General features: G+C 36.6%; 1 protein-coding gene across 1 annotated transcript; it reads left to right on the top strand.

Moving 5' to 3' along the window:
- The first annotated feature begins 9,300 nt into the window (after nucleotides 1-9,300).
- LOC131060729 (cytochrome P450 750A1) lies at nucleotides 9,301-12,394 on the top strand. The gene is made up of 2 exons (XM_057994080.2): nucleotides 9,301-10,260; nucleotides 11,428-12,394. Exons 1-2 carry the CDS (start codon nucleotides 9,352-9,354, stop codon nucleotides 12,037-12,039), a joined length of 1,521 nt encoding a protein of 506 aa, XP_057850063.2. The 5' UTR covers nucleotides 9,301-9,351; the 3' UTR covers nucleotides 12,040-12,394.
- Nucleotides 12,395-144,179: the final 131,785 nt, after the last annotated feature.

Below are 144,179 nucleotides of genomic sequence, written 5' to 3'. Positions count from 1 at the left end.
TTCTTACATATAATTGTTCGTCCTTCATGAGAATATTATTCTTACTTGGAGGTGTGTATCCTTGATTAGGACCTCTTCCTTTTCTTGAAAGTGTATATCTTTTAAAAGTGATCTCTCCTTGGTGTTCAAAGTGAGTAATCCTTCATTAAGAATCCTCTCTCCTAGAAATTTGGAAGGTGTGCATTTTTTATCTCCTTCCCCCTTTTTAGTGTTGAAGATGTCATCTTTGTTTAAATATCCACTTTCTTTATGGAGGTTGATATCTTTAAACAAATATCTCTTCCTGCCCATTTGATATTCATGTATCCTTGATAAGGATCCATTTGCACTTATTGCAATATATCTCTTTTACGACTATCTCTTCCTTACTTAAAGAGTTGTATCTTCTTCGTAGCTTGCAACACATACATTTTTGTTGAGGATATCTCCTTTTTATTGAAGGTATTTTATCCTTGATGTATATCTCTATATATTCCTTAAGATATTAACATAGAGGCATGTTGACATCTTAAGGAGGGAATATGAGTCCTCCTTGTTTGTAGTTATTCATTTTTGTACCCCCAAAGTGGTGGTGTTGTGTTACTTAACGTCCCTTGAGGCATGGTTATAAATGTATTTGTAGAAATTAACGATTATTTTACTCATCTTGTTTATGCTTTATTAGGTATTGATTACCTAGTATAGTGTAGCTTGCTAGTGTGATCGGTTTATTGCACTACATGAATCACACAACACAACAAACATTGTTGATCAGTGGAATTCATGGTTTTTCCCATGGACCCCTAGCATAACATATCTTACTAGTTGTTGGACCATGGTTTCTTGTCTCATCAATCAATGTATGCTCTTATCTCTTTATATAATTCCACTTGTGTTCTTGCAATAAAATTATAAGAATGATATTAGTGGTTGAGACATTTTTGACATTGAGGTCTCTTCAACTAGTTGACTTGGAACCTTTTATTTTCTTTAGTCCTAATGTTGTTTTCTTACTGTGTATATTTGAATGATTTTGCATTGATTGATAGGATCCTATTATTGGTGGCTTGATCATCCCTCAAACTTAGTGACATCCTATCCCTAGGTTGTCTTGCTCTCAACTTCTCTATCTCTTCATCTCTATGTAATCATGAGTATGAGTGTAAGTTCATGTAGCCACTAAAGTGGAGGCTAAATATAGTATTGTAAATTATATCCCCTTATTATTTCACACTCCTTTTTTATCCCTTGCATAAGCATTCCTTCTCCTATGTCATTTCAAGCCTACTTTTGACCCTATCACATCCTATTGTTGTCAAATACTCAAATTAGGATCTGATTTAGCATCACAAGCCTTGATACCCATGACTCCCCTTTTAAAGTCTCTATTTTGGTGGGATTATGTTCAAATTTTAACATAGACCTTTTTGGGGCATCATGGACTTATTTAGGTGTCATAGCCTATATGGATGACCCACCAAAATTCTCCAAAATTATAGCCATTGATAGTGTGGGCCTTCCCATTTGCAAATCTAGTCTCAATTTTTGTTGACCAATAGAAGTCAACATAAATATGAAAATACCTTAATAACCCTATCTATAAGTAAATCATTTATGATTGACAACCTAAGACAAGAATTCATAATCTATCATTCCAATTCAAGAGTTCCAATTCCTTCATTCAAGAGCACATTTGAGTACAAGAGGCATCATACTACAACAACTTATCTTCAAGTATATTTTGATGATGGATTTTTTTTATTATTCATCATGTTATTGTATCAACACTTGGAGGACATATCTAAATAGAAATGCATCACGACCATTATCAATCCTAAGGTATATTCCTATCAATTCAATATTTCATTTAGGATTTAGCCTCTACCCTACCAAGGGTAGCCTCTCTTTCCATCATCATTACTATTTTAGAGGTGGAAGAACCAACATGGGGTTAGACTTAGGCAAGCCCCTATACATCACAACCATTTTTACCGTTTCTTTATGTGCGGATTAAAGCTTCGATGGTAAAAAGTTGCAGATTTGCACATAGTAAATTGAGAAAACAATTCTAGACTTCAAATAATCAAAAACTTCTAGACAATACCAACTATCACCATATTTTGACATTTTTATTTTGAATTTTGGATGGAATGATCTATAAAACCTCCTCATCTACAATATGAAGCCTCATCTAAGGAAAAGATCTCCAAGACTAGTGTGCAGGTAGCTCAATTGTCTAACACTTTCAACTCCAAATTTGAGTGACAAAATCTTTTCTACATCCCATTTCCAAATCTATACTTTTGAGTTGACTTCCAATTCTGTATTTGCTTGTTTATGTTGAATATTATCAATTTTACATCACTTTACCTAGCCATTACACATTCACATCAAGTTAAAAGAGGAAATAATCATACATAACATCCAACTCTCATTTGGGGATAAAGTTGGATTTTATTGGCTATTTCATCTAATGAATGATATTGATTTATGATCTTATTTTATGTCTCTAGGCTAGGATCCCATTTCAACCTATTTCACAGAGCTAGGATTTTCTTTCTAAACAACTAAGGCCACGAAGTGAGAATATGGATGCTATCTTCTTTAAAGGAAAAGGTGAAGCAAATAAGATCTTTCAAAAGAGTAGAAATAGAGATATTAACTTTCACAATCTAGTGTGTAGTAGATCATTTTATAACCACCATAATATCAAGATGTCTACCAAAAAACCTTCCAACTAGAGAGTTTTCCATTTTGACCAAGGAGCGGTCTAGGGAGGGGTCTTTGATTTTAATGGTTGTGTCCTCCTCGGAGTGTACAACTTGGACACCATCTAAGGGTTTGAACCGATCACTTTTGAAATATTCTTTCCAAAGAAGCAAGGGATATAAACTTTTGGAAGTGTCCACCTTACTATGCTTGGGAGTAGAGGAGGACCCACACACTTTGTTTTGGGTCTCGACGGTTGACTCACCAATCTCAACATCTTCACTACTTTTCAAGGGTTGCACTTGAACAAAGGAACACTCCCATCTTCATGTAAATTAGTACTAACCATTGAACCACCCTTCAAACAATGTGCATCAAAACCAACTCAATTATCCTCACCATGAGAAATCTACCCACCTACATTTAAACTAGGAGATTCCTGCCTACCACTCACACTGCTCATTTCAAAACAAAAAAAAATGATTGACAATTATGAATTTATTTAGCTATAGTTTATGTAGAAAATACCTTTTTTTTTTTACAACTTAAATTTTAAAAACATTAAATTTGCACACCTATTGGTTCAATTCAAGTGGTATTATAAGTTTCATGCCATCATAATTTAATATAATTTTATATACAAAATAAAAATAAAATCAGATCTAAAAATATTATATTATTTCATATATATGTATGTACATACATATACATATATATGCATATATATACATGTGTGTGTATATATGGTTGTATATATGTATATGTATATGTATTAAAACATATATGTGTTGTATATCTATATAATATACATGTATGTATATATATATATATATATATATATATATATATATATATATATATATATATATACACACACACACACACATATATAAATATATACATATGCATACATATATAGATATACACACACATGTGTGTGTATATATCATCTACATGTGTGTGTATCTATATATGTATGTATATGTATATATGTGTATACATGTATGTATACACATATACATGTACATATATATATATATATGAATATGTATATATGATTAAAAATATATTGTAATTATTTATAACTCTAATCATACAAGAATTAATTTTTTTCTTTCTTTATTAAATTTTCTATTTTGTTTTCATGTTACACTTAAAAGGTTAAATTTTGCATTCTTATAGTAGCAATTAAAATATAAGATAAATCAACAGTGCTCATGTAATGCCCACCAAAATACCCTAGAGAAATAATCTAAAATCTACTAACAAATGGAGATAATTTTTTTTTTTAAAACATCCATTACACTATGTTAACATTAACATACATCAATATAACATTAACTAATTGCATGTACACATGAAACAACATGTATAAAACCTTAAATCTAAAATACGCAAGCGGATTAATTCTTTCTAAACATCAACATATCTCTATTATACTCTTGCAAACATAACCATTCCTTAGGGTAGCTTAACGTCACTACTTGGCATCATCTTAACATAACACTTATCTATCTAGAAGATTATATTCTAATATCATCTAACCATTTACCTTTCATTCATCTAGAACAACATTAACACATATGCATAATTCATTCACATGGTAATCTCTATTAAAAGCATCCTAGAATATATTTAACCATTTAATCTTGATAATATCCTAATTACTCAATAAGGATCAATGCAACCATTCTATTCTTTTAATCACTTATTCTAAATCATGACATAACACAATTTCATCTCATAAATACAAATGCAACTCAAATACATCCAAATCAAAGTACAACCTTCGAACACTCCTCTCCTAAACATTTCATCATGTCCTATTACAATTTCATTTACAATTACACATAGAAACCTATTACAAAGATGCATAATCTCTTTTACATATACATATCATCATGATACAATGTATTCTTTTCCATGTACATAGAAATCAGCTCTGAAGAAGAATCACATGAAGAATCCAAGAATCTGATCCACACACGCTAGCATAAAAAAAGAGGAATATCCCAATGGAAGAAGACATCAAACCACCTGACCATGTGAAACCAAAAAGGAACCACCTCCTATGCTAGGAGATGACATAGGGTTCCAACTCACACTCAAGACCTAAGCTGACACCTATAAACCAAACAATACAACATGACTTCTCAAGACTTCCAACATAAGAATACAACATCAAATACTTCACATGGTTGAATCAAAGCAATCAACCTCCAGAGGCATAAACAACAACAAGTCATATGGATAATGGACACATGTATGGAAAGAGTGTCATCACATGCTATCCTCACAACAAAAGGGGTCAAGCCTCACCCTAATAGAAATGTGGAACCATCTCAACCTTGGATCCATTCAAGGGAGATCAGTTTACCGCTCCAATGATCTTCCCAAGCTCATCCTAAGTAATACTCAAGGGCTATGAGGTGGGGCCAAAACCAATTATTATCTTGTTTAGTGAATTTCTAATTACCCAAACCCACTAATCAATTATTAAGGTTATCACTTGCAATTACAAGAAAATTCTTCATGTGGTTTCATCAAGTCTAAACCCCCTCCTAGAGGCCTAATACTCAAGACCCCGGTCCACACATGCAAGAGCCCACTCTCCCCACCATGGACCAAAATCATAGGGTATAACACACATCCAAGAACATAAAGAAAAGTCATGAAGGCCCAAAAATGATATAAGAGCAGTCACAACAAACTGAGCAAAGAGGACTCATAAACCATACTCATAGAAAGAGGCCTTCACCAAATCAACATAAAGAACAAGACAATCATGAATGAAATCCATAAAAGAGATCAAAATCATAACAAATCCTCAACAGTGAGGCATAACACATCCCACTAGATCCATACAATCAATCCCTCAACAACGAGGTATTCTCCCTCTCATTGGAGCAACATATCGCATATGAAACACCTCAACGATAAGATGTGAGTCCTCTTACTGGAGCACAAGAAACATAATAAAGGATCAAAACACATCAAATGCAACTCTGAGAATGTCAATATAGATAGCACATGCCTCTAGAGAAATCACAAATCCAACAAGACACTAATCTGGGCTCAAAACTGACTTTCTAAGACCCCCAGAGTAGTCTAGCTCTCCCAAAATGCAGAGCACCGCTCCTGGATTGCAGTGTAGTGCTCCTGGTAGATGCAATGGAATTTTTGGTAAGTGAAATGGCATTTTAGGTCCATTCCCAAGTGTTCTAGGTTCATTTGATAGCTATATCAGTTTATGACCTAGCTTTTTTAATTCTGGACTTAGCTCTCTGGGCCACTTAGCCAACACTCATGGTTCATTCCCCACCACCCCTAGCTTCCAGAATAGTGGCCTCGGTATGCATAATAGCACTCCCGGTACATCCAGTGGCATTTTTGGTTGTTTTGGTAGCACTTTTGGGGAAATGAGCCAAAAATGCAATATAAACTACTCAATTGGTTGGGGCACTTGCCCAGATCAGAAAAGGGGTCAAAAAAGACATCGATGACCAAATCAGAGGGCTTTAAGGATGCAAAAATAACTGAGGATTAACAAAATTGCACGGTTGCATACATAAAAAAAGAAAACAATGAACAAATATTTCTCCCACAGTGCTCAGATTGAGTCCTAAGGCACATATCATGAAGGGGAAATGTTCAAATCAACAAGAAAACATCAAAGGAACTTCATACAAGCAAAAAAAGGCCTAAAAAAAGTCTCCGACACTTCCTAAAGGTCTTCTCTTAGAAAATGCAAGTCACAGAGAGTGAAAAGTGCACTTAGAAAGCTCAAAACATAAGAAATCTTACTGAAACAAAGGAGAATTCAAGGAACACAATAAATGTTGACAAGAAAATCCTTAATAATATAAATAACATCTTTAAATCTCAGGGAAAAGGGAATATTTCATTCGAAGAGAACATACAAGAAAACATCCTGGCAATCAATTTCTCCAGATCTGAAAAATTAATAATATTCTGCACTCCCTTCCCAATTTATTTTCAACACCAATTAAAAACCTTTCAACTCAATCCAAGAACTCCCAAAATAATTTCCATAACATCCAGAAATCAAATTGCACAGTCACAGGGAGAACAATCTTTCTGGAAAATTAAACTTCAAAGAGAAAAATTTCACCAACCTGCAAACGCAATCCAAGAATGTAGAAATCTGCAATTGAGCAATCCCAAATCCTCAAGCCAAATCTTCAATCGAATTCCAAAATCTGTTGGATGATTAACCCGATAACCATTCTAGAAAGCAAAATAAATAGAAAAAAACCATTCAAAACGTCGACCAATCAAAATATTTCATAAATCATATATTATACCTAACTTGTATAGTTTTGAGGGATATATTATTTACCCAATATAATTTACCTACCAATTAAAAATCAACCAATCACACGCAAGGGTAGATAAATGTATTACAAATACAATTACTGATAATATAAAATTTATATAAACACATTCAATAATAATTCTTTACCCAATAAAATCAATTATATAAATTAAATGAATAAGGCCTTAAAAGTAGGACCTTCAATTAAAAATATAGAATCAAATAACAAATAACAATAAATAATTTTATTAAAGCCAATAAATCAAAACCTATAATAATTATTAATTAAATAAAGCAGTACAACAATAAATAAACAAGACATTCATCAATAAACAACATAAATAAATAATAAATCAAATAATAGATAAATCGTTAAATAATTAATAAATAAATAAACCTTTAAAATAATTCAATTTCATCAATAATCAATTTGAATAAATAAATAATTCATCAATAAATAAATAGATGATTAATAATTTAAATTTACACAATAATTAAATCAATTAAATAACCAATAAACCAATTAAATCAATCCTAATTGGTTTAAATAAAACCTCGCAATGAATTCATCATCCAAAATAATCAAATAAATATATATAATCAAATAATTAGACAATAATCACATTACCCAATTAAATAAGCATAGATTCCAATCATCTTATGCCAAGGGGACAAACACAACACAAGACCCTAACCTCAACTTGCATCATGGCGCAATCGACAAGGTACACAACTTAGACCTAGAGTGTGTGAGGGAAACTATGTCATCTTTGACAACTTGCCATTGGGATAAGGACATGCTCAGACTCGTGAAGCCAGGTGGAGCCAATGTCTGGTACCTGCAAACCTATATCAACACCAAACACAACATATATGATACATATTCATCATAATAAACATACATATGATGGAGAATCGCGACGACATATCATGCTCGCAATAAGTGATATGGCATGGTCTCTACTCACGAAGACAGTTAAACAATATAATATCAAGACATCGCATAGAATCATCATCATGAAATAGGGTTAGTATCATCATGAGTCACATAGTCCAAAGAAGCAATGATCGTATGCAAATCCATGAATCATATATATCCATCCATAAGAATCATCAAAATGCCACATATCATATAATAGGTCTAGCATCATCAATCACATAAATCTCCAAAACATGATGAGTCATATCGAGTAATCATAAATCCACATAGAGTCCTAGCATCAATGTCACCATCTAAGATAGCAATAGAGTCATAAATAACCATCCAAGTATCTATCATAAATCTATATGAGTCTATCAGAACGCAAATCAAAACACAAGTCTAGAAAGGGCACTACAACTCACATCTTATTCATATCAAAAAAAGAATATAACTAATATTTCCATTTTAATTAGCTAAAATTTAATTTTAATTACTGAATATTTAATGTTTAAAAATAACTGCACTAGATAATATAAAGTTCTAGAATCTTTATAAAATGTTTGAATTGAATATCCAACATCACTTTCTAGAATAAAAGCATTCTCATATTTTCAATTTATAAATTGAATATGCAAACAAAGACTATAACTACATCTAATTTATAATAAAAGTATTCTCAAATTTTCAATTTATAAAATTGAATATACAAAGAAAAACTATAACTACATCTACGCGACAATTCTTCAAAACAATAATGGATGGTGAGTTCAACTCTTCCACTATACAAATAAAATAAAAAAGTATTAAAACTTATTTTAAATCTTTCACGTGGTTGAATGTTGGAGTCGACCATTTTATGGCGTATCGGAATTATTAGTCCTGTCTCAATGACAAAAAGATTTAAGCTGCCTCATTTGAGACAAAATGTCACGTGCATGACTTATAAGCCTAGGCTCACTATTCTTCATCAATATCCAGAGCACCCTTTTCAGTCGTCTCTATATTTCATTCAATGCATGCTTCCATAAGTCAACACTATCTTGCCGGAATTGGCGTAGCTAAGTAGCTATCCATAACATCAGAATTGTAAAGATCAATTGCAAGGTTGAATGTGGAAGGGGAATTATGTAAGTTACCACTGCCTCAATTTTGGGTGGGAGGGGCCTGCCATTTATATGGCTGGATAGGCTTTTGTATAAGCGAATCTTTCAAATTTTTGTCTTTTTGGGTCTCATTTTAATTTGTGAGATACAATTTTATGACGACAGATGAGGCTCAAATCTAGAACCTTAGGTTTTAGAGGCAAGCCATCTTTTTGGGGTGAGTGGAAGAAAGTATAAGTAGGACATGAGCTGAGGTTGAAAAATGAACAATCATAATCTACTTGTTAGCCTTTTCAATTGATATGTCTTTTCCCATGTTGCTTCTCGATGCACAACCTTCAGCATTCACCACTGCTGTTGTGATTCTGGTGGTGCTCTGGATTTTCCGTAAACTTTCTAGGCATAGAAAAGGTGCAAGAAAATTGCCCCCTGGGCCTACTCCCTGGCCTATCTTGGGAAATTTGCTTCAGTTGGGAAAGCTTCCCCACCATAGTCTTCAACATCTTGCTATGAAATATGGGCCCATTTTCTCACTGAAATTGGGCTCTATTCCCGCAGTTGTGATTTCTTCTCCTGCCATGGCCAAAATATTCTTGAAAACTCAGGATTCAATCTTCGCCAACCGGCCTCTAAGCTCTGCAGCAGAGCACATGGCCTATAACTACAAAGACGTGGGTTTCAATCGTTATGGGCCTTACTGGAGGCAGATGAAGAAAGTATGCATGGTGGAATTGTTTAATGACAGAAGATTGGAGTCCTTCGCACCCATACTGGAGGAGGAGCTTGATTTCGCTCTCCGTTCAATGTGGGAGGAGAGCCGAGAGGGCAAAAGTGCTGTCAATCTTAGCAAGCTCATGTCGTCCATTATACAGGCGCATTTATGGCGAATCCTCTCTGGTGGCAAATCTAATGACTACCATTTGAATGAAGATGCCAAGGAAATTAAAGCTCTGTTGTGGGAGATTTCCCACTTAGCTGGTCTTTTCAACATTGGAGACTTTATTCCTTGGACAGACTGGATGGATTTGCAAGGATTAAAGAAGCGCATGCGAAAGGCACATCAATCCTTCGACCAATTCGCTACCAAAATAATGGAGCAGCACAAGCAGAGGAAAAGCAGCTCAACCACGGACGTCCTTGACGCGCTTCTCGCGATGCAGTCCAACGATTCCATCTCAATCACTCCTCAAAACATCAAGGCCGTCCTTTTTGTAAGTGCCTCTTTTTAATTCAATAATGTTAAAATAATATGATATCTTTAGACCATCTTTATTTATATATCACAATCATGGAGAATTTGTGTTCTTGAAAGAGAGGTCACAAGTTCAAGTCTCAAAAGAGTAGGGTATGTATACCTCAAATATGATATCTTTTGACACACTTTATCTATATTTCTTACGAATCACCCTGGTCGAGAACTTGTACTCTTGAAAGAGGTCACAAATCCCACATAAGGCAAGATATGTATGCCTCCTAAAAAAGTACGGGTCATCCCATATTACTATAAGCCATCAGAGAATCTTTCTTTCTTTCATAGTAGTGAATAAATTTCTATTCCAGAGAATTTGTGCTCTATATTCTTTTAAAGGTAAATATCTTATCAGAAATCATCCTTTGGACAATTTGTGCTCTTGAAAGAGAGGTGACAAGTTCAAGTCCCAAAGGCGTAGAGTCTATATGTCTCAAATTCACAAATCATCTTGGTTGAGAACTTGTACAAACTCTTGAAAGAGAGGTCACAAGTTCAAATCCCACAAAAAGCAGGATATGTATGCCTCCTAAGAAGTACTAGTCCTATATTACTATAAGCCATCTCAAAATCTGTCTTTCTTTCATAGTGATAAATAAAAATATGCTATCATTCAGAATATGATAGACAGGTCACAAGGATAAGGTATATATGGCTCGAATGTGATATCTTTTGACCTATTTAATCTATATTCCTCATGAATCATCCTGATTAAGAACTTGTATTCTTGAAAGAAAGGTCACAAATTCAAATCCCACAAAAAGCAGGATATGTCTGCCTAGGAACTACTTATACATCACACACTAAGCTTACACTTCTAGGCTTAAAAGTATTAAACACTCAAAGTTGATTGACATTTTCTAGGCTTAAAATGTTGCTTACTGTATATGGTCACACTAAGAATGTATATAGTCACACTAAGAATATACTTCTAGACTTAAAAGTGTTAAACACTCAAGTTGACTAACACTCTCTAGACTTAATATGTTGCTTAGTGTGTGTGATTTAAAGCTGGCCGAATGGATCCCTCGGAAAGACAAATAATCTCATATTGCTAGCAACCATCTAAAAATCTTTCTTTCTTTCATACTAGTAAACAAATTTCTACTTATGAAGGGTTTTTCTGCAGGATCTTATCGTGGCTGGCGTGGAAACAACGGCCACTACCTTGGAATGGGCGATGAGTTTGCTGATCCGAAACCCTAGCGTGGTGGAGAAAGTGCGGGAAGAAATCGAAGGCGTGGTGGGCAGGGACAGGGCAGTAAAAAGCAGCGATCTTCGAAGCATGGAATATCTTGGGTGTGTGGTGAAAGAGACTCTGAGATTATACCCGGTGTTGCCTTTGCTACTTCCCCACGAATCAATACAAGATTCTAATGTTGAGGGCTACTTCATTCCGGCGGAAAGCAGGGTTATTGTGAACGCCTGGGCTTTTGCAAGAGATCCCTCCGTGTGGAATGATCCTCTGGAGTTCATGCCAGAGAGATTCATGGGAAAAGATGATGATTTTGTGAAAGCCAAGGAGTTTTTTGATATGGTTCCCTTCGGAGCAGGACGAAGAGGATGCCCCGGGGCTACCATGGCCTTCTCCATCATGACGCTTACCATTGCTCAGCTCGTGCACTGCTTTGATTGGCGCGTGGAAGGAGAGTTGGACATGACTGAAACCTTTGGTGCCACCACGCCCAGAGAACATGAACTTCTTGCCTTTCCGACCTTGAGGTTGCCCGCTTGCCCCTGATCTACCTTCTCCTTTTGAATATGGTATACTATTTAGTAACCCAATCTCCTTCCATCAATAAATATATGTAGGCATAGTATATATTGAAATAAGGTCCTGCTTTTAGTAACACAGTAATAAGTGCAAGTGCAACAATCTACTCTAGTAATGCATTATAAATGCATAGAGTTTTAGTGCCTCCTTGCACTTGCATGTTGTAAAATCATGGCCATTTAGGTGGATGGTTTTGGATCAATGATATTCTATCATTCAAAAAGTAGTTTTGGAGGTCTTTAAGTTTTGGATATTCTAAGTGTATAATGGATTTATATTATTATGGGTCATTTAGGTCTATATATAGTTGCATGATTTGGATTCATGATTCTATTATTCAAAAAATAGCTTTAGAGGTCTTTGATGTTTGGATATTCTAAGCGTGTAATAGATTCATATTATCATGGTCATTTAGGTCTATATATAATTGCATGATTTAGAGAAATGATATTAGCCGTCCAAAAAACTACTTTTACAAGTCTTTAATGTTTGGATATTTTAAGCGTGTAATGGATTCATATTATCATAGTCATCTAGGTCTATATACAATTGTGTGATTTGGGTCAATGATATTCCATAGTTCAAAAAGTAGTTTTAAAGATCTTTAATTTTTGGATATTCTAAGTGTTTAATGGATTCATATTTGTGTGGTGATTATGTGTAGCTTATTGCTAGACACAAGGCATTCAATTTTAATGGATGTGTTTTGAAATTTAATTATTTAAATATGTGTTTCTTGTATGGATCTATTTAAGAATGTTATACAAAGTGTAATTATTGAAGTTTTCCTAAATGAGAGACATGCACAGAGTTATATTCATGGTTCGAGCATCAATGGAGGCTTGTTCAATGGTTTTCGGTTCCCAAATTATGGTTGTTCTATGTGGTGGATTTATGACATTTTGGATGTAGGATATTTTGGATTTGATGCTTATGTGATGGGAAGAATCTACTTTATTATCTCTATTTTTTTAGTATTGATGGAAAGTTGAATATGCATAGCATTATACATCATAGCTACATCCAAGAGGGTTGAGAGATGAGTTTTGATATAAAATGCATTAAATACTTTTGCTACTATCAAAATTTTCAATTTCACAAAGGATCCAATTATGAAATAAATCATGCAACCATATGGAATCCAAGAACCAAAATATATGCAAATCATATAATATATCTACACACAATTCTTCAAAAGTAAAAGATATACCGATAAGTATATATAAACATAAACTTCTTGCTACCTAAATTTTACTACAGTCAAATTTGGTGGACTATTTTTCAAGCCTTGTACATTGCAAATTAAAAAGGTACAAAAAAAAAATTCAACTTTTATTATCTTTATAGATAAACATGTATACCATGCAAGTTTCATATTTCAAATGCACAATTGTTTAAACCAAAAGAGATATACAAAGAACCATCAGGATCAGATGAAAAGAAGCTTTGATAGGAAGGCAGTACCACACGTATTAATGAAGGTGATCTTGTTTTCAAGTGGGATGAATTAAAGAATAGACTTGGTAGACATACCAAGTTTGATGTCATGTAGGATGGCATGTATGTCATCATAGAATGCAAAAAGATTAATGCATTCCAGCTTGCTAAGTTGGATGGAGAGGTGTTGTCAATCCCTATCAACGGGGTTCACCTCAAACTATACTATTAAGTACTAACAACTTGCATATGTACATAGTAGGAGTTTCAGTTTCATTTTTTTTATTTGTGTAGTTTGCCAGGCCTAGCTATAGGTAGAGTTGTAGTAGTTTGATTTGAATAAGTGTTGTTCAACACAAATTAGTTTCATATTTCAGTGTTCCTGTTTTGAGTGTTTTCAGCAAGTTTTAGTTGAATAAGTGCTTTCAGCACATTGTTGTTCTCATGTTTCAATTTCAATTTTAGTTTGATTGTTGTTTTCAATAACTGTTGATGCATAGTTTGCAGGCTCAGTTGTAGGCAGAGCCAAAGTAGTTTCAATTTTTAGTTGTTTTGGTTTTGTTTGAAGTGCTGAATTGCAGTTCCAGATTTTGAAGAAGGCAAAAATGACTCATGCCCAATGGATCATGCAAGGCTACTGGTTTCATTTTGTTTAGCAGGCAAACACCCCTAAGAGGTTGCCAAAATGTTACCTAAATTTTACTACAGTCAAATTCGGCAGCCTATTTTTGAAGCCTTATACATTGTAGATTAAAAAGGTACACAAAAAAAATTTCAACTTTCATTATCTTTATAGATAGACATGTATGACATATAATTTTCATATTTCAAATGTGCAATTGTTTAAACCAAAAGAGATATACAAAAATAGAACATTTGCATGAAACACATATTTATTTACAAAGATAAATTGTTCATGATATCCCACACAAGCCGTGGGAATAGCTGAAACTGAAACTATAAACATATATTTTCATACCATTATGAAAATAAACTATACAACAAAAGAAAGAATGAGTAAGAGAATAGGGTAACCCATCATTGCCTAGAATGACGAGTCTGAACTTGAGAGAGTTGTCGAGCTGCAATTGCTCATCCACTCTACCTTCTTCCGCTCCTAGTCCATTAGAACCTGCAAGAGATTTAAAAAAATAATGTTAGAGCAATAAGGATTATCATATTCTCATACTCAAACTCAATAGAAATATAGTTCATCTACATAAAGATATCAAAACACATTCCTATAGAAATCAGCATATCAGAATCATAGGCAAAGAGTCAGTGCAGAAAGAAGGTGTCGAGAAATAGCAGCAAGTACCATATTTTATCTAACTTGTTTGTTCATTGTGCAGGTATAAGACAAATTTCCATCTCATAATATCAAGTATGTGGCAAAAAAATGGGCTCTCACAAGGGTTGAGCTCAGCATACAAGTCATCACTCACAGGATAACACTAATCAGCTGCCAGACATGGGGTACAATCACATCCATAATCCCATATAATGTCACTCAATGACAATATAAACTATCATCCAATGGAAGCATATACAACAATGAACATGATTGCACTCAATGAGAAACAACTAACTAGAGACATCATATGAATGAAAGAAATAAGATAATGACAATCATAATCTTAAGGGCATCATACAATGAAATCTACAAGGCTTCATGAGCATAAAGGAACGATCCTACTTTATCACTATCACAATATCATTGAAAAATAGTGAAGAGATACAAGATAGCCATAGTCCCTTTCCAATGAACACTTCAAGATCAGTAGGCATTAATAAGAGAAATGATTACATTGTCAAATCTCCAAAAAGACACTGATATTATCAACAAAGGATCTCATCACAGTTATGACAGAGCAACATTTCACATGTTCACAAGAAAGAAAGTCAGTCAAAGTTGCAACCATAAGTTCAAATGACAAGAAAACTAGATTATCAAAATGTGAAGGACTGCCTTGATAGGGTTACCGTCTCTTCTATCTCTTTTGGCATTGTATCTTCTATACAAAGAACAATATCATACATAGTGGAAAAACCAAAAGAACAGTGACGATAATCATATGACATTCCCATCAAACATTAGTCATGCAAAAGAAAATAATCAATGTCAAAATATGAGTACAGTCATATAAATGACAATATTTGGCATTTAAAGACAGTCAATAAAGTACAATCTTCAAATAGTGCAAAGTCCAAGACAAATCAACCAAATACAACCACAGACATGTAGCATTACAACAAGCAACAAATACTTCCCTTTATGATCATGTGCACATTGAAGAAGCTACATAGTGTAGTCCACAAAAAGCCTCAGAACAAGACTGAGATCCAAAGTAAGAGAGTGTGAATACAATAAAGGATAAATTAGATCATGTTTCATAGGGCATAAGAGTAATAATGGGCACTAGATGATACCTTTTGTTGTCACATAGTCACAGTAAAGTAGAAGAAGCCATCACAAGGAGTAGGGCTCAAAACAGTAAAGACAATCATCTAAAGAAAAAGTACAATGGACAATGATCACAAAAAAGAAAATGGAAATTGGGACTGTCACAGGAAGAAATACTTAACAGTAAGATAGCAGCCTCTTACACAGTTAAAATGAAGGATCAATAACCTTAGAGAAGACCCATGCAAGGAAGAAAGGTGCCCAGTTATACAACACTATAAGGGCTTTCAAGACAGTGATGATAGGTGCACAAAGGCTTGAAGAGCAGAGATCATAGTTCCATTGCAACATGCAGTCACGATGAAATGACAAGATGCTCTTACCTTCAATACATGGTTGTTACAGTTCTAGCAAAGCTGAAAGACATATGCAATCAAGAAAGGATCCTTCACACAAAGCATTCATTGACAAAGGTACAATGAGTTAGAAACAACATTAATATTAAGGCAGTCAATGAACATCAAAGTACAATTTGTTTTAAGGACAACTTAAATCACCTTGATAGTGCAACCAAAGAATTTTAACAATGATCAAATTGCCAAAGAATGGAAATAAATGAGTACAAGTGATCTCAAAGGCGTTATCAATCAAATGATGTCAAGGCATCACTATGTTAAGAGCAACCTGATATCTTAAAGTAGTATATAGAGGTCAATATGAGAAATGAAGAAGTCTACCTTTTGAGACAGTCATAAAGGGGGGGGCTTGAAATGAGAAAAGTCACGTTTCATATAACTTACAAATCTAGCCACGAGATTTGACTAGCTAAACCCGGAGCATCCTGGCGATTGAGGTGAGGCCTCTATACCAGATGAGGTGAAAAGGTTGATTGAAAGTCCCTCCATTTCATTCATTCGGTCGGGTTGGTGCCTCATGGAAGCAATTCAACTAGAAAATAGTGGGCCCATTCGCCCTACCTCGAATATAGGAGATAGGGCCCATGAATGGATTCGTCTCCTGAAGGACATGACCCCCTTCAAATAGTAGGGCGGGTGGATGGGAAGCAATAGTTAGCTTAGTTTTCTGGATCGAGCCCTCGGAGTGGAGAGTTTGGATAGTTTTCATCAAATTCTAGAGGTGACTATCATACAAAGTCTCAGGTCATCATAGAGACAAAGCAACACCATTTGCAGTCACTTCACAAGTAAATGGCTGAATAAAGTTATAGTAACCATGAAGCCAGATTGCAACAATTTGAAGGGATTGTTTGCCAGTATGATGGATTGCCCTCACAAAGATCCTCTAGGGTTCATATTGAGTGGATACAACCAAAAATGATAAAGCAACCATTCACATTTTTCTAAGACCTAAGAACAGTTACCTTAGATCAACCTTAACAGAAGGCTAAATCATGAAGGAGCAAGGTCATATAGTGATAGTATGATAATGGTATCAATGGTTGTGAAAGGATACTAGTGAATAGATCATAGCATGAAAGCAACCATCATTCAAAGTTTTGAAGATCTCAAAGGGAAAATAGAAACACAACATCATATCAACTGGAAATGATAATCACTGTATTGAGAGCAGTAAAGACAATCTTTAAACACAATTACTTTTACAGTGAGCTATCACAGACACCTTGAATCTCAATATTCATGATACAATCCAAGCTACAGAGTAGCATAACAGTAACATGGCCATGATAAGTATGATAGCAGGCCAAACTTACAAGAAAGTCCCAGCATGGATAGTCATAGAGGCTTTTAGATAGAGATGACGAAGGTTGACAAAAGTTTCAGAATCAATGATAGTAGTGTAGAAGAATATAATCTTAATCACAGTCATATAGTAGCTCCAAGTCTCTATGAAAGAATAGTGCTTTGAAGCTAAAAATACAGTCCTTCTCATAAGATACAAAGCCCAATACAAAGAAGGTTTGACAGTTGTTATTCAGTAATTAGGCCACAACCTACAGTGAATAGTAAAACTCTCATAGTGCTAGCAATGTGCAGTCACAAAGACAGTTGATAACAACATCTTTACCCCACAAAAAGCAATATAGACTTGATCACTGTCAAATAGGTTGTCCTAGAATTCAACAAAAGAAGGAAAAGGCTATTAGAAGCAATACTAATAAAGACACTCGTGCATAGGCAATAACACAGTCTTGCATAGTATACCAATAAAGAAGAGGTAAAACCCAGTTATTATAACTTGTGATAGTGCCATGTATACAAATGCCTTATCAAGAGATAAAGAAATGATAGAAGTGGGCAGTCATGGGTGAATATACATAGAGCACAAGTTCATACAGAGACAAAAACATATTCAAGAGAATTACTTCAATGCACAAAGTATTAGCAGCCATGTATCATCTGAGAACGAAAACAGAGATATCATGCACCTTATGATAGTTACACAAGTGAAGGAATATGGCATGCATTATCTTGAACAAAGATGAGGTATGAAATCTTTTATCATTGTTGAAAAAGCAACAATCCATGTGTGTTCCCAATCATGAGAACAATCCAAAATAATAGTGGATACCACTAATAGAAATATAGTCTAAGTACATAAAGAAAAGATATGGAATAATGGTTTTCAAAGTTCAAACCCTAAATACATTTTCAATTGAATATAGTCCTTCTTCTTTCAAAAACGGTCACAGACATATAAGAGACAACATTAAAATTAAAGAACCGTGAAAGAATTGTAAGTAGTCCAACAATGTTCATCAAATGTGCAGCCACGACCAACCTCATGTACAAAACAGTGCTCTCAATTAAAGCTTCAAGATCCCAAAATAGTCTTACAGACCAGTATGTAAAGTTGTAGATAAGTGCATAAAGATGGCAGCAATAATAGAAAATTTTAGAACCCTAGAAATATACATTAATAAGAAAGATTTTCGTAGATAATTAAGAATTAAGGATGCCCAGATCAGAAAAGGGGTCAAAAAAGACATCGATGACCAAATCAGAGGGCTTTAAGGATGCAAAAATAACTGAGGATTAACAAAATTGCACGGTTGCATACATAAAAAAAGAAAACAATGAACAAATATTTCTCCCACAGTGCTCAGATTGAGTCCTAAGGCACATATCATGAAGGGGAAATGTTCAAATCAACAAGAAAACATCAAAGGAACTTCATACAAGCAAAAAAAGGCCTAAAAAAAGTCTCCGACACTTCCTAAAGGTCTTCTCTTAGAAAATGCAAGTCACAGAGAGTGAAAAGTGCACTTAGAAAGCTCAAAACATAAGAAATCTTACTGAAACAAAGGAGAATTCAAGGAACACAATAAATGTTGACAAGAAAATCCTTAATAATATAAATAACATCTTTAAATCTCAGGGAAAAGGGAATATTTCAATCGAAGAGAACATACAAGAAAACATCCTGGCAATCAATTTCTCCAGATCTGAAAAATTAATAATATTCTGCACTCCCTTCCCAATTTATTTTCAACACCAATTAAAAACCTTTCAACTCAATCCAAGAACTCCCAAAATAATTTCCATAACATCCAGAAATCAAATTGCACAGTCATAGGGAGAACAATCTTTCTGGAAAATTAAACTTCAAAGAGAAAAATTTCACCAACCTGCAAACGCAATCCAAGAATGTAGAAATCTGCAATTGAGCAATCCCAAATCCTCAAGCCAAATCTTAAATCGAATTCCAAAATCTGTTGGATGATTAACCCGATAACCATTCTAGAAAGCAAAATAAATAGAAAAAAACCATTCAAAACGTCGACCAATCAAAATATTTCATAAATCATATATTATACCTAACTTGTATAGTTTTGAGGGATATATTATTTACCCAATATAATTTACCTACCAATTAAAAATCAACCAATCACACGCAAGGGTAGATAAATGTATTACAAATACAATTACTGATAATATAAAATTTATATAAACACATTCAATAATAATAAATTAGATAAAGAATTATTATTGAATGTGTTTATATAAATTTTATATTATCAGTAATTGTATTTGTAATACATTTATCTACCCTTGCGTGTGATTGGTTGATTTTTAATTGGTAGGTAAATTATATTGGGTAAATAATATATCCCTCAAAACTATACAAGTTAGGTATAATATATGATTTATGAAATATTTTGAAGGCCTATTTTCAGCATCAAGAGCTATTTTTGGCAGTGTTTCACATGATTTTTTAATGTCATTTTGGGAAAATCCGCCCAAGGCTTTTTCTCATACAGATTTTCATATTAGGGTTTATTGAAGGAGAGTTTTCTATATATTCATTTCTCCTCCTTCATTTTTCCCTTGGTTCTTTCTTTTTTGCTTACACATTTTGGCAAAAAAGCATTATATCTCAGCACTTATCAGTCTTTCAGTTATTGGAATAGAGTTATTTTATTCAGTTTGCATTACAAAGTTAGTTTCCTTATCAGTATTTCTTGTTTTTTCATTTTCAGGTGAGTGATTTGATAGAGTTATTGTGATTCTTGCAATCCTTTACTCCGTCTCGTTTTTGCTTTGCAGAATTAGGATAATTTCACAATGAATTCAAGTTGTGGGTTGTGTTCGCCTCGTTTCCAATTCCTTGCATGTTGTGAAAAATCACTTTTCCTACATGCAAAAGTTGGATAACTTTGAACCTTTTTGCGAAATATTTATGAATTTGGTGATCTAATTGATTTGTGAAGCGTATTTCATTCTTTATTGCAACTACCATAGTTTAGTATAGTAGGAAAAACTCCATCATCTCGGTGTATCACCTCCATTACGATAAGTTTTATTTCGCATGCAAGTATTTTAACCCTTTTCTCACAAAAAGCAAGTTGTAGGAGAATCATCAAGACAGGAAGTCGGCCTGATCTCCAGAGGTCTACTTTCAAGATAGGCAACCCACAGGCCTAAAAGTATTCCCAAGTGTCACAGGATTGCTAGGTTTTACACTTAGCCATCATGGGTGAATCCTTCATGACAACATTTTTTTGGGATGCCTGGTGGGACATGTTTGAGCTGTTACAACACAAAAAAGCTTCATTTTTGTTGTTTTTTTTATATTGACAACAATATTACAGCCTTTTGAGGTTTATTTTTAAGTACTTGGCGACTCTATTTTTTGGTTTTTATGTGCAGAATAGGTCTTAACAACATATGAGAAAGATTCAAACAAGACAAAGTGTGGACTCGGTTAAGCATACTGAGTTACCACCATCACAGAGGAGACCTAGAACAACAAGCAAGGTAGCAAATTCATCAGTTAGAATTCTGTCCAGTCTTCCAAATTCCCATCCTCTGTCTAATCTTCCTAATTCTCAACCTAATTTTACAATCTGTACAAACCCTCTATTTGTAGTAACTACACCTCAAGTACCCATTATCTAGAATCCACCAGTAAATCCTCCATTCAATCCACCAGTTAATCCTCCAGTAAACCCACCAGTACATCCAATGGTCGTAAGAGCACATGCTTTTGTACCATTTGATGGGGGCAACCCATTAAATTTGACTCAACACGGTCCTATACTAGTAGCAGCTCTGAAGAATCTTCTGATCTTCACAAGTGAAGATCACACCACACCAATTGAACCATATAACGCAAGAGAACGTAGCACTTAGGCTACTAGCAACATCATTCAAAGGCAAAGCACTCCAATGGTTCAGAGGTATGCCAATCAATTCAGTTGGTGAATGGGATGATTTGGGTGATAAGATGACAATCCAAATACCACTAGTAATACTAGAGATATTGTACCTGCTCAGAATAATATGGCTCAAGATTATTATTTTTCGTGCCAACAAGCTCATAACCAAGCATCATGTCAGAATGCAATGAATGCATAGTCACAAGCTTTGATGGTACAGAATAATATGTCTTATCAGGATGTAGGTATTAATGAGGAACCAGAAGGTCTCAAAGTTGCTATGATGAATTGGCAGGGTGAGGAATTTTGTGGAGTTAATCATCCACAAGTGCAAAATAGACCTTATTCACTTGTTGCAGCTAACACAAGGTAAAAAAAAAGTGTGCTATTGACATAGGAAAACAAGCTGTAAATCATCAACAACAAGCTAGAAATGATCAGCAGCAAGCTGATAAAGGTCAACAGCAGGGAGACAAAGGAAAACAACAAGCTTCCACAAGCCAGGCAACTGCTAGGGTACCTCCACCTATCCAAAAAATGCATATTTTGCCAAGAGGACAACCTACAGCACCCAAAGAACAACATAAAGTTCACTATTAGCCTAAACCATCTCAAGCAGAGCCTGTTGTTTCAAAAGTACAGCAAAAGGTTAGTGGGGCTTCTTTTAATATTGTTCAATCTATGGAGAAAACCAATGTTACTATGTCTATGATGGATGCTTTTCTCTTTTTCGGGCAAAAAGGCTTGTCGCAAGAAGCCCTAGCTAACCTTTCCTTGACCAATGAGCCTTAGAAAGATCAACCCAAAATTGTGCTAGCCAATGATACTGAAGTCAAGAATAATCAGCTAGCCCAAACAACAAAGCCTCCACCATTTTATGTGACTTTGATAGTTGGCAACCACTTAGTCCATAATTGCATGATAGACTCAGGAGCCAATAGTTCAATTATGCCCAAGGAGCTTGCTAATAAACTTGGTTTAAATTATTAGCTCGTTTTTAGAGGAGTTGTTCAGTTAGACGAAACAACAGCCAAGTCAGTTGGAGTGGTCAAAGATCTTGGTTTGACCTTGCATGCTTGTCCCAACTTTGTAATACCTCAGGACATTTACATAGCTGATTTGCCTCCACACTTTGTCATTTGCTTATCTAGAGATTTTACACAAAAGTTGGGAGGATACCTTTCCTCTAATTGGTCACACTTGGTTTTTAGAACTCGATATGGCACTAAGGTGACCATTAAGTCAAAACCTCAGGCCACTTCTCATTTAGAACCATACATCCCAAGTCCCATAAATACAGATCTTGTTGTCTGTGACCATGAGGAGTTACCACCTATTCAGGATCCAGACACACCTGTTCAAGGAATACCTAATGTGATCTTAGATGAATGGTCAGTTCAGAATAATATAGAAGATCCTTTCAACAATATGGATGAAGTTGGACTTGGCATTTACATGATTCATGAGGAAGATGTTTTTGTTCCTAAGCTTGAAAAGGATGACATTGCACTAGACCAACAATTAGAACAATAGAAAAATGAGGAATGGTAGCTTTATTTTGATGGTTCGAGAGGTAAAAATAGTTCTAGAGGTGGTGCTATGCTTGTTTCACCCGAAGGTATGAAATACTATATTTCTTTCAGATTTTTTTTTAGTTGTACAAATAATACAATAGAGTATGAATCATTAGCATATGGATTAGAATGGGCTAGGCAGAAAAAAGTTAAGTGTTTGCAAGTTTTTGGTGATAGTGAACTAGTTGTGAACCAAGTTAGAAATATCCATGTCACCAAAAATGATGTTTTAAATATGTACAAACACATAATTTGGGACTTAATTGAAGATTTTCATGCATTTAATCTATTGTCCATACCTAGAAATCAGAATAAGGAAGCAGATAGGCTTGTTGCCTTAGGTGCTCGATTTGATATTCTGAAAGAATTAGAGAATGTGAAAAGATAGCAGTATGTTAAGATTGTTGTAAGACCTTCTATACCAAATAACAATGTTAATTGGCAGGTTTTTGACTCAGATGAGCAGATTGCTAACTTCCTAATTGAACAAGCTGAGTTTTCTGTCAAAAATCAGCGTAAGTTCAATGAACAATATGAAAATCAGATACTTCAATTGAAAACTAACAAGTTGCCCAAGGGTTTGGTAACCCTTGAATCTATTTTTAATACACATGATCAAGTTAGAAAGGACAAAGGAAACCTATTTATGAAGGAAGAACACTATGAGCCTATTGAAATATTCAAGGACAAGCTGTTGAAAATTGGCAAGGTATGTACCCCTAAAGGAAAGCATGCTTTTGTATTGCATTTTCAAGAATTCGGTGATGTTTTTGCATGGAAGTATGAAGACATGAAAGGATTTTATCCTCATTTAGCCCAACATACTATAGAGCTGGTAGAGAATGCAAAACCAATTAGGCAGAAACAAAGACCTCTAAATCCCAAACTTGAGCATCTTATGAAAATATAATTGAATAAGTTGATTGAAGGAAACATCATATTTATCATAAAACACACATCCTGGGTGTCCAATCTAGTTCCTATTAGGAAGAAGAATGGAGAACTCGGGCTTTGTGTTGATTTTAGAGATTTAAATAGGGTCTCCCTGAAAGACCATTACTCGTTGCCCTCAATAGAGCAAATTTTGCAAGTTGTTTCAGGTTCAGAAAGGTTTCACTGCTTGATGGTTATTCAGGATATAGCCAAATTCTAGTTAACGAGGAAGATCAGTACAAAACAACATTTACCACTAAGTGGGGTATAATGGCTTACAATAAAATGCCCTTTGGATTGTCCAATGCAGGGGAAACCTTCCAAAGAGCAATGGACATGGCATTTCAGGGCCTTATAAATAAGTTTGTTTTGGTTTATTTAGATGATGTAACTATTTTTTTCTAAAAACGCTGATGAACATCTTGACCATCTTAAACAAGTATTTGAAAGATGCAAGGATTATGGAGTTGTTAGGATAACTGGTGGACAACTGAGAGGGGGGGTGAATCAGTTGTCAACAGATTATGTGAATTAAAGAACTTAAAACCTTTTACCAAAATATAAGAAAACAAATACCAGAATAACAGATAAAGCATTAAAGCATGATTGAAAACTAGAGAATCAATACCATGCAACCATAACACATAACACCATGATTTGTACGTGGAAAGCCCGGTAAAGGGAAAAACCATGGTGGGAAACCCTACCCACAGTCAGATGATACTTCTGTAGAAAGTATATGATTACAATAGGGGCTTGCACATGTAGGAAGGTACACTACCTAGAGTGCATTGCTCATCACAATGGAGTCTCACTGACTACAAAATAGGTCAACCACCTCAAAATATTTGGACAACAATCTGGAAAGAAGAATTGTCTGTGATAACATCAAACACGCTAGATTACAGTTTTGGTTAAGCTCAATATCAAAGATCTAAAACCTCTTACATAAACCCAACTCGATCACCTATGATCGACCAAATCCTCTACACAAATGATTATTATATTATTCGATCCTTGCCTATCATATGATCTACAATGAGATCTTATATATATTTAAACAAGCCCTGGACCTAAACAATTAGGTCGGCCACCCAAATGATAATTCAATAGATCCATTACATAATCCTGAAATAAAATCATAAAAAATGTCTGCCTAAGGCAAAAAAAACATCATCCAATCAATAAAACATCCTGGAAGTGCATCAGAAGGATCCACCAACACGTTTCATTAAATTGGTCCAACGCTTCTGGAAGAATTCTACAAACTTAGGTTGTTCCTCTAGAGTTAAAAGAGATGCCATATGTATTTGGTGAGGAGTCTCAGGGGTCCCCACATTGAATTCTTTTATTTCCTCGATAAGGATCATTGATCATTCCTGATTTGTATTGGAGGGGAGGATGTCAAACCTTTCATCCTCAGGTGCCTCAGGGAGGTTTTCATCGTTGGATACGCTCTTTCTTTTTACTTTTTTGGGATCAAACAGTGCCATAGTGTGGTTTTCACTGGAAGATCCATGTTTTATTGTGATATTTTTTCAGCTGAAAGGTTTGGCATCCACCCCAAAGTATGTTGCACTATTAAGTTCGATGGTGAATCCACCTTTGTGATCCCCGCTTGGTATGTTATCTCGTAGTTACAAAAAGTCAATGATCGCCTCATCATTTTGGAATTGGTCGAGGCATGGGGGATTAGGTTGGTTCCATTCGATGAGTTCAGGATGGATAATGGGCATTACCTCATCAATCAAGTTAATTTCACGGGATGTGTCAGTGAGGTTTAAGGCATTGTGGTGAAGGTCATTGATGGTACTCTCCCTATCATAATTAGGCATAGGATGTGACGTAGGGTTTGTGGAAGTTATTTCCAGTTCAGAAACCCAAGAGGTTTTAATGTGTGCTTCTCCATAAATAAGGATTTCTTTGCAAGGTGGAGGTGGTGATGTGTCTTCCTCATCTGAAGTATTGAGATGTACGAAATCAAATTCCCACTCGTGTGAGTCACTTTCTAGTATCCTATTACTATACCAAACCAAGATATCTTGTTGAATATTGGAGTTGTAATCAGCTGATCTACTTTTGGAGATGGAATGGTTGGTGCTGTGGGGAGGATTATTGGTATCATTGAATCTGATACTGGGAGTATCGGTGTTGTTGAATATGCTATTTCTGATGGAATAATCAGTGATGTCGATGTTGTTGGGGGTATTGATACTGCTAATGGTGTTGGTGATGTGGTTGCTACTACTGATGGGGTTGTGGGTTTGATTGGTGGGATGATTGGTGCTGCAGGTAATATTATCAGTGCTGCTAGTGGGATAATGGGTCTTCCAGGTATTTTTAGTGGTGTGAGTAGTGTTGTGGATGGTATTGATGGGATTTTAAGCCTTGTTGGGGCAGTTGGTGTGGTTTTTGGTGTTGCTGATATAATCAAGGGTGGCCTCTTTAGAGTATTAGGCTGATATAGAGGTTTGTTGGGTTTCCCTTTGAATCTGAGCTTAGGAAGAGCCTCCTTTTGAAAACCTAATCTAGTGTTATCTTTGGGCTTTAATTCAGGAAGAGAACTCTGACCATCATAGCCCATTCTTTGTATAATGGTAAGGCCTTTGCCATATTGATCTGTAGGAAGCTTAGCCTGTGGGATTTCTATGGTGATAGGGTCTTTATAGATCCATTCTGCAAGGTCCTCATCTCTGGTCTCATCTTCCTGATTTTTTCCAAGGATAAAAGGTGCCAAAGTGTATGCTTGCTTAGCTGATGGCATTTGAAGAAAGTTTTGATGCTTACCATGAGTTCTAGAGGAAGTGGGTAATTGCCCAACACAAAAGAGTTGGCTTAGATTGTATTCCCCAGGACCTTCCTCTGCCATTTTCATTTTCAGCTTCTCTTGCTTTGGTATAGTGGTGTTTGAATGGGAAAGAGAGGCTGGACTAACATATGATGTGGATGGGATAGCTTCTCTATTGTTAGGAATGGTAATATCTAGTTGATGGTTGATATTGTTACAATATGCAAATGGATTTGCATCGCCCAGGATTGTGATTTCTACACCATTATGGGGAAACTTGATACGCTGATGATAGGTGGATGGAATGGCTTGCATGGCATGTATCCAAGGTCTTTCTAACAAGAGATTATATGGCAGAGGAAGGTCTAGAACTTGACAGATGATGTGCTTTACCACTGGGCCCACTCAGATTGGTAACACAACTGCTCCTTTGGAAGAACGCTCCACATCGTCATAGGCTTTTATGGTTATCTTTTTGCAAGGGTCCACTGATTCTATTGCATATCCCAATGATGTGACCAACTATAATGTACATATATTCAGACCGACATCATTGTCAATCAAGACTCGCTTGATCCTGTGTTGGTTAATAAATCCTTCAATATGGAGTGCGGCATTATGAGGTTGTTGGAAGGATGTATTGTCGCTTTCAGAGAAAGTGAGACATGGTGATGACCTCAAATTACCAACCATAGCTTGAAATTGATCTGTATTAAGATTGGGAGGGACTGACGCTTCTAATCCAAGATTGTTTTATGTAATGGGGATGGGCGTAAAAGCTCTAAGATGGATATAAGTGCAGGTGTCTTATCTAACTACTCCACAAGATTATACTACTTTGGGATGGATGTTGTGCCTTGTGGAGCTGCTTTAATAGTGATCTTGCTACGACGCGTAACAACATTACAGGTAGGGTTTGGATCTTTGATGGTGAGGGTTTCAATTTGTTCATTGGCGTCATATAGGTGATTCATAGTATAGTTATAGGTAGTGTGCGTATAATCAGTTGTATCCATGTTTCGCCTTGAGGTGGAAGGACCTCTTTTATCTTGTGATGGAAGCGGATTCTTGAACATGAGATGATCATTATTAGAGGTTTTTGGATCGTGTCCTTCGATTTCAATTTCTCCACGGGCAATAAGATCTTGAACAAGATCTTTTAGTCTATGGCAGTTACTTGTTTTATGCCCTTTCCCTTTGTGGAATTCACAATTTTCATTATCTCTCCACCATGGAGGTTTGACCTGAGGTTCGTAGTTAGATGTCTTTGGTAAGGTCACCAAATTTGAAGAGACCAGTTGATGCAATACTGTTTCGATGGGTTCCCTTAAGGGTGTGTATGTACATTTTGGTTTATAATTTTGTTGTTGTTGTATTGGTTCCTCTTGCGGTGCATTGCGACCTTGATTTTGTGGAGGAGCAATGGTGTTGTTTTTAGGAGGGAGATTTTGCCCTGCAAATCTAACCACAGGTTGTGCACTCTTTATGGTCCTTACATCTACAACCCCGTCATTGACGATGTTTTTGTTCTTATTCTAGAAGTTAGGTTTATCACTATTAAACCACAGGCGAGGGCCATCTTTTGGTTCATTGTATATCTTGATAAGTCCCTTTTTGATAAGGACCCATTCATATTTTAATCCCTGGGCGATCATGTCTGCAAAGGACTTTGTGCCCTTCATGTCTAGGTGGAATTCCATTTCATAGTTCAAGTTAATAATTAAATATTTCCACTAGCTCTCGTTTTAGGTAGATGAAGAGAACGTCTACTAGATAGTTGCCTCGACCATTGCAGGAAAGCTGAAAATAGCTCTCCTAGCTTTTGTTTGGTATTGTACAGATCTGCCATGGTAACATTGCATTCTATGTTGTGTGAATAATGTGCAATGAACTTTTGGACTACTTCTTCGAATGTCTAAATGTCGCCTGGTAATGGGGAAAACCACTGCATGGTTTTCCCTCCCAAAATCTGAGGAAAGAGGCACATTAGATATGTGTCTTCATATGCCACTTCTAGGTAAGTTGAGTGAAATTCCCTAACATGATCTCTAGGGTCTCCTTTTACCTGATACTTTTCAAACTTAGGTGTTTCAAACCCTTGCGAAAAAGGTGGTATATGTAGGTTCCTATTAAAGGGATAGGGACATATATCATTAAGTGAAAACCAGGTAGTTTTCATACCACTATGGATTTGTTGGGCAAGATTCTCGACTTGTTACCTCAACATGTCTATATCATTAGGAGGAGGAGGTGGGGGGTTTCCTTGATTAAGGTCATATCTGAAGTTATCTCAACCTTTTCCACCCTCATTATGGCTATGGTGTTCTGATGTTTGTCATATTTGTGCCATATCAAAATCAAAGGGTTATTTAGCTCTCTCTTGAGCAAGTCTCAAAAAATGAGCATCTACATTGTTTTTAAGGATTTCATCAAAAAGTTGATTGAAGAGGGGGTTGTGTTGTGCTCTTTCTATTACTTCAGGAGTGGGAGTACTAGGATCTTCATCATTTGTACCTCCTCCAATGGCTTCTTGAAAGTCATTGAGATTTTCATCCTCGTCTTTTTCAATTTCTATTTGTCTAGTTTTCGATCTGGTGTGATCCATTTTGTTTGAAAGTTGTTTTTGAATCTTGGTGAAAGTGATTATGAATTGGTGAGAGATAAATGTTTTGTGGAGTGTTTAGAAGATGGATCTCTAACACTATAGGTTTGATGTTACCAAAGTCCTTTTATGAATTGCTCTTTGTGTTGTCAACAATTTTGATGTGATAATGTATATCAAGGTTTGAGATGTGTTACAAACCAAGCTACCTAGTAATGAGAGGATGCACTCATAGACTAGTTTTAACATGCATAGAAATGCTTCTTAGGATGATTTATCCTAGATGTAAAAACACTCTAAAAAGTGATGTATTGTTTTTGATTCAAGCAATATCTAAAAAGAACTTAGGACAAGACCTTTTTATGTTTTGAGAGTTGAAATGGATTGATGATGTATGAATGTGAAAGTGGATAGAATGTGAACTTCAATAAAAATGTTGTGTTTCAAATGGGACAAATTATTCCTCTTCTTGCTTAGGGGTTGGTGGCTTTTCTTGAGCTATGTTATATGTAATGCAAATGTTTGGAAAGAAAGTAGGGTTGATTTTGCCTCCTTTGTTTTTGTGATAACGCAAAGTTCTATACTAAGTAAAAGCTCTGTTTTTCAAAGGCTCTTTATCAAACTCATTGGATTTCCCTTGAAGATATAGACGCATATGACGCAAGAAGGCTTTGTGTGAGATAAAAATTTGTCTATTGAGATAGAAAAATTTCCTTCTTTTGATAAAAGCCTTTGAACTCAATGGTATTTTCTTCAAATTGATATGTTGATGAAGGTTCCTCTTTCTCAAGATTTGAATGATGGTCATATAAGTTGAAATCTTGTTTTGCACTTTGTTTGATGTTTGTTGGTCAGGTTTTTGATAGAAAATTGTGTTGGATGAATACTTGGTTTGAATTGGTTTTGAATTTCTTTGACAAGAAAATAGAGCAAGCACACAAACACAATAATTTTGCCTCAAAAGGCACAAATAGGTGTGGGTCTAAATCAACCCAATCTTTGAACTTTTTGACCCCTTTTTCAATGCTTTTGTATTTTTTTCCAAAAGTTTGAAGTCGGCTCAATTTATCACTGGTTTGACACAAAACGAAGACACTTCAAACACACTTTATCCCTAAGGTCAAATGGCCAATTGTGATAATTTCATCCCACATCTTGATATTTCTTCAACTTTGGTACTACATACCTTATGAATCCCACCATAGTAGGTAAGGATGTGATATACTAAGTCTTGCATGAGCATAACAAATTGATGATCCCTATGATGGGGGAGTCACCACTTTTATCAAGTTACAAGTAGCGTTTCAAAAAGATATGTTTCTACTCAAGGAAATATGTAAGGTGAGTATCTTGGGAGAAAAACCATCTATGCTCTTGCACTGAACTTCTCACAAATATCCTCAATCAATAGAATGGGTGGGATCTATATAAAAAGGTGTCTAGCAATGTTCGATGTTTTTGGACATAAGTTCATTCTGCAGTGACTCACTTAAGATCCTTGTAACTTGTGGTGGGGCCCATATGTCCTTTCGACAAGTTACACTGTAAGAACAACTATACCCAAGGCTACAACTTTCACTCACACCTAATTTCTATAGCGGCTCGAAGGATTTACCGCGCGAGGTCGTTCCCAAGAGTGATGTGTCTCTTGGTAGGCCTCTCTTAAAAAGATAAAACTTTGAGTGTTACTAACACTTTTCTCTTGCACCTAGGACCATGAAAGCCAAGGGAGAGGATAGTGTTTGTTAGAAGTAGGACCACTCGACAAACTTTTGCACAAGTGTGCCAATCACTAAAAACACTTGTTCTTTTTAACCAAGTTATAGCAATGTGATCTAACTATTTGGAGATGTTGCTCCAACAAAAAATTGTGTTCTTTTTAACTTGAAGGCAAAATGTTTTGTAATCTAAGAACTTGAAATCCTGGTCAACTGAATTTGAAACATGTTTTGCTTGAAGTAAATCGATTTGAACTTAAAGGGACAAATGGTTTGTTCTTTTTAAACTTGCTCAAAAAGAAATGTTGATTGTGATTTTTAATTTGATGCAAGAAATAAAAATTGTCTTGTTGATTTTAAGCACCAAACAAAAATTATCCCTAACTTGCAAAAACAAATTTGTTTGTTTGAATTTTTGTGGTTCTTTTTAGTTTGCAAAATGATGTTCTTTTTAGAGCTCCAAACTGAAAGGTGTGATTAATTTAAAAAACCCAAATTGAGGTGAAGTTGATTTTTAACCAATAAAAGAAAGTGAATTCATTTTATCCTAACTTTAACAAAGTTAGTAAAAAGAAGAATAAAAGCTTTATAATATAAGTCCCCCAATCCTGCAATGAGATTTTAGTCAAAACCTGCAAAAAAAGAAACTAGTTAGTAAAATCCAAATTTTTGGTGGGCTTCTACAAGCCTAATTTTTTTGGGGCTTTCAGTTACAAAGGTCTTTTTACAACTCTCTATTACAATAGCGCTACTCTGTGTGAAAAAAGAAGCACTATTTAACACAAAAGTGCTAAATAACAAACAAACGCGCTAAAAGAAGTGCAACAACGCTATAAAAAGAGACATAAGCGCTAAAAGACTCTGTTAAACAGAATAAGTTATGTCAAACAATGAGCTAAAAGCGCTAAAACTAGATACAATAGCGCTATTTAATGGTCAATAGCACTATAAGAAGGACAATAGCATTAATTGGGAGACAATAGCACTATTATTGCGAACAATAACACTAAATCACCAACTTTTGAAGGCGCTAGAGCATGAAAAATGGTGCTAAAGCGCGACCCGTGTGTCAATTAAAACATGAAAAGTTAGTAGTTTCAAAAATTGATAATCAGAAGGTTGCGTGTTTGATTCACGTTGAGTTCACCAAATGATGCTCTATAAAAAGGATGGTTAGGATATCGTTAAGACAAGCACACAAGCAACAAATGAAGTGTTAGTGTTAGAAATCACAAATTAAATACTATCCTAAGCAAGCATATCAAGAGAGACACAAAACATAAGATAAAAAGCTTAACAAATCTAAGAAATGCAATAAGACATCTCCAAATGCCCTCCACCATGTTTGTAGCTACTCCTCCCTTGTTCCTCTCCTATCCAAGTTCCCAAATGAGTGTAGCTCTCAGTAGCTTTTTGCACTATTTTGGATGTCTTATGGAGGTTCAAGATTGTAGAATAAAAACTTATGAGAATGCAAATGTGAACAAGCTAAAATGAGATATTATCTAATTATCTAATGTTAATTTTAGCCAAAAAGACAAATGTAGATTACTATGCTAAATGATCTCTAAATTTCACTATAAATTAGATACATACAAGATTTCAGGATTATAGATGTGCTTGAGAATGCTTGAGGCTTGAGGATTTGAAAATGAGGCATGTGAGCTCTATTTATAGGTAAGATGGAGAAATGTATGGTTGAGATTGAGTAATCTCAACAAGGGCCAGGATTGATGGGTTTATGATCCATGTGAGGGCTTTCAACCCAATCCTAGGATGACAAATGTCAATATGAGATGGGTTGAGGGGAGAGGGAAGAAGCATTAAATGCTTGACATGACTTGAAGGTTAACTTGGGAGGTAAGGTTAATGTTGAGTTGAATGAATAAAGCCATTATCCAATAAATAATGCCTTTATCCAATGGATAAACTCTTGTGCAAGAGTTAGTGAGGATAACCATGGTCAAAGCAATAAATGTTTGAAGAGACCCATGAGTCAAATGGGGGTTGAGTTAGAGGGAAAGTCTCTAACCATGTGGGTAAGTTGAGTTAACCATAAATGGTTATGTAAGAGCCATTAATGGTCATGTAAGAGCCATTAATGGTCATGTAAGAGCCAATAGTGGTTTGGAAGACTTTTAGGGGTTAGCTTGTTGAACACATAAAGCATTAAATGCTTTTCAAAGACTTTGGAGGCTTTGAGAAGTGACTTCAAGTTTCTTAGGAATGTGACAATATTTAGGAGATGGATTAGGCTAATTAGGAATGATTAGAAAGTGGTTAGAAGGGTCTAGAAGGGGATTTAGGATTGCAAGTGGGTTTGGTGGGTGAGGGAAAATAGAATTTTAATTAAAATAAATTTAATTTATTTCAACAAAATAGGTCCAACTTGCATTTGTAGGAGAATGCAAGTGGGGGGATTTGTTTAGTGATTTAAATAAATATTTTAATTATTTATTTAAAAGAAGAAAGTGGTTAAATTAAATAAATATGATTTATTCATTTAATTGATTGTGAATTTGGTTTAATGAATTAATTTCAATAAATTGGATAATTTATTTAATTAATAGGAGAAGGGCTTGAGGATGAATTAATTAAATAATAATTTAACTAACTATTGGCTAGTGGATTTAATAATCAAATAAATAGTAAATATTCATTTAATTAAATGGATAGATTTATGTGACTACAGAAGCCATAGACATTATTATGAGCTCATTTCCCCTTTGCAACCATTTTGTAAACAAAGGGATTGCCACTTCTTTATCATCGTCAAATTTTTGAATAGCATTAAATAATAAAGAATACAAGGCATGAATGTTATTGGGTCTACTATCAACTTTTTAATTTAAATGAGTTAGCACTAAGCTAACTATTTCTTTTTGTTGCCCAACTGATTGATCTTCTGATTCTTTTAGCTTATTTTCTAATTCAACAATCTTCTCCAAAAGTTGAGATTGAGTTGGTTCAGTTGATCTAGTGGCTTCAGGCTTATCATCATCATCATATGGGACTAATGATATACTGGGGATGCCAACATTAATGTCAGTTTTAATTGCTTCTTCTTCTTGGATAACATGTGATGACCTAGATGTTGATGGTGCAAATGTCCCTGTAAGTGCAGAAGAGGAAAACTTTATATGTCCCTGCTCAAGGAGTTTCACTCTCATTTGCAACTCCACACACCTTTGCTGAGCTACATTTTAATTGTTGAAAAGATTATCAAACTTTCTCATTAACTCTGCCTTTTCCAAGGCTTCTCTTTTTGAAGTCGCATGTACCAATTTAGCAACATCAACATTCAATTTTGTAGCCTCTACACTTGATGTGTCAAATGCTCTCTTTACAATAAGGCCTCCCCTTAAGCTGAGATTTAAGTCATTAATGTTAGGCTTTCTGGGTCCTTCCTCTAGTGCCCATATTGCCAAGGTTGCATAATCATCTACAAAATCTAATCCTTTTAATGCCAACCTTGCTTCCTCCTCTGAACTGAATTGCTGGCCTTTTGATTTCCTAATTGCATTAATAGCCACTGCATCTTCTATGTCCCATTCTGGTAAAATATTTAATCTAGCTTGACTTATAATCATCTTGCCCTCATCTGTAGTGATTCTTTTAAACTCTTCTATCATTTGATTCTTGACCTCTTCCTAATTTTCTTGATCATATCTATCTGGCCTTTGGGCCTTTTCCTCAGTACTTCTCCTTTTGTACTCTTCAATCTTCATATTGCAAAAAGGTTGGGCTTCTCACAAAAGTATCATCTTCAAGAAAATTATCACATGCTTCTTTTCTTGCATCCCTAAAAGCTTTACCTTGAATATCTAAAGGAGTAAGGTCCAACTCCAAATTAGGGGGCAAAAGAGGATACCAATTTATATTTCTGCACTTGTTGCTACAAACATATCTTCCTCCATTTGTTCTTCATCCTACCTTACAAGTGAAAAGGGCATGGGTGATGGCAAAGGACTTATATATAAGTCTTCAAGATCAATGATCTTGACTCCTTTAAAAGGATTGATTTGCATCTTCGGGGAAGGCTTTGTCTTCATTATCTTTTTACTTTTTCTCCTTACTAACCCTCCACTGTCGTTGCTACTCTCCTCTTCATCACTTGTTTGTTCTCTTTCTCTCTTTTGAGAATATTCATGAAGAGGTTTCTTTTATACCATGCCATTTTCTCTTTGAGGCAAAGGAGGTCATGAGCTTGACTGTTGCATCCCCTTTTGATGAATCAAAATTGATCCCTCCACAGTGATGGGTGTTGGACGATGTACATCCCTTCTTTCAACTTGTCAGCCATGAACTTCTTCAAGTTTGGCCTTCTTCTCCTTCAATATCAGCTTCAATTCATCAAAATTGTTCATAACAAAATTGACTTTAACATAAAATGGAGTAAAATCCTTTGTTGGATCATAGCTTGGATCCATTTTGTGAATTGCAGCCCATAATTTCCTGAAAATTATCCATTTCTCTTTTCTCCACTCCTGAATCATGGAATCAAATTTATTTCTAATTATATCCTCAGGAAATTTATTCTCATGAGGCAATAGACCTCCTTTTATTCTTGTCTTGAAGATATTGTAAAACCCCTCCGAGTCACTATGTCTAGCTATGCTCACCCCTAAATGATATGGTGCAAAGAATTTTTTAAAATGCTCATATCCTTCTTTCAGAATCACAAAATATGGGATGATAGTATAATCAGGGAAAATTGTTCCTTTACCTTTTCCCTTTAATTCCTTATAATGAATGCACCCTATCTTCCACATTATCTCAACAAAACCCATTCTCGAAGGAACATTAAAATGCAATACATCTGGATGACCAGAGAAACCATAGATTCTAATAGCAATGCTTAGATGATAAGGGATGAAATCCCCCCAATTGTGCTCAATCCTCACAAGTGGCAATCTATCTTTAGGCCATACAAAATTATGCAACGCCTTGGGGATCCTTGGTGGGTTTACTATCAACCTTTGTCTCAACTTAGAAGAAAAGTTGTTGTCAAATCTTACAAAACTAGCCTCCTATCTGTCCCAAGACATATCCGTGCTCCAAAGCTGCATTAGAATTTGTTTATTGTCAATTGTCCTTTTGAGGTTCATGGTACCTTCAAAGTAATCTGTGTTCCTATATAGGAACATGTGCATGAGCAAGAAATACCAGTAGAATTTAGCACTAGCCATTTCATTTTTAATATCCTATAACCCCTCATGAATCTTATCTTCAAGGTATAGGGCAAAGTAAAAAACCACTATATAATCCGGATGTTGAATTTGCATGGCCATATACATGAAATTAGGTGCCATAACTACAATTGGATTGAAACCCAATATCTGACATAGAGAGAAAAAGGTAGCTTGAAAATAGGGAGCAAAAGCACCAATAGGGAATGGTGCCTCTGAACTAGGGCCAATGTAATATGTTGTATTTCCAGCTCTAGTCAAATGCATTTGAAGAAAATTACTTCTAATGAAATCCTTGATTTTATAATACTCTGCTTTTAACTCATTCAGTTCTACTTGCACTAGGTTAGCAAATGGTTCATATAGGTCAAAAATCTCCTGGAATTCTTCTCTTTTGATTGTCAATAGAGTTTCTCGTTCATTTCTCCTTATAACCCTCGAGACAAGGTCATATCTGTTTGCAATAACCTTGAGAATATAGACATCCATGAACACACCCGAGACCACTAATTTACCAGAATCATACTACTAGGGACTTGAGAGTGGAGAATGTAAGTTTCTCTATCCATACCATAATTTGAACATCTCTAACCCGGTCATTGGTATCCTAGGATCCGCCAAGCGGTAGCTTTATCAGTTAACCCTTCTCGTAGGGTTTTTCCACTAACAAATTTCTGCCCTTGGTAGCTATCATTTGTAGAGGGCTTCAATCGGTCCAAGAAATCATCATAAAGATTCCTCTTTAGGTATTCAGTTTGCCCTAAATGTTTTCATGAGGGAGCCATCTTTTGAACTAGGTTTTTCTACTACAACCTCAAATTGAGAAGAAAAAGACTAGGGCTAACACAAAATTTAAATTACAAGAGTAATTCAAGAAAATTTCACCTTTCTTTGTTTAGATTCTAACCCTAGAACAATTTAAACTCTTTTCCTATAATTTTGTGCACAATTTACAACATTAATTGCTTCAAAACAAATGAAAAGCTCAGATGAACTTACTATTTTGATTACACCAGAGGGATAGTGATTTTGTGTTGCAAGAAATTGTCTCAATATTCTTCAACCGTAGGAATGTCTTCTGAATCGCTATGAATTTCTTTATGAATCAAAAATAGCTTTAAGAGTGCTTTTATTACTGCATGGAATGAAACACCATTGTCTCATCCACCATTATTACTCACGTGAGCGAAATAACAGCTCTAACTTGCATTTGAAAAGTTTAAAACTTAACCACCGATCATCTTTCAAGCTGGCAAATCTCACAGATCAAACCAATAAATCTGACATTGACCCTCTAATGTGGCAAGAGGGCCCACCCTTAGCATGATATGGCATATCCAACTCATCGCCTATTTCACCACTTTTAGTGACCCCACCATCGACTTTCCTTGGTTCACCTTGGACACGTGGCATCATCTCGTGATGTCACGGTCCATAATCTCCTTGCATCTCTCGATCACGGAGTTACGAAAACCGTTGGATCTTCTCTCTGTTTACATTCTAACTGCACCAGTCACTTAACAATGGCCGCTAACTCCCGAGTACTTCTTGGACCGAAATTAAAACATCACCATTCAATATAAGCACGTGCAGAAACATACATCCTTAGTAACTTGGGTTTTACCTGCTAGGAATAGGTAATATTAAAAGTTTGAAAGGTCAAACTGTTAGCTCACCCTTCTCTACCGAGGATACATGGCATCATCTCATGATGTTGCAATCTTTATGTTCCTTGCACCTTTGACCACAGGCAAGCACGGATCATCTGATCTATCATGCCTTTATCAACTGGCCGAAGAATTAAAAAAATAAGACTTAGGAAAATTTGATGGGTGCGGGCACAAATATTAAAATGGGACCAACCACAGGGAAAAAATTCATGCAACTTAGGAAAAACCATAGAGGGATTGGTCAAACACAACTTTACGCTTAGGAAATAAAATGGCCCTACCAACGGTAACCGACCCTTGGCTTAAGTGGAAAAGGTAACGCCGGAACATAATAGGTTCAAGGTTTTTCTATAACAAGACTTAATCAGAAATCACAACCCCTAAAACCCTAAACCTTGAAACTTTGACAGAAGGCAAGATAAATCCAGAAAAAAACCAAAATTTACCTAGTGACCAAAATTTTGCAAAACATAATTTTAGGTCCTATCACACCACAAGGTGACCTTGTGAACAATTTCATTCTTGATCCTCTTCTCCATCCTCAACCCACAACATCTACACTTGCAACTTCCATTCCTACAACCACTTTACTTCCACTCTCCATTTCTCCTCAGATTTCCAATCCACCAGGTTCATCTACCCCCCTTGACAATATGGCTAATTACATCAACTTAAGATTGCCTCCCATTACCATAATTTGAGGATCACAAGCTCCCAACACTTCACAACCTCCCCGCTCTTCATATCAATATATTGGTGGTGGTGGTGGTGGTATCCCCTCCTCAACTTATCAAATCCCAATGAATCACTACATCCCTAATGTCCATAATCAACAACCTAATCTCCTAAAAGAGATTCACGACATGAAGGACCTCATCAAAAACCTCAAAGAAGGGACAAACAAGAGACCTTACTCTTTCAAGGAAATATTTCCATGTCCCTATGACCCATCCATCTCGGTTGCTCCATATCCACCTGATTTTGAGATACCCAAGTTTAAGAAATACAAGGGCTAAGGTTATCCTAGGCATCATGTTCAATAATTCTAGGTCTTATGCCAAGAAGTTCCCTACAGTGACATCCATCTCAGGAGGCTATTCCCAAAAAGCCTTACTAAAGAATCCATCGCTTGGTTCTCCGCCCTACCCCAAGGTTCCACCACATCATTCCCTGACTTGGTTGAAAATTTTGTGGCTCATTATGCCTATAATATTGAGAATGAATCTTCCATGATGGATTTGTGCAACACAAAGTAGAGGCTCAAAGAAACCTTTGACAACTTCTTTCAAAGATGGCGATATCTCATTAAAAGATTCCCTTGGGACATAGCTAAGCCGAATTAAGTTGAGTTATTTCAATTCAACTTGATACCAAAATTATCCAAACCATTGACTTGTCAATGCTTGACCTACTTTGAGGACATCTCCAAGAAAGGTCTAGCTTTAGAGCATGTGCTTCTAGAGGAGGGAACTATTAAACATTATCAAAAATAAAATCAAAATTCCTCCTCTTATAATGACAAGCCAAAATCTAGGTTCAAGAATAAAAATGTTGTTAATGATGGGGTCACTGATGCCAAGCACATCCAAACCATTGTCGTACCATCCAAGCCCACCACACCAACAATTTCTTCAATAACTAATCTAATCCTCACAACCAATCCAACTCTCATGACCAATCATAACCTCGCAACACCACTTCCATCCAAGGTCACCCTCCTCGATCCAACAATCAACGTGAGTATACCCCACTAGGTGAACCCATTGAAGCTATTTTCCAGAAGCTTGTCATGACTGGTGTTGTTGTTTTCTTGATGATGCACCCTTTTGATCCCAACCAACCTAAGCCCTGATGGTATAATGAGAATGAATACTGTGACTACTATCGCATCAATGGTCATGATACACGTAAGTGTATGAAACTTAAGATCTATATCCAAGACCTTTTTGATAAGGGTGATATTGAGGTTGATGTTGCAAAGCCTGGTAACTCCAATGATAAACTCAAAATGTACCAGGACCCATTCCCTAAACATAGTAAGGACAAGGCCTCGTCATCTCACAATGTCAATTATGACTACACTAATTATGTCTATGGCTTTGACTCCCTGGTAGGTCGCATAGAACCCACTGATACCCATATAAATACCATCACAATATGAGGGGCCGACCCCTCTCCTACCCCTCATAGACCCAGGGTTACCATCCAAGGTGTCCCTCCCCCAGAATCATCCACTCAAACCTTTCAAGCCAAAATAGTCGTTCAAGGAGCTGCACCCTCAAATGAAACGTGACCACCCACAGAGGAAGAGTAACCATCTAGGGAGCTCCTCCTCCCCAACAACCTCCCATGTTGCTGATATGATATTCTCAATCATCTCGGGAAAACTCCTGCACAACTCTCCATACTTGATCTCCTTAAAATATCCCCCATTCATAAAGAGATCCTTGAGCAAGCCCTCCTAGAATCCCGCGTCCCTAATAACATCAACACAACCCACTTTCAAGACCTAATAGGAAACCTTTCTACCCAACACCATCTCACTTTCACATCCAAGGACACATCCATCGATAATACATCCCACAACAAACCTCTTCATATTCAATTCAAGACCTTGTACGGAAACATAAAGTTAAGTGAGTACTTATAGATAGTGGATCTGGTTTGAATCAATTTACATATAAGTTAATCAAACAACTGGGAATCTCTGAGGATTTGGTTGATACACCAGGAAAGATCACGATTAAAGAATATCATGATGTAGAGGGAGTTTCCAAAGGTACCATCACATTGCCTCTTCAAGTGGGTCTGACTATTGTGGAAACAACTTGTCAGGTTTTGGACCTTGAGATTCCTTATAACATCCTCCTTGGTCATCTGTGGATTCACTCCATTCAAGCTGAACCATCTACCTATCATCAATGCCTTAAATTTACATTCAATGGTAGATAAATCACCATCCGTGTGGGCCCAAAACCCTTTGAGTATTTCAAACTTTTTGAAGGGAAGCACCCTTACCATTTCCCACTCAATAGACCCGCTCCACTTCCCCATTTGATCCATCCAATATCACATCCACCTCATCTAAATATGAGGTCAAGGTCAAAATTATAGACAATGGTTGTAGAGAATATACCCTGTAGAATGCTCTCTATGTGGGTCAACTCTCGTCCTCTTCTAAGTCATATGGAAAGCCAAAAGAAATAAAGAAACAAGATAAACCCACTATCAAATGCAAAGAAACTACCTTCCAATGGTGGGGCCCACTTGATGAGTAAAGTTTGGAATTCGATGTTACCTCTTAGTTGTATCGAGAGGAAGATGAAGAACTAATAGACATCCCAAAGTAGATGTATCCAAAATCATCCATCATGGTAGATAAGATGGGTTACAAAGGACATGGTCTTGGATGGGAAGAAAAAGGCAGAAAAGAACCTGTAGCGTCCTAAAATTGTGACACTTGCAATTTTGACTGCATTTGGGTCTTCACGATGGCGATGCAACACGAAACCTGAATGGAGACCCCAAAACTTGTTCATGACACCAAAAACTGCATTTCTCAGCACCCTGGCCTGATCCTCCTTGCACCCTACTGTCTCGGGAGGTGGGACCATGGCGCCCAGCGCCCTGGTCCTTCAGGACTAGAGCGCCCAACGCCCTGGTCCCCCAGGACCATGGCGCCCAGCGCCCTCGTCCCTGGCCCTATTTTGGGCCCGGTCTCTTATGGGGCTTCGGGTCTTTAAGTTTGCAAATTGGAAAATAATCTTCCTAGGTTGGCCTAAGGTCGGGAAAATCAGTCTATCAACCCTAATTGACAAGTATATAAACTACATTTCCTCTCCCATTTTGGTAGATGAAAAAAAAAGACGGAAACGATATTCAAACATTCAAGCATTCAAGCATTCAAGCACTCAAGCATTCCTTCAAGCAATTGATCATTCTAGGTCTCCATTCAAGGCTAAGTGTTGCATTCAAGACAAGGATTCAACCATTGAAGAGGAGATCACATACAACATACAACATACTACATACATTACACCTTCGCATGTAAGAATACAAACATTCTTACAACAAGGTATCAGTACTTGTTTACATTACAAACATTTACATTTACAGCATTCTCATTTCTTGGTTAATTCCAAAACTAGGGTTTGACCTAAAGGCAAACCCCTCATCCCTAACCCCCCAATCGTCCTCTCTTTTCTGTGTGTAGGTTGCAGGTACGCGGCTGTAATTGAAGATCTGGAATCCTTGTGCAGAGACGAACAGATCCCCCTTCGTTTCGCGGATTTTTCGGAGGACCGTGTGCACGTAGGGCGCCATCGTCCTGTCAACTTTCGCTCAAATTTGCAGAACAGCACCGTCTCAACATTTTACTGCTAATTCTAGGTCCGTAGCTTCATACCATATCCCTATCTCTATTTATAAGAGAATATTTCCCACTTTACATGCATTCCTAGTTCAATCTTTCTATCTACATTCTTTACAAAAGAGGGTATCCTTGATGTCTTACCCCTTGAAACTCATCTAGAATCCAATCTTGCATTGCGTGGGATTGGATCTTGTGGGTTTCAACCCCTCTTTTGAATGTAAAGTCTTTCCCAAGTGAAAACCATCAACCCTAGTGACTCTCCCTTCTCTCTCCTTGGAGTTGGGGAGGGGAGAATGACTAGGGTTTGATTTTTCCGCTTTACATTTTGGTGAACCCGACGTGAACATCCTCATTCTGATTATTCATGGTTAGATCTGAAAAATTTGCTTCCTTAATTACATTTCCATGTTTGATCTTTTGCAAATTTTAGAGGCTAATTGCATAAAAACCCTAAAATTTTCTTTTTAGTAATTAAATTTGTGAAATGTTTAATTGTTAATGCTTGTTTCAGATCTACCCTTCTATTGCAAATTGTCAATTCATATTTGTGCTTTAATTCTGAAAATTAAGTGGTTAAATGTCAAAACCCTAATTTTTAAGACCTTCTTGATTCAACCTTTGACTGATAATTTCACTAATCAAAACACCTCCAAATCGACTGTAACTTTGGATTCTACAATAAAATCACAATATCTTTCATCCCTGAAAATTTGGAAAAAAGTTGCGAGGACCGTGTGCACCCCGAGTGCCATCATCCCCGACATTTTTTCCGAAATTTCGGGAGCTAGATCTTACTGTATTTTTCTGCTAAAATCTAGAATTTTGGCTGATTTTATCAATTCTAACACTTTCAAAATTAAAATCAAAGTTGGTCTAGCGATTGCTTGGATTGAGGCTTCTAATCATTCAAAAATTGTTGAAATTGAAATTTTTATCAAAATTGTGTTTCTTATAGTCCTAAATTTGAGAAGTGTGTTAGCATTCATTCAAAATTTCAGTGCCTTATTCAAATTCTTGCAATTTGTGACTTTTGAAATTAAGTGTTTTGCAACAACCTTGATTTCCATTTTCAAAATTTGAATTTTGTGTGAAATCGAGTCAATTTTTAAATTTCAAAACTTGCATTGCTTTCAGTATTCCATCCAAAATCATAAAATTCAAAATTTCAGTTTCCCTCTCTTTTTCAAAATTTAAATTTTACATTTTTCAACAATCTTGGTAGGGTTCAATTTTGAGATTGCAACTTTAATTTGGCCTATCTACAGATCGTAAAATCACTCAATTTTTTCAGATTAGCTTTAAAATCATCATAACTTTCATCCCTGAAAATTTCGAAAAAAGTTGCGAGGACCGTGTGCACTCCGTTCGCCACGGTCCCGGATATTTTTTCCGAAATTTTGGGAGATTGTCCTGATTGTATTTAACAGCTTAAATCTAGGAGATTGGCTGATTTTATTGAAATTTGCTACCTCTAAAATTCAAAATCTTCTCTCTCTCTTTAGTGCAGGAGTTTTACAACAATAAGCCCTACTTACACTATTCCCGTTAGACGAAGCCTTAGAATTAAGTCCTTCCAAGGTGTAATTACCGAGGAGATGGAACCTAATTTGAATGGCCTTTTCAATGAGGACATGGGTAATTCCTCTAATCCTCTTAATGATGAAGAAGCTCTCCATGAGGTTTCTGTAGAACAACTTTCAAAATTGGATAACCAATTTGATGATTTTTGATAATGGATGTCTCAAGAATACCCTGATAGTCAAGCTCTTTCGTTAATTGAGGGTCTAAAACGTATGGTTCAAAGTGATAAGAATGGAATTGATATTTTGCGTGGTATTGCACACATTGTGGATTTGAATGTGATGCCTATGAAAAGTTGTGCCAGAACCTTAGGTTATACACAACCTCCTACTCAAGTCAATCATTCTATTCCTTTGACAACTCCTATTGCTAGTATTCCTACTTTTACATCAAACATAATGACTACTTCAACACAAGACATTCCTCCTATGATCACCAGTCATGGGGGCAATCCCTCTTCTTCAATTAACCCTCTTCCTTCATTCAATCCGACTTCTTCATTCATTCCTTCAGTGAGTGTTCCTATTATATCCCCACAAATGAACATGACGCAAGGGGGCAATTCATTTTCCATTCCTCCTTGTAGTGTTCCTCCTATCCAATCATCTCCTATGACTAACTATCATAGTGTCCCACCACCTTACTCTCTACCTTCTTTCAATAACATAACACCTCCATCACAATCTAACACGTCTAATATGAATTCTTCGACTGAAGCGACCATTAACAATCTTGCACAAACTGTCTCTTCTTTACAGCAACAAATTGCCTCTATGAATCAATCTAAGTTTAGTGTGCCCACATTTGATGTTGCGAGCCTACTTTCTCTTGACATTGTTCGAGCTATCCCCCCTAAACATGTTGAAATTCCACATTTGGAGCTTTATAATGGTAAGGGTGATCCTCTAACACATGTTAAGACCTTTCAAACAATATGTATTGATTTTGCCTATGACCAAAGGTTGCTTGTAAAACTGTTTACTAGAACATTAAGAGATAAAGCCCTACAATGGTATTGCTCGTTACCTTCCTATTCTATTACTTCTTTCGAACAACTTGCAAATGCTTTTATTCAACAATTTCAAAACAATATAAGTCCTAAAGTTACTTTGATTGATTTAATGCATTGTAAACAAGGTGTTAAAGAAAAAGTGACTGATTTCATTGGTAGATATAAGCATTTGTATGCTCAAATTTCTTTTCCAGTGCCTGACAATGATATTCAAAGAATCTTTATTTCTAATTTACAAAAAGATATTAGAGAAAAACTCCTATTTTCTGAGTTTACTTCTTTCCAACAGTTGTGCGCAACTCTTCACAATTATCAACTGACTGTGAGTCAAATGGAACAAGCAAATCCTATGGCTCCGAGTGATAAGGGTGATAGTAGTCAACAACCATTTGGGAAGTTTAAACCGAATAGAGAGTCCATTAAATTGAATGAAAACATCATCAACAACAATGTGAATGCAGCATCAGGTGTGCCTCCTATTTCTAAGTTTTTCAAGAAAGAAAGAAAGTTTACTCCTTTGAATGAATCATTGCATAGTATTATGAATAAGTTATTGGAACAAAATGTGCTTACTCTCCCTCCTATAAGGCAAATAGATCCTGCAAAGATTAATTCACCCTATTTTGATAACAAATCTTTTTGTCAATTTCATCGTCAACCTGGGCATGATACTGAAAAATGTTTTGCTTTAAAGGGTAAAATTCAAGATTTGATTGATAATAATACTATCTTTGTTTCCGGTGTGAATGATAAAGGCAACACATCTGTAGCTCCTCCTAACCAAAATCTTAAGATTTTCACTGATCCATTGCCTTCTCATACCTCTAATGCAATTGATACTACTGATTCCTCTGTCTCACCTGATGATCTCGTGTCTATGACTCCGAATGTGATTAACTTTGTGGAGCAACAGAAAATTCCTAAAGAACCTTCCATCACATTTGATTCCAGTGAAACTATCAGGGCACCTGATGGTCCTTTATATATAGTTGCAAAAGTCAAAAATACACCTTGTCGTGGAGTGCTTATTGATCCTTCTTGCATGGTTAATGTCATTACTGAAGAATTTCTTTTTACTTTGCAATTGAATCAAGTGATCTATGACGAAACAAATGTGGTTGTGAAACTATTTGATGCATTTTCTTCTCCTGCAATTGGTTCTATTACATTACCTATTGAGGTCCATAACAAATCCCTTGATATGAGCTTTGCTATTATTCCATCGTTCGAACAATTTTGTGTGAAGCTAGGCTATCCTTGGCTATCTTCCATGAAAGCTATTGCTTCTCCTATTCACAAGTGTTTGAAATTTCCCCATAATGGTGAAGTTGTTACTATCAATCATAGTCTCTTTAAACCATCTGAAAGAATTTCTGGCGTTCCTATTGATTACTTTTGGCCTAAACAATTTCAATCTCTTCCTCCGCGGAGTGATCATCTTTTTAAATCTTATCAAAAGTGGAAAAAACATATGATCCTATCTCTAAGTGAACCTAGAACACCCAAACTTGATATTCCTATCATTCTTGAGAAGGAAGTTCTTCCTTTCAAAGATAAAACTAATGTCTTTCCTCAAGAAGATTCCCAACCCATCCCTATGGATGTGACTATGCCTATATCTAATAAACTTCCCAAAAGTAGACCTATACCTCCTCGTCATGATGGACTTGGTCTCCTTCCTAAACCAAATATTCCTCCCTTATATGGAGCAATTCCTCCTCCTTCCTCTTATGGAGAGAAGAGACCTTCCTCTTCTCCTATTGTTCAACCTAAGAGACCACAACCTAAACACCCAAGTGATAAGGATGAGAACATTCCTCCTCCTCAATCTTCTCAACTTCCTACTAAGACTAGACGAAATCGTTCTGCACGTGAACGCCGACGAAAGCATCATCTTAGATCTCAGGCAGCTGCTTCTCAAACTTTGCAATCCCCAAAAACACCTTCAGCTAGTATTATTCCATTTTCTCCTCAGCCGAAAATTGAGCCAAAATCTCCTAAACATAAGATGCATGATGGTCTTGATCCTGTGCGAGTTAAAGATCCTATTTTTATTAATCTTGATGATGATATAGATGAAAATGTTATTCATGATAGTGAATATGAATATGTTGATGTTGATAACCATTTATCTAACGAATTTTCTAAAGCACTTATCCTAGCTCCTAGACAAGAACAACGTGGCTCAGAACATGAACATAGCCCTTGTTTGGATCTTGTGATAGCTCCATCTGCTGTGTTGGATGTTCCTCCTCTAGCATGTTTCCTACCTTCCCGAAATATTGATCAGCAAGATCGAGGGGTAGATGACGTGCTAGACTAGTTTCATTAGCATAGCAGATTCTCTCCTCCTCTCTTGATCTCTTTTGTTACTTCTTCTATGTGTTATGCTCATTCTTCTATTTGTTGTCCTTAGTGTTGTCTACTTGAGGACGATGCAAAGCATTGAGATCTCTTGGTCTCTCTCATGTTGACTCAAAAGACACATGTGTTCCCTTCTTCTAGGTGACCTTCCTTGATTAGGGAATGAAGAACAATTATGCATACATACATATGATATACATGAATTATCATACAGCATACTGACCCCAAGGAAAGCGAAGTCACCTTGTGCTTTGTGTTTTGTGTCTATTATCCTTGGGCTTATCTCACACTTGGGGGCTAAATCCTTGTGATAACGTGCTCCTTTCTCTTCTCATTTTTATATGTATCACTACCTTAAAGCAATCACCCCCGGTGAGGCATGTGCGATCGCTTTAATGTAGGGGGGCATACATCCCGTCCATATCTTTTCAAGATACTTGAAAATTTCTTGACAAATTTAGCTTTGCCTTGAAAATTTTTGATATCTTTCTTACATGACTCATAGTGAGGGAACCTTACTACTAACAGTCATGGTTCTCCCTCGTGATCTTCCCTTTTACTTTGTCAATCGAATTCGTAAGATCCTTGGTCCACTGGGGGCTTGGTGTATCTTGCCTCCTTGACGTGGTGAAAGTTTTTCAATGTTGTTTCCTTGTACTTTACCGAAAGTATTGGCATACGCTTATACTCCCGCTAAAGTGGGGGCTAAATGTAGCGTCCTAAAATTGTGACACTTGCAATTTCGACTACATTTGGGTCTTCACGATGGTGATGCAACACGGAACCTGAATGGAGACCCCGAAACTTGTTCATGACACCAAAAACTACATTTCTCAGCACCCTGGCCTGATCCTCCTTGCACCCTACTATCCCGGGAGGTGGGACCATGGCGCCCAGCGCCCTGGTCCTTCAGGACTAGGGTGCCTAGTGCCCTGGTCCCCCAGGACCATGGCACCTAGCACCCTGGTCCCTGGCCCTATTTTGGGCCCGGTCTCTTATGGGGCTTCGGGTCTTTAAGTTTGCAAATTGGAAAATAATCTTCCTAGGTCGGCCTAAGGTTAGGAAAATCAGTCTATCAGCCCTAATTGACAAGTATATAAACTACATTTCCTCTCCCATTTTGGTAGATGAAAAAAAAAGGCAGAAACGATATTCAAACATTCAAGCATTCAAGCATTCAAGCACTCAAGCATTCCTTCAAGCAATTGATCATTCTAGGTCTCCATTCAAGGCTAAGTGTTGCATTCAAGATAAGGATTCAACCATTGAAGAGGAGATCACATACAACATACAACATACTACATACATTACACCTTCGCATGTAAGAATACAAACATTCTTACAACAAGGTATCAGTACTTGTTTACATTACAAACATTTACATTTACAACATTCTCATTTCTTGGTTAATTCCAAAACTGGGGTTTGACCTAAAGGCAAACCCCTCATCCCTAACCCCCCAATCATCCTCTCTTTTCTATGTGTAGGTTGCAGGTACACGGCTGTAATTGAAGATCTAGAATCCTTGTGCAGAGACGAACAGATCCCCCTTCATTTCGCGGATTTTTCGGAGGACCGTGTGCACGTCGGGCACCATCGTCCTGTCAACTTTCGCTCAAATTTGTAGAACAACACTGTCTCAACATTTTACTGCTAATTCCAGGTCCGCAACTTCATACCATATCCCTATCTCTATTTATAAGCGAATATTTCCCACTTTACATGCATTCCTAGTTCAATCTTTCTATCTACATTCTTTACAAAAGAGGGTATCCTTGATGTCTTACCCCTTGAAACTCATCTAGAATCCAATCTTGCATTGCGTGGGATTGGATCTTGTGGGTTTCAACCCCTCTTTTGAATGTAAAGTCTTTCCCAAGTGAAAACCATCAACCCTAGTGACTCTCCCTTCTCTCTCCTTGGAGTTGGGGAGGGGAGAACGACTAGGGTTCGATTTTTCCGCTTTACAGAACCCATCTCTCTAATCTCCTATAAGTACAATAGAGGCTTGGTTTTCTGTCCTATAGCTAAGATTACTGTCACTAGTGCTCAGCCGAATCCTCCCATTGAGATCGAAGATTCTAATGAAGAGGAATTCCAAGAAATGCCTTTCGAATACCTTGATGATATATTTCATTACACCCATGTAAACACTATCACCCCATCACTCCCAATCTGTATGATCTTAAACTTGTTCATTTTGAACTCATTGACCAGGACAAACAAGGACCATCTATTTTGGGTTTTGGACATCTGTGTTGATGACGATGCTCTCATAGAATTACTTAACATGCAAGACCTTGAGAACTACACATCTGTCAATGAGATTAAGCTTCATCCAGAAGCTTACTTTAGTAGTTAGGTCAACTCTCTCAATCGCAAAAATGAAAAGAAAAATCAAGTCTCCTAGTGAAAACCTCTCTGAGGAACCTTTGGACGCAAAAAAAGTAAAAATAAAGGATGCATCTTCGAGTGAAAACCTGGATTAGGTGCTTGAAGATGAGGGAATTGACCTCCCTACAAAGGTTCCCCCGCAACAGGAAAAGTCCCCTCCACTCATTGAGGAAACTTACACAATCAATATGGGCATAGAAGAAACACCAAAGAATGTATGCATCCCCAAGTCACTCACTGATCAAGGCAAACAAAATTTTATAATCTTTCTAAAATAAACACAAAGCAATTTTTCCTTCTCATATGTCAACATGCCAGGCCTTGATTCTGACTTGGTTTTACATAATCTTGCAGTTCGTGCGGATTCCAAACCTGTCAAGCAGAAACTATGCAAGATGCATCCTCAAATTTCCCTCCTAGTCAAAGAAGAACTACAAAAGATGTTGGATGTCAGCTTCATCAAACCTATTAATTATCCTGAATGGGTATCCAGTATTGTACCTATCGACAAGCCCACTGGGGGCATCAGGATTTGCATAGACTTCGGAGATTTGAATAAAGCATTCCCTAAAGAGGATTTTCCTTTGCCCAACATTGACATGATTGTGGACTTGATAGTAGGGCATGAAATTGTTTCCCTCATGGATGGATTTTATGGCTACAACAAGATCGGAATTGCAGAAGAAGATCAACACAAGACAACATTCACAACACCTTGGGGAACATTCTGTTATCAAGTCATGCCTTTTGGACTCAAGAATGCAAGAGCAACCTATCAACGTGCGATGACAAACATCTTCCATTACCTTTTGCATGAAATAATGGAAGACTATGTAGATGATCTCCTAGGCAAGTTTGAAACAAGAGATGAGAACATTTTTATCCTAAGGCAAATCTTTGAGAGACTTAAAAAATATAAGTTGCATCTAAATCCTAAGAAATGTACCTTTGGAGTCACATTAGGAAATCTACTTGGCTTCATAGTATCTCGCAGAGTCATAGAAGTGGATCCTACAAAAGTGAAAGTTATAATGAAAATGCCTCCTCTAAGGACACTCAGATAGCTGCGCGGCCTACAAGGGAAACTTCAGTCCATTCAAAGATTCATTGCATAGCTGGTGGATAAGTGTCACCCATTTGCACATTTCTGAGAAAGGATACCAATTTCAAGTGGGACTACCTTTGCCAAAAGGCCTTTGATACACTCAAAGAATATCTAGATTCCCCTCTATTCTTGATGCCTCCTATCCAGGGATAGCTACTTCTTTTGTAAATATTAGTAACCACAGTGGCACTAGGGTAATTATTAGCACATATAGATGACCAAGGAAAATAGAACACAATCTACTACATCAGTCATACACTTGTAGGTTATGAGCTCAATTATACCCCCATAGAAAGAGCTTGCCTTGCATTTCTCTTTAGCACACAAAAGCTAAGACACTACATGCTCAACAACAAGACTTAGTTAATCACCAAAATTGACCCCCTCTAATACTTGTCGTCCAAAGGTACTCTCACTAGAAGAACCACAAAATAGGTCATGCTATTAAGTGAATTTGACATCAAGTATGTAGATCGGAAAGTAATCAAAGGACAATTTATAGTAGATCAATTGGCTGACACTCTTCTTCAAGGTGAACACCCCCTCATAACAAAATTTCTAGATGATGCCATCATGACTGACACCAGATCTTCAAAGTGGCAGCTATACTTTGATGGCTTTTGCACACAGAATGGATCAGGGGTAGGTATCCTACTTGTGACACCTCAAGGTTATTGCATCCTAAAGTCATATAAGATTGCCTTTCCATGTACCAATAACATTGCGGATTATGAAGCTTTAATCACGGGCCTCCGCCTTGCCATCTAACAGAAGATAACTAAGTTACATGTTTATGGTGACTCCCAACTTGTCATAAAACAAGTAAATAATGAGTATCAGACAAAGGATGACAAGTTACTCCCTTATTACAGCATGGTAGAAGACCTCAAGCAACATTTCACTCTTATCTAGTTTGATCAAATTCCTAGAATAAACAACTATGTTGTTGATGCTATGGCTACAATTGGTTCCCTCCTCCAAATGCCGACAAATAGTCAAAAGTGTGAGTTCTTGGTTGAGCAACTCCTAATTTTGGCATACGATGTCCTTGAAATGGTGTGTGTCTTCGTTGGTTCTAACTCCCCTTGGTATCAAGAAACCTTTGCCTACCTTCAAAACAATATCATCCCTCCACATCTCACCAAAACCCAATAGAAAACCTTTATCCACCATTGCACCCTTTATACTATCCTCAGTGACACCCTTTTTCAAAGGCATTTTGATGGATCCCTCCTAAGGTGTTTAGATGAAGAGGAGGCTGAATGGGCACTAGGTGAAGTGCACGAAGGTATTTGAGGAGCATAATCAAGTGGTCTTACATTGGCTAAAAATATCTTGTGCACGGGATAATAATGGCCTACAATGGAAGAAGATGCATATCATTATGTGAAGAAATGTGTCCCTTGTCAGAAGAATGATGATAAAATCCATGCACCTTCTCAGGATCTGCAACCATTTATCACACCATGGCCCTTCTCACAGTGGGGTCTCGATCTCATAGGGAAAATTCATCCCACCTCATCCAATGGCCACAAGTTCATAATAACCATGATTGAATACTTCACCAAATGGGTGGAGGCCATACCCCTCACCTTCACCACTGGAAAGCAAATTTCTAAGTTTATCTTGAATTACCTCATCTGTCGATATGGAATTCCTAAAGCAATCATTACATTTAATGGTAGATCATTAAAGAATCAAGATGTCAAGGAACTTTTTTTGAAGTTTGGCATTCAACACCGCTTCTCCACTCCATACTAATTGCAAGGTAATGGTCAAGCTGAGGCTTCAAATAAAACCCTTATCAAAATCCTCAAAAAGATAGTCAATGAAGTTGGCCGTGATTGGCACTTGCAACTCCATCCCACTCTCTAGGTCTACTACACAAGTATCCACACACCCACAGGAGCCACCCTATACTCCCTAGTTTTTTATTCTAAAGCTATCCTACCCCTTGAGATTGAGATCCCATCACTAAGGGTTTCGCTGTAGAACATCCTACCTGATAAGGAATACAGAGTCACCAGGATACAAGAGCTTGAACTATTGGATGTAAGGAACCTTAAGGCCTTAAATCACCTCTGGGTATATCAGAACCGTCTACGGTTGAGATATAACAAGAAGGTCCAAACCTGAGAATTTGACGTTGGTGATCTTGTGCTTATGGAAAATCAAAGAAACCTATAGGATCATGAAAAGAAAGGCAAGTTTGAGCCTTATTTGCTTGGACCATATGTGATCACTGTAAAATATGGATCAGGTGTCTATCAGTTGGCTACTCCCGAAGGTGAACCCTTGGATAAGCCTATGAACATTATGCACCTAAAGATATTTTATGCCTATTCCTCAAAGATCGCCAATTTCCAAAATCTAAAAATCAAAAAAATGAAAAAATCAAGAAAAATACAAAAAAAAATGAAAAAATAGAAAAAAAGTAAAGAAAAATCAATTCGTCCATTAGTGAAAACCACTTTGTGGCACTATGGGCAAGTACCTTGGTGAAAACCTGGTTTCACGCTTCAAGGTAAATAAGCTAGTTCCATCATCTACTCGGACAAATTGGTTTTTTAGGGCTAAGACTTATAAAATCTCCATCTACCCCCAGTCTCGTGGCTTTCTGACTTTTATAGTGTTCGTGAGAAAATTCCACTTTACACTACACCCTTTCCCCCCACCCACCCACCTGGTGTCCATATTTTTGTAAATCTAATAATCTGACATGCAGTTTCACAAACGTTCACCCCTTGCTTGTAATCAAATTTCAAAATCTCAAATTGAAGGTGGTGAATTGATAAACTTGTAGATGATCAATTTAAGTGTGTGAATTAATTGACATGACTCAATAATTCAAATTCATTGTTTCCAATGCTTTGGTGTGGCATGAGTCATTCTAAAAGAAAAATGATCCTATGATCCTCCATTCACCTCCCCATTCTCCTATTTCTTCCCACCCACCCACCCGATATCCATATTCCATAAATTGAATAATTTGACATGTTGCTTCCCCACCATCCATATTCTATAATAAAAATTGGATTTTCTGACGTCTTTCCCAGCCTTGCAATGATGAGGATTGTACAACTTTAATACTTGCCAAATAAGGACATCTGTGCAGGATGACTCTTGGTCCTGATCACCCACTTCATTTCCCAATGCTTTCTTATATCCTATGAAAGACATTAGCTTATTCCAAATCACAAACCCACCCCCCTACTTGCTTGTAGTCAGTTGTCTCCTTCATTCTTAAATCCATGCCACCACATAAACCTTCACACACCTCATCAACAGACATCAAGGTTGCTTGTATCTTCATTAGGAAAATTGATCCGCTGACCTTGAAAATCCCCAACGTTTAGGAGATGATGATTCTATTCGAACTGTGAATAAGGATCATCCCGCTACACTGAGCTTTCATCCCACTACACTGAGCTTTCATCCCATCACACTGAGCTTTCATCCCATCACACTAAGCTTATCCCCAACCTTTGAACCTTACCCCCATCAAACTGAGCTTCTTCTTGACTTGTGTTTTGTCCAAGCACTCACCCACATGAGCTTAATCAAATCTTTGCAGTCAACACCGCATCCGCATGCATATGTCCATACTATCTGCTCTATTACCTATTTAGTCCCATCAGTCACTCTTGTCCATTGGGATGCATCTTTCCCATGTTCGACAGTTTATCCATAATCCTAAGTCCTACTCTTGGCAAGAGATGTTAGTTCTCCTTGTGCATTTTGTTTGCATGATTTGTTCTATTCTTTGATTTGCATCATTATGTCCTACAACTACTCCTATCTATGGCTCCTAGGATCTTTTTATATCTTGGTATGTCTTGAGTGGGTGTACCCTGGGGCATATTTTTGGGTATGACGTGTTTGATGGTTTTTCTTGCACAAACCTACAACCCTATATCTACATCTATATGGTGTTTACACGGTTTTGTGCAAGGGATACCTATTGTTTGAGATTCAGTCCACACCTCAGATTTTCACAACATCCTGATTCCTATAATCAATGGTGTAGATCATCCTTGGCAATATCAAAACTAGGTTTTCTCTCCACATATGCACAACAATAAATCCCTCCATCTCCATTCATTTACCTGTTGCATCCATGCATTTTGGAGACCTTAATTTATTCACCTCTTCCTTTCTTCTATACGGTCCTATATCATTGTATTATGATTGACACATTTAAAAAAATAGTCTCATTTGCATTAATAATTGTCATTAGTAGCATTTTTATAATAATCATTATTAGTTGCATTATCCTTATACATATATTCACATTATTCATTTTCATCATCACTTTCATTTAGTTGCATTATTCCTTTTCATATAACTGCATTAATCATTTTAATTTTCATATAGTCGCATTATTCAGGTAGTGGCATTATCATTATTAAAAAGATGCATTGCATACATCATATTTTAGGGTCATTATATCCATAATAAATACTAATGTAAGTTTAATTAAATCCCATTCAAACATTAATATCTCACGTAGTCCTACAATAATTAATAATCACACTATCCAATATAAATTTTTTTGAAAATAATCCCATTTTGTTAAGTTTGTCGAGAATAAGTTCAACACGCTTTCGGCTAAGTTGTGTTTATAATACTAGTAGTTGAATAGGGTTCATCTCATTACATTACAGGGCATTATGCATAGTAATTGCATTAATATCATTTAGGTGCATTCATTATAGTTGCATTCATTCATTTTGAGCACATTTCATAATTAGAAACATTGATTTCACTACATCAAATTTGCATAACACATCCATCGAATCACATCACATATAATTACAAACATACAGGGCATTCCTCTACACTACACCATAGAATGTACATCATCATAACATGAAAAATAAAAAAAACTCCATATCTTATAGGCATACATCATACACATACATCTTGCATCTACATACATGTTAGCAACATCATAAATAACACATGCATCATATACATATATCTCATAATCATACATCCTGCATCACACATAGGTCAGATCACATGAATACTATAAAATCATAATCATCATCATCTATCACATAATAAAATAATAATCAAAGTCCATAAAAGTTGACAAAAAAGTCCATATACATGCATACGCCACCAAAATTGCATCTCATATATCTGAAAAAATGAATGTGTCAAATCAGAGTACAATGATATATTCCCCGAAGGGTCAAAAATAATGTGTAATATACATCAAGAGTGCTATCCTACACTCTCTCCAAATCCACCGGCTCCTCCTCCCCCTGATGTGCCTACACCTGGTAGTCGTGGTGCCCTCATGCCCATGGAGGCACTTGACTGTCGACTGTGTGTCCTCTAGGAATGGATGGTCTTAGTGCTCAGTAATCTTTGGGCATAGCCTGATGATATAGATCCCTATAATACTAGATTTCTCTTCCCATCTGCTCTGCATGCTGCCTTGCTACTAAGATCTCTATTAGAAGGGCCTAATCTTCTAGAAGCTATCAATTGTCGAGAAAGATCTCTCTCACTCCTCAACCTTGTCAGATTTGCATCCACCCTGCTCAATCTAGCCCGCAGACTCTTTGTCTCATCATCCATCCTCCCTATCTCCTCCCTCAATTGGGTATGTGCACCAAGTTGTGGTACCAAAAGGGGGTCTGAAGATGCCACTTTTTTTTTTTTTCTGAAATCAACAAAGTCTGAACTTCAACGACAAATTGAAGATAGTTACACTCCAAATTTGAAGATGCAACAAGAACAAGAGTTAGAGTGCTTCGAGTCTACTTTCTAAACTACTATTTTTTTTTGAAAATGGTGGAGATTAAGGGATTCAAAAAGGGGGGCCACAAAAAGTGGTCCTATTTTTATGCAAAAAACATAACATAGCGTCTAACACCTTGTAGTTTATGTCAGAATTTTCAGCTAATTTTTTAATGAGTATATGATTTTTTACTAATTTTCGAAGTGGACACATCCTGAAAAATAGAAATTTGAGCGTGCTTCCCCCTAAAATCATTGAAAACAAATCAAAAATCAATTTTTTTTTTTTAAATTGTGTAGAATGGAGTCTAGTTTCTAAAAATGTAATTTTTTTCAAAATTTGATGAACGTGTAAAAATCTAGACCCAAAATAGTGCATGTTGGTTTTTGACAAAAAATGGACACACTAACAAAAGAAATTATAGATGAAAGACTTAATGAAATCAAAATTTGAAATAAATTACATTTTTGGATAGCTAAGAGGGAGCTCAAGTTTACCACGGTATTTTTTTTAACTTCATTGAAACACGTGCAAACTTGACGAAGAGCACGACCAAAAATATGACAAAATTTTTAATGTTCTAACAAAAACACATCTCTAGCCTAAAATGGTCATTCAAACCTTTGGGTTGGATGCCCAAGGCAAATCCAAACCATAGGTTTGGTGTTTCCCAAAGTGGGCCATTTGGCGCTCACCAAATATTTGGCGAGCGCCCTATTTGGCATGCGCCAAATGTGATGAATGGATATTCCATTTGGCATGTGCCAAATGTGGTCCATATTCCACATTTGGCACATGCCAAATAAGGATGAAGAGGGAGATAGCTCGAGGGATAGCAGAATAAGGGAATTGTGAGAGCTAGAAATAGGAGAGACAAAGAAGAGTATGTATCTATAAGAATGAAGAGCCTGAGAAGAGGTAAGGGGAGAGAGAGAATATGAGATCTAGTTCATAGAGAGAGATGGAAATATGAAGGAAGGGAGATAAAGAAGGGAGAGGTGAGATGGGGGTTTCTATGTACACATTTGGCACTCTCCCTATTTGGCGCACGCCAAATGTGGAATAGATACAAACTCTTCTTTGTCCCTCCCCTCTCTAGCTCTCACAATTCCCTTATTCTCCTATCCCTCGAGCTATCTCCCTCTTCATCCTTACACCCATCTAATTCCCTCTCTCACCTCTTTCCCTCAGTTTTTTCCTCACTCCCTCCTCTCTCTAGGTCCTAAGGGGTCATAGGACAGCATATGACCCCTTAGGACACAAAATGACCCCTAATGACACCTAAGGGGTCATATGGTGTCCTAAGGGGTCATAGGACACCATATGACCTCTTAGCTTACCATAGGACCCATAACGACACCATATTTTGTCCTAAGTGGTCATAGGATGCCATATGACCCCTTAGGACACCATACAACCCATAACAACATCATATGGTGTCTTAATGGGTCATAGGACATCATATGACCCCTTAGGTGTCGTTAGGGGTCATATTGTGTCCTAATGGGTTATATGGTGTCCTATGACCCCTTAGGACACCATATGACCCCTTAGGACACCATACGACCCATAACGACACCATATTGTGTCCTAAGGGGTCATATGGTATCCTAAAGGGTCATAGGAAACCATATGACCCCTTACGACACCATATGACCCATAACAACACCCACCCCTTAGGACACCATATGACCCCTTAGGACACCATACGACCCATAATGACACCATATTGTGTCCTAAGGGGTCATATGGTGTCCTAAAGGGTCATAGGAAACCATATGACCCCTTACGACACCATATGACCCATAACAACACCCTATTGTGTCCTAAGGGGTCATATGGTGTCCTAAGGGGTAATAAGACACCATATGACCCCTTACGACACCATAACGACCCATAACAACACCTAAGGGGTCATATGGTGTCCATGGCCCCAGAGGACACCATATGACCCCTTAGGTGTCCATACGACCCATAACGACACCATATTGTGTCCTAACGGGTCATATGGTATCCTAAGGGGTCATAGGACACCATATGACCCCTTAGGACACCATACAACCCATAACGACACCCTATTGTGTCCTAAGGGGTCATATGGTGTCCTAAGGGGTCATAAGACACCATATGACCCCTTAGGACACCATACGACCCATAACGACACCCTATTGTGTCCTAGGGGGTCATATGGTGTCCTAAGGTGTCATAGGACACCATATGACCCCTTACGACACCATATGACCCATAATGACACCTAAGGGGTCATATGATGTCCTATGGTCATATGGTGTCCTAAGGGGTAATAGGATGCCATATGACCCCTTAGGACACCATACAAACCATAACGACACTATATTCTGTCCTAAGGGGTCATATGGTGTCCTAAGGAGTCATAAGATACCATATGACCCCTTAGGACACCATACGACCCATAACGACACCCTATTGTGTCCTAGGGGGTCATATGGTGTCCTAAGGGGTCATAGGACACCATATGACCCCTTATGGCACCATATGACTCATAATGACACCTAAGGGGTCATATAATGTCCTATGGCCCCATAGGACACCATATGACCCCTTAGGTGTTCATACAACCCATAACGACACCATATTATGTCCTAAGGGGTCATATGGTGTCCTAAGGGGTCATAAGACACCATATGACCCATTAGGACACAATACGACCCATAACGACACCTAAGGGGTCATATGGTGTCCTATGGCCCCATAGGACACCATATGACCCATAACAACACCATATTATGTCCGAAGGGGTCATATGGTGTCCTAAGGGGTCATAAGATACCATATGACTCCTTAAGACACCATACGACCCATAACGACAACCTATTGTATCCTAGGGGGTCATATGGTGTCCTAAGGGGTCATAGGACATCATATGACCCCTTACAACACCATACGACCCATAACAACACCTAAGGGGTCATATGGTGTCCTATGGCCCCATAGGACACCATATGACCCCTTAGGTGTCCATACAACCCATAACAACACCATATTATGTCCTAAGGGGTCATATGGTGTCCTAAGGGGTCATAAGACACCATATGACCCCTTAAGACACCATACAACCCATAAGGACACCCTATTGTGTCCTAGGGGGTCATATGGTGTCCTAAGGGGTCATAGGACACCATATGACCCCTTACAACACCATACGACCCATAACAACACCTAAGGGGTCATATGGTGTCCTATGGCCCCATAGGACACCATATGACCCCTTAAGTGTCCATAGGACCCATAACAACACCATATTATGTCCTAAGGGGTCATATGGTGTCCTAAGGGGTCATAAGACACCATATGACCCCTTAGGACACCATATGACCCATAACAACACCCTATTGTGTCCTAGGGGGTCATATGGTGTCCTACGGGGTCATAGGACACCATATGACCCCTTACGACACCATACGACCCATAATGATGCCTAAGGGGTCATATGGTGTCTTATGACCCCATAGGACACCATATGACCCCTTAGGTGTCCATATGACCCATAACGACACCATATTATGTCCTAAGGGGTCATATGGTGTCCTAAGGGGTCATAAGACACCATATGACCCCTTAAGACACCATATGACCCATAACAACACCCTATTGTGTTCTAGGGGGTCATATGGTGTCCTAAGGGGTCATAGGACACCATATGACCCCTTACGACACCATACGACCCATAACGACACCTAAGGGGTCATATGGTGTCCTATGGCTCATAGGACACCATATGACCCCTTACGACACCATACAACCCATAATGACACCTAAGGGGTCTTATGGTGTCCTATGGCCCCATAGGACACCATATGACCCCTTAAGTGTCCATACAACCCATAACAACACCATATTGTGTCCTAAGGGGTCATATGGTGTCCTAAGGGGTCATAAGACACCATATGACCCCTTAGGACACCATACAACCCATAACGACACCCTATTATGTCGTAGGGGGTCATATGGTGTCCTAAGGGGTCATAGGACACCATATGACCCCTTACGACACCATACGACCCATAACAACACCTAAGGGGTCATATGGTGTCCTATGGCCCCATAGGACACCATATGACCCCTTAGGTGTCCATACGACCCATAACGACACCATATTATGTCCTAAGGGGTCGTATGGTGTCCTAAGTTGTCATAAGACAACATATGACCCCTTAGGACACCATACGACCGATAACGACACCCTATTGTGTCCTAGGGGGTCGTATGGTGTCCTAAGGGGTCATAGGAGACCATATAACCCCTTATGACACCATACGACCCATAACGACACCTAAGGGGTCATATGGTGTCCTATGGCCCCATAGGACACCATATGACCCCTTAAGTGTCCATACGACCCATAATGACACCATATTATGTCCTAAGGGGTCATATGGTGTCCTAAGGGGTCATAAGACAACATATGACCCCTTAGGACACCATATGACCCATAACGACACCCTATTGTGTCCTAGGGGGTCATATGGTGTCCTAAGGGGTCATAGGACACCATATGACCCCTTACGATACCATACGACCCATAACGACACCTAAGGGGTCATATGGTGTCCTATGGCCCCATAGGACACCATATGACCCCTTAGGTGTCCATACAACCCATAACAACGCCATATTATGTCTTATGGGGTCATATGGTGTCCTAAGGTGTCATAGGACACCATATGACCCCTTAGGGCACCATACAACCCATAACGACACCATACTATGTCCTAAGGGTTCATATGGTGTCCTAAGGGGTCATAAGACACTATATGACCCCTTAGGACACCATACGACCCATAACGACATTGTATTGTGTCCTAAGGGGTCGTATGGTGTCCTAAGGGGTCATAGGACACCATATGACCCCTTACGACACCATACGACCCATAACGACACCGTATTGTGTCCTAGGGGGTCATATGGTGTCGTAAGGGGTCATAGGACACCATATGACCCCTTACAACCCATAACAACACCATATTGTGTCCTAAGGGGTCATAAGACACCATATGACCCCTTAGGACACTATACGACCCATAATGACACCTAAGGGGTCATATGGTGTCCTAAACACCATATTATGTCCTAAAGAGTCATATGGTTTAATTTTTATGGGTGTGGCTATCAAACTATAGGGTATAGAGTAGAAATTTATCAAAGGTTAAAAAATTTCAATGGAAGTCATTTGGCTAGCGCCATATTTGGCACTAGCCAAATGAGCTGCACAAAAAAAAGGTTATAGGGTATAGAGTAGAAATTTATCAAAGGTAAAAGAATTCAATGGAAGTCATCTGGCTAGCACCATATTTGGCGCTAGCCAAATGAGCTGCACAAAAAAGAGATTATAGGGTATAGAGTTAATGTTTAGTTTAAGGTAACAAATTTCAATGGAAGTCATTTGGCTAGCGCCATATTTGGCACTAGCCAAATGAGCTGCACTAAAAAACGGTTATATGGGACCCTTGACCTGTGATCCAAGCCCACATTCTCTCATTTTGTCTTCTTTCTACGCATGATTAGACAAAAAAATGCTTTTTGCATGGTGTTGACATTTTATGCAAGGTTATTTTATACATTCCATTAGCTCTCCACCACCTTTTTTTTCATTTGGCAACGTCAAAGAGGAAGAACATAGTTTTTTTTATCAAATTTGAATAATTGAGGTAATATTTTCTTGTTTTTAGAATTCAAATACTTATTAAGTGTTATTTTGTTTAAATGTTAGAATAAAAGTGTGAGTCAAAATTGATTATAATCCTATTAGATTTACATTAGATTTAACAATGCATTTGAAGGAAGTTGCATAAGAAAATTATTTGTTTAGTGGTTTAAAACAAAATTTACAATTTCATACATCCTTTTTAAGATCTTATGAAATATTTTAGAAAAGGAATACATGAAATAATTTCAATTTCATATATCCATTTTAACATATGCATAATCATCATCATGCCGAGGAAACGACCAAAAAATGTAACACCGGAAGAGCATGAAGCTAAGAATGCAAAAAAAAAGAAGGAATGAAGCAACTTTGTGAACAAAGGAAATTGAATACCATATAAGAAGAGGTGTCAATTGAAGAGGTTCCAATTGAAGAGGAACATGAAATATCCATCCAATCTAAGAGAGAGACAAAATTGGCCACACAAAGGCAATGGATGCAAAACCTTCGTGCAATGAGACAATTGAATCCCGAGGTTGAGAGCATGTCTACCACAATTCAATTTGAAGGCACCCCATCTCTTACATCTCAAGTTGAAGGCACACCATCTCTTATCGGCACACCGTTGGTGTCTACAACATCTCATATTGAATTTACTCCCTCTATGACATTTGACATTGCAAGTACTTCACAATTGACATCAAGTATTGAAGCTACACCATCTTGTACACCTCAATTTCAAGGTATGTCATCATTTTCATCTCCGGTTGAAGGTATGCCACCTATCCCTAATGTTGTTGACATTCCTAATCTTGAGATAACTCAAAGTTTGAGAAAACCTCCTAGAGTTTTGCATAGAAAGCCTAAGTATTTGATTGATATTGATGCTAATGTTTTGAAACCAATGGTTGACAAGTTTCCAAAGCATACTTGTCAAAGACATGCTAACCGGATATGGAAAATATCTTTTGAGCCTTTAAATGGGACAGGAAGATGTCAACTATTTGTTGAAATGATGAGAAATCTGAAATTTAGGCCTATAATGAAGATTCTTGGGCTAAGAACATCGATTGAATCAAGTGACAAATCTATTGTGAAGAATCTAATGAATGCATATGATACTATTGGTTCTAACTCACACACAAAAGATAGTAATGCCACACGACATGTCATTACATCAACAATTGTAAGCACTCAAACTAAGAAAGCTCGCCTCTTTAGAAAGACAAGTAAACAATTGAAGATACATAGACAAACTCTAATGAGAGCTTTGGGAAGGTGACAAAGAGCGGAGGATCCATATAACAATGAGTTATGGGCATTTTCTGGTAGATTACCACGGAAAGATAAAGCAATTGTTGAAGCCTTGAGATCCCTAATTGAAGATTTTTGGAAGAATAACACAAGGGTCTCTCCAAATTAAAGAGATGTTGTAAGAAGGAGGATTGGTAGTAAAATCCATGATCCACATCCGAAACATATTTTGGATATGACTCAAACACAATTTTTTGCCAAGTTTCAACGTATGTATCCTCAAATAAAAATCAGTCAAAGGTTCTTTGAAATGGTAAAGCCTTTTTATGTCAAAATAAATCACACATGCACAACTTGTTGTTGTAGAGTACATATTGAATTTTCTAACCATTATGATGTTTATCAATGCATATGTATAGATTTACATGCTAACAATGTTTTGCAGGAATGCAACATAAATGGTCCACCGACATCTTGAAGAGAATTCATATCTAGAATCTTATGTGAAAGAGTAGATGGTAAAGTATATTACAATAAGTGTTGCTTGGATGGCACATGTGTTGATTGTGGTGGATTGTGACATTTACAAATTTGTCAACATATGGATATTGGACAAGAAATTGGTAATGAATTAGTAGAATTTGAAAAATATAAGACAGTGGCCTACATGCTAAAAGATGGAAAAGAAGAAAAAAGGTGTGAATTGGTTAGTGAGAAGATTCCAGTGTATCAGTTTATGGGCATCTTTCATGAGAATATAGTGTATGAGTATGCAAGGCATAACCATTGAGCTCGTTGGTTGGATTCACAATTTAAGCTATGCAAGGACACATTTCCACTTCATACAATCGTTTCAATTGTTGACTTTGCAGAGAACTACACACTACAACCGTAGAACGAGGTGCAATCACAATATTACAACTCCACACAAGTTGCCATATTTGTGCATATAACATTCATTCATGCACATGATAGTATGGAAGAGGATAGGAAGATATTGAGGGAGTATCTTTTTTACATCAGTCATGATCGCTCACACTCTACAAAGTTTGTGCAAGGTTGTTTTCAGATATTCTACGATGATTTGGCTAGCCGAGGCATATCATTCCGTCAACATATCATATGGTTAGATAATTGTGCATCGCAATTTAAAAACTCTCAGATGTTTTATTGGTTGAGTAGGATGCATAAGTTAACTGCTATTCAACATATGTGGAATTTCTCTGAGGCTGGGCATGGAAAAGGGGAGCATGATGGTGCAGGAGCATGTATTAAAAGAGCTTTAGCATGAGAAGAGTTAAAGTACAAAGGGAATGCAAACTTGAAAGATGCAAAATAAATTTTTCAATGGTGCAATGGTACAATTGGTCCAGGTAATCAAGGTAAGTCTTTAGTTCACAGATTTTTTTGGTTGGTAGATGATACTAACATTGTAAAATTAGAAGATTGTTGTACATTGACAGGATCAAGTGAGCTACACTCTTTCAAAAGCTCTAATGCAGGTTCATGGACTATCCATACATGGCAGATGGCATGTTATTGTTCTTCATGTAGAGATGGTGCCTATAATGACTATGAGTTAAAGGAGTGGGTGGACGAATGGTGTATGAGACCTCTAATCCCACTTGAGACATACCGACCTACAAGTGCACTACAACTCACATAGATGGAAGCATCAATTAAATTTGACCATGTGTCAGATTTAGTCCAACCAGGTAAATTATCCACATGCAATTTTTTGTACTTTAATATTTTACCTTAGTTGTTTGCTAAATTCTTCTCACTTTATCATTGCAGGGCATGTTTATGCAATAATTGCAGTTGAAGACAATGAAGAAGGAACAAATTATTACCTGTGTCATTGTGTGGATGCAAAAAAGAAATTGGATCGCCCTATGGTAGATGGAGAAAATATTGAGTACCCCACAGGATCAATAGTTGTTTCTGGTACATGGCTTAGAAGGTACCCAATGAAGAAGTCTAACTTGTGGTTGTTCAAGGACTTCGAGACACATAGGAAGATTCTTCATTATTCTAACCTTGTTGTAGCTTCAAATGTTCATTTGATTAGATATGGGGGTAGACCACTAAACAAGAACCTATGGAAGCTTCGTGAGTCTGACCATGAGGCCATACTAGACATGATAAAGAGTAGAGCAGATCCAGATGGTTCATTGGAATAAAAGTAAATGTAAAAAATTGTAATATCAATCTTATTTGGATATATGTACATGACTTGTATTTTTGACTACTCGAGGCATTGTAATATAAAAAATTATGTTTTTGTCTTGTTTTGTGTGATTTTATGTAAATAATGTCATTTTGGACCATTAGAGATCACATGGGATCATTTTGTGAAGTATACCTTGCTAATATGGTAAAAGATGTAAAAAATGCTCATTTGTTGTCAATCACTCAAAGTGTGAAAAATTGTCAAAATTTGGCATGGTTTTTCTCGATGTCAGTGACATGTAATAATGATTCATCTAATCCTACGGGGTCATGTTATGGAACTCTAAAAAAGCCTCTCTCAGTTTTGGTAGACTCAGATCCAAATGCTCGTGGCGACTCTTTTTCGGTTGCGACAAAAAGCGTCAGATGAGTTCAATGAAAAGTTGCACAATGCCCCATCTTTCAATCCGCTTGTCGTGACACCAAACCATTAGCTTGTATGCATCAGGGTGGTCGGGTTTATGCTAGGAATGCCTTCTTTTTTCTCTGTAACTCACCTGATCGTTGCGAGCCACACCCTAGCAACCAAATCGCCCAAGTGCTCAAATTGCTCAAAGTTGTCAATATTCGGCATCGTGTTTCTCCATGCCTGTTAATCATAAGAACAATCCATCTGATCCTATGGGGTCATTTTATGGCACTCTAAAAAAGCCTCTTTGGTTTGGGTAGACTTGGATCCAGTTGCTTGTGGCGACTCTTTCTCGGTTGTGACAAAAAGCGTCAGATGAGTTCAATGAAAAGTTGCACAATGCCCCATCTTTCAATCCGCTCATCGCGACACCGAACTGTCAGCTCGTACACGTCAGGGTGGTGGGTTTATGCTAGGAATGCCTTCTTTTTTCTCTCCAACTCGCCCGATCATTGCGGGCCACACCCTAGCAGCCAAATCGCCCAAGTGCTCAAATTGCTCAAAGTTGTCAATATTCGGCATCGCGTTTCTCTGTGCCCATTAATCATAAGAATGATCCATCTGATCCTACAGGGTCATATTATGGGACTCTAAAAAAGCCTCTCTCGGTTTGGGTAGACTCAGATCCAATTGCTCGTGGTGACTCTTTCTCGGTTGCGACAAAAAGCGTTAGATGAGTTCAATGAAAAGTTGCACAATGCCCCATCTTTCAATCCGCTCGTCGCAACACCAAACCGTCAGCTCATACACGTTGGGCTGGTCGAGTTTACGCTAGGAATGCCTTCTTTTTTCTCTCCAACTCGCCCGAACATTGCGGGCCACACCCTAGCAGCCAAATCGCCCAAGTGCTCAAATTGCTCAAAGCTATCAACATTCGGCATCGCATTTCTCCATGCCCATTAATCATAAGAATGATCCGTCTAATCCTATGGGGTCATGTTATGGCACTCTAAAAAAGCCTCTCTTGGTTTTGGTAGACTCAGATCCAGTTGCTCGTGATGACTCTTTCTCGGTTGCGACAAAATGCGTCAGATGAGTTCAATGAAAAGTTGCACAATGCCCCATCTTTCAATCCGCTCATCACGACACCGAACCATCAGCTCATACACGTCGGGGTGGCCGGGTTTACGCTAGGAATGCCTTCTTTTTTCTCTCCAACTCGCCCGATCATTTCGGGCCACACCCTAGCAGCCAAATCGCCCAAGTGCTCAAATTGCTCAAAGTTGTCAATATTCGGCATCGCGTTTCTTCATGCCCGTTAATCATAAGAACGATCTCTATGATCCCGCGGGGTCATGTTGTGGCACTGAACCGTCAACTCATACGCGTTGGGGTGGCTTGTGTCTTGGATTACAAACACATATTTAAGTTCAAAGCTTAAGTAATAATAAACTTTGTGCAATTATTCATCTAATCATTTGTACTACAATTATGGATAACCATGATAAATGATTTACATTAACCAAAAAGCTACAAATCCATGCAACATTGTATACTGTTAAAAATATCAAATATATCCAATATAAACAAATAGGCTTGCCAAAAGCCATATGGACTTAGAATTTCACATATTCATAAAACAAAACATATGTTCAAAATTGTTATAAAGGCATACAACATGATATCCAATAAAGTCAAATAGGGGCTTGCCAAAAGCCATATGGACATAGAATGTCACATATTCATAATACAAAACATATGTTCAAATTTGCCATATAGGTATACAACATGGTATCCAATAAAGTCAAATAGGAGCTTGCCAAAAGCCATATGGCGATAGAATGTCACATATTCATAATACAAAACATATGTTCAAAATTGCCATATAGGCATACAACATAAGACCCTATTCTATTCATTTCCCTCTAGGGGAAGGAAACAAATCACAAGATATCTTTGCCTGTTGAGGGGATGGAGATGTATATGATGCAGGTGTCTTTCAAGTACGTCCACTCGACCTCCTCTCTAGAATTTTTTGTAACTCCACCCGATACAATGAAAAGAATGATGTTAGCATATACAAAAATTGAATTTTAGAATGACATATAATAGAATAGTCACTTACCACATACAAATAATCATGATGTTCATCCACAAAAGGTGCACATTCATGATCTAGAGTGACAAGCCCCTCCTGTAAGCATCACAATATAAATTAAACTAAATACAAGTGTCGTTAAAATTTTCAATAACATATTATTAAGATAACAAATGTAATGCTAAATTTAATAAATTTACAAATATGTGTCATACTTTTGTTAAAGCAGTTGAACTTGCTACTACTACAGCAACACCGTGCTCCATTGACGCATGGACAGTAGGAGGAGTCTCTAAATTCAACATCTGAAAATTAAACAAAGTATATTGATTAATCACCAAAACTATCTATATTATTTAATAACAAAATTAAAGATAAATTGTTTACCTGGGTGAAAGATTGTCGATGAAATACACTACGAGGTGTTGATGTTGAAGCTCTAGCATTAAACTATTTGACATCCAAAATGAGTAATTAGAAAATCATTCATATAAGGGTTCAACTATCTACATATAATAATTATATTTTTTCACTTGTTGTATACCTGTGGAGTCGACAAAGTAGAGAAAAAGGGTGCTGCAAGAATGTTGCTAGTATTGTGAACACTTTGACCCTGATTTTTTATCATAATAATTTACTAATTTAGATATATTCTCAAATTTACATATAAGATTTAATAAAAATAATGAAATGAACTTGTAATGAAATTCACCTGGGTATCAATGCCAAATGTTTCGTTCAGCAAGGATTATGTCATGACAATGTTCTCTATAGCAAACTTCGCTCGTGCATGTACATTCTCAGAACTATTAGGATCATAAGTGCAAAGAGAACCACAAGATCGACAAAAATGAGCTGGAACTCGATGCCTAGAAGAATCAACATCATCACTCGCATCACCCTCTACTAGAGGACTAACATACTGTATAAGGGTCTAAGTGAGTGAGCTAATCGAGTCTAGAGTTTCGACCTCAATACTCTCCTTCACAATGGAAGGAATAATAACATACTCCACCATAGGTCTGGCCAAGGGTCTTGGTGGGAGATTTGAATCACGCTGTGCACCCTCTCTATCATGTGAGGAACCCCCACCTCTACCTTGGAAATCTAGAAAATCAAAATAGTTTGGGATCTCATTAAGGACAAACTCACAGTACATTTTTCTCAAAAAGTATTGGGGTACCTCATGATTATTGCATGGGGGCTGATCAAATACCATCTGCCACCTATCCCAAAAATTGTTCTTAATCCCTTCATGATGACACTAATGAATAGGGAATCTCCTACATCCAGGGTGTAAAGGTTGATTCGTTCGGGGGTCCGTTAAAAGAGCACACAAGTCAAATTTATTAATTTTCTTTTTCTTCACTACCGCATATGACAATTTGTCAGCATAAAATTGCTTTTGTTCTTCCTTCTTACAGGACCAAAAATTTATTTGCCCACTCACAGATTGTATGTGAGATACAATAGATTGCAAAGAACTAGCAAGGTTTTTCCTATGGGAGTTTGTTCCAGTGGGATCTTTTAGCCTTGTGATTAAACCTTCAAGCTCTTTTTGGCTATTTTCTATTTGACCTAATAGGTTTTCTTGTGTACCTATGGGGTGTCTAGGGATTGTAGGAGGTTCTTGATGTGCTTCTTCTTCAATATGGTCTTCATGAGGAGCTGATTGATGTGTTTCTTCTTCAATATGGTCTTCATGAGGAGGTGATTGAGTGTTTTCAACATTTTCTTGTCTAATCTCATTTCCTGATAATGAAAATAAATTTAAATCAATAAACCTAGTTTAATTTTCAAATTAATTAAAAAAATGACAATAAGAAAATAAAAATACATACCTCTTCGAGCTCTTTGATGGCGTGGCAGCATTTTGATGAGAGATGGACAACTTAGTGCCCAATTTCAAGCTTTTACAAAGGGCGAGCGCAAGAAAATAGTACCCAAAAACACCAAAACGCGGGTTTGGAATGCAGAATGCATCCAAAATGTGGAGAAAGGTTTTTTTGAGGTTTACAATGCACATAAGGCACACACACTATAGGGCACACGCACTATAGGCTTGGTGTGCCAAGCCTAAGGCTTGGCACACCAAGCCTATAGGGCATGCACCCTATAGTGTGTGTGCCTTATGTGCTTTTTAAATTTTTTTTGAAGTGTGGCACCTTTTTGGTTACACAACTTCATGCATATACCCAATTGTCAGATGGCCTATCCACTCCTAGCCTCCTGCAGCAGTCTGTCCCCCTCATCTCTATCCTGTCAAAGATCCCCCACCTCTGTCAGTGCTTTCTGTAGGCTCTCTCTCAGATCATCTACCTCCCTAGTCAATCGGGCCACCTCTGACCAAAGATTATCTACTCTAGCCCTCTCTAACCCGAGCTCCTCCTCTACCCTCTACTCCCTCTCCCTCACACCATCCCTCTCCTGAACAACCCTATTGTACTCTGCCTATGATACCCCAACCTGTACTGGCACTTGTCCTTGTACCTGTCGAGTCTATCCATGCTCATCAACCTGCACCTGTACCTCTAGTATATCCATGGGCTCATGTCTCTCCTCTCCTCCCTCCTCCTCTATGACCACCCCACCAATCTATGTTGTTGGTCACTAAACCTGTAGGGATACCTCTACCTGAGGTACTTGTCATCTCCCCTCCTCTATGAGACCTATCTTCACCCCCCAGCCTATCCTCCTCCACCCACCATTGCTCTATCCACAGACCCATCCTTGTCTCCCCCTACCACCTTGTCTATCGAGGGTCATAGCTCATCCTCTTTGAAGACCCCAAGTATGCTCAACTGCGTTGGTCTATGTGCCTCCCACCAGCAGGTGTATGCTCCTATACATCCTGGATCCTCCCCCACCTATAGTTGCTCATCCCAAGTGATCCTCTCTATGACATCCCTGCTGACCTGGACCTCTAGTGGTCCCACCACTTGCCCTCCCACGTAATCCACAAATATACCCGCTCATAGCCGACTATGTATTGAATATGTCCAAACTACCTCATGACCCTATGTGGCACGTAATGCTCCATAACATACATTGTCCTACCAAATAACCAACACTCTATTTGCACCCATGCCAGCTACTAGTCCTCCCGCCATCTCTCACTATCCATAAAGTACCGCAGGTGAAGATCATCATCTCATCAATCACCCTCCACCAAAACTACATGGCTCCTACCCTGGTGTAGTGCAACATCCCTCTGTATCTCTCAACGTAGTGGAGCCTATGCCCACTGGCCTCGTCACTGCAATGTGATCCTAGGCCCATACATGTAGCAAGGTGACCCCTATGCCAAGGTTCCTATAACCTTGGTAGACACAAAGATGAATATCATATAAGAGCTACCCGAGCATCACTGCTCCCCATGCGTAGGTGACATAGTCTTTCACCATATAATACACACAATGAGCCCATCCAATGGAGAATCCATTCCCGCTCAAGTTTGACATGATGCGACTGGTGATCAATCCACATATGAACAATACTAGCCGAGGGATATGTCAAACCTGCATGGCTCTCTCAAGCTGCATCTATTTCCACTCCAATGGCAATGTGTCATACTCGCACACCTGACATAGGTAGTAGTCTCCTCCATCCAGTCTGTACTCTGGGATCATGCCTCTGATGGGGAGATTCAAGATCCTCTAGACATCCAATAATGTAATGGTGGCCTCCCCAATCAGCAGATGGAATGTGCATGTCTGGTTGTCCCAGCACTCTATGATTTTTGTCATCATTGCAGTGTACGATCAAATCCACGACCATCTCCCCAAGAATCCTAGACCCACCATGCTCAAAATCTCCCTCTCATTCGCCCTCAGCCATCTATACAACCTCATCATCAGAGGTCAGTTCTCTTATGATGTGAGAGGTCCCGCCTCCTCCTACAACCAACCAATTCACCTCATTAGCCTGCTTATCCTATCCTAACCTATTCCTATCCTCTGCTATTCATGGGGCATGAACATGCCCCCTTGAACCCCTTCCATCCCCTCACCATCCCTCATTTTCCCCTTCATAGCCTTCCCGATGAAGATGTTGATCCCTACTGGTGGAGATGTCAAACCTGTGACACATGCATTGCACCACAAGAGAATACATTGAACCACAGTCTCTTCCCCCATTCAACCCCCTAGCCGTAGAGCAGTGTTTGCATGAATGATGATCCATCTATGCAACTGACATTACCCCTTCCAACCCCCTTCAACACCTGTGTATGTGTTAACCGCCTGAGGAGACACTAAAACTGTGATTAACATCTCTACCCTGACAACTTTCTAGCCTCATTTAATACCCTAATAATTGCCCTAACCTACTAAAGCACAAAGTGGGGTCGGGGTACATACTTGTGAGCCATACTCAACCGATCGCTCATGTTGTCTGACCCTCTTTGTGTGGTGCTTGTGGTGTGGGATGCGGTCCATCTCGCTCCTAAGGTTCTGTGCTCTCCAAATCTTCTAAAGGTGTATGTGACAATGACCCTCCTTGGGCCCCACGTGGCTTATATAGGCCCCCCCTTCCCTCATTTTTTTCCCCTTTTCATCATCTACCTCATTTTTCTCTCATTTTTCTTTTATTTTCTCCCTTTCTCTTCCGCTCTGGTCATTTTCTTCATTTTTTTGAGAATTTCCCCAAAAATCTTAAAAATTCCAGGTTAAATTCTCAAGGGGGCATATACCACCCATGTCTTCACGTTGGGGCATCTTTTCTCTGTCTTTTACCCACTGCCAGTTTTTTCATTGCGTAAAAGAGGGGCAAAATGTAGATGCTTACATTAATTATTTTAACCTTACTACATAATTAATTGATTTAATTATTCTACCCATTATTCTTCTCAAAATTAATTAAATTTAATTTAATTAATCTTGTCACTATAGTCCAATAATTGATTTATTAAAAAAATTGATTATTCCCTATTGTTCTAAAGTTCCTCAATTAATTTATTCTTCTAGATTCCCTTTAGTTAATTAATTTAAATTAATTAACTAAATCATGTGATTCCTACAAATCACTTTCCTCTAATCTTCACTTAGCCTAATTAATTCTTCTAGAAGCCCACTTAACATTATTTCCTAATTTTTAATTCCTCCACTCATTCTCTCTCCTCTTGTCAAATCATCCTAACTTTCCCACTTGCCTCCTAATCTCTCATTATCCCACTTAATCATCCTCTCTAATCATTTGCTAGTGGTTAATCCTCATGATTAGCCACAAAGTCAACCAATTGCCATAAATGGCTTGTCCCCCTCTCAACTCCCAACTTTAAATGCACCAACTTTGGTCATTTCAAGAATTTCAAATTTCCTCTCTTCCCCATGCACTCTCATCTTCCCAAAGAATTTTTAATTCCTTTTTCCCATTTCCCTTCCCCATGCATCTCATTATTTGGAAATTTTTAATTCCCTTGTCCTCTCCCAAGGAATTTTTAATTCTCTTTTGTCTTCCCAATGTACTTGAGGATCTCTTCCCCATGTATCTTGTGGAGCGTGGAGACAAGAAATGCCTTTATGGAAAATCTCTTGGTCTCCACACCATGTCCCTTCAATACATGTCCCCACCTTCCTTCAATCTCCACTCTTGATCCACTTTCAATCTCAACTGTCCATTCTTCCCCCTTCAAATCTATAAATTGGGGTCTCCTCCCCTTCATTTCATATCTCATCTTGTGCAATCTCATGTTGTTAATTTGGCTTTAGAAATCCATCCTTGTGCATCACCACTTTAGGCAAATAGCATCCAACTCCATAGCTATCCACATCCTTCATCCATTTGCAAACATTCATCCATATACATCAAATTTGATGTGCATTGGAAAGAAACCCACATTCAATCAAGGAGCGCATCAAAATAAAGTGGAGACAAGGGCACATTCCACTTCATCTATTGCTTAATCTAAAGGAGAAGATTAAGATAACAAGGTATAATGGTTTAGCTTCTATGCTTTGAATGTTTTTTGTTTGATTTCTAACCATTCTATCTCCTTTTTGTTTTTCACCCTCTTCAGTAGATATGCCATTCAAGCTAGGTAAAGTAAGAATACGATAGGTTCTAATAAAGAGCATGCTATAAGAGAAAATTAAAAAAATTTCCTTGGAACTGTGTCAACCTACACAAGAAATTAAAATTTAAAAAAGACATGAAAATAAAAAAATAAGAAATTAAGAAGAAAGAATGTTGTTTAATTTGTAAAAGTAAAAAAGAATAATCTTTTCAATCATGTCAATGAAGTTGAAGGTATGGATATGAGTCAAAACTACTACTTTATCCAAATGCCAATAGGAAGTCAGAACATAATGAGATTAAAGGATGAGATGATCCAAAATAAATAGATGCATTGACAGAACATAAATCATCCTAGATACAAAATCAAAAATATTTCATATTGCAATTATTTTAGGAGAAATTATGTGTCTTATACACGAGGGTTTTTACAATTATATCTTTATCCCATGAAGAAATTAACTATATAGTATGGTTTATGTTCTATCCATGCCTTCAACTTCTTTGACATGATTGAAAGGGGGATTCTTTTTCCCTCATTAGTTTTCCAAGTAAAACAATATTCTTTCTTCTTAAATTTTCTAATTTTTTAATTTTATGTCCTTGTGTATTTTATTTCTTATGTAGGTTGTGATAAAAAAATATAAAAAGTAAGAGATCATACAAAGAAGAAGAAGGAGCTCTAAGGTTGGTGAGGGAGACAATTAGTCATCCTCATTTGCTAAATTATGAGATTCTCATTTGGCTACAACTGGCTCTAATCAATTGTCTTCATTGTTCTTTGTCTCATTGTCCTATTTCTCCTCTGATTTGTTTGTCATTTTTTTTGGTGGATTTAAAATTTATATGATTTTCTCACCATGAGGAGGTGAAGATTGTTTTGATTTTATTTCTTATACTTTTGTTTTTGAATTGTTTTGTGTATCATTTTAAAATAAGAAATATATTAACTTTAGTGCTTGCATTTTGTTAGAAAAATGGTGTCTTAACCTTGCAATAATAAAAGGTTATTGGTAAGGGTGACCCATTTTTTACATCGGTTAAAACACTTGCTTGGTGAAACTGCCACCAAAGTTCAAATCCTCACTAGGCCACTTGGCTCACAAGCTTGGTACTTTCACTGGGCTAGTGTGCTCGTGAATTTGAACACCAATAGTGTTTCGACACCTTAAAAAATGCCCATTATCTATTAAAAAAAAAGTTATTGGTGTGTTTTAAATATTGGATATGGTTAGCGCATTCTAATTGTTGAATAAGGTGCATTCTGAATGTTGGATAAACACTTGTATTTTTCCCTGCTGGTGCATTCTAAATACTAGATTTTTTCTTGCTAGTTTATTTTGCATACTGCAAAAGTGCATTTAGATTGCTTGATAGCTAATAAAGACATATTTTATGTATAATTTATCATTGTAAATCTTGACCATTTATCATGAGGTCACAAATCTAACGATGGATATTTTTTGTGCTTTGTTTTCCCTAGAAGGTAACCCTATTTTACAATGGCATTATATTATGACTATGTATTGTGATGTATTCTAAGAGCTTGATAGCAATTAATTTTCCTCTGGATCTTCATTGGTGATACTTTTGTAAGAAGATTGATTTGCAAGTAATCTATTGTTGATTTCTTAATAATCTATTAGGTGGCTTTTAGAGTGTGGGTTTTTTTCTCTCCAAAGGGTTTTCCCCACATAAATCATTGTGTTGTGGTATGCATGTTATTTATGTTTATTCATGTTATGTTTTTGAAATAGTTGTAAAGATCACAAAATTTTTGGATAAACCTCCTCTGAAGGTTAGTGTAGGAAGTTATTTTGCTACCTCAACTTCCTTTCAAATGGTATCAGAGCCTAATCACCTTTGGTTTTAGTTGTGAGTTGTTGAGATTTTTTGAACTAATATAGATTTGAGTTGGAGCTTGTGTAAAATATATTTTGTGATCTTGTTATAGGAGTTTTTAGATGGAAAGTCCATCAAGGAGAATAAAGATGGATAAATTTTTATAAAAATAATTTTGAGATGTGGAATTTGAAGATGGAGGATTTGTTAATAGATAAAGATATATGCGAAGCTATTGATGAAAAGTCTTTAGACCCATAGATCTTCTCAGTATGATGTTATAGAACATAAAGGGAAGGGTCTAATCAGATTATGCTTGGAAGACTATTTTAATCAATGTCCATGAAGAGTCCTCTGCAAAGAAGCTATGGAAGAAACTTGGTGAGATGTCTCAAGTCAAATATTTAGTGAATAATATTTTCTTGAGGAATAAATTGTATTCCTTGAGATTGGAAGAGGGCGGTGAATTATAGGCCCTCTAGAAGAATATTGGTGGCTCAATTGGCATAGTTGGTGTCAAGATGGATGTAGTGCCCCTCCCTGATTCATCTTTCCTTTTGTGCATCGTTAGATTACAGGGGCATAGCTTAGACTATTTTGTGATGTTTTGATTAGATGCTTATGGATTTATCTTATGATTTAGATGCTTCATTATGGATATTAGACATTATGTTATGCTGACATCATGATTACATGTGGATGACGACATTTATAGACTATTGTGATGATAGATTACTCTTTGATGATTGATATGTTACCTCATTTTTATGTGTGTTTCATGTTTTCTTTGTTAATGTGATGAAATTGTATTATGTATTAACCCTATCTTATGATGATGATGACTAGAATAATGCTTGTTGATTGTGAGTGTCTTCTACTACGTTCGTGATAAGGGACGATGGCATACCACTAGTTCGTGAGCATGATATGGCATTGTGATTTCCTTTCACTTGTCTGTTTATTTCATGATATATTATTATATATGTTGTTGTATGCATGATGGTGATGACAAGTTTGTAGGTACTAGACATCGACTCCACCTAGCTTCCCATGTCTGAGCATGTCTTATCCCAATGGCAAGTTGATTGGAGTTGACATGGAATCCCATTCTATACTCTAGGTTTAAGTTGATCACCCTTGCCAGTTTAGTGTCTTGGTATGAGTTGTTGTTTAGCGTCTAGTGATTCCTTGAGCTATCCTATATTGGATTGCTATGTAATGTTGTGATTATAGATTGGTTTAATTATTAATTAATTGATTAAATTGATTTATATAGTTTATAATAATAAATTAAATAAATAGCTGATATAAATATTTAAGTGTTATAGCATGATTATTATTATATATCCTTTTGTCTTATAGTTAGAATAATGATTTAATATCATTATGGTTAATCAAGGATTAATTAGTTAATTATTATTTATTTGATTATTTGTAGGTATTTATATATATACCTTTAATTATTTAATTATTGGAGCTTTTATTTAATTATGATTTATACTTTATTTGTGGCTTTTAATTTATTATTATCCCTTCGTTTATTTTCTCAGACTTGGTCTATTACTATTTCATTTGGTTTTAAATTAATTCTAATATATATATATATATATATATATATATATATATATATATATATATATGTTGTTTTGGATTAAGGAAAAAAAAGGTTTTGAAAGGACCCTGAAACCCTTTACAACGAAGATTCTAAAAGGTTTAGAATAAACACAACCAAACCGATACCAAAACCAAACAGGTTGTAGAGGATAAATTAATACATAAAGAAACCAAAGAGCCAACAAACTTCCAAACTAACAACAAAAAACCACCAAAGACCCATAGACCAACAAAATAGAAAAAATAGAGAACAAGAATTACATGATGCTCTTAAGGGTCTCAGTGGACTCCACCTAGCTTCCCATGTCAAAATTTACATGACATGATCTCTTATTCCATAGCCAACTTTCATCAATATGTGCAATCAAACATGTCTTTTCACCGGAGTTCAAATGAAAGATGTTACCTCTTATCTGTGTGCCAGTTGCAATCTCCAATTCTGATTTGCTCATGATTTTTCACTTTCCATACTTGAATTGTAATTGAAATCCTCTATCTACCAACTTTCATAAACTCAAAATATTATGATTTAGACCTTCAACATAATAAACATTATCAGTGTTATGTTTACCATCCAATGAAATGGTTCCTCTTCCTTTGATCATGCATGCTTTGTTATTACCAAATCTCACTTGACCACCATCAAATTATTGCAGGGTTAGAAACTTTCCTTTGTCACCTGTCATATGATGAGAACATCAACTGTCTATTACCTATTCATATTTGTCTTCAAATTTTTCTACAAGGGCCTTTTCCTCATTTTTGATAACTGGTTCCAGATCATCTTCCTTTGTAGCATAAAATACCCAGTATTTTCCATTGCCAGATCCACTAGTTGAATCTCCTGTCGGTTCTTCTTCTAAGTCATCAGTTACTCTATCCTCATTAGCATAGTAGCATGATTTGTTTTTTTTTCTCCTGTACTTATGCTTGATCTGATATTCAGGGTTAGGCTTAAAAGATATTCTTGCTCTTTCTTCCAATTTTGAATTCCTTTCAGGACATCAAGATACAAAATGACCTGTCTTATTACATGCAAAAAAATTGAAAGGAGGTGTTTCTTCATACTTACTTCTTGTCAGAACTTTAGACATCCTTCTAGAAAATAGGGATTCAAGTTACTCAATCTCTTCATCTTATTTCTTAATCTCTTCCAATTCCTTTGCATACAAAACTTTCCAATCTTGCTTGTCGGTTGATGATGTAGATGCCTTAAATGCAGTATCAATCTTCCAACAAACTTCCAAACTAACAACAAAAAAGAAACAAAGACCCATAGATCAGCAATAGACCTAAGCTCTTTGTAGTCCAAAGTTTGAGCAGAAACTTTCTTCTTTAGGTTCCCTCTGGTCTGCTTGTAAGGACTAGACTCCAGCTGTGTATTATCTTTGTCCTCATTCACACTAATCAACACCTTGTCTTGACCATCAAGACTATTGACCATTATGTTCATGGACTTCGTATTATGCTTAACAATTCTATGACTGTTGGCCATAATGGTCCTGAGAGTAACTTGGATTTACTTATAATTCTCCTCAACAATGGAGAATCTATCCTCAAACCCTTTTTTTATGTGATTGATGCCAGCAATAGCTTTGTTAACACAGTCCACCACATATTTATTCTCTTCTTCAGTCTACTAACTATCACCATGTTGTTTATCTTGATAGGTAGGAATAGGCATAGCCTCCAGCTTTATCCCCAAATCCCTTTGGTTAAGTTTGACCTCTTTGAGTTCATGGAAGAGCCACATGAAAAGGATGAAAGAATCAATAGCATGATCTCAAGCCAAGCCCAGGATATTCCCATAGTCCTCCCTCTTATCACAAAGTTCAATGCTCTTAGGATGAAGGTCCTTCTGAGCAACATCCCCCATTGTATTAGCCTTAAAATTATGAAACAAGGGGGGAATTTCAAAGTTGTGGCTACGAGGCTCTGGACTGACTCTTTGTTTGGCATTATTATCCTTAGAGTTCCCTCTATGACCATCAGAAGTAGAGGCATCATTACCATTAGAGGTAGAGGAGGAGGAGATAACAACCTATTTCAAACCCTTCTTGCACTTGCCCTTAATAAATTTATCTTTAGAGGAAATCTCAGTCATCTTTTTTTGGAGGAGAGAAAGTCTCATCCTCCGACTCCGAGGAGGAATCCCCATACTCAAACTCCCTAGTACTAGTATTATCATCAGATGAGGTAGGGATATATGAGGAAGGGGTAGGAAGGGCCTGAGCATACTTATCAATTAACACCAATAACCCTTCATGAAGAATAGGGTATTTAACATAGTTCTTCCTATGATCTTTGAAGCTAGCCCGAAGGGAAGACATCAAGAAAACCAGAAGAGAAACCCTAACATTATGGTGGAAGTGATTTAACAATATAAAATGGTGGCCATAAACCATAGTGAAATTCCCATCAAGGGTGAAGTAATCCATAATTACCTTAAGGAGTTGGGCCCAGATGTCCTTAAGAACACTGATGTCATAATAAATGGTCATCTCCTTCACCAACTTACCCTTTTCCTTGTTTGATTTTGGGAAATTTTGCACTACAATGTCATTATAAGTCCTATCTCTGTAATATTTCATTCCATTAGAGGAAAGGCCAGTGACCTCAACTATCAAATTCTCATCCACAGTAATTTTCCACCCATGTAAAACAAGGGTACCATCCTTCTAGTGCTTATCAAAATAAGTAGTGGCATCCTTGTTAACCCCCTACAACTTCTCAATATAAGAGGTAACATTCCTTTCACCAGCAACTTCCATATCTTATGGTTCTTCTTCAACTGCTCATAGCTTGGAGGCTAAACCTGCTTCCTAGCTCCCCCCATGATGCTCAGAGACAAAACATAAAACACTACAATAACCCCGTAGGAAAAATAACAAGCAAAAGGGAAAACCACCCACAAAGCATGCAGAATAATAGCATCGTAATTACATCGCCTGTGACTAGCACAGCTCATAATGATAACAAACACGATCTTTCTAGAATCACTACAAGTAATAAAATCAATCTTACTCACCGTCCTTACTACCTTGAGTTCTGTCATGAAGAATTAGCATGTAGAGTTCAATCTCCACCATGTCCTCATTTGTCCACGTGACTTGGTGTTCACTACTAGCCCCTTTGTTAGCAAGGTAGTTAGAAACAACATTAGACACCCTATAGATATGGGATATAATGCAATTGAAGAGGAAAAAAAACCCAGAAAGGTGAGATTAAGTGGTTAGTATGCAAATAAAGCATTCAAACACATTAAAAACATGAAAACATCAATACACCATCTGAAAACACAAACAAACTGTTTATACCTTGCAAGTTTATACCTTCTCCTTTGGATTGAGCCTTTGATGAAGCCAAAGATGTGCCCTTCCTTGACTTGATTGGAATGGCTCCTTTGTTGAATGTGGATGGCTCTCCAAGATTATGCACAAGATTATTAGATAGAATGGAGGAGGGATTTTGACTAAGTGATGGATGAGTGGAAAATTGAGTAGAGTTTGGGTGCTATGGATGATTTCTCAAACTCAATTTGATAGCATAAAGTTAGCTAACTTGGAGATGTGAAACAAGGGGATGGAGTCCTCAATTTATGGGAGAAGAGGAGAAGAAATGGAGGGCTAGGATTGATCCAAGATGAATGGTCAGGATTCCATGTGAGCCCTAACATGGCCCAAGATGAGGTGACAAGACAAGTGAGGAGACCAAGAGATATGCCTTAGAGGCATTTCTTGTCTCCACACTCCTCAAGGCTCATTAGGAAGACTTCCCAATGTGCCTAGGGAAAAGAAAGGAATAAAATATTCCTTGAGAGATGGGGATGAGGAATTAAAAATTCTTCAAAAAGGATGATCATAGGGATTGGAGGAATAAGGAGGAATTAAAAATTCCTTGTAGGAGGGGATGTCTAGAGGAATGTGAGATTTTGAAAATCTCACATTCACCTAGGAAAAGGGCATTTAAGGAAGGTGCTTGGATGGAAGGGACAAAGAGTTGACTTTGTGGATAATCATGAGGATTAGCCAGTAGCAACTCATTAGGAGAGGGATTAGAAGAATGATTAGGTGGGATTAGGGCAAATGGGATTTGTAGGAGGATTTGACTAGGAGAGAGAATGAGTGGAGGGAATTAGAAATTAGAAGAATAATGATAAGTGAGATTAGTGGGCTTCTAGAAGAATTCATTAAGTTAATGATGGATTAGGAAAAAGGTGATTTGTAGGAATCACCTAGATTAATTAATTAATTAAAAAGAGAAATTTAGAGAGAATTAAATTTAGGGATTTTAGAAGAATAAAGGTAGATTGATTTATTAAATAAATCAATCAATAGACTATAGTGACAACATTAACTATATTTAATTAATATTGAGAAGAAATAGGAATTGGCAAAATTAATAAATAAATAATGCGAGGAATTTAAATAAATAAATTAAAATAATTAAATTAAGTGTCTACATTTTGCCCCTCTTTTATGCAATGGTAAATTTGGTGATGGGTAAAAGATAGAAGGAAAAAAGATGCCCCAATGTAAAACATGGGTGGTGTATGCCCCCTCGAGAATTTTTTCAAAATTTTTTAGAAAGTTGACAAAAAAATTCTCGAAAAAGAAGAAGAAAGAAGAAGGGGTGAGAAATGAACGAGAAAGAAAGATAGAGAGGATTAAGAAAAATAGAAGAGGAGATAGAAGGAGGGAGAGCACGAAGGGAATGGGCCCACAAGGGGGTCCATATAAGCCACAAAGGGCCCAATGAAGGGTCATTGTTACACACAAGCATTGGAGCAACCTAGAGCCTAGAAGAAGAGAAGGAGAGATGGATCGCATTCCCACCCGTGAGCACCATGCCAAGAGGATCCGATGGTACGAGAGACCTGAGGGCTATGGACCACTGGTATGTATGACTATCATTGTTTCAGCACGCGCGCCTCTAGGGTAGCATGAGTGCTCGCGACTGGAAGGGGATAACTTGGGGTTTTGGGGTGATCACTCGTGTTTGGCACATGCACTCACACTGGGAATAGTTAGGGTTAGGTTTAGGATTAGGGAAGGGGTAGCATGGCGTGAGTGGTCGTGCTATGGCAGATTAGGATTAGGTCAAAGAGGGAAAAGGGTCAGTGCAACGTGGGCACTCAAACTAGGGTAGATTGGGATTAGCCCTGGGAGGGAGAAAAATGTAGCACGACATGTGCGCTTGCGGTGGTTTTGTCTAGGGTCCATATGGGGGTCTGTTAGCGCGTGCGCCTATAGAATGGCACGAGAGCCACGAGTTTGGTGCGAGCACTGAGTAAATCAGTGCGTGCACTAGGGAAGGAAAGGATTGGAAAAAAGGCTTAGAATTTTTGGCTTGGGGTAAGGTATAGGTGCATCAGGGGCTAGGATAGGGCTTAAGGATATGAGATTATGAACTAGATTGTTGGATGTAGGTAGATTTGGGGCTATTGGCATTGAGGGAGAACTGCCCAGTGACCATGAGATTATATCGACGGTTGTGGCCGGATGAGTTAGATATCCTAGCTATTGTGGGGTTGCATTTTGTGGGTAGGTGGTCGACGATTCGAGCCCACACTGCAATGATGATGACTTTAGTGGAGAGGTGGGATAGTAGATATAACACCTTCCACTTACTAGCGAGGTGATGGTGACTCTACTAGATGTATGGAGGATCTTGAAGATCCCCATTCACAGCATCATCCCGGAGTATCGATTAGATGCAACAGATTTTTACCTACGGGAGGTTTGCGAGTATGAGGCCATGTCGATGTTGGACAGGAGCAAGATGCATTTGGGTAGGGCGATGGGTATCCAACATATACCTCATCTAGTACTTATGATTTGTGGGTTTTTTGGTGGATGAATTCTACCTGATCTTGGAGGACATGGGTTTCCAGTTGGATGGAGCAGGTGTGTTTATTTCATGGTACATGATTATGTGTAGTATGCCTAGGGAGCCTCGAAGTTTTCTTAGTTGTACCATGATATACATCTCATGATGTATAGGGAGTATGCTAGCTTATGTGTAGGAGTGACACTTCTCCATATCTGGGCTTGGGAGCATATAGCAGTTACACGACCACTAGGTGCACAGGATAGGCGGGCTCATCGGCCATATATAGACAGGTACATGGGCCTACTACATTATACATAGATAGGATCGAAATGGTTTTGGCGCTGCATTTTTGACAAGCTTATGCAATTCACATGGTGGCCATTTTTGGATGGTGAGATATGGAGGGCAGACTAGCAGTTGCACTGGGCCGGAGTGGAGATGTGGTTGTTTGGTAGGTCTGTATATATTATGGAGTATTATGCCCCTTATAGAGTATTGTAAGGGAGATAAATATCTAGGACTTGGCAAGGGGTCTCAATTGTAATAGGGCCCACTTGAAGAGGCAAGGTGATCATGCCTTTGGAAACTCTTTCTGCATCATCATATGCTTTTATTGTGATTCTTCTTGATGTATCTACCAGGTCCTCAAAAAGCCCCAATTGTTTTATTAACTTGTATGTACACAAATTGAGTCCGGATCCACCATCTATCAAGATACGTTTGACCTTGTACTTCTGGATAAGGTCTTAGATGTGCAAAGGTTTATTATGGTCTTCATCTACAGGAGCATCATTGGAAGTGAACACAAGGTGTTGCTAGGCGGCAAGGTTTCCAATGAGAGCTTGAAATTGGGCAGCATTGATATTATCAAGAATGCGAGACTCAAGGAGGGCTTGTTCCAAAATTTCCTTGTGGATAGGGGATGTATTGAGAATTTCTAGGATGGTGATCTATGCAGGGGTCTTCCCAAGTTGGTCAAGGAGGTCATATTGGCGAGTGGAAGACATGGGGGGAGGAGCTCCTTGGATAGTGACTCTACCTCGGTGGGTGGTTACGTTGTAGTCATTTTGAGAGTGGGAAGCAGAAGGTGTAGCACCTTTAATGACTATCTTAGAAGGGTTGGGTCTACTTTGGGAAGGGGGAGGGTTATCTCCTTGGATAGTTATGACATTGACATGGTTGTCTACAAGCTCAATGTGATCCACTAAAAATTCAAAACCTATTATATGATTGGTGTAATCATAGTTCACAGTGTTAGATGATGAGCCTTTACCTTTATCATATTTTGGGAAGGGTTCCTGGTGCATTTTGAGTGTCATTTTTGTTACCAGGTTTTGAATTTGCTACCTCAATCTCACCTCTATCAATGAGATCTTGTATGTATATTTTAAACTTCATACACTTTCATGTATCATGCCCATTGATACGATGATACTCACAATACTCATTCTCATTATACCACCTAGGTTTGGGTTGATTGGGGTCGAACGGATGAGTTATTGGCAAGACCACTGCGTGTGCTTGGACAAGCTTTTGAAACACCACTTCAATGGGTGCGAAAAGAGGAGTAAAGTCTCTTGGAGTCTTGTTATTGGATCGGGGTGGTCACCCTTGGACTGAGACATTGTTATGGGGTTTTGGAGATTGATTTTGATTATTTTGATTGTTTAATTGGCGATTGGTGGTGGTGGAATTTGGGGGAGCGACCACGGTCTGGACCTATTTTTGCATCAGTCATACCATCATTGAATACGTTCTTATTTTTGGACCAAAATTTTGGTTTATCATTATGGTAAGAGGAATAATTTTGACTTGATTTTGGGTAATGTTTTAAGGTTCCTTCCTCTAACAAGACACGTTCAAGAGCTAGGCCCTTGTCAGTCAATTTTTGGAAAGATTTGATACATTGAGATGTCAAAGGTCTTGATAGTTCGGGCACCAAATTATTTTGAAATAATTCAATTTGGTGTTGTTCTGGCATGTCCCATTGGAATTTCTTGATAATATGTCACTATCTTTGCAAAAAGTTAGCAAAAGTCTCTCCAAGCCTTTGTTTTGTGTTACAAAGGTCCATCATGGAAACATCATTGGCAATGTTGTAGGCATACTAAGCCACAAAATTCTCTACTAAGTTCGGGAAGGAGGTGATAGAACCTCGAGGTAAGGATGAGAACCATGCAAGAGAATCTCCTTTGAGACTCTTAGGGAAGAGTCTTTGAAGGTATAAGTCACTATAGGAGACTTCTTGACATAAGATGTGAAACTCACGAACATGGTATCGAGGGTCCCCTTTGCCTTCATACTTCGTGAACTTAGGCATCTCAAACCCTAGTGTGTATGGTGTGATTGATATAGATGGGTCATAAGGACAAGGATATAATTCCTCAAACAAGTAAGGTTTTCTCTAGTTAGTCCCTTCCTTCATGTCTTTGATGATGTTTTTCATTAACCGGATTTCTTTAATGAGGTCTTGTTGTGGATTTTGGACATGATGAATTGTGTTTGCCCCTAAAATCGGATGAGTCAAGGAAGGTGGACCACCACCACTAATGTATTGATATGATGAGGAAGCAAGGATGTGAGATGTGATGAATGATGTCATGGGGACTTGAGTGATAGTTGGCTGCGACCCGCAAATTATTGTGACATGAGGAAGTGAGGCTTGAATGAAGTTAGCGACATTGTTGAGAGGAATGGAGGATTGTGGAATAGAAACGTATGGTCAGGTAGAAGAAGATGGCATAGAAGCATGTTTGAGAATAGACGAGATCGGATTTGATATTGGCATAGATGCTAAGAAGGAAGAAGGCAGAATGGAGACCACGTGGATAGATGTCATGGGCGCTATTTATTGGGGTTGAATGATGGGTGGGAGCACAATTGATTGAGTTTGAATAACAGGTGTGACGGTATGAGTAGGAGCAAGGTCTCCTTGTGGTTGTTCACCAAGAATAGATCTATCAAAATCAGGGGGGAGTTGAGCTCCATTTTCAAGGAGAGTCTTTAGAAGAGAACTAGGATTATGTCGAATAAATTTCTCCAACATTTCTTGATTATAAGAGTCTTCTAAGAAAGTTCGCACTTCCAGAGAGAGTATTTTCTTCCTATGTATTTCATTTTCTCAGAAAGATTGTATGCTTTGTGTTTTCTCTGAAATATTGTATTTGGGTATTGTTTTTGGGGAAAACTATTGAAATGAAATTAATATTATAATATGATGTGGGTTTTTACTATATAGTTCTTGGGAAATATTATTTGTAAATTTATGGTCTGCAAATTGTTGTGAATGGACGACTCTATATTTTGAATTGTTTGTGCTTTTTCCCTTTAGGCTTGTGGATTGTGTGTTATGGATTTTAGATGTGTTGGTTTATGTTTTGGATCTTATTATTATTTCTATGAGGAGATTTGAAGCTTCGTTTAGGCTTCCTGTATTTTTTTTAAGTCTGTCGAGAATTTATTTCTCTGAGTTTGATTGGTGATTTTATTTGACCTCCTTGAGCTTGGATTCTTATTCCTTAGTCTTTAATTGTATATGTGTTCCTTTTGATTATATTTTCAGCAACCATTTTGATCTCTGAAATTTTATTTTTACTTGTCGTAATTTTTCTTCCCATCTAGTTGAATGCGCTAAAAGCCAAATGCGTCGAAGTTTCTATCATATGTGCTAAATTGTCTATCATTTGCATTGTCTGGTTTAATAGATGCGCTAAAGATTTTCAAATGCACTAAAATAAGTTTCATATGCGCTAATTCACAAGTCATATGCGCTAATCTATGAGTCATATGCACTAATCTATGAATCATATACGCTAATCTAGGTTTTGGTGGTGCCAAACTGCCCTTTTTTGGGTTTTTGCTTGTTTGTCTTCCCAACTGGTTTTTCTTATTTTTGTTCTTGTACCAGAGGTTGTTTCTGATTCCTGAGATGTTCCAGGATTGTTTCTTTGACTAATTATTAAATGATTTGTTTATTTTTGGTTATATGTGAATATTTGTAGCCAAGATTCGTGATTATATTTTTATATGTTGGTTTTCTTACTTTGCCTAAGAGGTTGTCATCTTGCATAAGATGTTGTTGGATTGATTTGACACCTTGGATTGTCAAGTCTTGTATTGTTGTGATCCCATGGTCATGTTGAGATATTTTATGTTATGGATTTATTTGTTGTAACCCTTTTTGGCCATATGATGGAACTGATTATGTGTTGCATTGATGTCTTGTCATTGATGTCAACACTAGTTGTTATGGTTGTTTACCGACTTCCAGTAGAAGGATTGGATTGGGCAGATTACCAATTGATTGTCACTGGTATGATCTGGATGATGGAATAAATTTGTATGAATGGTTCATATTTTTTTGAAGTATGTTTCAGTCAGTTGGTATTGATTTAATGATCGGATGCTATCTCATGTTCTAGTAAGCTTGCTTTATAGGTCCAGTAAGGGTTTCACCAGTAGAGCTTTATTGAAGATATTTTATGTAATGCATTAAAGTGATGTTGGTGTAGCTTCTAGAAAGGATTCAAGATGCTGATGGTGATTGTGTTCATGCCTCGACTGATTGGTGTCATTGCTTTGGCATGTGTGGATCTAATTTAGGTTTGGTGTTATCTAGGTTATGGATCAGTTTTCATGAAACGTGTTAGTGGATCCTCCGATGCACTTCTGAGATGTTTTATTGATTGGATTATATTTTTTGGCCTTAGGCCGACATGTTTTATGATTTTATTTCAGGATTATGTAATGGATCTATTGAATTATCATTTGGGTGGCCGACCTAATTGGTTAGGTCCTAGATTGGTATAAATATATGTAAGATCACATTGTAGATCATATGGATGGATGTATAAATGGGAAAGGAGTGAATAATGTAATAATCATTTGTGCAAATGATTTGGTCGATCATAGGTGATCGAGTTGGGTTTATGTAAGAGGTTTTAGACCTCCGATATTAAGCTTAATCGAAACTATAATCTGGCATATTTTGATGCTATCTCAGGTAGTTCTTCTTTCTGGATTGTTGTCCAAATATATTGAAGTGGTTGGCCTCTTCTGTAGTCAGTGAGACTCCATTGTGATGAGTAGTGTACTCTAGGCAGTGTGCCTTACTGCATGTGCAAGCCCCTAGTGTAATCATATACTTTCTGCAGAAGTATCATCTGACTATGGGTAGGGTTTCCACCATGGTTTTTCCCTTTACCGGGTTTTCCATGTACAAATCATGGTGTTATGTGTTATGGTTGCATGGTATTGATTCTCTAGTTTTCAATTAAGCTTTAATGCTTAATCAATTATTCCAGTAAAAGGTTTTAAGTTCTTTAATTCACATAATCTATTAACAACTTATTCACCCCCCCCTCTCAATTGTTCACCGGTTATCCTAACAACTGGTATCAAAGCCTGGTCCTCTTTTTACAGAAGCCTAACCACTTGACAAAGATCCTATGGCAACTAATAGTTCAACTACTATTTTCTGGAAGGTCAACCCTAGGCTTGATGGAACAAACTATGGAGTATGGAAGATTCAAATGGAGACTCATTTAAGATGCATTGGAAAGGAAATAACTCAAAATAGTTACAGTCCTCATGATTCGGTATTTGGCAATCCTACACCAGTAGACTTGGAAAAGAACATTGAGAATGACTGTAGAGCTAGATAAGCCCTCTTAAGCACCTTATCAGATCAGCAAATCATGGGACTATCAGATAAATCATCGGTAAAAGCTATATGGGACAAGTTGGAGACTCTGAATGAAGGTGACCCCAATGTTAAAATTGCAAAACTTGAATGTTACTGGGTAAGATATGAAATCTTGAAGATGGAGGAAGATGAAAGAATTTATGCATTCATGGAAAGGGTAAATAAAATTGAATTAGGAATTCAATGTTGTGGTGGGTCTCTGAGCGAGGAAGAGATTGTTTCAAAAGTGTTAAGGGTTTTTCCACCGGCATATAAGACGAAGGTAACTCCAATTAATGAGCTAAGAACCATGCCTAATTCTTCTATCAATAGAGATACTCTTGTTGGTAAGCTATCTGCTTTGGAGCTTGAAGATTTTGGTCCTCCGGGAGTTGCAAAGATTGATACTGCATTTAAGGCATCTACATCATCAACCAACAAGCAAGATTGGAAAGTTTTGTATGCAAAGGAATTGGAAGAGATTAAGAAATAAGATGAAGAGATTGAGTAACTTGAATCCCTATTTTCTAGAAGGATGTCTAAAGTTCTGACAGGAAGTAAGTATGAAGGAACACCTCCTTTCAATTTTTTTGCATGTAATAAGACAGGTCATTTTGTATCTTGATGTCCTGAAAGGAATTCAAAATTGGAAGAAAGAGCAAGAATATCTTTTAAGCCTAACCCTGAATATCAGATCAAGCATAAGTACAGGAGAAAAAAAAACAAATCATGCTACTATGCTAATGAGGATAGAGTAACTGATGACTTAGAAGAAGAACCGACAGGAGATTCAACTAGTGGATCCGGCAATGGAAAATACTGGGTATTTTATGCTACAAAGGAAGATGATCTGGAACCAGTTATCAAAAATGAGGAAAAGGCCCTTGCAGAAAAATTTGAAGACAAATATGAATAGGTAATAGACAGTTGATGTTCTCATCATATGACAGGTGACAAAGGAAAGTTTCTAACCCTGCAATAATTTGATGGTGGTCAAGTGAGATTTGGTAATAACAAAGCATGCAGGATCAAAGGAAGAGGAACCATTTCATTGGATGGTAAACATAACACTGATAATGTTTATTATGTTGAAGGTCTAAATCATAATATTTTGAGTTTATGAAAGTTGGTAGATAGAGGATTTCAATTACAATTCAAGTATGGAAAGTGAAAAATCATGAGCAAATCAGAATTGGAGATTGCAACTGGCACACAGATAAGAGGTAACATCTTTCATTTGAACTCTGGTGAAAAGACATGTTTGATTGCACATATTGATGAAAGTTGGCTATGGCATAAGAGATCATGTCATGTAAATTTTGATTGCATTGTAAAGATCAGTTCAACTAAGGTAGTTAGAGATTTACCTAAGATTGTGAAGCCTCATAATCTGGTATGTAAGGAATGTCAAATGGGTAAGAAAATCAAAACTTATTTTAAGAGAATACCTGATAAATCTAATGATGTTCTTGATTTGATTCATACTGACCTATGTAGTTCTACTAATACAAGAATCTTTCAAGGAGATGGATATTTCATTTTAATCATTGATGACTATTCTAGAATGATGTGGGTTTCTTTTCTAAGGGAGAAATTTGAAGCCTTTAAGAAATTCAAGATCTTTAAAGCTATGGTTGAGAAAGAGACAGGAATGAAAATCAAGTGTCTGAGATCAGATCAAGGTGGTGAATTCACATCTGGTGAATTCAATAGCTATTGCAAGAAAAATGGCATTAGGAGACACTTATCTGCACCCCAGACACCTTAGCAGAATGGCATGGTGGAAAGAAAGAACATAACCATTTTGGATGCAGCCAGAAGCATGATGATGAAAGCTAATTTGCCTCATATCTACTAGAGAGAAGTTGTAAGTACAATGGTTTATACATTCAACAGAGTTCATATCAAAGGAGATATCGGTAAGACACCTTATGAATTATGGTTTGGTCATTCTCCTACTCTTAAGTATTTCAGAATCTTTGGAAGTAAGTGTTATATCAAAAGAGATGATTCCATTGGAGAGTTTGACCCTAGATGTGATGAAGGAATATTTCTTGGTTATTCAACTAAAAGAAAAGCATATAGATGTTATAACAAAAGATTGCAAAGAATTGTGGAGAGCGCTAATGTGAAAGTGGATGAGCAATACAAAGACCAAGTTGAATCCTATGATAGTGAACTGGCAGTGGAAATGATCATAACTAATCCGGTAGTGCCTATACCAAAACAAAATACTGAACCAGTTACCCCGACATCATTAAAAAACTCAACTATAACTGAAGAGCAGCACAGAGAACTTGAAAATTAGAAAACACCAAGGTATGTAAGGCTAAATCATTCTGAAAAATCAAACCATTGGAGACAAAACAAGGGAGTTATGACAAGGAGAAGATTGGCAAATCAAGACGTATGTTTCATTTCTCATATTGAACCGACATCAGTAATTGAAGCTTGTAAAGATGAATGTTGGATGAAAGCTATGGAAGATCTGAATTAGATCAGATAGAAAAGAACAATACTGGGACTTTGGTTCCTCGGCTTAAAAATAAGAATGTTATTGGAACTAAATGGGTTTTTAGAAACAAACTGGATGAGGATGGAAAAGTTGTAAGAAACAAGGCTAGATTGGTCTGCAAAGGATATTCTCAGAAGGAAGGAATTGATTATGGTGAAACTTTTGCATCGATAGCTAGAATTGAAGCTGTTAGACTATTTATTGCTTATGCAGCCTATAAGAACTACAAGGTCTATTAGATGGATGTTAAGTGTGCATTTTTGAATGGAGAACTTGACGAGGAAGTCTTTATTGAGCAACCTGATGGATTTTTACTGATAGATGATAAAAATATGGTTTGGAGATTAAGGAAATCCCTATATGGATTAAAACAGGCTCCTAGAGCTTGGTATGCAAGGTTGGATAAGTATCTTTTGAAGCTTGATTTTGTAAAAGGTAATGTTGACAGTAACCTATATTATAAGATCACTAATGATGATATTCTGATTATTGAAGTATTTGTTGATGATAACATTTTTGGAGGTGAAGAAAAATTATGCATGGAATTTTCTGATAATATGCAGAGTTAATTTGAAATGTCTATGACTGGAGAAATAAGGTTTTTTCTAGGTTTACAGATTACTGAAACTAACAAAGGCATCTTTATCTATCAAATTAAGTATCTAAGGGAATTATTGAAGAAATTTGGTATGGAAAATTCCAAACCGGTTAGTACTCCTATGGTTACAAGACTAAAATTGTCAATTAAAGATGTATCCCCTCTAGTAAATTCTACAAGATATAAATCCATGATTGGTGGTTTTCTATATTTAACTCAAAATAGACTGGATATAATGAATGCGGTCAGTATTGTATCAAGATATCAAATTAATCCAAGAGAAAATCATGAAAGTGCAATAAAAAGGATATTCCAGTATTTGCAAGGAACAACTGAATATGGTTTATTGTACCCTAAAGATGATGACTTTACTTTATGTGCATATATAGATGTAGATTGGGAAGGTGATGTTGATGACCAAAAGAGCACATCCGGTGGAGCATTCTTCCTTGGGACTAAGTTGGTTTCATGGATCAGAAAGAAGAAGTCATGCATTTCCTTATCTACTGTTGAAGCTGAATATGTTGCAACCTCAATCAATTGCACTCAAGTTCTATGGATGAAGCAAATGTTGAAGGATATACAAGTGAGTTGATATACAAGTGAGTTGTAATGATCTAGCTGTTATCCATTGTGATAACTCTATAGCTATTGACATATCCAATAATATGGTATTTCACTCCAAGACTAAGCACATATCAATCAAGTATAACTTTTTGAAGGAAAAGGTGGAAGCAATTTGAAGTCAGATTGGTTTATGTGAACACTAAAGAACAGATAGCAGACATCTTCACTAAAACTTTGTCCTGGGAGTCATTTGAGTATTTGAGAAACAGATTGGGGGTTTCTACCCCTCTGGTAGAGACTTCAATGATGTAGATATGCATCAGTCCAGTATGGATTATCAGATCTATCTTTTGCTCCATATTGATGAAATAATGCTACTACTTAGGGAGAGTAGTCAACCTTGAGATTTAGAGTTTCCATATTCTATTTGACATCTATGTCATATCTTTGGCATTGTTGTCAAAGGGGGAGGAATATATGTGAAAAAACATTGCTATTTATTTTTTAGATTGATTGCACTCCTCAGGTGGAGTTTGACAGTATTTGGTCTTTTGATTCAGAGCTTCATAGCTATATCATTTTATGGGATATTGTTGGCTGTCTTCCAAAGGGGGAGACTTGTTTTGCATTTCCTAACACTTGGATGTTTTTTACATCTAATGTTTCCATAAATGCCAAAGGGGGAGATTGTTGGCCATATGATGGAATTGATTATGTGTTGCATTGATGTCTTGTCATTGATGTCAACACTAGCTGTTATGGTTTTTTACCGACTTCCGATAGAAGGATTGGATTGGGTAGATTATCAGTTGATTGTCACCAGTATGATCTGGATGATGGAATAAGTTTGTATGAATGGTTCATATGCTTCTAAAGTATGTTTCACTCAATTGGTATTGACTTAATGATTGGATGCTATCTCATGTTCTAGTAAGATTTCTTTATAGGTCCGGTAAGGGTTTCATCAGCAGAGCTTTATTGAAGATCTTTGATATAATGCATAAGTGGTGTTGGTGCAGCTTCTAGAAGGGATGCAGGATGCTGATGGTGATTGTGTTTTTGCCTCAACTGATTGGTGTCATTGCTTTGGAGTGTGTGGATCTAATTTAGGTCTAGTGCTATCTAGGTTATGGACCGATTTTCATGAAACGTGTTGGTGGATCCTCCGATGCACTTTCAAGATGTTTTATTGATTGGATGATGTGTGTTTGGCCTTAGGCTGACATGTTTTATGATTTTATTTCAAGATTATGTAATGGATATATTGAATTATCATTTGGGTGGCTGACCTAATTGGTTAGGTCCTAGATTGGTATAAATATATGTAAGATCTCATTGTAGATCATATGGATGGATGTATGAATGGGAAAGGAGCGAATAATGTAATAATCATTTGTGCAGAGGATTTGGTTGATCATAGGTAATCAAGTTGGGTTTATGTAAGAGGTTTTAGACCTAGGGTATTGAGCTTAACTGAAGCTGTAATCTAGCATGTTTGATGCTATCTCAGGAAGTTCTTCTTTTTGGATTGTTGTCCAAATATCTTGAGGTGATTGGCCTCTTTTGTATTCAGTGACATTTCATTGTGATGAGCAGTGTGCTCTAGGTAGTGTGCCTTCCTGCATGTGCAGGCCCCTATTGTAATCATATAATTTCTTCAGAAGTATCATCTGACTATGGGTAGGGTTTCCCACCATGGTTTTTCCCTTTATCGGGTTTTCCACGTACAAATAATGGTGTTATGTGTTATGGTTGCATGGTATTGATTCACAAGTTTGCAATTATGCTTTAATGCTTAATTAGTTATTCTAGTAAAAGGTTTTAAGTGCTTTAATTCACATAATCTGTTAACAATAGATTCACCCCCCCCTCTCAGTTGTTTATCGGTTATCCTAACAACCCTAAGGTCTAGGTGCATGCTAGGGGGAGTGGGCTTCCAAGTGAGTGATTGGGATTGCAAGGGGATAGACAACCAGGTTACTCGAGGTCTAGCTCATTGAATATCTCATTGGGAGTTTGACTTGTAATCAAGCGATAACTTAATATAATAATTCTTGGGTTTGGGTATCATAGTTCATCTTAATAAGATAAGAAATGGTTGGTGGCCCCTCTACCTTGCCCAATGTTGTCAATCCAGGATAGGATTGGGAAGGCATTCATAACCTAGGTAAGCTAATCTCCCTTACTCCATTAAGGTTGAGATGTCTTTGCATGTGTATCTGGGATGGTCAGGATAGGTACCCAGCTTCCCATTTGTCACATGTGATGACACTCTTTTCCCTACATGTCGGTCCTAGTGTCTTGAACCTTATTTTGATGTGTTGACTCTAGAGGTTTCATATTGGATATTTTATGATTTGCATTCTTGCACTTGTTTTGTATCGGTATTTCCTTTGGTTGTTAGGTATCAGCCTAGATCTAGAGTGTGAGTGGGATCTTGTGTCATCTCCTAGTATGGGGGTGGTTCATTTTCTTCCACATGGTTGGGTGGTTTGATGCCTTCTTCCATTGGGATGTTCTTCGTTGGATGCTTTTGCTTGGTTGTGGATATCTTGTCTTCTCAGCTATGGATGGATACTAGTAGCAGATTGATGTATATGATTTGTATGGCATATGAATGTAATGGATTCTTGATGTAATTGCATTTGTAATTTAGAGAAATGTTCCTTGATGTAATCAGGATATTGTGTAGTAGATGGTATAGTAGTGGACATATTGATGTATCATATGTACTTTGGATATAGATTCATTTATGGAAATAATGGTTTTGGATATATTGTTATGCAATTGGTTTTATGTATGGGATTAGGTACATTTAGTATTGGTGTTTTAAAATGAACTTAAAATGGGTTGGTTAATGTATGCATAGTAGATGGATGTATTAATATTTAGGATGGTAAATGATCATATATGCATGGAAAGGATAAATAATGTCATAATTTAGTATGCACTAGATCATGATGGTAATTGTGTTATCATGTTTATGATGTTATGTTATTATTTATGAATAGGATTAGGTAATGATGTTGGGACACCCTAGGGAATGATATTGATGTTTATGTTTATTTCCATTTGTGATACATGCTCTTGTGATTATGTTCCTGAAGATTAAATGTTATCTTGTTAATGGTTGTATTATGCATATGAGTAGTTAGTTATATGTGTTGCATTAGTAGTTTTTTTTTTTAAATATCTCTATTTTCATATTAGTTTGTTAGTTTCTCTAGGGTATTTTGGCAAGCACTGCATCTAGTATCAAAGCTCATGTTCATACACTGGGTACTTTGGTTTCATATGAGCACAGTGTGTGTATTAGCACTTCAATGTGGGATTAGTCACATGATTCTCCCTACTGGTTGTTTTCTTACATTTAGTTTCCCTAGATTTCATCTTATAGTACTTTGTGTCTTGGTTAGACAAGATGCCTGCTAGAGGTAGAGGTCGTGGCCATATGGGTACTCAAGAAAACCCTCGTCCTGAGGTTTTTGAAGGGTCATGTTGTGAGAAACAACAACAGGGTCAATAGAGTAACGATGTTCCAAGTTTGTTTCTTTGACTGATTATTGAAAGATTTGGCTATTTTTGTTTATATGTGAATATTTGTAGTTGGGCTTCGTGAATATATTCTTATATGTTGGTTTTCTTGCTTTGCCTAAGAGGTTGCCATGTTGCATAAGATGTTGTTGGATTAATTTGACACCTTGGACTACCAATTCTTATATTGTTGTGAGCCCATGGTCATGTTGAGATATTTTATCTTATGGATTTCTTTGTTGTAACCCTAAGGTCTAGGTGCATGCTAGGGGGAGTGGGCTTCCAAGTGAGTGACTAGGATTGCAAAGGGGTAGATAGCCAAGTTACTCAAGGTCTAGATTGTTGGATATCTTAATGGGAGTTTGACTTGTAATCAAGCGATAACTTAATATAATAATTCTTAGGTTTGGGTAGCATAGTTCATCTTAATAAGACAAGAAATGGGTGATGGCCCCTATGCCTTGCCTAGTGTTGGCTATCTGAGATAGGATTGGGAAGGCCTTGGTAACCTAGGTAAGCTAAACTCCCTTACCCCCATTAAGTCTGAGATAGCTTCTCATGTACATCTAGGATGCCCGAGACAAGTGCCTAGTTTCTCATTTATCACATGTGATGAAACTCTTTTCCCTACATGTAGGTCCTAGTGGCTTGAGCCTTGTTTTGATGTGTTGTCTTTGGAGGTTTCGTATTGGAGATTTTATGATTTGCATTCTTGCACTTATTTTGTATCGATCTTTCCTTTGGTTGTTAGGTATCAACCTAGATCTAGAGTGTGAGTGGGATCTTGTGTCATCTCCTAAAACAGGGGGTGGTTCCTTTTCTTCCACATGGTCGGGTGGTTTGATGCCTTCTTCCTTTGGGATGTTCTTCATTGGATGCTTCTGCATAGTTGTGGATCTCTTTTCTTCTCCGTTATGGATGGATACTAATAGCAGCTTGATGTATATGATTTGTATGGCATATGAATATAATGGATCCTTGATGTAATTGTATTTGTAATTTAGAGCAATTCTACTTGATGTAATTAGGATATTGTGTAGTAGATGGTATAGTAGTGGTCATATTGATGTATCATGTGTACTTTGGATATAGATTCATTAATGGAAATAATGGTTTTGGATATATTGTTATGCAGTTGGTTTCATGTATGGGATTAGGTACATTTAGTGTTGGTGTTTTAAAATGAACTTAAAAGGGGTTGGTTAATGTATGCATAGTAGATGGATGTATTCATATTTAGGATAGTAAATGATTATATATACATGGAAAGGATAAATAATGTTAAAATTTGGTATGTGCTAGATCATGATGGTAATTGTGTTATCATTCTTATGATGTTATGTTATTATTTATGGATAGCTTTAGGTAATGATGTTGGGATACCCTAGGGAATGATATTGATGTTTGTGTTTATTTACGCTTGCGATATATGCTCTTGTGATTATGTTCCTGAATATTAAATGATATCTTGTTTATGGTTGTATTATGCATATGAGTAGTTAGTTAGATGTCTTGCATTAGTAGATGTTTTTAAAAAAAATCTCTCTATTTGCATATTAGTTTGTTAGTTTCTCTAAGGTATTTTATTGGGCATTACAATGGATGAGGAGGATAAATTTCATATCTTGCTTTATTCTTTGCCTAATTTTTGTGATTATTTGGTTATGACTATTGGTAGTACTTTTATTGTTTTGAAGATTGAAGATGTGGTGGGTTCTTTTCTTTCAAAAGAGATGAGAAAGAAGGTATACATCAATACCAAGGAATCCCTAACTATTTGTGGAATACCTAAGGAACAAGGCAAGAAGAATGAGAAGCATGATAAATCCAAATCCAAAGGGAGATCCAAATCTCTTGGAAAGTCCAAATTCATTTTCTAGAATTATGGTAAATCTGGGCACTCTTGTAAGGATTATAAAGAAGAAAAGAAGAAGAAAATGAAGAAATGTGATTTTAATTCTAAGTCTGAGAAGAAAGATGGTGATGCATTTATTGTATCTTTGGCTACTCATGCAAGTAATCATGCATGGTTAATTGACTTAGGTGCATCTTTTCACATGAATTCCAATAGAGATTGGTTTTTTGAATAAGAATAATTCTATGGAGGTAAGGTGCATTTAGGTGGTGATTCTCACTTAGATATTGTTAATTGTGGTAAAGTTAGAATCGAGTTTCTTGATGATAGAGTAAAAATGATTCATGGTGTGTTGCATATCCCATGAATTACAAACATGGACAAACTTGTCACACTCCTAGGACATTGAATTACAAAAAAGGACCCATAGGGTCTTATTAAATTTCTTCTAACTAACAAAAAATCAGATTGTTCTTGGCTCATGCCTTCATAGGTAGGTGCTCTTGCACCACTCTAGCACCTTCCTTTGACCACAAAGCCTTTTTTCAATATCATCGTCAAGTAGGTCATGATATTGAGAATTATTTTAAGTTGAGGTATAAGATTCAAGACCTTATTGATAACAATATTACCTCTATAGATAGTGTGGATTATAAAGGGAACAAATCTCTATCACCTCCTAATCAAAACCTCCAAATATTCACAAATTCTTTGCCTTCTCACTCTACCAATGTTGTTGAGTCTCAGCAACTTGCATTATTTCTTAATGAATTTAGTGTGGAGTCCAATAATGTTGTGAACCTCATTGAAAAACCTAAACCTAAACCTTAATTATGAATAGTGAGACTATTATTTCACCTAATGGACCATTATACATTACTACAAAGATTAAAGACAAACTCTCATGAGGGGTACTCATTGATCCAGCATGTATGGTGAATGTTTCTACTGAAGAATATCATTTTTCTCAATAATTGTATCAACTTACATATGATAAATCTGATGTTATGATCAAGGTGTATGATGTTTTCTCTTCCCCTACTATTGACTCTATTACTCTTCTTGTTGAGATCGATACTAAGTGCTTAGATGTTACCTTTTCTATTATTCCTACTTAGATAAATTTAATGTGAAGTTGGGACATCCTTGGATCTCTTCCATGAAATTTATTCCTTCTACAATCCATAAGTGTTCAAAGTTCCCTCACAATGGGAATATTATCATGATTAAGCATAGCCTTTACGAACCCACACTGAAGCATGGAAATTTCACCCTTGATTAATTTTGGCCTAAACAACCTAAACCTTTAAATTCTCAAGATTATATCCTTTTTCTATCTCTGATATGATATTGGCCTTAAGTAAACCTAGAGACCTTTCACCCATGGATATTCCTCTTCCTCATCCTAGACCTAGTCTTCTTCCTACACCTTCTATTCCACCTATATATATATGTTGTGGTCCCACCTCTGACATCTTATAAAGGAAAATTCCCAACATCCAATATCTCTCAACTTAGTGAGGCTCCTTTTGTTCCTCCGCCTACAAGGGAAGAAAATAATCTTATGCTTAATTTACAAGTCTCAAGTATAACTAGAAGAAATCATTATGTGAGAGAACACAAACAAAGACATTGCACCAAGACTCATGAACTTTCTTCCCAAACCATTTCCTCCCCAACGAGACCAAATGTTGACCTAGTCACATTTGTCCAACTTTCGCCTGACCCTACAAAGGAAGTTCAACTCAAATCACCAAGGTTAAAAATGCTTAAGAAAAATGATGGTTCAATTTCTTTTCATTGTAAAGATCCTATTATGATTAATTTGGATGATGATAATAATGTTGTTCATGCTAACAATGATGATCCTAATGACTTTGATGATATGTATGAGCTTGTTTATATTAATCATGAGCTATCTTCACACTTTTCAAAAGCATTAATCCTAGCTCCTAGTGAAAAACAAAGTGACACATCATTAGAGTATGGGGCTTGTTTGGAACTTGCAATAGATCCATCTACCATGCTCATTGTTTCTCCTTTTGCATATTGTCCACCACCCCTAAATGATGTTGAGAAATATTGGGAGTGTTGGCAAGAGAAACTACATAGATGATCCAATGTTATCATCGATGGAAACTAATGCTAATGCATCCATCCACATAGCTCAATTTTTTCATACTAGAAGAGTGATTGATTTTAGTTAAGTCTGACAGACAAAGTATTTGATAGAGAATAGGTTGGTCGATCCATACTTCAATACAAGTTTATATCTTGTGTTGTGGATCTCAAGGAAGCATTATGGATGTGTTATATACCATGTTCCAGGTTTGTGGCATCCAGTGTTGACTCATGGTTGAGTTAGATGATCTGGCATGTCGGTTCATAGTTTGACAAAGTAGTGTAGCATTATTATGTAAATAATAATTGTGTGGATTGATTTTGGTGCTCAGTTATGTGATCGTGGCATGTTGTTAGACAATTTTGGTAGCATGTGGATAATTGTTTTGGTCTGCATGATTATTTTGGTTTGGATTTAGCCGACTTGAAGAGCACATTTTGTTATTTTATTAAGTGTTGATAATCTTACATAAAAACATGTTAAATATGGTTGTGGATATATAAACGTGGTTGTTTTAATATGTGAGTATGAAGTGAATCTTGCAAATAATTATGTTGGCACAATTTCATGTGCACAGATTGAAGTTTTATGCTCCAAATTGTAGCAGAATAGCATGACAGAGTAGAGTGTATTGCAGAATGTACAATTTGATAAATGAGCTTAACCAGAACTATTTCTAGGAATTTGTAGATATTAGTTATTAGTTCAAACACTTCAGATATCTATTTTAATAGATTTGTAAGGCAGTGTTCCTGAATGCATGTGCATTGCCCATTATAATATTTCTATACTTCTAATAGAGTATATTAATATTGTGGGTCTTAGCTCCACCATGGTTTTGTTGGAATTGAGTTATCATTGATGTCAACTGTTATGAGAGAATAGTTAACATGCTATCATTGATGTCAACCAGTGAGTAGGAGTTGTTGTCATGGTCTTGTTTGCATGATCATATACTAAGTGTTAACTAGTATGATTGAATCAACATAAAGAAGACAGGAATGGTGGAAGAGAAGTATGTTCTGAGTTGATAGATGATATCATTGGTATGTGGTGAGATGTAGGGGAGTGTGTTGGCATGCTTGAGTGATAACCGGTAAGGCATAAATCGGTATGAAGGCTGGATGCTTGTTTGTGATGAAGAGGCAAAATGTAATATGAATCACAACAACATGCGATGAGAAGAACAGAAAGAATGGCATGAAGACATACCAGAAGGAAAGATGAATTGTCAGGAGGATACATTGCCAATAAGAGTGATTATTCAGTGTGTTGGACATACCGATAAGGGTTTGTATCGGTAGAAGGACTTGCCGGATGTTCAAGTTTGAACTGACCCTATATCAGTGAGTTGAATATATGTTGACGTGTGCCCCAGGGAGCTAAGGTGGAAAACATGCAAAGGTCGATGAAATGTTCATCGACATGGTTGTTTGTCTAGTAGGTGTTCATTAAATGATAAACCCATAAATCACGGGTTGATAATGGACTGATACAGCTCGAGAAAGAATGGGCGACATAGAATGATTAGACAATTGAGGGATTGTGATAGAAGCATGAAATACGATTGCAGATTGACCTCAAGAAAGGAACAGTTGGATCATAAATATGTCGACAAATTTCAAGGCTGGAAAATATGGTTAGGTTTGCTACTTTTGGCAAACATACTTTGGACAAATGAAAAATGCATGATGATTTATCCCTTCAAAGCAGGTGAGCAATCCAAGGACAATCAGATCAGATTAGATATAGATTTGATCGGAGGAGGGAAACCCTAACCTTCCTAAGTTTGAATTAGTTTTTGGCGAGAAGCCTCAAGTTTAAAGATGCCGAACTGAGACTGATATGAGATGATGTTAAAGAATGAAAGTGAGTGGGAAAAGTCTGTTTGAGTGAAAAAATAAGAAAAATCTGAATTTTTTGTGTACCGGTGAGAAGGAATAAGAAAAGTAGTGTAAAGGACAAACTGACAAAGTAAGTGAAGAACAAAGAGGTGTCAAAACCAATAGAGGCAGAACCTGGCAAAGTATGGTCAAGTGTGAATTGAATCTAGCATTCAGAGTGAGAGAAATTTTAGTAGAGTAAGAATATGTAGAAAGGCATTGTTGCAGGGTGTGTGGAGTTTTCACAGACTGGTAAGATGGAAACCGATAGTGTGGAGTATTGAAGGGTTGCAAAAATTCATTTGCAAAAGGGAATTTATTTGTGTATTTGAATATTCATATTGTCTTCACTAAGTAGGTTCTTAGTGTGTGTGTGAAAAAGGGTTTGTAGCTGCAAGCACAACAACTCAATTAAGTCATTACATGTATGGTTAGTAATCAATAATCAATAAGTAATAAACCATAACAAAGCAACTAATTGCCTTCTAAAAGATGTGAGTATAAGATTGTTGTCATATTTTTATAAGCAATACCAGTGACTAGACTACACCAAGATGAAGGATTTAATCTATATGATATTAACTATATGGATGCAAAATGGATGAATAATTCAAGCAATAACAAATTCAAGCAATAATGATTCAAGCAATGATGGATTCAAGCAATATGGATGAGTAAAACTAAATATGGATGCAAATAATCTAAAAAAGCACAATGATCTTCAATGACTCTAGAGCAAAATTAGTGTGATAATAATCTCCAAGGGTGTTCTCAAAAATCTCTGGGGTGAATTGGAATGAGAGCTGAAGGCTGAATTTATAGAGAATTACAAGAGAAAAAGCTCAATTTAGGATTAATTGAAAATAATCGAGAAATCAGGTTTAGTTAACCTTGAGATAGATTCCAATTATAGTTTAATTGAAATGCATTCAAATAAGAAGTTCAAGTTGCATTAGAAATAAGGTTTAATTAAATCCATGCCTTTGTGATAAAAATAGATAATTCCATGCATATATTTGATTTATTCAAGAAAAAGGTCTTTTCAATGCAACTGAACTTCTTTTTCTCTAAAAAGCTTTGAGTTCCAATTTCAGAGAATAATTCAATTAATTACTTTTTTGATTTCAAGTTCTATATTTAGAAAAAGAAATAATATCTCAAGTTTGATTTCTCTTTCAATTCAATTCTTTTTGTTTAATTTCAATTCAACTCTTGCTTTGTGATTAATTCCTTTTGCATGATTAAATGGCAAATTTAATACTGAACTTCTTTTTCTCTAAAAAGCTTTGAGTTCCAATTTCAGAGAATAATTCAATTAATTACTTTTTTGATTTCAAGTTCTATATTTAGAAAAAGAAATAATATCTCAAGTTTGATTTCTCTTTCAATTCAATTCTTTTTGTTTAATTTCAATTCAACTCTTGCTTTTGTAATAAATTAATTCCTTTTGCATGATTAAATGGCAAATTTATTAATTAATTAAATATGCAAGGATATTTAATAAATTAAAATAGGATAATTGATCAAAATGATTTTCTTGGAATGATTCAATTAATTAAATAAATATTTAATTAATATTGAGTAATTGATTTGCCATGTGATATTTGATTATTAAATAATTAATTATGTGCTCAAGATTGATTTAATTGCCTTTGGTTAGGACCTTGGTGCTGTTGTTGAGATTAGGGGCCCATGGTTTAGATGACCATTTTTAGGGTATTACATTTGCCCCTCTTTGAATTAATGTGCGAGCAACGCATTGATTCAAAGAATGTGTGATGTCTACAAGATGCCAGTTCTGAACTTGAATGATCACGAACTAGATGAAGAGCAAGGTGTTTAGCTTGATTCGAAGCGACAAAGTTGAATGAAGTCTAATTAAAGCGATATCGATCCCGAACTTGATTGAACTTAGGAACGATAGAAACAAAAGATACCGAACTTGAACTTGATTGATCAAGAAGAGAATCTTACTGATCTAGAACTTGATTGATCTAGAAACAATGAGTGAAGATAAAAATCAATCTTGAACTTGATTGATCAAGATACGATGAGTGGAGAATAAATTATCAAACTTGATCCAAAGTGATGAATACTGAACACCTGCTTAGATTTAGCGTATGATCAAAGATACTCTTTAAACTTTTGATTAAGTTTAAATGAATAATCAGCTTGATGAAAAGCGATAAAACTAATTAACGTTAAGAGATTGATTTAGATGAAAGACAAATATTAGCTTGATTTGAAGCGATGAAACTGATATGCCCCTAGCGATTGATTCGATTCAGATGGTCGAGAGATCTCAAATTGATGTGAAGCGATGAAGCTGAGATGCCCCTTAGCAATAAGAATTGATTTTCTTTAGTTGAAAAGATTTTTTGCTCAACTTTTGATAAAGATAAAAAAAAAAATTCTCGACATGTGAGATGTGAGGTCATAAGGTCGTGAGTATGCCCCCTTAGGAACGAAATTGAAAAATAGCGAGGGTACTTGATTATAGGCAATTGTGTGGCGAAAAATAAATTATTTGAGCACAAATTGATCCTGAGGAATGTTTGAAAATTTGGCATTGATTGATGAGAAATTAAGTACAGAGTTGATTGTAAAGTTGATGTGTAGAATTTAAATTGAATTAAGCGTTGAAATTGAGCGCAATTGGAAGAAAAAATGAGCATTTGATGAAAAGAGCGCTAAGTGATCCAAATTGTGAAATTGACTAGTAAAATGATCTCGAATTTCGATTTCGATCTCGAAAATGGAATCAGAGTAGGCGAATTAGCTAAGGGTACAATTTTCATGTCCATCGGAGCAAGTTGAAAAATTAGGGTTTTTGGCTATATATGGGACAAAAGTGTCATTTTCAAATCATTTTAACCCTCCAAGTTTGAAAATTCAAAAAGCCTTATGCAAAGAAAATGGTGGTCCCTACTCGTACACATCGATTCAAGCACTAGAGATGTCATAATCAACCCGGAAACTATGAGCCAGTGGTAAGTGATCGATCTTAAGCCTCTTTATGTTTTCAATTTTGAAGTTTTTGGTTCATTTTTCAAGTTTTTGGCATGTTTGGGGTCGGGTTTCACGTTTTATCGGGCGAGGCAGGGTTCTGTCTCATATGAGTAATTGTTAAAATTTCTTTTGTCATTTAAGGTCATTAGAATTGTTTTTCGGGCCCTACCCTTGTATCGTATGACATGTCTGTAAAAAGGTCATTTTGTCGTGCGGGGTCCAATAAATTGTCATTTTGGGTTGTTTTATCATACAAGAGCTATTCTTGACTCGTACGAGATGCTTCCCCTCTGTGTTTTGTCATTTGGGAGACAATGAGCATTTTTGAATTGTAGTTGACTTAATTGGATTTGCGTGATGTTTTACTTCTCTTGTAGGCTCATTTGGAATGTTTTGTGATGCTTCATTGTTGGGCTTTTGTAGGTTCGATTACCTCCTATGCTCTTTAGATGCGTTTACCCTCCTACTATGGCATTAGTTTGACATTTATCTGAGGTTGAGCAGGCTCAGGTTGATTTATGTGGTTTGACTCATCTTCTTGGTTTACCAGATATCTGTGTGAATCACAGTATGCTCATGGCATTGGTAGAGCGTTTCCATTCAGAGCATAACACCTTTCATCTGCCAGTGGGGGAGTTGACTATCACTCCCGAGGATGTATATAGGATCCTCCATATCCCTTTTGCTGGGGATAAGGTGGATTATGATTCAAGATACCTCCCAGGATTACAGGCAGAGGCATGTCTTCAGGGATCCTGACATTTTGACCCGTTCCATTAGTTGGGACATATTGATGAGCAGATACAATGAGGAGTTTCCTTTGGCATGTGTTCTAGTAGGCTTCATTGGTTGTTTTCTGATACTAGATAGAGGGTAGCAGGGTTTCTAGTGTGGTTGGGGCAGGATGTTGATGAGATTGATGGAGACCCCTCAGAGGCTTGGCTGGGGTTCTTGCTTGTTGGCTCACATGTATCGAGAGATGCATGAGATTGTATATAGGGATGGCAGGAACATGGCTGCAGGTGTATATATTTTACAGGTTTGGGCTTGGGAGCATCTTCCCATTTGTCGGCCTATTGTAGATGATAGTAGAGAGCTTGGGCAGCCAATTATATATAGGTATGTCGATTATATTACACAGCCCCATCTGAGCAAGACAGATTTTTGGCGGCAATAGTTAGATGATTTGATTGTCATAGTGTGGAGACCGTATAGAGGTTTAAAGCCTTGGGATGACTGGCGGCTAGTTTGCAAGGACCTTTTTGTCACGCGCCTACTTATTGGGAGATCATAGACTATTGTGGAGCAGTTCATCATTTCTCAAGTGATGAGGCAGTATGGCCGACCTCAGGGGATCTCACAGGAGTATACAACGTATGCACGTTATGCAGATGAGGAGAGACAAGGATGGTCTCCAAGGTTATCTTATGCCTTTGCAATGCAGGAGCTGACTGGTCTACAACACCTTAGATTGGATTATATGGATGATGTAGCAGATGCAGGGGTATTGCCCCAATACATAGAGTGGTTCAAGCATCATCCTTTTCCTAGGTTTACTAATCTGGGTGAGCAGGTGCCTTGTATAGAGGATATTGAGGATGATGCTCCTGCACCAAGACAAGGACAGGGTCAGAGGTAGGGCTAGAGAGAGGGACAGGGACAGAGAGTCAAGGCTCTAAGGCAGATAGGTGGTGATCCTGGTGCTAGTAGCAGCAGGGTTCCAGCTAAGGGTGGATAGCAGAGGGGTGAGGGTGGATCCCTTGGGAGAGTAGGAGTGAGATTGGGTGGAGCTGAGGAGGAGCGAGAAGTTCCGAGATAGGTCCAATAGTGGAGGGATGAGCAGGGTGGTTCTAGAGGTGGAGATGGGGGTGGAGAGTTGGTGAGAGAGCAGGGGACTAACACAGGGCGGTCGATGAGAGCACATCTTGCAAAGCTGCAGTCATAGTTGATAGTGGCTCAGACTCAGCTGGTGGAGTGAGACCGGCAGCTTGTAGAGGTGAGGGCTGAGTGAGATCATTAGCTTATGGAGCTGAGAGAAGAGCACGATCATTAAGTAGCAGCAATGAGAGCAGAGTGAGACACCCTCCAGCAAGAGGTTTTGCATCAGAACAACAGGGCAGCCTACTATGTTGCAGCATATAGCATGGCAATTCTAGTAGTACAGCAAGTGATCCCCTATTCATAGTATATGGCACATTTAGAGGGAGCTCAGGCACCTTGACAAGATCTCGGTCATCAGGCTCCTCCTCCACCAGGCGATGAGGGAGAGGCCCAGAGCTAGATATTCTTTTTTTTTTTTGTAGCTCAGATTTTTTTTGTAGACACACCCATTTTTTTGTAGCCTATATGATTCTTGCTCCGATGGGATTTTTTATATGTCATTCAACATCATTTTGTACTCTTAGACTTGACATGATATATATATATATATATACGAGATCCGATTTGACTTCATCATACTTGTGTTGATTCATTTATGAGATGTCTTTTATATGCTTTATTCTATATGTATGCTTTTCTTTTCAATATGAATGTATGTAATGCAAATGATTATGGATGTCTATTTTTGTTTCTTTCCATATGCAAATAAATGAATGTGTAATGAGTAATATGAGTAATGCAATGTTTTCATTTTTCTATGCAATAAGATGAATGCAAATGAGTGAATAATGAAATGTATGAATCTATATTAAATGTTTATGTATGCCGCTAAAATCTCAAAACACAAGTACTCAATCGAAGAAATGATGATAAATAGACCACTTAGCGTAAGAAATGATGATGCTTTCAATTCTCATTCAGAAGATAAAGAGATTATTACCATACCAAAATCACTCTAAATTCACAAAAATGCAAAATGATATACAAAATGATATGTGAAATGCAACCTAAACCTAGTCACTGGATTTAAAATGCTTAAGATTCATCACCGAGCATAATGAACACAACAGGCAAGTTAGAGTTCCTTTCTTTTTCAATGTGCAATATTAATTATCTTCTCCACAATGACCCTTTTTTCGTTCATATCCTTGGATAGATTTCGCAGGGACCCGAATTGCATCATAAAGAAATTCCCTCAAAACAAACAAAGAAATGATATGGACCTCCCTGTAGCATACAAATAAGTGGAGTCGAGGTATGTGAGGTGATTTCACCTTGTTGTGAAGGCTCTTATCACAGACACCCAGCTAATTTAGATGTTTCCAGATCATTGGGATCATTCCTACAAGCAGAAAACAAAGAAAATATTATGCCCCCAATCCTTGCTGCTCTTAGTCACAATAGACTTCCTCGAGTTACTCAGTGGGATAATAATCGAAAACCAATATAAAAGACATCATACAAAGAAAATTTTCATTCATAGCTCAAACTGTTTAGTGATTGTATTCTGTTATGTTGTTTTGCTTGTTTACTCAGTGATAAAAACTCTTTGGTAGTTAGGAGACAGGTGACTGACTCAGAGTGGACGACCAGGTTTCACTGACAGAAACATGACTTGGTTGATATTGCTTAGGACATGTGAATTGCTCTGTGAAGTAACCTAAAACTAGGACAATGATCAATTTCAAGTCATGAGGGTTCCAACGAACCAGGATGTCATGAAAGTGTCTGAAAAATATGTACAAGCGAAAGAAAAGATGCATGAAAATGAGAAATGCCAATGTTGTGTTGATAGATGGAACACTTGAGTACAAGAGGTGCTTGTTTGCCAAGTTTTCACCTGCTTGGCAGAGATTCATTTTATTTATTTTTACCAAAGTGCCTGTTTACCAGGTTTTCACTAGGGCATTTTCTCTCTTTATTTATTTATTTATTTTATTTTTTTTTGTATTTTATGATTTTTTTTTCTTTTTTTCAAGACTTTTTCTGATTTTTAGGATTTCTTGAGGACTTTTTCCAGCTGTACATGTTGATAGCACAAAGAATTCTAAGCGAAGAATTTCTTCAAGTGGATAGTGTTAATCAGTTCACAGAGTTGTTCTCCTTTCGAGTTTGAGAGTTGATAGGCACTAGAGCTGAATACTGCAGTAACAATGTAGGGACCCAGCCAGTTGGGTTCAAACTTCCCTTTGTTGTCTCGAAACTGTTGATTTTTAGGATTTTCTCTCAGAACTAGGTCACCAACCTGAAATTCTCTTTGTCTAACTTTCTTGTTATATCCTCTAGACATTCTCTTTTGATACACTCTAAGATGATCAAATGCCACTTGCCGACACTCATTCAGAAATTCGAGTTCTTGCAATCTAGATATTTTATGATCTTCACTAGCAACAAGACCTTGCAAAGAAACTCTTAGAGATGGTATTTCTACTTCAATAGGTAATACTGCTTTAGACCCATACACCAAAGAGAAAGGTGTAGCTTCAATAAGTGTTCTGATACTTGTTCTATAAGCCCATAGTGTAGGATTGAGTTGCAGATGCCAATCCTTCCCAGATTTGTTCACTGTTATGTGCAAGATAGTTAGTAGGTTTTTGTTAGATGCCTCAGCTTGTCCATTACCTTGAGGGTAATATACTGATGACCAGTGTTGTTTTATTTTGAATTTCGCACAAAGCTCATCCAAATCTTTATTCTTAAACTGTCCTCCATTATCAGTCACAATGGACGAAGGTATCCCATACCTACAAATGATATAGTTTAGGATGAACAAGGCGACTTGTTTACCGGTTGCTTTGATGAGTGGAACCACCTCTACCCACTTGGTGAAATACTTCATGGCCATTATGATGAATTTATGTCCATTAGATGAAGCAGGATATATCTGACCAATGAGATCAAAGGCCCATTGCTGAAAAGGCTAGTGTGTAATGAATGGTATGAGATCCCTTGCTGGGGCATGTATGAGATTTCCATGAAGCTGACATTTCTCACAAGTCTTAGCAAATTTGATGGCATCTTTTTCCATGTCTAGTCAGTAGTAGCCAAACCCTAGTAGTTTCTGAGCTAAAGTAAGACCATTCGAATGAAATCCACAAATACCTTCATGGACTTCCGATAATGCACTTTTAGATTCTTTAGTTTCTAGACATCTAAGCAATGTACCATCCAAACCTTGTCTAAATAAATCATTAGCTATGATAACATACCATGAAGCATTTCGAGTTAAGTTTCTTTTCTCATTTCGGGTAAGATTTTAAAGGATAATTTGGTTGCATAGATAGGAGTAGATGTGGCTGTATCGGGATGAGTCATGTCCAATAATAGAAAAGACTATTTGGGTCTCAGGAGAATCATAGGCCAGGTAATGTAACTCTTCCACTAGGAATTCAAAGCAAAAATTGGACTCTTGTAACTCAGGTATAGACACCAAGGTGGCCATAGCATTGACTGCTCTATTTGTGGATCTAGGAATCTGCTAGAGTGATACAAAAGAAAAATACTTCTTAAGATCATCAACCATCCTCTTGTAAGGTATCAATTTCTCATCTTGAGTCTGATATGTATCATTGATTTGATTAACCACCAGCTGAGAATCTCCATAGATATACAATTCTGCAACCTTCCATTCAATAGCTAGTTTTATCCCATTCACCAAAGCTTCATATTCTGTAATGTTGTTTGTGCAAGGGAATAGAATCTTATAAGACTTTGGGATTGAATACTTCTAAGGAGTAATGAATAATATGCCAGCATCTGAACCATTTTCAGTAAAGGACCCATCAAAGAACATTTTCCCAAGGTTGTTGAGTAAGGTGCATTATAGATTCATCTAGAAACTCTATATGTAGTGGTTGAGAGTCTTCAAGTGGAGCTTGAATAAGTTGATTAGAAATTACCTATCCTTTTATGGCTTTGCGTTCCACATATTCAATGTCAAACTCTGTAAGGATCATGACCCATTTTGCCAATCTTCCTATAAGTGTTGCTTTATTGAGAAGATATTTGAGTGGATCAATTTTGGCCACCAGCTTGACTAAATGTGCTAGCATGTAGTGTCTCACTTTTTGTGATGCAAAGACTAACGCCAAGTATGCTTTTTCTATTATAGTGTAGTTCATTTCATAAGACACCAATGTCCTATTGATGTAATAAATAGCTCATTCCCTTTTATTGTCATCCTATTGCGCTAGAAGTGCCCCCAGTGATGAATCCATTGCTAATATATATAAGATTAGTGGTTTACCTTGAATCAGTGGCATCAATATTAGTGGATTCGATAGGTACTCTTTGATTTGCTGAAGATGTTGTTCACATTGCTGATCCCAGTTGTAAATTACTCCTTTTCTCAATACCTTTGTGAAAGGTTGAGCTTTGTCTGTTAGCTGAGAAATGAATCATCTGATGGATTGGAGACGTCCCTGTATACTTCTCATTTGACTGATGTTCTTTAGAGGCGGCATTTCCATTATGGCTTGGACCTTCTCAGGATCAACCTTGATTCTCTTCTTTGAAATGATGTAGCCAAGTAGTTTATCAGATGTCACTCCGAATGCACACTTCTTTGGTTAAATATGCATTGATCTTTTCATAGTCTTCACTAAGGTGTCATCAACATAATCTTCCATATTCTTATGCATCATATCATGAAAAATGGTAGTAACTACTCTTTGATAAGTTGCTCCTGCGTTCTTTAGCCCAAATGGCATGACGTTCCAGCAAAAGGTTCCCCATCCATAGGTGAAAGCTGTCTTTTCTTGATCTCTAGGAGCTATTTTGATTTGATTATATCCAAATAATCCATCCATTAGTGAGTACATCTCATATCCGGTAGTCATGTCGACTATCATATCAATGTTTGGTAATGGAAGGTCATCCTTTGGACACGCTTTGTTGAGGTCTTTGAATTCTGTGCAAACTCTTATAGATTTGTCTGCCTTCGACACAAGCATTATGTTTGAAATCCATTCGGCATAATCTATAGCTCTAATGAATCCAGCTTTGAGCAGTTTTTCTAGTTTAGCCTTGACTAATAGTGCTACATGCGGGTGCATCTTACAGAGTTTTTGCTTAACTGGTTTTACTCCTGGTGTGATTGAAAGATGGTGCATGATAAGATCAGGATCCAAGCCTGGCATATCAGAGTATGTCCATGCAAAGTTTATTTTCTTTTCTGAGAATAACTGAGTGAAATCCTTCAATTCTTCTGCTGATAGTGATTGAGCTACATGAATGATGTGTGGCGTCTCTTGACTCCCAATGTTCACTGGTTGAGTTGGATCGATCAATATAGAGGACCTTTCCTGGAAATGACTTGGCAGTATATCAAGTATCTCACCTTCAGACGCCTCAGAGAGGTTTTCAGCTTTAGGTACATTCTTAATTTTCTCTTTTTTAGATTTTGATACTACCACAATGTGGTTTTCGCCATCAGATCTTTTATTTTTATTTTTTTGGTTTTTGCAACTAAGATACTTGATATCCGCTTTAGTCATATTTTCACTCTGTTCACTGGTGGAAGAGTCCATAGGTTCGAATGCATTGAGATAATAGGATAATGTATAGTCATTGGCAAAAATAGGTATATTCATGGGTTGGTTCTGTAAAGTACAGTCAACTAGTTCTGGATGTAGTAAGGATAAATGTTGGATAGGTTCAAGAGCATTCACAATACTGTCATCACAACTGTGGATCAAAAGGTTGAGTTCCAGAATGATAACTTGCGTAAGTGTCTCAAGACCGGGAAGAGTCAAATCATGATTATTAAAATTCACGTTAATATTTAGTTGACCCAATCCAATAGACATACTTGTAACATTGTTCACTACGCCAGACTAGATGTCATATTGTGGTTTGACAGCAATTAGATCAGTAGACAGATTTTCATTGTTTGTATCAGATGATTTAGAATTTGAGGCTGAGTATATATTGTCTTGAATAGACTATCATCAGAGTCATCAGGTGAAGTTTTTGAGTCTTCTTCAAGTGATTTAATAAGTTTATGTATGGTATCAACACCAACATCTTTAATGCTATAAGTTCCTTCATGTTGTGGTTCATTTGTCTTTTGTATCTGACACACCTATTGACATGATCTTGATGTTTCTATGATTTATTGTCATCTACTCCATTCAGCTTCTTCTAGACTAATAATTGGTTCTTGTTTTGTAGCTTCCAACTCTTCTTGTGTAGTGCTATACCTGATTTGTTTTGTTTTAGCATAGGGGTACATAGATGAGAAGCTTTCTGGTATTCTTCTTTCTTTCAGTCCTTGTTCATAATTTGCTTATCTCTTTTGTCTAATTTCCTGTATTTCTTTCTCTAGTTTTATGTGCATCAGCTCTTGAGTATCATCTATGACACCACTAGACTCTTCTGGATTTTCTATAGTGGATGTGTCTGAGAGGTGGTCAGGACCCCATTCATACTCATTTGAGTCAGTCTCTAAATCATCTACTTGTTGCCTGCCAGTATATGTGACTGGAACTTTTAGTGGTGCAAACAATTCTCTGATTCTTACTACTTCATCTCTTATATCTTCTAGGACCTCAACTTCTTGTATTATTGTAACTGACACCATCAAAGATTGAGCACTAACTATTTCTTCTTTCTTGACTATTGATTCCTCTTTCTCTTTTCTACACTCTACTTTTGTTTGTTGAGTGTCTGTTTCATGTAATGTTGAAGGCGATATCCTTTTCTGCCACTTAGACTTAGGAACATGTTTCTGGTCTGATGTCCTTTTTGGATTGTATCCCAGTCTAGCCTTATCATTTGTGGATTTTGTTTGCAGTTGAACTGGTTCAATAATACCTTCCTTTTGTTTGCCCAGAGGACCAGTACCTGGATATCCCATGCGTTGAATTATTTTGTAACCAGGACCATATTGATTTGAGGAAATCTCACAATGTCGTACCTCCTCATTTTGACTATCTTCCTTAAAGAAAAAATTAAGAACATCATCCTCTTCTATTTCATCCTCCAAGGAGGTATAGGACTATACAAAGAGACCATCATACATGGTATTCAAAGCTGAAGTTTGTGTTCTCATAGCCTCTAATGGCTTGCCCAACTGTTTTGGTGATGGAGAGAGAGAAACTAATGAAATTACCAGTTCTATTTTGTAACCATCCATGCTGGTATTTGTAATCTTCAATCTATTTTCTAAGTCTTTCATCAGCGCTTCTGGATCTTCATTTGGAGAGGCTACCCTATTATGAGGCACAAAAGTATCTACACCTTTTGTCAATGCATTACAGACGACATTTGTATCAACAGGAATACTAACTTCAGCTCCATTATAGGGTAACTTTAAGCATTGATGGTATGTTGATGGAACTACCTTTATCTCATGAATCCATGGCCTACCCAGTAAAATATTGTATGAAAATAGAATATCAAGAACCTGGAAAAGGACATCTCTTTCTACTGGTCCCACTCTGATTGGTAATGATACCAAACCTTTGGAGGTCCTTTCTTCTTCATCATAGGCTTTTATTGTTATTTTCTTGCCGGGATCAATGACATTTTCAGAGAATCCTAGTTGTGTAAGCAGACTGTAAGTACAGATATTCAACCCTGCGCCTCCATCTATCAAAACACATTTGACTTTGTATTTGTGGATCATGGCTTCAATGTGCAATGGCTGGTTATGTGGATGATTTAGTGAGTTTTCATCTTCTTCAGAGAAGGTCAAATAGTGAGGTGAAGTCAGATGACCCACCATAGACTGAAACCGATCAATGTCTAAATCTTTTGGAACGTTGGTGGTGAGCAATGCTTTGTCTAGGATCTCTTTGTGAGCAGATGAGAGTTTTAGCAATTCAAAGATTGAGATTTGAGTATTTGTCCTTATCAATTGTTCAACGAAACTATATCTAGAAGATGATGATGAAGTTAACCTTTTAAATTTGTCCAAGGTTGATTCTTTTTGTTTGTTTGGCAAGGTTGGTGGGTTTGATGTTGCTTGAGCTGGGTTGGAAGAACTAGCTCCTTGGAGGGTGACTTTCTTTTGAGATCGGGTCAGAGCTCTTACATAAAGTGATTCATTTGGTTTATCTTGGACTATAATCACATTGCAATATTCTGAGTGGGAAGGCTCAACCATGTTGATAACATTGTCCTGACTGGTATAAGTATAATTTACCTTGGCACCTCCTTTGGTCTTTGAAGAATCACCTTGTTCGTAAATAGGCAAAGGGTCCTTAAATGCTTTATGATATGCATTGGTTGGATGATTCCCAACAACTTTACCAGCGTCTATGAGATCTTGAATCTCATGTTTTAGCTTCATGCAATTGTTTATGTTATGACCTTTATTCCGATGGAAGTCACAGTATTCATTTTCTCTCCACCATCTTGGTTTGACTTCTGGATCATACGGTCTGGAGTTATCTGGTAGCATTATCAAGTTGTTTTCCAACAAAGTTTTGAAAGAAGATTCATATGATTCTTGGAGAGGATTAAAATCATGCTTAGGTTTAGAGAGCCAAGGATTTTTTTGAACCATTCTTTTGTTTTCTTTGGTAAATTTTTTGTTGCAGCCTCAGCAGTTTTAAGTGCTTGTGTACCACTAGCCAAGTTGAATATTGTGGGCTTTGAGTTAGCTTTGACAGTGTCTACTACTCCATCATTAACAACATTCTTGTTGTTGTCTTTGCCAAATTTCCAATACTTGTTCTTCTCTTTAGAGCTAGATCCTGGTTGTGTTTCTTTCCAAGGTGTGATATCCCCCTTCTTTATGAGCACATCTTCCATTCGAATGGAATTATCTACCAAATTGTTAAATGATGGGTGTACTTGCATTGTATGCTATATTTCAGTTTGGGGACCAAGTTATTGACAAATATATCCATTTTCTCAGAGTCTAGGATGGTTCATGGATACCTAGAAAATATCTTTCTCCAACGTTGGAGGAAAGTAAGAAGAGATTCCCCTATTTTCTGTTTAGTATTGCAAAGATCGATCATAGTCACACGATGTCAAATGTTGTATGATTATTGTTGTAAAAATAGTTGGATTAGTTCTTCAAATGTTTTTATTCCTTTGGGTAGACTTGAGAACCATTCCATTGCTTGACCCCCTTAACTCCTTGGGAAAAGGTGCATGAGGTACATTTGATCGTACATGAACTCCATATAGGCGACACAAAACTCTCTAAACTAATCTTGAGGATCTGAGGTACCATCATATTTGTCAAATTTTGGGATCTCCACTCATGAAGGAAATGGAGGCATGTATAGATTCTTGTCAAATGGAAAGGGACATATTGTTTCCAGAGAATATTGTTTTGGGGACTTATCTTTATTCTTTAGTTCTGTGACCTCCATTCGTAAGGCTAGTAATTGTTTGTGTACCATGAGTATAGGTGATTCTTTCTTTTTAGTAACGAGCGTCTGAACATCATATCCAATAGGAAGTTTGGCACCTTGTTTTGCTAGTTCTAAGAAATAGTCTTCCTTCTCTCGGGTCGTGATAGCTTTCATCATTTTTCTAAAGTCTTTGTCCTTTTGACTGTCACGAATTTCTTTTTCTGGAGGTTCAGTGTCTTCGTCAGTCTCACTTGATGATGAGTAATCATTATAATTTTTGGTAATGTTATTATCATCCTTTTTTCCATCATTGTGTTCCATCTCATATATAGTGGGAGATTTAGGCTCATCAAAAATTGGTCCGCCTGATGACGACGGTACGTCAGTGAGTGGATCCCCTTCGTAAAATGGATTGTCGATGTATGAAAAGGGTATTCCTTTTCTTTTGGCTTCTTTCTTATAGGAACTCCTGGTTTTTATAGGCATTTTTATGGATTAGTTCGACCTAAAGTTGTTTGTGATGCAGAGGTCAAGATTAATTTCAGAGCTAGTTGTTCTGTTAAAGTATTGTTTGAGAGAAACAACTGAGATCTAGTCTGGTTTCAGGAAAGATATATCCTGTATAAAACATCTATCTAAGTTGATTCTAAGAGTAGTGTAAGATTCGATTTGGTTTCAGGAATGATCTATCCTATGTAAGATGTTATCTAAGTGACTTAAATTTGATAGGTGGTTGATTGAACTAGCTGAAAGATGATCAACCAAATCGTGCAACGCAAATGGAAGAGGTATACTATCTTGATCTGTTTATGCTTAGGATGATGATATTATGTTCACTGTAGACTATTTTTAGGCAAGTTTGACTGTTGTGTTTTGACAAAACCAGAGACTCATACGATAGGTTTTTTTGAGCCAGACGACAATAGTTCTATTTAGTACGAGTTGCTGCCTCGTACCGTACAATAGAGGGGTATAAGCAGGATGAAAAAATAATCAGAGCTGTTCTATTTCTTACGACATAGGATACAAAGCTAGATGACAAATTAAAGTGACTCATATGACATAGGATCAGGTCTAGGATGACAAATCAAAAGACTCGTATGACACAAGATCAGGTGTAGCACGATAAATTATCAAACTCATACGACTGTTCTCAGGATAGAGCCTAGAAATTCTGAGTTTTTTTTTCGATTGGTGAGTATGACCAATTCTAAGATGGACTAATTTTTTACCAGGATATACTAGTTTTGGATAGAATTTTGACTTTAGGATGGACAAGTTCTGACACGGATAGAGTTTCGACTTAGGATGGACTAGTTTCTAACACAGACAAAGTTTTGACTTAGGATGGACTAGTTTCTAACATGGATAGAGTTTTGACTTAGGATGGACTAGTTTCTGACACAGACATAGTTTCATCTTAGGATGGACTAGTTCTGACACGGATAGAGTTTTGACTTGGGATGGACTAGTTTTGACACAGACAGAGTTTCGACTTAGGATGGACTAGTTTCTAACACAGACAGAGTTTTGACTTGGAATGGACTAGTTTTTGACACAGACAGAGTTTCGACTTGGAATGGACTAGTTTCTGACATGGACAGAGTTTCTAATCACTGAGTTGGTTTCTTGTCTTCTCCAATTTTGGTATTTTAGTTTTTGTTTCAGGGATGAAAACATAAAAAACAAGTAGTATGTATAGTGACTCCAATCACAACATGCAAACCCTAAGGAATTTGGTGAGGAAAGAAAACCTTTGCTTGTAGACTTAGGTACACACCCAATAGCTAATCAAAATATGGCCGCTGAGTCTCACGTAATGGATTCTCAACACCGTATTATCCGACTCCAAATGCTAATGGGGGTATGAAATGACAAGTATCTTGGGAATGTTACTATCTCTCTTGCACAAAGATTATCCCCCTTTCAGAGATGAACCAGGTAGCTTCTAATTTTAATTGGAACTAGTAAGGGATCCGTTCAGTGCATCGAGGTATAAAATCAATTAAGAGATCTCCCATCCTTGAAAACCAAGGTTTAATCTACCCGAAGGTACGGAGGAGAGCTATTCTTGAGCACTGTCGTTGACTTGATTTTCATCAAATCAGTTTATTTTATAGTGGGTTGGAGTACTTTGCGTTTAGTCATTCCCACTTAGGTCATTCCCCTCACACTAGCTGTAACAGCTTTAAGAGTTTTTCAACCCCTCAGGAAGGTAGGCCTGCTAAAGATGTACAAATCTCAAACAAAGAAAAAGCCTCAAGGGTCTAGATTTCTGATTGTCTAGAAAAAGACAAGAGCATACTCTCCTACCTCTCAGAATCTTCTAAAAACACAAAAGATAGATTTGTTCTTTAACCAAATAGTAAGTTAGGTTCTTAAAAATGAATTTAAAGAATACACGATGTTTAGTCGATTCTCTTTGGGCAACCTGCAAAGACAACAAATCAATAGTCATATTGTCTTTGTGCGACAAGCATATTCTTTGACAAGCATTCTGCAAAAATTGATTAGGCTGTGAAAAATTCTAAGATAGACAAATAAACAGTCAGGGTCAGTCGTTAGAATAATCAAAAAATCATGAAATTTTGCCTCTTTTTAATTTTTTACCAGAAAATATAGAGACATACGACAGTATAAAAACTCATACGATACAGGATCCCAACTCATATGAGATAGGATTCCAGTTCATACGACACCTGCAGTTTGTCATTTTAGCTTGTGGGAAATGCCGTACGAGATGTACGGACAAAAATAAAAAAATTTGAAATCTAGAAAATAACAAAAAAATAAGCAGTCAAGCTTGGAGGCTGAAAAATGTAGTCTTCGACCCCATGGTGGGCACCAGATGATGTGTGTGTGAAAAATGGTTTGTAGCTACAAACACAACACTTCAACTAAGTTGTTGCATGTATGGTTAGTAATCAATAATCAATAAGTAATAAACCATAACAAAGCGACTAATTGCCTTCTTAAAGATGCGAGTATAAGATTGCTCTTAGATTTTTATAAGCAATACCAGTGACTAGACTACACCAAGATGAAGGATTTAATCTATATGATATTAACTATATGGATGCAAAATGGATGAATAATTCAAGCAATAATGAATTCAAGCAATAATGATTCAAGCAATGATGGATTCAAGCAATATGGATGAGTAAAACTAAATATGGATGCAAATAATCTAAAAAAGCACAATGATCTTCAATGACTCCAGAGTGAAATTAGCGTGATAATAATCTCCAAGCCTGTTCTCAAAAATCTCTGGGGTGAATTGGAATGAGAGTTGAAGGCTGAATTTATAGAGAATTACAAGAGAAAAAGCTCAATTTAGGATTAATTGAAAATAATTGAGAAATCAGGTTTAGTTAACCTTGAGATAGATTCCAATTATAGTTTATTTGAAATGCATTCAAATAAGAAGTTCAAGTTGCATTAGATATAAGGTTTAATTAATTGCATGCATTTGTGATAGAAATAGATAATTCCATGCATATATTTGATTTATTCAAGAAAAAGGTCTTTTCAATGCAACTGAACTTCTTTTTCTCTGAAAAGCTTTGAGTTCCAATTTTAGAGAATAATTCAATTAATTGCTTTTTTGATTTCAAGTTCTATATTTAGAAAAAGAAATAATATCTCAAGTTCGATTTCTCTTTCAATTCAATTCTTTTTGTTTAATTTCAATTCAACTCTTGCTTTTGTAATAAATTAATTCCTCTTGCATGATTAAATGGCAAATTTATTAATTAATTAAATATGCAAGGATATTTAATAAATTAAAATAGGATAATTGATCAAAATGATTTTCTTGGAATGATTCAATTAATTAAATAAATATTTAATTAATATTGAGTAATTGATTTGCCATGTGATATTTGATGATTAAAGAATTAATTATGTGCTCAAAATTGATTTAATTGCCTTTGGTTAGGACCTTGGTGATGTTGTCGAGATTAGGGGCCCATGGTTTAGATGACCATTTTTAAGGTATTACACTTAGTGCAGGGGTTGTAGCTCCTTTAGGTTGTAGCCTATAAATTGATAAAGGGTTGGTGCCCCTTTGAGTCGGTGCTCATAAATCAGGGTGCTCCTTGGGTTGGTGCCCTAAAATTGTAATCAGATGATTTTCATTGTGAAGCTAGATTGGAGTAGAAGATCTCCAACAACTATTCTCATCGAGGTTTTTCCTACATTGGGTTTTCCTCATATATCTGGTGTTATGTGATGCATTCTTGTGTGTGTTATATTCATTTTATAGAAAATCCTTTCACACACTTAGTTTGCATTGTTTGGTTTACCGGTCAGCACTCTGTTTTATATTGTATTGGTATATCCCTGATTAGGAAAGAATTGTTTAAATCATTGATTCACCCCCCTCTCATTGATCCATTGTGTCCAACAATTGGTATCAGAGCCTAGTTGCCTTGTTTTGTCAAAGCTTCTCTACCTTGGGTAGATCATGTCATGTGTACACAATGGCAAGAAATGAATCTGCCTCCTCAAAAGCTCCTATGTTTGATGGTGTCAACTATGTCTTTTGGTGTAGAAGAATGGAAACCTATTTGTCCTCTCTAGGTTTTGATGTGTGGATGTCGGTTAAGAATGGGTATATAGTCCCAAATGTTCCCCCTATTGATCTAGATGCTAAGAAAGAATATGAGAACAATGCTAAAGCTAAAAATGCCATTCTTAGTGGGTTATTTGATAATGAGTTTGTTAAGGTTATGCACTGCTCATCTGCCAAAGAAACTTGGGATAAGTTATAGAAAATATTTGAAGGTGATGCTAAAGTCAAGGAAGCCAAGCTACAAACATTAAGAGCATAGCTTGCAGGTTTGAAAATGAGAGATGAAGAGAAGATTGTTGACTATCTCCAAAGGATTGATGAAACAAAAAACACCATTAGAGGGCTTGGAGAAGAAATAAAAGATGAGGTGGTAGTGAAGAAAGTACTTATATCTCTCTCATCTAAGTATGATACAAAGATCTCAGCAATAGAAGAAGAAAAAGATCTAAAAACCTTTACAATGGATGAGCTATATGGCTCCCTAACTGCTTATGAGATGAGGATTGCCTGTACTGAGGCTGTGAAGAAAGAAGTTGCATTCAGAACATCAAGGAAAGAAAAAGAATATTCTGCTCAAGATGGAACCGGTGAAGATTCTGATGATATCATTGCAAACTTTATCAGAAGACTCAAGAGGGGTTCCAACAAATACAAAGGCAAGCTACCTTTGAAATGTTTCAATTGTGGAAAGATTGGATATTTTGCTGCCAAATGTCCCTATGGTGATAAGGATGAAGCTGATCAATCGGTAAAGACAAGAAGAATAATTTCTATTGGCATGGTAGAAGAGGCAACTGGAAGTAGAGCAGCCTTTACACACATGAAAATGATACCACGGATGAGGAGAGTGCCTCAGATGACTATTGCAGTGAAGATGATGTCAAAGCAAACCTTTTTTATGGCCCAAGAGGTCCCGATACCAAAAGAAGGAGAAGAAGAAGAGCAAGAAGGAGAAGTAGATCTTGAAGTAGAGCTCATCAATGCCTTGGAAGAGCTGAAGAAAACAAGAAGAGATTTGAAGAAGGTGAAAAAGGTTGCAGCTAAAGAACAAGAGATATTGGAGCAATCTCTTGAAGAATCCAAGAAAACAATTGCAGATCTAAAACTTCAATTGGAAGAGGCCAAGAGGATCTATGAAGTTACTAGTACTAGCTTGAGTGAAAAGGATACAGATTTATTCCTTCAAAGTAGGTGAGCAATCCAAAATAGATTAGATCAGATTAGATACAGATTTGATAAGAGGAGGGAAACCCTAACAGTCCTAAGTTTGAATTAGTTTTTGGCGGGAAGCTTCAAGTTTAAATATATCAACTTGAGATTGATACGAGATGATGCTGGAGAATGAAAGTGAGTGGGAAAAGTTTGTTTGAGTGAAAAAATAATAATTTTGAAGTGTTTGTGTACCGGTGAGAAGAAACAAAAAAAATTATGTAAAGGACAAACCGACAGAGTAAGTGAAGAACACAGAGGTGTCAAAACCGGCAGAGGCAAAACCTTGGAAAGTGTGGTCAAATGTGAATTGAATCTAGTAGTAAGAGGGAGAGAAGTTTTAGCAGACTAAGAATCTATAGAAAGGCATTGTTGCAGGCTGTGTGGAGTTTTGACAGACCGATAAGATTGAAATCGATAGTGTAGAGTATTGAAGGGTTACAAAACTTCATTTGCAATAGGGAATTTATTTGTGTATTTGAATCTTCATATTGTCTTCACTAAGTAGGTGCTTAATGCAGGGGTTGTAGCTCCTTGAGGTTGTAGCCTATAAATTGATCAAGGGTTGGTGCTCCTTGGGTTAGTGTCCTAAAATTGTAATCAGATCATTTTCATTGTGAGGCTGGATTGGAGCAGAAGATCTCTAATAGCTATTCTCACCGAGGTTTTTCCCACATTGGGTTTTCCTTGTATATCTGGTGTTATGTGATGCGTTCTTGTGTATGTGTTATATTGATTTTATAGCAAATCCTTTCACACACTTAGTTTGCACTATTTGGTTTACCGGTCAGCACTATGTTTGTTTTATATTGTATTGATATATCCCTGATTAGGAAAGAAGTGTTTAAATCACTGATTCACCCCCTCTCAGTGATCCATTATGTCCAATAGGTTTTTCCCTTAACCGGGTTTCCCACGTATAAATATTGGTGTTATGGTGTTGTTGTTGATTGCTTTGTGTTTTTGCATTTCTCTTTTGTTCATTTGCATTAAGTGGTTGAAAGAACAATTTAAGAATGTTAAAATTGCAAAACACTGATTAACCCCCCCCCCCTCTCAGTGTTCCTTGATTCTAATAGGGAGAAGGATGATTTGCTTCACTAGCTTCATCTATGCCATAGATTCTCATGTGTGTTTTCTTTTGTGTAATGTGATTCCCTCGTAATGTTTCTTGATATGTTTTTATGTTATGTTAGGTTCTCTTTGGATGACCTGTGTTACTCTGTTTGTGCAAGGTAATAAAGTGGTTGAATTTGTTTTGACATTCCTCTATTTGTATCTCACTTATTTTATATGTTGTATCAATTTTATGTCATACATGTGCTATTGCATGTAAATGTGCCTTTATGTTCTACTTAGGGATGATGCAAAGTGTTGAGATCTCTTTTTGGTCTCTTCCATGTTGACTCAAAAAGACATTTGTTTGTTCATATTAAGTTCTCTTCTTCCTTTGTCTTCATAGTTCAACTACCTTTGGAGGATGATGTCAATTCAATGAAATTATTCTTGATATACATCATTTATCAAAAGTGCATACTAAACCTGGCTAGTGGATCCCTTATTTTTCTTATATGTTTTGTGACCATTGTCCTTTTAATTTGTCCTTTCTTGGGGTCATCTAGTTGTTGCAACGTACTTGTCTTTTGGATGCATGTATGCTACCTTAAATATATTCCTCCTAGTAAGGCATACACAATCACTTTAACATGGGGGCATACACTCCACTCAATGTTACAGTTTATGCACACACAATAAGGCTTGGTTTCTACACTTTGATCACATACCATGACCTTCTTGGTACATATTACAGTAGCCATTGGGAATTCAATTCAATTCAATGTTTAGATTACTTTGTAAATTGAGCTTTTTTCTTTGTAATCTTTTTCAAAATTTTCAAACCTAACATGACTCATAGTAAGCACAAGCCTTACTATGCCAAGTATAGTCATTCTTTTCTATCTTCTTCATGTTTTGCTCCTTTTATTTCTATAATAGATTGATAAGACCCTAAGTCCCTAGGGGTTTGGTGTGTCTTGCCTCTTTGGTATCTTGGTGAAAGTTTTTCAATGCAACTTTGTACGTTACCATGAGTATGGACATAGGTTCATACTCCTGCTAAAGTGGGGGCTAAATGTAGCATCATAAATTGTATCCCTATATAATTTTATCCTCGCCTAGCCCTCACCTTAGCATTCTAGCCACCAAAGTTCAATGTCTTCTTTGATGCCACTCATACCATATGGAAATCTACATTTTCAACTCATGACATGTTGCCGTTGTCTCATTTTGAGTATTGATTAACCAGACCAAGATGCCCTGGGAGCCCTAGTCCTACCTCAAGATCAGGACACCCTAGGTACCCTAGTTTTGGCTCAGGACTAGGATGCCTTGAGCACCCTATTCTTATCTCATGACAAAGGAAAACTAACCACCCTGGTCCTCCCAATCAAAACCCAAAATAGGACCTCACAATGATCACTTGATGTGGGTGAGAAATTTGGCTTTGTGTCATCCTGCTCTAAAAAATTAAAAATTTGATGCACAATTTGGTATAAAGTAAGCCTACGTCCCCTCATTTGCTAATCTTAGAGAACTAGGAAATCATAAGTGAGCTCTTAATTGCACTCTAGAAAAATCAATTCAATTTTATGTGAGTAAACATTCAAGTATTGATCAAGCATTAAAGGAGAAGGTCAAGTCAAGATCAAGCATTCATGTTCAAGCATCCATGATCAAACTTCTTTGAAGACATTCTACATTGCATCCTAAACCTTTGCATGTGGATTCAAGAAAACTTCATCAAGGTATCAAGTTCAATCATTTTGATATTAGATCTAGCCTCTCCCTCAAAAGGAAAGCATTTTATTTCAATTTAATTCCATTTCAATTGTCAATTCAATTCAAGATTAATTCTTAAATCGGGGTTTGACCTAACACAAAACCCCATCAATCAAACCTATTCCCTTCTTTCTATGTACATGGAATTGGTTGAGGAGTTGTGAGCAAGGAATTTGGCAGTGTATATGATGATAATTAGACTCAACTTTTGAAGGTGTGAAAAGTGGAGAATCATGATGAACAACTCCCCTCGGTCCCAATAGTTTCTAATGACCTTCTAATAGTGTATTCTATGTGTCATCCTAGTCTGGAAAACATCTAGTTTGTTTTTACCTGATATTTAGAGGACCAAGCTAACTTGCTACCCTTGATCCCAATAATTATGCCTAATCTTTCCATCATAAGTTCTGATGTATTTCCCATCCTCAAATCTAGGTTTACAACTCTGCATGATATCTGGAGCATTCTTTTACTATTATTTTTATATCAATCTCATTGTTTGTCCTGGATCTAGTATTGCAAGTCAAGCCTAATTACATTTCAGTTTAAACTCTAACAAGGAAAGGATTGAGCTGATTTGAAATCAGTCCTTTTAGGATTGGTTCAATCAAATTCCCTTCCCTTAGTGTTTTGGTGATCCGATGAAAATTAGTGGATTTATTAACCCAAATGGTGAAACCCTAATTTTTAGCAATACATAGGCCTTATTTTTACCATCTTTAGGGCAGACATTATTGACATGACCTATAATACCCCTCTAAGCCTCACATGATAAATCAGATATCATGATACTAAACCTAGACTTTAATGCAAATAATTTAGTAATATAGTAATAATTAGTGTAGATAGAAATGTTGTTTGATCTAGAGGTTGCCATGATAATAATGTTTCCTCTAATATAGTTAACTCATGAAGGTAGCATGGTTATATTTTATAGATGATAGATGGAAAGGGATGACATCACATCATCTTAATAGATGAGAATGCATGTGATGTTAGAGTCCCCTTCTAGTGAATTTAATATTATGGTTGTTTTCATGCATATGAGTATGCTTAGTTATAATGTGAAAGTGTCTTGATTGTACTAATTAGGAAGTGGTTATTTAATATTACTCTATTATTAATGAAATTTATTATTGAAAAGTGGATTTTTTTCTAACCATGTTTATTACATGATCTCCTTTGGGAAATGAATTATGATCTAGGGTAATGGCCTCTATGTTTGATTTCCTGATTATGTTCTTATGGATTTTTTGGGGGCTTATGTGGCATGTTGCCTATCAAAGGTAGGTATACTCAGTTGACTTAATGAAGGTTACTTATGTTTAATGGATCTATGTTCTAGGATATGTCTATGGGTGCTTTGTTTTTATGCAAATACCAGACATCAACTCTACCTAGCTTCATAGGTTTAAGTGTGCCTAACAATCCCCGATGGTGGTAATGAAGATATTATGTAGGCCCAAGTTGACTTAACTCTAACCATTTTCCCATAATAGGAAAATTATCTTTGGTCATGTGTTTACTTGTTCAAATTTGCCCTAAAGGCAATATTCGCTACCTTGAGTCAGTTGCTTGAGTTTGTGGTGAATAATGTCTTTATCTTGGTTATGATGTAAGTATTTATGTGTAATATTTTATTGGGATGATAATATTATTTTATATGTAATTATTTATGATTGTTAGTATTATTATTAATATTATTATTTAATTAAGATATGATATATTTGCATTTATATTAGAGTGTTTATTCCCACTATTTTTATGAGACTATGATTAATGGAGTTCTTTTTGGTGGGGAATAGTAAATGATATAAAAGCTTTATTTGTGTAAATATGTTTTAAGTGGGATGATATAAATTATGCTTTAGATATATATTTAATTGATTTTTATTGGTGGGGAGTTGGTTTCCATTTATGAGTTTAATTTTTGTTTATGCTTTAATTTTTTAAGTTTATTTATGGGAGTTGGTTGAGTTTTCCCGTACATAATTTTGTGAGGGGATTTTATATTATTTTATGTATTAGTTTTGGAGAGAAAAGGTTTCTCATTAATGGTGGTTTTTGTTGGAGTTTGAGATTTTTTATGATTTGGAGGTGTGAGGAGAGGATTTGGTTGGAATTTGTTTCCAATTATTTGTGCATTTGTTGAGGGTTTCTTATTGGACTTTTCTTGAGATTGTTTGGGGATGATTGTTGGTTTATTTGCTGCTACATTTTCTTGGTTGCTGATTGGTAGGATTGTTGGTTATGTGTGGATTGTCCTCATGATTTGATCTTCCTCTTATTTCTTCATTTCTTGATTTCTTCACAAGACTCGAGGTAGGATTTGATTCCCTTTTGCTTGATATGTTCTCATTGCTTTGGAAATGGAAAGAACGTGAATTTAATCACCTTTAGTTTTAATCTGAAAATGGTTTTGATTGATTATTATGCATGAGTACTTTTATGTTTGAATGCCCTCTTCTTCCTTGAGTTTTTAGGGGTTGATTTTTTAAGAAATCTTTGTGTTGCTTTTAGTGATCTTCAAGTATAGTTGTATGGATTTCTTGTTGTGTAAGGTTTTATTGATATGATTAAAAATTACTCTTCTCTTATTATGGTTGTAATCTTGTTTATTTGTTGTTATTTCTATTTTTTATTCAAATAGAATCAGTTTGTGGTGTTTTGGGTCAATCAGGTAGTGTAGTTTTATCATGATTTTGTGGGTTTGGTAAATATTTTGGAAATAAAATATATATATCATTTTTTTTTGTCCATGGTGTCCTATAAGATTTCACTCAATTTGGTGTTCCTTTGTGCAAGTCTAGTTGATTAGTTTTGTTGTTTTTGATTGATTTGGCAAAGATTAATTATGAATCCATTTTCGGATCTAAAATAGATCATTAATATATTGTTGAGGTAATAATAGGATCTCAAATAAATAAATTATTCATATCATAATAATAATCATCTTGTATGATTGGATGTATCATTATATCTTTGCAAAGGTTATCAGAGGAATATTATGTTTACTCATGTAAAAGATATGACATGATTATTGTTATGGCTTGAGTCATTTATGAAGTTTAGAGTGTTTCTTATGTAGCTGTGTTAGGGAACTCATATGATGACTTAATTAGGAGAGTTATTATCCTCTACATGTGTAAATGTTATATTTAATTTCATGTTGAGTTTGTAATTTTATGTAATTTGTTTAAAAATATATATATTGCTATGTCTAATGGTTTTCTTAGTGGGGTGCTACATGACCAACCTGTCACAACCCTCCTTTATCACTTTTTTTGATCTAAATACAAAACTCTATTTATATTCTTTGGATGAATTATTGAATGAATATTGTAAGGGGATAAAAATAATAAACCACACACACATGGAAAATGCATATATATTTTAATTTGTTATTTAATTTCCCTCACCCAAATTAAGGCACATGTTGGAGGAGGAATAAGAAGCTTCTAGAGGCTTCCCCACCTCCTTGCATGTAACTCCTCCCACTAAGCCTAATTAATTTGCATGGAGGCCAAATTGGGAGAGAATCTCTTTTTTTCCAATTAATAATTAGGTAGTGGGAATTTGAAATTTCTTTTATAAAATAGGTACAAGTTTCAAAAATGAGAGTTAGCTATTCCATAAGAAATTTCTACAAGTTGAATTCTCTTTTGTAGTCCACTTTCATTGGCAGCTAAGATTTTTGTTGGGAGGATTTCTCTTCAATTTGGAGGATCAAGGAAGACTCTACACCATCTTCAAGCATCCAGGTTCCTTCAACTTAGTTCATGCATCTCATTTTTATGGTAGATTAGATTTGATTAGATTAATTATGAGTATGAAATTCATTTGTATTTTGTTAAAGAATTAGTTTAGATTTTGTAGAAAATGAGAGTCACGGTTTAAATAAGATTCATTGTTAAATTTCTTGATATGAAATTAGTTTTAGATTTTGTAAAGAATGAGATTTATGGCTTAAATGAGATTCATTGTTTGAAATTTTGATAAGGAATTAGTTTTTAGATTTTGTAGAGAATGAGATTTATTGTTAAATAAGATTCATTGTTTAAATTTTTGATAAGAAATTAGTTTCAGATTTGTAGAGAATGGAATTCATTGTTTAAAATTTTGATAAGAAATTTGTTTCAGATTTTGTAGAATGAGATTCATTGTTTAAATCCTTAGTTTCTGATTTTGTAGAAAATAAGATTCATTGTTTTAATTCTGATAAGAAATTAGTTTCAGATTGAAAGAAGTAGAGTAAATGGAAAATAGATTCATTATCTTCAGTTTATTTTGATAAAAATAAGATCTCCCTGTGTGTACAAACAATTTTCTCTGTAGACAAATCTCCCTGTGTGTATAAATAAATCTCCCCTCTCTGTGAATGAATTTTCCCTGTGTAAAGAAATGAATTCCTTTCTCTGTGAATGAATTTCCCTGTGTAGAGAACAAAAGAAAAGAAACAAAAGAAATAATCTATTTCTTCCTCTGTGAAAGAATTTCCCTGTGTGAAAAAGAAAAGAAATAAACCATTCCTTTTCCTGTGAAAGAATTTCTCTGTGTGAAATAATCTATTTCTTTCTCTGTGAATGAATTTCCCTATGTAGAAAACAAAGGAAATGGAAAAAAAAATCCCTCTGGTTACTGCTTCATTTATTTCCTGAAAATTAATCTACAAACATTGTTAATTACCTATTATTACCCTGCTCTGAGTAATCTTCAATAACTCATTAAAAATAATTATAATACTCCTGTATAAGAAAAAAAAAATGATAATAATAATATTATAACATTTATGTACTTATATATATATATATATATAAAAATATGCATTATAACATTTATGTACTTATAAATATATATATATATTTATATATATATATATACATATATAAATAAAAAACCCAAAAGCAAGAAAACCCCATCGAACGTAGAAAAATCTCCTTATGCCTTCGTAACGCACGGCTTTCCACGTGCTTGGGTCGCTGTTTGCATGGACGGTTTCAATAAACCGTCGCAGGGGTACGGTGGGGGCCCACGGCATCCCCTCATCCCTGCGGACCTGCGCATGCAGGGCCGCAGGGGTGATGGGACCCGTGGTCCCCACCCCGCAGCCCTCCTTATTATCATAAACAAATGCAAGCCTTTGCCATTAAATTTTAAAATTTGTTTTTTTTAATATTTCGAAAATTGAAGTTTAATTTGTTTTCTAAAAAAAAAAAATGATAATCTAAGTTAATTACCATTTAGTTAATTTTTTTAAAAGTTGATAATAATGACATTTAGGATATGATGATTTTTTTTCTCCTTAGTGTAAATTTAAGGATATTGACTTTCAATTAAAAATGGGATTAATGTGTAGCAAGATTGTAATTAAACTATCCCTAATAGACTTTAAAATTGTAGACTATATTCTTCTAAAAATTAAGAAATCTTTGGGACACTTGATTGGTCCTTGGAGATTAACTTACCTTATTATAAATATTTAGATTTAATCGTCATTTTGGACTCGCTAAGTCATCTTACATCATGGATTAATTGCTTTCGTTCATAGCATGCAAATTACTATATCTTTCATGCAATTACTATTATGCAAGTTTCATTTGTATGCAAATTACACTTCAAGTAGTTACTTCCATTATTTACGCTTTCATTTTGTTATTCGTAGTTAGAAAACTAAAAAAAGGAAGTTGGAAAACCAAAACTAGCAGCGTTCGGTATATATGGTGCCTCTAGGTCACGCTTACGAGTAATGTCGTCGTGTTGAACTACTGCACTTAACGCCTAATAAAGCTGCATTAACGACGTCTGTGGCATCGTCCCTATAAATCATTGGGGAGTAATAAGGGACATTTGGAAGTTAAAATCCAAGGGGCGGGTAATCCCTCTTGGATCGATAATTTAATAAGATAACTTTTAAATGAATTCCACATCCGTTGAGATAAACCATAGTAAACCCCTCTTAGGGATGGTCAAGTTAAGAGCTCTCGTGAAATTTACTTTATTTATTTAATTGTTTATTCACCTCAAAGGGATATTGGTGATTTGCAATTGGGTGACGCTCATGATAAGTATTAGGTTCTAGTTATTTTGTTTAGGCCACAAGCAATAGGCCATCTTGAGCCTTCGCTTAAGCGCTACCTTCGTGGGTAGCAACCGCAGAGAAACTGTCTGGGACACTGACCCTAGAAAGGGTTGCGTACCCACAAATCAGTTTACATCAAACCATAGATTAGAAAATACAACTACATACTTTACGCCTTGATCCCATGCCGAAGCGGGTATGTAGGCAGTCTTGGGACGGAGTTGTCCCTCGTACTCAGGCATTTGTGGGTGGGTTCTAGGCTTGGTTGAGTAAGAATCCTAAATGAAAGATCAGATAATCAAACTTAATTCAATGCATACTCGGAAGGAATCCCGTATGGATTCGCTTGACTTCCCTAGGCTTTAAGCCAAATTCCGAGGCGGAATTCAAGCTTGTATTATTTTCTTATTACTCCTAAGGACGGCGACCTCGGTGCATTCTTGTTAGAAGAATGTAGTACTTAGTGAGTGGCTCTGGACCCGAATGGTCCCAATGAGTCTAAGTCTCTGGCCAGAGCATCTCCTATCCCGTTTGGATGGATGCCTACCCCGTATGGGTAGATGCCTATCCCGTATTGGATAGATGGAATTTACGTCCCGTATGGACAACTGCCTAACCCGTATGGTTAGAAGCTCATCCCGAATGGATGAATGCCCAATCCTATTTGGATGGATGCCCAGAGTATGCAATTGAATAAAACATAAATAGAAAAAAAAATATATACTCAATTTTTGTTGGATGAATTATGTTGGGTTATTACATGTGGTATCAGAGCAAAGGTTCAAAACTAGGCCTTGTGCTCACTTCAATTTACTCAACTAAGGGAATGTTTTACAATAATAGAAATTAAAATTTTATTCTACAAAAAGAAAACTAACTACCCAATTTAACTTTCAGGTAAAACCTAGAATGGCAAGAGGAAGAGGAAGAGGAAGAGGAAGAGGAAGGGGTAATGGGAGACGTACCAGGAGTCAAAGGGAGGAAAACCATGAGGAAAACCATGAGGAAAACCATGAAGGGAACCATGAGGAAGATCATGAAGAGGTTCGACACAACCTAGGGAATAACGGAGATGGGGTTCAAGCTATAATCGACCTTCTAACCGAACAAAGAGATAAAATCAACTTCCTAGAACAATCACTGCAGGACCTTAGGGAAAGGCAGAATGACTATGAGAACAGAAGTGGTACCGAGAACGGAAACCCTGGTAGCAATCAAGGAAATGTGATGGGTAATGGGAAGGAAAATAACATATTGGAACTCTCCAAGGATTTGAAGAAAATCACCCCTCCTAAGTTCGATGGGAGGCAGATTGGTGAAGGGGCTGAGAATTGGCTAAATGAAATGGAGAAATATTTTGAGCTAAGAGATTTTAGCGAAACAACCAAGGCTTTATGGGGCTCCTATCAACTCACAGGGGAGGCAGCTAGTTGGTGGACCAACACCAAGGAACAAAATGGGTATAACAGGGATACAATCACATGGGATCAATTTGTTCACCATTTTTGAGATAGGTGGCTCCCTCAATTGTTCTTTGATGAGAAAGTGACAGAATTCCATAATCTACGTCAAGGGTCCCTATCCGTTCAACAATATTGGGATAAGTTTGCCAAGTTGCTTAAATATGGGCCTATGCACCAAAGGGATGAAGAAGGCCAAGCAAGGAAATTCATTTTGGGGCTGAATACCAACATAGGGGCAGAGGTTGATATGCATGGACCCAGAAACATGAATGAAGTACTTGAAAGGTCCCTAAGACAAGAGAGGAAGATTCAACCACTAGCAGGACGGAACTATAATGGGAATCACTCATTTAAAAGGAAGCAAGAATTCAATGGAAACACTAATTTCAACAAGGGTCAAAGGAATAACTCTTCCGAAAGGAGACCACCGCCTAATCAATATCAGAGGAATGGAAATGATAATAACAGGGGTAATAATAACAGGGGCAATGATAACAGGGGCAATAATAACAGGGGCAATGATAACAGGGGCAACTATAACAGGAATGACCAGCAGAATAGGATAACTTATCCACCCAGGGGAAATGAAACAAGGAATGATCCCCCTAGAAATCAAGGTAGGAGAGGGCCTCCAGGCGGATGCTTTATGTGCGGGGAAAACCACTTTGCTAGAGATTGCCCCAGGATGCAAGGACAAATTAGAGCCAATCAACCCCAACAAGGGCCCCAACAGAGGATTCATGCAGCAGTTAGGAACCAAAGAAGAAGATACCAGAATGTTCCCGTGGAAACTACAGGTACACTATTTGAACAACCAATATCAATTCTAATTGACACTGGATCATCTGAATGTTTCATCTCACCTGAATTAGTGAACAAATATGCATTAAAAGTTAATCAAATGGAGTCATCATGGATGGTTCAATATGGGGATAAGGCAACTAGAGAAGTAACTAAGTGTTTACTGAGGGCAAGGGTACAATTCCCTGAGTTCGAAACAAGGGTAGATCTCTATGTGGCACCCTTAGGATTATATGATGTAATTATGGGAATGAGTTGGTTAGCAGACCATCAAGCTAATGTAGATTGTTATAGCAAAGTTGTTGAATGTTTGGATGATGGGGGGAAAAGGGTCAAAATCCAAGGAAAGTTTAAACCCATTAATATAGAAACTATCTCAGCAATGCAATTAAAGAAGGAAAGGAGAAGAGGAGGACAAATCTTTATGGTCGAAATTGAAGAAGGAAAGGAGGAAAATACCCCAACATTTGAAAATACCCCTTTCTTAAAGGAGTTTAAGGATGTTTTTCCAGAAGAACTACCCGGTTTACCCCCTAAGAGAAAGTTTGACTTTTCTATCGAAGTACTCCCAGGAGCTGAACCAGTATCAAAGGCACCTTACTGAATGAACACGACAGAATTACAAGAGCTCAAAATGCAATTAGAGGAACTCTTAGCTAAGGGTTTAATAAGGCCAAGTGTATCACCATGGGGAGCGCCAGTTTTATTTGTTAAGAAGAAGGATGGAACCTTAAGGCTATGCATCGACTATAGGATGTTGAACAAAGTCACCATAAAGAATAGGTATCCCTTACCTCGCATAGAGGACCTTTTTGACCAAATGAAAGGAGCAGCAGTTTTCTCGAAGATAGATCTTCGGTCGGGGTATCATCAACTCAGAATTAAGGAAGAAGACATTCCGAAGACAGCTTTCAGGACGAGATATGGACATTATGAATTCACAGTAGTTCCTTTTGGAGTAACTAATGCCCCAGCTACATTCATGAACCTGATGAATAGTGTATTCCACGACTACTTGGATAAGTTTGTTTTGGTATTTTTGGATGACATATTGATTTACTCTAGAAATGAAGAGGAACATTTAGCGCACCTACAAATTGTTTTGCAAAGATTGAGAGAACATAAGTTATATGGAAAATTGTCCAAATGTGCCTTCTTTGAGGAAAAGATTCACTATCTTGGGCATATAATATCAAAGGAAGGAATAGCAGTCGACCCAGATAAAATAAAGGCGATAGTAGAATGGCCAATCCCTAAGAATGTTTCAGAGGTAAGAAGCTTTATGGGGCTAGCAGGTTACTATAGGAGGTTTGTGGAAGGATTCTCTAAGATAGCAAATCCCATCACCTCGTTGCAAAGGAAGGGCAAAAGGTTTGTATGGACCGAGCAAAGTGATAAGGCATTTCAAATCTTGAAGGGAAAACTAACTTCAGCACCCATTCTAAAGGTACCAGACCCAAATGGACACTTCACAGTTGTAACAGATGCCTCTATAGAAGGGTTAGGAGGAGTACTTGTCCAAGATGAGGGGGTAGTGGCTTATGAATCTAGGAAGCTAAAGACTCATGAAGTCAATTATGCACCCCATGACTTAGAGTTGGCAGCAATTGTGCATGCCCTGCAAAAGTGGAGACACTTCTTACTAGGGAAGCCCTTTGAGCTTAAGTCGGACAACCAAGGACTAAAATACATCTTTACCCAACCTCACTTAAATGCCAGACAAAGAAGGTGGTTAGAGTTTCTAAGTGAATATGACTTTGAGATTGAATATATTAAGGGGAAAGAAAATAGGGTGGCAGATGCCTTAAGTAGGAGGAGACACTTGATGACTATAGCAACCTTCAAAACCTCTTTCAAAAGGCAAGTAATGGATGAACAAGGACATGACCCATGGTATGAGCAAGTCAAATTAACTATAAGACACAACCCGACCGACCCTAAGGTCGAAGGGTATACATTAGATGAAGATGGGTTGCTCAGATACAATAACAGAATCTATGTTCCTAATTCAGGGAATTTAAGGGAAGTAGTCTTATCGGAGGCTCACAATGCCCCTTATTCAGGCCACCCAGGAGTTAACAAACTTTATGCAGATCTAAAGAAATTATACTTTTGGCAAGGGTTGAAAAGTGATATTGTCAAGTACGTAGCTAAATGTTTGGAGTGTCAAAGAGTAAAGGCAGAACATAGGCACCCCGCTGGATTGTTACAATTGCACGATGTACCTCAACATAAGTGGCAAGTTATTAGTATGGATTTTGTACAAGGGTTACCCATGTCACCTTCTAGGCATGATGCAATAATGGTGGTAATTGACAAACTCACTAAGGTGGCACACTTTATACCAGGGAATCTGACGGATGATGCACCCACCTTGGCTAAACGCTTTGTTAAGGAGATAGTTAGGTTGCATGGAATACCAGAGAAAATCATATCAGATAGAGATGCAAGATTCACTTCTAGGTTTTGGACCACTCTTCAATCAGCTCTAGGAACTCAACTAAATTTTAGCACCGCATACCATCCGGAAACCGACGGTCAGACAGAAAGGACAAATCAGATTATGGAAGACCTGCTTCGTATGTACTGCATGGACCAACAGAGAAAATGGGAAGAGTACCTACCTTTGGTAGAGTTTGCCTACAATAATACATATCAAACATCTTTGGGAATGGCACCTTTTGAAGCTTTGTATGGAAGACCATGTCGAACACCTTTGAGTTGGGATAGTCTTGAAGATAGAGTGATTATTGGGCCAGATATGTTGAAAGAAATGGAAAGGAAAACTAAGGAAATTAGGCAAAGATTGAAGGAAGCCTCGGATAGGTAGAAAAGTTATGCAGATAAAAGCAGAACACCAAGGGAGTTTGAGGTAGGAGAGAAAGTCTTCCTAAGGGTTAGGCCACACAAGAGTTCCATAAGATTTGGGAAAAAGACTAAGCTTGCACCTCGTTATGTCGGACCTTTTGAAATATTGGGAAGAATTAACCCAGTTGCTTATCGGTTGGCCTTACCTCCCCAATTGAGCCGAATCCATGATGTCTTCCATGTATCTCTTCTTAAGAAGTATGTACCTGATGAGAAACACATTTTGAATTGGGATGCCTTGCAGGTCCAAGAAATGGGGGGAATAATGATAGAGCCATTCAGAATCTTGGAGAGGCGCCAGTGCCAGTTGCGCAACAGAGAGGTTGATCAGTGCAAAGTGCAATGGGACCAGTACGACGAGAAGAATGCCACGTGGGAGGATACTAAGGAGATGTAGCAGCTATTTCCCTTTTTGTTTTGAACATGAACTATAAACTCTTTTGAATGCATTTAATAAGTGCATCGGGACGATGCACAGATTAAGGGGGGGAGGATGTCACAACCCTCCTTTATCACTTTTTTTGATCTAAATACAAAACTCTATTTATATTCTTTGGATGAATTATTGAATGAATATTGTAAGGGAATAAAAATAATAAACCACACACACATGGAAAATGCATATATATTTTAATTTGTTATTTAATTTCCCTCACCCAAATTAAGGCACATGTTGTAGGAGGAATAAGAAGCTTCTAGACGCTTCCCCACCTCCTTGCATGTAACTCCTCCCACTAAGCCTAATTAATTTGCATGGAGGCCAAATTGGGAGAGAATCTCTTTTTTTCCAATTAATAATTAGGTAGTGGGAATTTGAAATTTCTTTTATAAAATAGGTACAAGTTTCAAAAATGAGAGTTAGCTATTCCATAAGAAATTTCTGCAAGTTGAATTCTCTTTTGTAGTCCACTTTCATTGGCAGCTAAGATTTTTGTTGGGAGGATTTCTCTTCAATTTGGAGGATCAAGGAAGACTCTACACCATCTTCAAGCATCCAGGTTCCTTCAACTTAGTTCATGCATCTCATTTTTATGGTAGATTAGATTTGATTAGATTAATTATGAGTATGAAATTCATTTGTATTTTGTTAAAGAATTAGTTTAGATTTTGTAGAAAATGAGAGTCACGGTTTAAATAAGATTCATTGTTAAATTTCTTGATATGAAATTAGTTTTAGATTTTGTAAAGAATGAGATTTATGGCTTAAATGAGATTCATTGTTTGAAATTTTGATAAGGAATTAGTTTTTAGATTTTGTAGAGAATGAGATTTATTGTTAAATAAGATTCATTGTTTAAATTTTTGATAAGAAATTAGTTTCAGATTTGTAGAGAATGGAATTCATTGTTTAAAATTTTGATAAGAAATTTGTTTCAGATTTTGTAGAATGAGATTCATTGTTTAAATCCTCAGTTTCTGATTTTGTAGAAAATAAGATTCATTGTTTTAATTCTGATAAGAAATTAGTTTCAGATTGAAAGAAGTAGAGTAAATGGAAAATAGATTCATTATCTTCAGTTTATTTTGATAAAAATAAGATCTCCCTATGTGTACAAACAATTTTCTCTGTAGACAAATCTCCCTGTGTGTATAAATAAATCTCCCCTCTCTGTGAATGAATTTTCCCTGTGTAAAGAAATGAATTCCTTTCTCTGTGAATGAATTTCCCTGTGTAGAGAACAAAAGAAAAGAAACAAAAGAAATAATCTATTTCTTCCTCTGTGAAAGAATTTCCCTGTGTGAAAAAGAAAAGAAATAAACCATTCCTTTTCCTGTGAAAGAATTTCTCTGTGTGAAATAATCTATTTCTTTCTCTGTGAATGAATTTCCCTGTGTAGAAAACAAAGGAAATGGAAAAAAAATCCCTCTGGTTACTGCTTCATTTATTTCCTGAAAATTAATCTACAAACATTGTTAATTACCTATTATTACCCTACTCTGAGTAATCTTCAATAACTCATTAAAAATAATTATAATACTCCTGTATAAGAAAAAAAAAATGATAATAATAATATTATAACATTTATGTACTTATATATATATATATAAAAATATGCATTATAACATTTATGTACTTATAAATATATATATATATATATAAATATATATATATATATACATATATATATATATATACATATATAAATAAAAAACCCAAAAGCAAGAAAACCCCATCGAACGTAGAAAAATCTCCTTATGCCTCCGTAACGCACGGCTTTCCACGTGCTTGGGTCGCTATTTGCATGGATGGTTTCAATAAACCGTCGCAGGGGTACGGTGGGGGCCCACGGAATCCCCTCATCCCTGCGGACCTGCGCATGCAAGGCCGCAGGGGTGATGGGACCCGTGGTCCCCACCCCGCAGCCCTCCTTATTATCATAAACAAATGCAAGCCTTTGCCATTAAATTTTTAAATTTTTTTTTTTTAGTATTTCAAAAATTGAAGTTTAATTTGTTTTCTAAAAAAAAAAAATGATAATCTAAGTTAATTACCATTTAGTTAATTTTTTTAAAAGTTGATAATAATGACATTTAGGATATGATGATTTTTTTTCTCCTTAGTGTAAATTTAAGGATATTGACTTTCAATTAAAAATGGGATTAATGTGTAGCAAGATTGTAATTAAACTATCCCTAATAGACTTTAAAATTGTAGACTATATTCTTCTAAAAATTAAGAAATCATTGGGACACTTGATTGGTCCTTGGAGATTAACTTACCTTATTATAAATATTTAGATTTAATCGTCATTTTGGACTCGCTAAGTCATCTTACATCATGGATTAATTGCTTTCGTTCATAGCATGCAAATTACTATATCTTTCATGCAATTACTATTATGCAAGTTTCATTTGTATGCAAATTACACTTCAAGTAGTTACTTCCATTATTTACGCTTTCATTTTGTTATTCGTAGTTAGAAAACTAAATAAAGGAAGTTGGAAAACCAAAACTAGCAGCGTTCGGTATATATGGTGCCTCTGGGTCACGCTTACGGGTAATGCCGTCATGTTGAACTACTGCACTTAACGCCTAATAAAGCTGCATTAACGACATCTGTGGCATTGTCCCTATAAATCATCGGGGAGTAATAAGGGACATTTGGAAGTTAAAATCCAAGGGGCGGGTAATCCCTCTTGGATCGATAATTTAATAAGATAACTTTTAAATGAATTCCACATCCGTTGAGATAAACCATAGTAAACCCCTCTTAGGGATGGTCAAGTTAAGAGCTCTCATGAAATTTACTTTATTTATTTAATTGTTTATTCACCTCAAAGGGATATTGGTGATTTGCAATTGGGTGACGCTCATGATAAGTATTAGGTTCTAGTTATTTTGTTTAGGCCACAAGCAATAGGCCATCTTGAGCCTTCGCTTAAGTGCTACCTTCGTGGGTAGCAACCGCAGAGAAACTGTCTGGGACACTGACCCTAGAAAGGGTTGCGTACCCACAAATCAGTTTACATCAAACCATAGATTAGAAAATACAACTACATACTTTACGCCTTGATCCCGTGCCGAAGCGGGTATGTAGGCAGTCTTGGGACGGAGTTGTCCCTCATACTCAGGCGTTCGTGGGTGGGTTCTAGGCTTGGTTGAGTAAGAATCCTAAATGAAAGATCAGATAATCAAACTTAATTCAATGCATACTCGGAAGGAATCCCGTATGGATTCGCTTGACTTCCCGAGGCTTTAAACCAAATTCCGAGGTGGAATTCAAGCTTGTATTATTTTCTTATTACTCCTAAGGACGGCGACCTCGGTGCATTCTTGTTAGAAGAATGTAGTACTTAGTGAGTGGCTCAGGACCCGAATGCTCCCGATGAGTCTAAGTCTCTGGCCAGAGCATCTCCTATCCCATTTGGATGGATGCCTACCCCGTATGGGTAGATGCCTATCCCGTATTGGATAGATGGAATTTACGTCCCGTATGGACAACTGCCTAACCCGTATGGTTAGAAGCTCATCCCGAATGGATGAAGGCCCAATCCTATTTGGATGGATGCCCAGAGTATGCAATTGAATAAAACATAAATAGAAAAAAAAATATATACTCAATTTTTGTTGGATGGATTATGTTGGGTTATTACACAACCAAAGAGCATAGCTTATAGAATGGGCTTGAGTTTTAAAACTCAAGGAACTAAGTCCATTTTCCCATATGAGATTCCAGGATAATCAATGATGGCGTGATTTTTTGAACTTCAATGTTATCACATAAATGAACTAAAGCCAATCAAAAATTGATCCTTGTAATGTGATCAATGGAAAATAACTATCCAAAGGAAATAGAAATCCCAACAATAATCTACTCATCCCAAAACTCCATGGGGAAACCTGATAGATGCACCTAAGTAGGAATGGAGCTCGTAAGATGCACCACCGAGTCAAAACCTAGATGCCAATTACATATATTTAGGCATTTCTTTTTGAAGAACCAATGGTCTACTATGAAAAAATATAGGTTGTCTTCTTTAAGGAAAAAGGCAAAACAAGAAAGACCTTTCAAAGAGAAAAAATAGATAAATTACCTTTCACAATCCAGTGAGTGGTAGCCCATTTTATAACTACCACAATATTAGGATGCTTGCCAACAAACCTTCCAACTAGAGAATTTTATATTTTGGTGAGGGAGTCAAGGAGAGGTATTTGATTTTAATTGTCATGTCGTCCTTAGAATATAAAATCTAGACACTATATGAGGGTTTTCTATAACCACCTCTAAAAAGTTATTTCCAAAAAAGCAAGGGGTTTAGACCTTTGGAAGTCTCCACCTTATTGTGCTTGGGAGAAAAGGAGGACCAACACACTTTGTTTTGGGTCCTTATAGATGACTCACAATTTCAACATCTTCACTTATTCTGGTGGACCCTACTTCAAGACAAGGAACACTCCCATATTCATGTGAACATTCAAACCAGAAGATTCTTTCCCATCGCTTTCATTTCTCATTTTAAAAATATAATTATTGACAATTATGAATTGATTTACCTAGTTTATGTAGAAAATATTTTTTATTTCTTTACAATTCTTAAATATAAGAAAATCATTAAATTTGCACATCTACTAGCTTAATTCAAATGGTATTATAAGTCTCTCACCATTCTAATTTATTATATTTTTTATATGAAAAATAAAAATACAATCACATCTAAATATATTTTATTGTTTCTTTTACACACACACATGTAGCTATATATATATATATGTATACATATATATTATATATACATGTATAATATATACCATATATATTTGCATGTATGCATACATACATGTATATATACATATATATACATACATGCATGCATGCATGCATACATACATACATACATACATACATACATACATACATATATACACATATATACATACATACATATATGTACATATATATACATAGATATATGTGTGTGTGTGTATGTAGCTAGGAAATCAGGAAAACATCAAAGCATTGTAAATTAGCCAACCATGAAAGCTAAATTGCAATGAAAAATATCCCAATACATTCAATAGAGGAAATAAAAACAAGATTTAAAATTAATGCAAACCAAAGCACATGAATCTCCTTCATAGCTCCTCCATTGTTCTTCTTTCACCTTCAAATTGTGTGGGTGTCACCTACAAATTCAAGTGAATAACAAGCAAGATGATTGCAAGAAAGCAATTTGAAAGCAACAACATAATATTACTCGAAGCGTGGTTGTCAAAAATGAGCAATGATAGCTCAAATTATAGAAAAGAGGATTTTGAATCAATGGAAGAGATTAATCTGAAGATAGGAAGAATCAGTGGCTAGGATCAAACACATAGAAAAGTTTCCATTTGGAGACAAAGAAAAAGATGAATAAATTTGGAATCAAATCGAGGAAGATAATATGGGGATTTAATAAATAAATAAATTGATTATCCTCATATTTTTCCAAATTGGCAAGTTGAAAAGGTAAATATGGGATAATTAATAAATAAAATTTATTAATTATCTGCATATGAGAATATAAATATGATAAATTAATAAATTAAATTTATTAATTTACTATTCATATTTAAGAATTAGTTAATCAAATAAATTGAATTTATTAAATTATTAATAGGAAATATTAGAATCAGGGGCAAATAATTAATTTATTATTGTCCTAGGACGCATGATAAAAATTAATGGCCTGACTAGAATTAGGTGTCTACATTTTTTCCCTCTTTGAGACAATACAATTTTGAGCATTTTTTGAAAGAAAAATTTGATAAATCTTGCCCTAGTAGACCACAGGATGGAGGTAAGATGCCCCCTTAAGAGATTGTTTATGTATGAAAGAAATGAATGATCTCTTGAAAGAAGAGAAGAATGCTAGATGAAAGAGAAAATATGATGAAAGAGAAAAATATTATTAAGAAGGGAAGAATGTTAATTGATTGTAGAAAAAAGGTTGATTGATATCAAATGAAGAAATTCTCAATTGATCAAATAGAATAGATAGCATGATAATGATTGAGTTGATGAGTAGATAGAATGATTGATGGGATAGAAGAAATGTTAGCCAGAAGAAATGCAAGTGAGAAGTGAAGAATGATTAGTGTGATGAAATCTTGCTTTCACAAATGCAAAGTGTAGGTGAGAGCCTTTATTTGATATGAAAAAACTGATGTGATGCACCATGGCATTGAAGGCCAGGGCGATAAGGCAATCCCTTTGTGTAAAACAGACACACCATAGACAAGGAATGGTTCAACCATCCTAAGACATACTTGCCCCAGAATGTTATGAAAGACCCCGCAAACAAAAGACAAAAACAAAAATGACCATGAGCCATCTCGGCCACTCTAAATCAGGCAGTGACATCATCAAGAAACATAGGAACATGATCAAAGATAAATTAGTGAAAAATAAGATTCATAAATCCAAACAAGTCAAACAACCATTCTGATCTTCGTTGTCAAAGTTGATAATATTTTGGTGATAGGATGATCATGCTGCCTATTTTTAGGGAATGCAGTACCCTGTCTAAGATAGGACATAGTCTAGTTTCAAGTATACTACACCCTATATAAGACCCATGATAATATTGAAAAGGACCAATGATATTGATGTTGATTGATTGATAAGACAAGTTGACCAGTTTGAATGCTTGGTTGATTGAAAAGTTCATTTGTTAATGTGTGATTTGTTTAGCGCAATGTTTTATGTGTTTTTTATCTAATGTCTGTCTATGTACAAAAGAGACAATTTATTAGCGAAAGGAAAATGATTGTGATTGTTTGTTTTTGGATTTTTTATGTTTTCCAATTTTTAGGGTTTTTGAACTTTTTTATTTTTTTGTGCTTTTTTCAGGACATTTTACAATGTTTTTGGATTATTCCAAGACATTTTTTGAATGTTTTTGATACTTTTTTCAGGTTCATATTTGATTTTTAGGGATTGTTTCATGAGTTTATTTGATTTTTAGTTGTTTTTTCAGGACATTATTTGATTTTTAGTGATTTTTTTCAGGACATTATAGCATTTATTTTCCCCCAGTGTCTAGCAAGGCTAGGAATATGAAAAATGGATAAATAAGCTTGCTAAAATGTTGGTGGATAGGGAAAACCAAGGCCATTTATGATGGAGATAGAGTGGATTCAATTTCTAAGGGCTATCGCACAATGGGATAAGGGACTGACTATGACAATGTAAAGCAATGGAATGGAATGGAATGAGGGACATATCAAGAGGTTTTTGAAACCATGTTTTGAATTTTACATCCTTATGTCAGATCAAGATCAAGGGACGAAAAAGAGTGTATTGATGACAACAATATATGGATAGGGTAAGAAAGATCAAAAATGGATAAGGGATATGGACTGAAGGATGCGATAGGCTAAGGGAC

This window comes from Cryptomeria japonica, chromosome 10 (genome assembly GCF_030272615.1).
Source record: "Cryptomeria japonica chromosome 10, Sugi_1.0, whole genome shotgun sequence".
NCBI classification, from domain to species: Eukaryota; Viridiplantae; Streptophyta; class Pinopsida; order Cupressales; family Cupressaceae; genus Cryptomeria; species Cryptomeria japonica.
The sequence above is the reverse complement of the archived record's forward strand: the minus strand, read 5'-3'. Positions and strand labels throughout refer to the sequence as shown.

Bases quoted from the DNA above. Each gene is read 5' to 3' on its own strand.
- LOC131060729 (XM_057994080.2), top strand. From the start codon at position 9,352: ATGTCTTTTCCCATGTTGCTTCTCGATGCACAACCTTCAGCATTCACC. The intron at 10,261-11,427 runs GTAAGTGCCTCT...GTTTTTCTGCAG, and splicing joins ACATCAAGGCCGTCCTTTTT to GATCTTATCGTGGCTGGCGT.